Below are 125172 nucleotides of genomic sequence, written 5' to 3'. Positions count from 1 at the left end.
CCTGATGCATCAGGTGCTGCTGATTTACAGCCTGCAGGTTTTCTGCACTCCCCAGCATGGCATGGAAGGCCTCCAGATGGTTTCCTGTCCCTGTGTGTAATACTCATCTATTACTGGCGCTGTGACAAATGCAAATTAGCCTGCATGGAGAAAAGCCCACACCTCTCCCAGCACAGATCAAGTTGATATTGCCCATTATAATACATTTAAAGCAGAAGATACATTTTTAATGGAACAAGTCATGAATTTCTTACAAACCTTGCCCCAGGAGGTCTGATGCAGCACCGGCATGCAGCCATGAGGGACCTGCTTCCCAAAATGTCCATAACAGCTTCTATCTTCAGCTTCTTCTTGATTACCTGGCTGCACATCCCTCTGCTGCACTTCTGCTGGGGAGGTTTGGGTTGGGCTCCACACATCACAGTTCCCTGGCTGCTGAACCTCTGATGTGGGTGGGCACAGCTGCCTCTGCCCTCTTGGGGGGTCTCCACCAGCTCTGTGCTACAGCTCAGACATGGAAAATGCATCTGAGCACACCTGCAGCCACCCCAGCATCCGACAGCAGGGGAGCAGAGGGGCTGGCACTGGGCAGTGGGACAGGGTGGGTCACGGGACACTTCTCTGGACAGGTACCAGGGACTCCAGGTCCAGCCTGGCACCAAGCTGGAGCCATGAGGGGCTGCCCCAGCCAATCCTGCCATGCTCAGCACCCCAGGGAACAGGACATGGGGGTAAAAACAAGTGTGCATGCATAGCATTTATTTATATCTAACATTTATTTATATCTAGCATTTATTTATATCTACCTCCTAATGTTTATTATATTTATTTATTATATTTACTCCTAATTTTATTACATTTATCCCTATTTATTATATTTACCTCCTAATATTATTTATATCTACCTCAAATATTTACTTGCTGTTGCAGGAAGATGGAAGAGATGCAGCAGCACTAGACCTGAAGCAGGAGGGGTTGTGGTGCCTGTGTGAGGTGATGGGACCTCGACTCACAACGTGTGGTCAGCAAAATTTTGGCAGTTCATATATCCCACTTGTGAGCTGGGAATGGTTGATCTCAAAACCAACATGGAAAGGGTGTGAAAAATTGTGAGCCCATACTTAGGCTAAAACCATTGGAGTTTAAACATAATAATCAGAGTACTGAGGAGAGAGGAGGAGGAGTTAAAGACAAGCACTGTTAAAGGGATTCAATATCAGCTCCTGGAGGATAGACACTACTGCTCTACAAATGACCATTGGAAAAGAGAGCAGGCCAGAAATGGGTTCAGTGCAATCACGAGCCCTGCACACTGCAGAGAAATCCCTGAGCAGAGAGAGCATGATTTTCCTAAGCTCTTAGAAGCAGGGATTAAATACAGCATGTGAGAGGGCTCTTGGCACACTAATGATTCACTAATTCACAGCCATGACTGAGAGAGCCATTGTGAATTAATTAATCCTTGCAAATTAGGAAGTGAGTAAACATTAAAAAAATCCAAGTTACTTCACTGGGGAAAAGAAAAGGTATTTAGAAGGACAAGCATGCAGGTGCTTTGCTTAGGAAGGACAGAGCTGAATGGCATCCTTGGCCTTTGTGCTGCAGGTGGGAGGCTCAGGGAACCCTACAGCTCAGCTCTAGCTCCTCCCATCACCATCCTAGACTGAAAAATAGCAAAACTAGGTTAAAACAATATGTCAGCCTATGAAATTACCCCTCCTTCAAGCAGCTCCATATTGCTGCCCTGTTGTCTCCCTTCAGCCCTTATCTCATGCAGGGCAGCCATTCCCTCATGGGGTGCCATGACAGCTCTGCGAGGTTGGCCACCCCAGCTCTCCACAAGGCCCTGTAGCCATTCCCTGCTCTATCTTCTCTTTTCCATGGCACACACATGCCCTTTCCCCTCGTGGGTTCCCCTCCTGTCCCCACTGTTCTGCTGGCAGCAGGCCCCGAGTGCCCCCCATGTCCTGCAAAGGCCCTGGGTGCCCCTCACGTCCCACACAGGCCTTGAGTGCCCCTCATGTCCCCTGCAGGCCCCGAGTGCCCCTCACATTCCACACAGGCCCCGTGTGCCCCTCATGTCCCCTGCAGGCCCCAGGTGGCCCAAGTGCCCCTCATGTCCCCTGCAGGCCCCGAGTGCCCCTCACATTCCACACAGGCCCCAGGTGCCCCTCATGTCCCACACAGGCCCTGGGTGCCCCTCATGTCCCCTGCAGGCCCCGAGTGCCCCTCACGTCCCACACAGGCCCTGAGTGCCCCTCATGTCACACACAGGCCCCGAGTGCCCCTCATGTCCCACACAGGCCCCGGGTGCCCCTCATGTCCCCTGCAGGCTCTGGGTGCCCCTCATGTCCCCTGCAGGCCCCAAGTGCTCCTCACATCCCACACAGCCCCCAAGTGCCCCTCATGTCCCCTGGAGGTCCTAAGTGCCCCTCATGTCCCACACAGGCCCTGGGTGCCCCTCACATTCCACACAGGCCCCGAGTGCCCCTCATGTCACACACAGGCCCCAGGTGCCCCTCATATTCCACACAGGCTTCAAGTGCCCCTCATGTCCCCTGCAGGCTTCAAGTGCCCCTCATGTCCCCTGCAGACCCCAAGTGCCCCTCATGTCCCACACAGGCCCCGAGTGCCCCTCACATCCCATGCAGGCCCCAGGTGCCCCTTGTGTCCCTCACGGCGTGCCCCCAGCACTTGCTGCCAGCCATGCACTTTGGGGTGTCACTGTCCACAGTTTTACTGACAGAGTCACAGCTGGAGCTGTGTCACACAGGTGTCACAGGTGTCCAGCTGTGCTGGGAGCAGGGCTGGGAGCCCTCAGGTAACTCCTGTGCTGTGGGTGTGTCACCCACGCCATGGGATGGAGGGGCTCTGGACCTCCATGGCCTTCTGACACAGATCATCTCAAAATATACACTGGGGCCTCTTGCCAGCTGTCTGGAGGGGCACACGAGGAGGGGAGAGCAGAACCAACCCCCAGGTGATGTTTAACTGGGCATGGAGTGCTGTGATTCCCAGAGCACAGCCCGTGTTCCTGGCTCCTGACAAGGTGCTTCAGGGAGGAAATATTAGAAGTAGGGACAACTGCAGTTATGCTGAATTTCTTCTGTTTAAAGTTCAGCAGAAGAAGAATCCTGAGTCTTTCCATGGACTTTAAACCAAGCTGCAGTGGCTGAATTTAATCACCAGCTTTCACAAAGTGCCCATGACAGTTCCTGAAACTGCATTTCACCCATTACTGCCTGGAGACATTCACTGCAGACTCCTAAAGCTTTCCTCAAAGAAACGTCTGTGGGTATTGTTTTACTTTTCAGTTCATTCAATTAATACATAATGAGCAGACACTCACCCCCAAAATCCTCTTTATGGCAGAAAACACAATTAAATGTAATTGTCTTTCATATCAGTTAGGAGGTTCTTTCCTCGTGGACATTCCATGATTTATCTTTAATTCAAGGTTCCATTTCAGAATTAGAACACATTTTAAAAACATTATAACAAACCACAAGAACTAAGGGTTAGCATGTAAACATTGTCAGAAAAAAACCCCAAACAATTACCTGAACAATCATAGAAAAAAATCTGTTGCAAATCCCTTTACCTGGAGAGCAAGTCATTTTAATAAACTTTTTATTACTGTGGAACAATTGAAAGTTATCTGTAAAGCACAGCATCCATTCCAGGGAGGATCTACTACTAAAGCCACAACCAGGTTTCCATCAGCATTGTAAACATGAAAGGAAGTAAAAGAAGTCACCCCAAGAAACAGCACTAGTGAAAAATGTACTTCCTGAGCTAGAAACAGCACTAGTGTAAAATGTATTTCCTGAGCTAAAACCAAAACACCATACACAAAAAACCAGTGAAATACAGCCATTAATTCAATAGAACTGGAAGCAAATACAGTAAGAATCCCAAATCAAGCAGAAAGATAAAAGGGTGTGAACACTGCTGAAAATTACTGTTGGGTTATTCTTTTTAGATGCTCTCCCTCTTCTTTTACATTTTAAAGAAATTACAAGGTGACTAACTTGGTTAAGCAGTGCCTGTTAAACTCTGAAGCACACAGCCTCTGGATAACACTGCTGTGCACTTGCTTACCCCTTTACCCCCTCAAAGGGCTTTGCAGAAATGAATTAATTAGCTCTTACAGCAGAAACCTGTGAGGGGCATGGGCTTCGTGCTGCCCTTCAGCTGGATTCAGGTTCAGCTGGCACAGGAGCCCTGGCCACATCACTTGACAACACCAGCAAATACACACACACAGCCTGTCCGAGACTCTCTAAAGTTTTTCTGCAGCTCTCCTCCTGCTCCTGATGGGACCCCTGGCTCCCAGTGAGGAGAGAGCTCCAGAGCTCAGCTGTCCCAACCTTCCAAGGCAGGCACTGCTTTGGAAAAGGGCTACAAAATTGTATCATCTGAAAATTGTCTGTGTGCAGGTGTGAGAGGGCATCACTGTCTGCACATGTGTGTACAGACACACCTGGAATGGGGAGAGGGGGTGAAACGTCATCTTTGAAACACAACAAGAAAGGTGAAACATCATCTTTGAAATACAACAAGGGTGAAACATCATCTTTGAAACACAACAAGACACCCAGCTGATCACAGGTATTCTTCTGGAAAACCCCTTAGGGAACTCATGTGTCTCGTGGCCTCTTTTGCTTTTTGACAGAGCAAACCCAGGGCACAGCTCCTAATGTTAAAAATCAACAAGCAAGAAAAAAAGAGTTGTGGCAGTGGGAGTTTTATTATTATTTGAATTAATGGCCTCATTATGGAGAAGACAAAACAAGTGCAAACTCTGCTTTTCTTCTTCCCAGACCAGCCCATGCAGCAGCACCCACCTTCTCACAGCTCCTGCTTGCCCTTCATCTTGTCAGAGCCATGGTTCTCCTACCCCAAGGTGACTATGCCCCAAGAACTGGCAGGACTTCCTACACCTTTTGGTTCCTCCACAAGTATGAGAAATGCTCATCCCTGTTATAAAGGAGTGTCTCCTAGAGACACCTGAAGAGAGGTGGGAAAAGTAAAGAAATTGAACCAGAGAGTTGGTTTAAAGCAGACAGCGTTCATAAACAAAACCAAAATAGTATAAAACCTTTTGCTTTAATTGGTAAAAAAGTAGTTACAAACATAGAGATGAAAAAAGAAATCTTAGAGAACATCACGAGGCTTTATACACCATGCAAGATGGACTTGGCTCACACAGAGCAGAGCCCTGCAGCTCATGCCTTCCCCTCCTCCCATTCTCCACTGTCCCAGCAGCAGCCAGGCTGTGCCAAGGCAGGACCACAAAGTGCCAAACACCCAGGTGAGCATTTCCCACTTCCTGGGGTGCTGCAAGCCCAGCCCTGCAGCAACAGCAGTGGGCAGCAGGTTGGGAATTCTGCTATAAGGGCAGTGCCCCCCTGGCAGCCCCAGAGCTGGGCCCAGGACAGCACACAGGTCACCCTGCTGCAGAGTACGGCCTGGGGCTGCCCCATTCCTGCTGACAAGGTGTCCTGTGCCAGGCCTCAGGATGTGGTGACAGCACACGTAAGCACACGGACTATAAAAAGCAGGCGTTGGCGTGTGGCCAGGCTGGCACAAAAGCCACATTTACTCACAGAAGAGATATTTTTCTCACAAAGATGAATCTTAACCCACATCCCTCTGCAGCCTCAAGAACTGAGAAGCTAAGAGGAAACAGGCAGTGTGGGAAGTGCAGAGGCTGCAGTGTGGGGTGTGAAGGGTGCTGAGCCCAGGGGGAGTCAGGCATCCATGCTGCTGTCAAAGTCAAAGCTGACTGAATAAACCAAGCACTTGGTTTATTCCATTACAGATTGTTATCAGGTGACATCTGGTAACATCTCACACACAGAGTGAGAACACCCAGCACTGCTCTCCTGAATGAAATAATGCACCCAGAGTGTGAGAACACCAGCACTGCTCTCCTGAATGAAATAACGCACCCAGAGTGTGAGAACACCCAGCACCGCTCTCCTGAATGAAATAACACAACCAGAGTGTGAGAACACCCAGCACTGCTCTCCTGAATGAAATAACGCACCCAGAGTGTGAGAACACCCAGCACCGCTCTCCTGAATGAAATAACACAACCAGAGTGTGAGAACACCCAGCACCGCTCTCCTGAATGATATAACACAACCAGAGTGTGAGAACACCCAGCACTGCTCTCCTGAATGAAATAACGCACCCAGAGTGTGAGAACACCCAGCACCGCTCTCCTGAATGAAATAACGCACCCAGAGTGTGAGAACACCCAACACTGCTCTCCTGAATGATATAACACAACCAGAGTGTGAGAACACCCAGCACCGCTCTCCTGAATGATATAACACAACCAGAGTGTGAGAACACCCAGCACCGCTCTGCTGAATGATATAACACAACCAGAGTGTGAGAACACCCAGCACTGCTCTCCTGAATGATATAACACAACCAGTGTGAGAACACCCAGCACTGCTCTCCTGAATGCTATAACACAACCAGAGTGTGAGAACACCCAGCACTGCTCTCCTGAATGATATAACACAACCAGTGTGAGAACACCCAGCACTGCTCTCCTGAATGCAATAACACAACCAGAGTGTGAGAACACCCAGCACTGCTCTCCTGAATGATATAACACAACCAGAGTGTGAGAACACCCAGCACTGCTCTCCTGAATGATATAACACAACCAGAGTGTGAGAACACCCAGCACCGCTCTGCTGAATGATATAACACAACCAGAGTGTGAGAACACCCAGCACTGCTCTCCTGAATGATATAACACAACCAGAGTGTGAGAACACCCAGCACCGCTCTGCTGAATGATATAACACAACCAGAGTGTGAGAACACCCAGCACTGCTCTCCTGAATGATATAACACAACCAGAGTGTGAGAACACCCAGCACTGCTCTCCTGAATGATATAACACACCCAGAGTGTGAGAACACCCAGCACTGCTCTCCTGAATTAAATAAATCAAGGCATGCTGCATAAAGAAAGTTCAAGTGCTCTCCTTGAATGGTCCCTCAAAGTCCCCTGTGCTCTCCTCATGAAGCTTGGCTCTTTTCCTTTGTACCACCTCTGCAGCCTGGTCCTGGTCTGTGTGAGCCAAGTCCATCCTGCATGGTGTATAAAACCTTGTGATGTACTCTAAGATTTTTTTTATCTCTATGTTTTTAACTAATTTTTTACCAATTAAAGCAAAAGGTTTTATACTATTTTGGTTTTGTTATGAATTGTTTGCTTTCTAAAACCAACTTTCCTGTTCAATTTCTTCACTTTTCCCCCCTCTTCAGGTGTATCTAGGAGACACTCCTTTATTACAGGGATGAGCATTTCTCATTGCTGTGGAGGAACCAAAAGGTATAGGAAGTCCTGCTAGTTCTTGGTCACCTTGGAGTAGGAGAACCATGGCCCTGAGAAGATATGAAGAGCAAGCAGGAGCTGTGAGAAGGTGGGTGCTGCTGCATGGGCTGGTCTGGGAAGAAGAAAAGCAGAGTTTGCACTTGTTTTGTCTTCTCTATGTAAAATTCAGCACAGGCAAGGGGCTAACCCTTACAGCCTGCCACCACCCACACAGCTTATCAGATTTTCTGCTTCCTATAAGGTGCTTTTGGCCCAGCAGCTGTGTTTCAAGCACTCTGGCTGAGAAGCAGCAGATAAGATTTCCTGTGGGGCCTGGAGCGCTGCTAACCTGCCAGGCAGGAGACAGCTTGAGCAATGGCAAGAGCATCAGCTGATCCTTAACACCAAGGCTGCATGGGGGTGTGTGAAAGAAAAGCTGAGAATTACTCAGCTGGTACCAGCCTTGTAATTATTTCCTGTCCCAGGAGTTCACTCCCAAAGATGGCAGAGCCAGCTGGTACCCAGGAGGCTGAGCTGGGACCAGAGGGGTTTGGAGCACTTGGTAAAGGAGATGGATTTAGAGATGGATTTAGAGATGTCAACAGAATTTCCAGATGTTCAGTGCTCCTTTGGAGCTGGGCTTTCTCTGTGATGCAAATACTTCATGTGGCACTGTCCAATGCCATGTATGACCTCTCTCTCCTCAGCTATAGCAGGAGGAGCAGGTGAGCTCCCTGCCCACACCACGGTGAACTCACAGGCTTTGATAGGCCACCACATCTCACCACACCAACCTCATCTGCCAGATGCCCTGTGCCTCTTCCCCAGCCCCCACACAACGCTCACCTAGCCACCAACCCCATCACCTGCCAGCCCTGTGCCAGAAACCATGACCTGGCACACACAGTGTCACTGCATCCCCAAGGATCCCAACACAGAGGTGTCAGGAGCAGCCTTCCCAGCACAGCCATGGCTTCCCTCTGCCAGCTCTGATGGTGATCTTGGGCCCACCTTCCATCGAGGGTGGTGTCTGCTCATGGGGACTGTGCCCTCGACACAGCAAATGCTCTTCCTCACATCCCAAGAACAGATAAATCATCCTTTGCTTTTCTGACCAACCAATGCTCTTCCCTGTATCTGCTCATTGGGACTGTGCCCTCAACACAGCAAATGCCTTTCCCCACATCCCAAGAAATCATCCTTTGCTTTTCTGACCAACCAACGCTCTTCTCCACATCTGCTCATTGGGACTGTGCTCTCCCAATGCTCTTCCCCACATCCCAAGAACAGGTAAATCATCCTTTGCTTTTCTGACTAAGCCATTTCCAGCACCATCCTGTCCTGGATGGGCTGCAGGACACATGTTCCTCCTGCAAACAGGGCTGAGATGGGCCATGGCAGGTCCACCATGCTGAACTGAGGCCAGTCAGAAGAGGCAGCCCTGGTGCCCCTGGGCCATGCAGCAGTGAGTAATCTCCAGCTGGGTGCCTGGGTGCCTGGAGCCAGCCCGCCTGCACCCCAGTCACTGCACTGGCACGTCCTGCTGCTCCTCACATTCCTCCCGACCGAATACCTCAGCAGCACAACAGCCCTGGTGAAGCAGGGCTTCAGCACAGCCTGCCTGGGGGTTGTGGCTACTGGGAAACATCCAGGTTTAAACGTTTTAAAGGAGAGCTTTACTCCTTTTAAAACCTCAGCTGGACAAAACCCTCTTTATTGAGAGTGAGTAAAGCCCTTGTAAAGCAGCCTCTCCTTGGGGAGTGTTTGTTCAGGGCAGGGCAGGGCTGGAGCCCAAGCCCAGGGAGGGGGCACAGGGTGCAGAGGATGCCCCGTGGTCACACATCAGGGCCAACCCACAGCCTGTGCTGGCAGCAGCCACTGTCCCCTGTCGTAGACATCTTTTCATGAAAATTCCTTTCCTTAGGATTTTTCCTCCTGAGAAGCTGGGAGGCCTCAGGAACAAAATGTAAACAATGGTTATCTGCTGCTGTGGAATGCAACAGGTGCATCTGGGATTGGTCTCATGTTGGTTTGTTTGTAATTAATGGCCAATCACAGTCAGCTTGCTCAGATTCTCTGTCCAAGACAGAAGCTTTGTTATCATTTTTTTGGATTCTATTCTTAGCTTAGCTAGCCTTCTGATGAAACCTTTTCTTCTATTCTCATAGTATAGTTTTAATGTAATATATATCATAAAATAATAAATCAAGCCTTCTGAAACATGGAGTCAGATCCTTGTCTCTTCCCTCATCCTCAGACCCCTGTGAACACGGTCACAGTCCCCACCTCAGCCTGCTCACTGCCAGCCCTGCACTTTGCTCCTTGCTGCCCAGAGCACACAGCAGATGGTGAAAGTAGAGCTGAAGTAGAGTAGAAACCAGGCCCAGCAAACCCACAGACACCTGGGAGGGATGGACTGGCAGACCCTGGAGCAGAACCCCTTTTCCTGCCTCTGAGAGCCTCCCTGGCACTGCTGGGGCCAGACACCCCCAGCCCCACACCCAGCCAGCAGACACACAGACAAACCCAGCCTGGATGATCTCCAGCCTGGAACAAAGAGGGATCAAACAGTCCTTCTGTGACCCCCACTGCAGACTGAGCAGTGCTCAGGAACCTGCCCAGCTCTCCTCCCACACACAGCAAACCCATCCCTGCCAAAGGCTGAGCTGCCTTAACGAGGCCATTCATTAACCAGCCAGGGCCCAGGCTGGGCTTGGGCTTGCCTCAGTACAGTACAAACCTCCTTGTGAGCCCTGTCAGGGTCTGAGTTGGTGCCCACAGCTGCAAGAGGCAGGGGCACCAGCCTGGGCTGTGCAGCACCCTTCCTGCAGCATGGAGCTCCTCACCCAGCTGCCATGCAGAAAGGGCTCTGCTGGCAGGAGGAACACAGCCTAGCAGGGCTTTGGGCTCCTTGTCCCCATCCTTGGCCTCCAAAGAAGCAGCTCAGCTCAACTCACCTGGCTGTGCCCTCTGGCCCTGAGCAGGGAAGAGGAAGAGCTGTCCTGGCACATGGGCAGGAGCAGCTCTGCCCTGCCCACAACCCAGAGAAAATGGACTGGGGCGGAGATGGAGCAGGCTGAAAATTGCAGGAATTAGAGGAACAATCACAGAGCTCCTCAGCCTTAAGATCAAACTGGAATTAATTACTCTCTTATGTGAATTCTCTTGGCTCGGCTTCTCTTTCTCTGGGCTTCTCACTTGTTTCCTACAAAGTGCTTCAACAGAAATACTACCAGCTTTCATGGAAAAAAAACTTATTTGAAATTATTTTATCAGCCAGAAAGAAGGAGAATGAAAAGTTCTCTCAAAAATTTTGCTTTCATTAAAATAAACTTTTTTTTTCCCTATCAAAGTCAGTTTTACAAGGATATTTCAACTAGACATAATCAATAGGATTGGAGGCTTATTGTTATTATTAACAAAAATTTATTATTATTATTATTATTGTTGTTGTTGTTGTTGTTGTTGTTATATTGGTAGAAGCTGTTAAAATAAACTTTTTTTCCTTATCAAAGTCAGTTTTACAAAGGTGTTTCAGCTAGATGTAATCAATAGGATTGGAGGCTTATTATTATTAATAAGACTATATTATTATTATTATTATTATTGTTATTATTATTATATTGGTAGAAGCTGCTTCTTAAAAGCTTAATCGAAGATGACCCTGCTGTACTATTATTATTATTATTTATACTATTACTATTATTTTATTGGTAGAAGCTCTTTTTTAAAAGCCTAATCGAAGATGTCCCTGCTGTAATACTACTACTACTATTATTATTATTATTTTATTGGTAGAAGCTCTTTCTTAAAAGCCTAATCGAAGATGTCCCTGCTGTCCCACAGTCCCTCCTCTGGTGCTGCCTTGTCCCAAGCGTGGGACAGCCCTGGCCAGCCCAGGGGTGCCTGTCCTCCATCCCGAGGGTTCCATCCAGCCCAGGGGTGCCTGTCCTCCTTCCAGAAGGTTCCATCCAGCCCAGAGGTGCCTGCCCTCCTTCCAGAAGGTTCCATCCAGCCCAGGGGTGCCTGCCCTCCATCCCGAGGGTTCCATCCAGCCCAGGGGTGCCTGTCCTCCATCCCGAGGGTTCCATCCATCCCAGAGGTGCCTGCCCTGCATCCCGAGGGTTCCATCCAGCCCAGGGGTGCCTGTCCTCCATCCCGAGGGTTCCATCCAGCCCAGAGGTGCCTGTCCTCCATCCCGAGGGTTCCATCCATCCCAGGGGTGCCTGCCCTGCATCCCGAGGGTTCCATCCAGCCCAGAGGTGCCTGCCCTGCGTCCCGAGGGTTCCATCCAGCCCAGAGGTGCCTGCCCTCCATCCCGAGGGTTCCATCCAGCCCAGAGGTGCCTGTCCTCCATCCCGAGGGTTCCATCCAGCCCAGAGGTGCCTGTCCTCCATCCTGAGGGTTCCATCCAGCCCAGAGGTGCCTGCCCTCCTTCCAGAAGGTTCCATCCAGCCCAGGGGTGTCTGCCCTCCATCCCGAGGGTTCCATCCATCCCAGAGGTGCCTGCCCTCCTTCCAGAAGGTTCCATCCATCCCAGAGGTGCCTGCCCTGCATCCCGAGGGTTCCATCCAGTCCAGGGGTGTCTGCCCTGCATCCCGAGGGTTCCATCCAGCCCAGAGGTGCCTGCCCTGCGTCCCGAGGGTTCCATCCAGCCCAGAGGTGCCTGCTCTCCATCCAGAGTGTTCCATCCAGCCCAGAGGTGCCTGCCCTGCATCCCGAGGGTTCCATCCATCCCAGAGGTGCCTGCCCTCCATCCAGAGTGTTCCATCCAGCCCAGGGGTGCCTGCCCTGCATCCCGAGGGTTCCATCCAGCCCAGGGGTGCCTGTCCTCCATCCCGAGGGTTCCATCCAGCCCAGGGGTGCCTGTCCTCCTTCCAGAAGGTTCCATCCATCCCAGAGGTGCCTGCCCTCCATCCCGAGGGTTCCATCCATCCCAGGGGTGCCTGCCCTCCATCCAGAGAGTTCTATCCAGCCCAGAGGTGCTTGCTCTCCCTGCTCTCCATCCCGAGGGTTCCATCCATCCCAGGGGTGCCTGCCCTCCATCCCGAGGGTTCCATCCAGCCCAGGGGTGCCTGCTCTCCCTGCTCTCCATCCAGACCATTCCATCCAGCCCAGGGGTGCCTGCTCTCTATCCAGAGGGATCCATCCAGCCCTCCATCCCTGTCTGCTGTGTGGGACAGCCGGGCTGCAGAGCACCTCAGCAATGATGGATCCCTGCCCACAGCTCCGTGCCGGATGCCCCGAGGGAGCGCAGAGGGCAAGCAAGGGACGCTGCTCTTGCAGCCCGGTCAAATTCCCTCGTCCCGTGGCCACCGGCTGCCCCCGCGCCCTCGCTGGGGGCTGCTGCCCATTTCTCTGCTGGTGATTAGATTGTTCACGGCTCCGGGGTTTGTCTGAATGGGCGCCTTTGTTGGGCGGCGCTTTCCCACGTCCCCCGCCCGGGCGGCAGTCGCGTGTCCCGAGGCCGCTCCCCGAGCAAAGCCCCGCTCCGAGCGGGACATCTGCGCCCGGGGGAACCTGCCAACATCTGCCACACTTTCCCCCTTTTCAACAGCCTTTCTTTCCCTCTTAAATACTGCAGGAACAGATGTTAAAAGTTGTTCTCTTTCTCCGCACTGTGAAGTGAAGACAAATAGGAAAAAAAGGGAGAAAACTCTAAGCAGCGCTCACCCCTCTCTCTTTCCTTTTTTTTTTTTTTTTTTTTTCTTTTTTTGGAAAGCCCAGGAAAAAAGAGAGGCTTTGTTTACAAAGGAGAATCCCCTTTTCAGTGAAACCTGGCAGTGGCACCGCCAAAGGAAGGCGGGAATTCGCAGAAAGCTCCCGTAATGCTCATTAGCATGGGGCTGTTGGGTGCCTGCAATCCCCGGCACAGATGTCAGCCTTGCCCAAAGCCAGGGCAGCTCTCCCGCCCGCACCCCCGCCTCCCAAATAAAGGCTTTTGCCGTGACTGAGAGGTGTAAAATAACTGTTTACAGCCAAAGCTGCTCTGCTTTTGCACCGCGCCGCTGTCTTACAAATGAACCTTGAAATGAGCGCAGCCGCAGCAGATGCAAGGGGCAAGGCAAGGGGCTGCGGTGCCAGGCTGGGCTGGGCACGGGCTGGCACCCGGGGCCTCCCTGCTGCCCGTGCCCGGTGTCCCCTGGGCTCCAACTCACCTGGGCTCCCAGGGAACAGCCCCGGAGCTGGGGCAGCTCGCAGGACACTGAGGGCCACCCCACTGCCCATGGCCTGTCCTGCCAGCCCGGCGTCCCCTGGCCACCAACACGCCTGGGAGGGAGAGGAACAGCTCAGGGAGCAGCCCCGGAGCTGGAGCAGCTCGCAGCACAAAGGGGGCAGGAGGGAGGGCGAGGCAGGGCCAAGGGAGGGAGAGAGGCTGAGGAAGGAGGTGCTGCCATCACAGACACTGAGAGAGCTGTCCTGGTGGCACTGTCCTGGCCAGCCTCCGGGCCAGCAACACGGGCCACATGCTGCACCCTGCAGGCTTGGGACACACTTTTCAGAGCTTCGGGTGATTGTGGATTTGCTGACACCCCTGTTGTGCTCAGCTGGGCCAGATCACCTCCCCTCCTCCCTGCTGCCCTCTGCACAAGGTGGAGGGAGATGGGCAGGCACCGCCAGCCTGGGCACAAAGCACAGAGAGGGCTCTGTGCCCCCAGCCCAGCCCTGCCTGCTCCAGGCTGAGCTGCTGCAATCATGTGGCCTCAGCTACACCTGTTACAAATAGCAGCAACAATCCATTTCCCTGGGATGGAAAAAGCTTGGAAAACCAAAGGAGTTTTCACAGGTGAGGAGCCTGGGCTGGCTGATGTGGGGCCTCCTGCATGGGGTGGTGGGATCTTTGCTGTCTCTGAAGACAACGCCCCAGAGATAAGGATCCCACCCCTTTACCTGGCACAAAGGATAAGTTAACCTTCCCCTCCCAACCCTCCTCTTCCAGCACAACCACCAGCCCAGCTCGTCCCAGGCCATTCCAAAGTAGGGCGCTTATAAAACCAAGGAACTGCACCCCAGCTCTGCATGTGACTGCCAAACAGCCTCTGCCTGCCAGCTCCCATGGCTGGGGACGTGTTTTGGTGCTGAGGCCAGGCAGCAGGGCGTGCAGACGTGCTGCAGGTATGTTTGCATTGACACTCTCACACCCACACGGTGCTTGAGCAAGGAGCAGCGTGATGTCCTCGCTGCTGTCACTGGGGAATGTCCCCACCCAGGGCTGGAGGGTCACAGGGCTCTGCAGCCACGCACCATCTACCTCACAGACATGTTTCTGTAAAACCCTTGTGGAGTGCTCTGTTCCTGTGGCTGTACTGAACACTAAACACCTGGGTACTTCCAGCCAAAGTAAACCTATGTGTAGCCTGCATTCTAGAATGCTGCTCTTATTTTTTATTTATTTCAATAAAATATTTCTTTTTCCCAGGAGCTGGGAAATCCCCCCAGTGCTTTGGGAGGGCCTGCAGTGCTTCTGAACCGCTGCAGCTGCTTCCTCTCCACTTCAATAAGGTGACACATTCAACACCAATCCACAGGGCTTCACCTGTGGGACCCAACAGGACACTGCCAAACCCTGCTCATCAGCAGAGCAGCTTCAGAAAGCAAATGCAACGTCATGAAAATGCCTTCATATGCTCCCCCAAGCCAGGCAGAAGTGAGGAAGTAAAAAAGTGTGTTCTCACCCCACACCAAGCCTCCTCAAAAGGCCCCTCATGCCCAGGCCTAGCATTCCAGAGCAGCAAACAGACAAAGCCACCCAAGCCTCGCAGCATGGGGGGAAAAACCCAAAGAAGTAAACCTTCCACAGGACTAACTCAACTCTAGGTTTGTTAGTACCTTCAATACCCTGTACATTTAATATTAAATTCTGCAGAGCAGCCAAAAACTAGAAGAGTTACATATTACCTGCATCCACCCAGGTGCAACAGATAATTCAGGTTCCCAGGAGGTAAATAAAGTCCCCATGTTTTCCCTAGAGGATTTCTGTGATGGAAACAACCTTCCTTCAGGTGTCTGCTGTCAACAGTTTTTAATCGATCATCATTTCCTTGTAACAATAATCCCTGGGAGCAGCAACTCCCAGCTGAAGTACTCTATTCTTAAATTAAGAGCCTGTTACAATGATGTGAAACAACTGGGGTCAGCTTAGCAGGTAAAAACAGGCATGGCTTCAAGGAGACAGAGGAGAAAACGATGAGTGGAAGGCATTTTCCCAGGTGTAATTCAAGCGCTTCCCGGCCATTGTGTGCCTCCCTGGGAATCTGTGCGAACTGAACGAGGAGCCGTGCAAGCTGCTCCGAGCGCGCCCATTTTCCTGCCCTTCTTCCCGAACAAAGGATCCCTCCAAAGCCCAGCGTCGGAGGCCGGACATCTGTCGCCGTTTGGGGGGGCCGCCGTGGTCATTGAAAAGAAGCAGTGACCTGTCAGCTTTGATTGATGGCCACAAACCTCCGGGCTCGACCCCTCGTGTGGGAAAAGAAGTCCCGCCAAGGAAAGTTGCCTTTCAGATGCTAATTTGGGGTTATAAATACAGCCGAGGAGGAGCAGCGGAGCAGCAAAGAGCCCAGCTGGAAGGGGAGCGAGCCACTGGCCCAGTGCCTCCTTCCCTTCCCATCCCATCCCATCCCATTCCATCCCATCCCGTCCTGCCAAGCTCCCTGCCCCAGGATGACAGCCACGGCCACCACGGGCACGCACAAGGTGGCCAGCACCAAGGAGGAGAGGAAGGTGAGTGTCCCTGAGCTGGGCATGTCAATGAGGGGTGCCAGCCACTCAGGAAGCGCTTTAGATTTAGAGCGATGCTTTAGCTTTTACTGATAACAGCTTTTGCTGTCACAAACGCTTTTTCTCCTCTTGGAAAGATGGTTTTTTCTCTGATTTTAACTCATGTGGGTGTTTTTCTGCTTCCTTTCTATGCCTCCTCTCTGTTTTTGAGTTTCTTTGTTTGGAACGATTGGAAGTGGGAGGAGGGAGAGGTGATGCCACCTCAGGGATGGGCACAGGCTCCATGCACACCTTGTCCCTGCTGAGCAGTGTCACCCTGCTCTGGCTTCACACAGGGAAGGGATCTCTGGCCTTGCTGGACTGCAGCAGGGAGAGGAAATTAAAGTATCAACTGAGATCTTTCCTGCTCCTTTTCTTTGCCAGTTAAGGAAACCCCTCATTGAGCGGAAGCGAAGGGAAAGGATTAATAACTGCTTGGACCAGCTGAAGGAGACTGTTGTGGGTGCATTTCACCTGGATGTAAGTGCTCATTTTATGCTGCTTTTTGTCCTTCTGCTGGTGGGAAACTGGGTTGTGGGGGGAGGAAGGGAAATGGATAATCTTTAGAGAAACTGGGCATGGTGCAAACCCTTCTCTGCCTCTAACTGCTGCGCTCTTTCCCTATCAGCAGTCTAAACTGGAAAAAGCAGACATCCTGGAAATGACAGTGAAGCACCTCCAGAACATCCAGAGCAGCAAGATGCTGGGTGAGTGCTGGGTCCCTCACCCTGTGCCAGGGGGTGTGATGCCCTGGCAGCCTGGCACAAGCCCCTTTCAGACCGCCCAGGCCCAGCCTGCCGGGCTTTGCCTTTCTCCACTAGATGGGGAGATGGAGCCGGGCACTGCTGAACCCACGGGAGGCGTTTTTCCTTCCCTTCCTGAGCCGATTTCCGCTTTTTGGTGCGGTTTTGCCTTGGCGCGGGGCACAGGGCACAGGGCTCACCTTTTCCCCGCACACAAAGCATCTCTAAAGCCAGAGGTGCGTCAGACACCACCAGGTGACCGTGCCCCGCTCACCCTGCAGGGCTCAGGGCTCGCCTTTTCCCCGCACACAAAGCATCTCTAAAGCCAGAGGTGCTCGGGCAGGTCTCCAGGTGACCGTGCCCCGCTCACCCTGCAGGGCACAGGGCTCAGGGCTCACCTTTTCCCCGCACACAAAGCATGTCTAAAGCCAGAGATGCTTCAGACACCACCAGGTGACCGTGCCCCGCTCACCCTGGAGGGCTCAGGGCTCACCTTTTCCCCGCACACAAAGCATCTCTAAAGCCAGAGATGCGTCAGGCACCACCAGGTGACCGTGCCCCGCTCACCCTTTGTGTCTGTCCCGCACAGCCGACTCCAAGGTGGGGCTGGAGGCGCAGCAGAGGTACAGCACCGGCTACATCCAGTGCATGCACGAGGTGCACAACCTGCTGCTCACCTGCGAGTGGATGGACAGGAGCCTGGGGGCGCGGCTGCTGAACCACCTGCTCAAATCGCTGCCCCGCTCGGGGGATGAGCCCGGCAAGGCAGCGCTCCGCTCCGGCAGCCCGGCTCTGCAGCCTCTCCCGACACAGAAAAATGCCCCGAGCCCCAAGGGCCGAGGCACAAGCCCGGCGGAGAACAAGCAGGCTGCCAAAAATCCCCTCCAGCTGCCCTCGCTGCCGCTCTGCAGCCAGGCTGATGCTGCGCCTCCTCCCAGACAGGTTCTGCAGCCAAATTTTTCCCATAACAACCCCAGAATGGGGTCATTAGATATGTGGAGACCGTGGTAAAGTGTGCTTTCCATTTTTGTCCTAACCTTAGACACTCTTTACGTATGTATCTTATAGATATGTTGCTTTAAAACACTTGTGGAGCAAATCTGTTCCTGTAGGTGTACTAAAGACCTGGGTACTTCAAACCGAAGTAAACCTATGTGTAGCCTGCATTGTAGAAGGCTGCTATTATTTCTTATTTATTTAATACATCTAAATTATTGTCTAGAATCCTCTCGTGCTCTTTAGTGTATAATAATGATATAGTTTTCTTGTCTTACATTCTAAAATAATTAACTTTGTGTTAATAAAACTACAAGGCAATAAGCAACAAACCTCTCTGGAATCAAGTTTACCTTCAGATCTCACATAAGCCATTGAGATCCCTTTGTTGGATAAAAGGGTAAGCAACTGGTGTCTTCTGCTTTGTATTTTTAATATCATCCCTGTGCTGTGTAGGATATTCCACTGTTGAGTCCTGTAAAAATGCTGCAATTATTAGGAGGAAAAAACAAAAAAAAGAGAAAAAGGGAGAGACTTGGTCTGGACTTTTTAGAGATGCTCTGTGGGTTGCTCGCTCAGGCTTTACTGTTCCCAGCCTGCTCTAGAGCTTGTGAGTACATGTGTGTATATATATTTACATATGTTATATATATATATATATGTTACATATAGTTATATTTAGGGATTTTTTTTTTGTTTCCATAACTAAAAGTTCTAAATAAACCTTCTGAAGCTAACGACTGACATTTCTCCCAGCCTTGTCCTGTGTGCTCTGAATAAAGAGTGTTTGAGGAGCATCTGCTTTGATTTGCTTCTTTCACAAACAGTTTTTCCTGGATGCAGTTGGAGGGGCTGGTTTGGGGGCTGCCCTGCCTGCATCACAGGGACACTTTAGAAGTTATGAAGGAAATAAGGAATTGGGTTTATCAGGCTGGATCGATGCTTCAGCTTTTACTGATAACTGAGTCACAAAGATCATCTAGAGAGCAGAAGGTGAAATTCCCTGCAAACTGGACAGAGGAGATTGGGACAAATCTACTCACTTTTTGGCAACCTTTGGTGCCCGTTTTTCATCTCAGAGGCAGTTAGAAGCTGCTCACAGCAGAAATAAAGGAGCAGGGAGCTCCTAAACAAACACGGAGCATACTAATGAACGGCCCCGCAGTTCAGGGGCTCATTATGCAGGAGATGTATTGGATGAGGTGCTGAAGGAGTGAAAGCGGCACCTCCGGGTTTAGCATCTTTTCCTGGGAAGCTTTCCCTTTTATCCAGCCATTAGGAGCAGTGGTACGAGGGTGGCAGCAGAAACCACTGGCCCACCTCCCTGGCTGGAGGGAGGTAAGGCAGGTCAGACATCAGGTGAGGACAGAATTGCACAGATCCAGAACTGCACAAATATCAACCTCAGCTTCCACCCTCTGCCTGAAAATGAAGATTCCCCCTTTCCTGATGGGGCCTTTTGGGGTGATCGCTAATGTGAAAAATACACATCATCATTATCATCATCCTCATCCTGATCCACTGCAAAGTCCAGGGGAGAGTGGGAGGTGGGGTCAGCCCGAGCACACAGAATACTCATGGCTAGAGAAACCAACCAGGCAAAGAAAACTGCAGAATCCTGGCAGAGAAAAGGCATTAAAGATCTTCCCAGACTACTGTCACATATAAAGGGAGGTTCAGATAAAAGCCCATGCCATGAGAGCCTGTCACAGACATCTTTTCTGAAAAATCCTTTCCTTAGAATTTTTCCTCCTGAGAAGCTGGGAGGCCTCAGGAACAAAATGTAAACAATGGTTATCTGCTGCTGTGGAATGCAACAGGTGCATCTGGGATTGGTCTCATGTGGTTGTTTCTAATTAATGGCCAATCACAGTCAGCTGGCTTGGACAGAGAGTCTGAGACAGAGCCTTTGTTATCATTCTTTCCTTTCTATTCTTAGCCAGCCTTCTGATGAAACCTTTTCTTCTCTTCTTTTTGTATAGTTTTAATGTAATATATATCATAAAATAATAAATCAAGCCTTCTGAAATATGGAGTCAACATTCTCATCTCTTCCCTCGTCCAAGAACCCCTGTGAACACGGTCACACTCCTGTACTTCTAGAAGGTGTCACCAATGCATCTCATGGCACTCCTGGCCACCTCCTTGCTATGCTGGGACAGACTCTGATGAAAATATTTTACTTCAGTCATCATAAAAACATACATTCCCTCCAAAAACTGTAAATCCCCAGGGACTATAATTATTAGCTATAGTTACTGTGCTGAAAGGAGATCAGCAGGAAATATCTATTTCCCACTATCTCCGCTTGTTTATTTTGTGTCTTTGGAAATACTTTGTGGTTAGTGAGTTTTATTGTTTCCTGTTTCTAATCAGTAAGGGCTTTTTTTCTGTTGTGGGTGTGGAGGGAAGGGTCACATCACAGCTGGTGAGAGAGTTTTAAAAATAGGTAAGTGAGACTGCAATACTTGGCCAACAACCTCCAGCAACACTTTTAGTACAAGGCACTCATTTTTCATTGCCTTCATTTCAAACCAGTGGTGACTTTTTATATGACCTCCTTGTCCTCTATCCAACCAGTACTGCAGGAATCCATTGCAAGCCACCAGTAAAAAAACAAATAAAAAAATGTTTCTTCAGAAAGAAAGCAGAGGATTACTCACACCACTTCAAACACACGAATTTCAGCTTCTAATTACATTGGACAAAGGAACTCCATACTTACTTCAAACCCATCTGGTTTCACCAGAGCCAGGACTGTACAAGAGCAATAACACTTTGCTCTTCATTATGATCACCTCTCCACTGACAACCCAAAAATGCATTGCCAGCTGCTCCAATCTTGTCCCCAGGGGAAGAAAGGGAGCAGCTCCTGCTGCCAGCCGGGCAGTGCAGAGTGGAGAGCACCAGAGGGCTGGGAGCACAAACCCTGAGAGGAGCCCCTGAGGGAGCTGGGGGTGCTCAGCCTGCAGAAAAGGAGACTCAGGGCTGCCCCCATCACTCTGCACAGCTCCTGAAAGGTGCCTGTGCTCAGCTGGGGCTGGGCTCTGTCTGCAGCAGCACTGACACAGCCAGAGCACACAGCCTCAGGCTGTGCCAGGGGAAATACAGGCTGGATATTGGGAAAAAGTTTTTTATAGAAAGAGTGATAAAGTTCTGGAATGGCTGCCCAGGGAGGCGGTGGAGTCCCCATCCCTGGGTGTGTTTAACAAAGCCTGGATGTGGCACTGGGTGAGTTGAGCTGTTGGGGATGGGTGGGACTCGATGATCTTGAAGGTCTCTTCCAACCTGGTCATTCTGTGAATTCTGTCCTTGGCAGCTGCTGGTGGAACTGCCCCTCACTCATACAGGCTCTGCCCAGGCAGATGCTGCTGTCACATCTGCAGCAGTGGCTGTGACCCTGCCCTGCCAGGGCACAGCCCAGGGATGGATCCCCAGCACCTTCCAGGTTGCACCCCATTCCCAGCTGGGACTTGTCACAGACATCTTTCATGGAAAATCCTTTCCTTAGGTTTTTTCCTCCTGAGAAGCTGAGAAGCCTCAGGAACAAAATGTAAACAATGGTTATCTGCTGCTGTGGAATGCAACAGGTGCATCTGGGACTGGTCTCATGTGGTTGTTTCTAATGAATGGCCAGTCACAGTCAGCTGGCTCAGACAGAGAGACCGAGGCACAAACCTTTGTTATCATTCCTTCTTTTTCTATTCTTAGCCAGCCTTCTGATGAAATCTTTTCTTCTATTCTTTTAGTATAGTTTTAATATAATATAATATATATAATAAAATAATAAATCAGGCCTTCTGAAACATGGAGTCAGATCCTCATCTCTTCCCTCATCCTCGGACCCCTGTGAACACGGTCACAGGGACTGCATTCCCAAGGCCCAGACACCTCATATGCAGGCTGAAAAGAGCCAGCACCAGCTCCCAGACCAGATTCCTGGGCTCAGGCATGGCCAGACAGACCTGTTTGGATGCAGCACATCTCCCCAGCACAGGCAGGGCTGGGACAGAGCAGAGCTGGGCTTTGTCCCCTGCCAAAGTGCTGTTCCAGGCATGTGTTTGTGAATGGAGAATTAAAAAGCAGAGATCACAGGGATGTGGGGAAGGCTGGACATGAGCCTCAGGACCCTCTCATGCCTTCACTACAAAGCAATTACTGATTTTTATATCAACATAAGCCCAGGTATGTGACAGTTTTCACAGGGGTCTTATGTTGAGGGAAGAGACGAGGATCTGACTCCATGTTTCAGAAGGCTGGTTTATTATTTTATGATATATATTACATTAAAACTATACTAAAAGAATAGAAGAAAAGGTTTCATCAGAAGGCTAGCTAAGAATAGAAAAAGAAGGAATGATAACAAAGGCTTGTGTCTTGGACTCTGTCTGAGCCAGCTGACTGTGGTAGGCCATTAATTATAAACATCCAACATGGGCCAATCAAAGATCTACCTATTGCATTCCACAGCAGCAGATAATCCTTGTTTACATTTTGTTCCTGAGGTCTCTCAGCTTCTCAGGAGGAAAAATCCTAAGGAAAGGATTTTTCACAAAAAGATCTGTGACACAGGTAGACAGAACACCCACATGCACAACAGTCCCCTTCATGGAAACTTCACTCCCAGACCAGCTCTCATGCAAACCAAGAGGAAAACTCTCACTTATTTCTCAGAAACAGGAGCAAACCCTTTCCCACTGGGAAAGTACAGAGCTCCATCAGTATATAAGAGAAACTGGGGCCCTGCCATGCTGTCTTCTGTGGGGCACACACAACCCCTGGGGCCCCTGAGCATCCCTGCCTTCTCCTGGCTCCTCCTCCCAGCCTGAGGTCCCACAACCACCCTCAGTGACAAGGCCAAACTGCTTTGGAGGTGTAGGAGTGGTGCTGAGCCCGTGCACATCACTGCCTGAGCGGGCTGAGCACAGGGCAGGACAAGGGAACGTGAGCTGTATCCTCACTTATCTCATTGTTGAATGCTCACTTGGGCAAAAAGGAGCCTGTGCTGCCAGTGTGGCCTCTCTAGAGGGCCTGCAGGGGCTCCTGATCCTCTGCACCCCCAACAAATCCTGCAAAAGCAATTCAAATGTCTTCAAACTGCTCTGAGCCACGCTGCCATGGCTGGGAGTGCTTGCAGGTCACTGGCAGAAGGGATTCCTTGGGAGGAAAGTGAAAACAAACAGCAAAGACTTCACCTTCCCTTTGTTTATGCCATTATCTCAGAGCTCCCAGCCTGTGCACTCCTGTCTTGCAGGGACATTATGCTCACATTTCATCTCATGAGAACCAATGCTGTGTTGAGGACCTAACCCAAAGTCTGTCACATTCATCAGAGCTTTCCCATACTCATGAATGATGCAGCAGAAGCTGAAGCCAGCCCGGGATCTGTTCTGCACTGCTGAGATATTTAACCTCTAAGTCCAAGTCCTGGTGAGAACATGGCTGGAGGCATCACCCCAGCCCTAGCAGAGCCTAGGAACACTCTGCTCTGAGGCTCTCCTATGGCTCCTGCATTAGGCAGCATAAATTGCATAACTCCTGCCACATATTTGCAATTGAAGAGTGCATTAGAACATTTCCATCAAGTTTTCCACAGCTAACACCACCCAGCAAATGGACTTCTTCAATCAATTCCACATCTGCTGCCACAAAGAGATTGGGTCCTCAGGAAGCAGCTCCAAGGGCTCTTCTTCAGGGCTGAAGGACTGTCCATCCTGCTCTGCAGAATGCCACTGAGGAGGAACAGGAATGATGCCTCCTCTCCAGGATCCCTTCCTGTAGGGGAATAGAACATAAGTAAATAAAGGTAGTATAGAAAGTAATATTAATATTACCCCCTAAAAGAGTTGCAACTGGGTTAATTATTAAGGATTTGGAGCAGGCCTGATGTTAACAGGCCACAGCTGTAGCCAATAAGAACAGTGTTCTAAAAGAGTGGATTGGTGGGACCTGGAGCCAGTTGGCTGCTGTGAGGACAAGGAAGAGTCAGTGCCCAGAGGAGCTGCCCATGAGAAACATCAAGGGGGTACAAAACTCTGGCAATGTGGAACCCTTGCAATGTAGTGACAACGCCTTCCCAAGGAGGCAAGGGAAAATGGCAGCACAGAAGCTCTGGTGGCTCTTGGGAAGCTGCTCGGCAGGGAATGATTGCTGGGGTAAGAGAAACCACTGCCAGATTGGCCCTTCCTTTACCAGGAGTTCTCCAAACCCCCTCCTCTCTGCCTCTCTCCCTGCACAGCTTCCTCTTCCTCCATCCCAGCAGCAGGAGTGTGCTGAAGGACAATTTCTCACTCCAGCTGGGATAACCTGAAAGTGGCTGGTTTGCAGCCCCAGAAGCACTGCCCATGTCTGCACCATCTTTGTTGCTCAGGCTGCTTCTCTTCCACACGTTGAGAAGATGTAGGATGGGAAAGTGAGGCAGGGGAGCTCCTTGGGACAGAGCAGCCCCAAAACAAGGGCAGAGTATCCCTGTGTGGGAACTGGGACTTTCCTGGACTGTGGGAAGAAACCACTGAGGAGCAACCACACAACCTCAAACCTCTCTGTCCCCTGCCCTGCCCTCCTTAGCCCACGTGGGTATTAAAGAACAAAGCACAGCACTTTAAAATATGTGCTCTCCCCACTGGAGAGGCTGTGAGAACAAGCAATCCACCTGGGATAGCAATCACAGCACCCCATGTACTCCTCAGAAGCGCTGAGATGTTATTTTGACAGGTGTGATGGAAGAACAGCCTGGTCACTGAACACAAGGAGAGCAGCACCTGCACAGACAGGTTCTGCAAACCACACACACTGCTCTCAAAACACTCTGGGCTAAAGGACACTTGTGGCTCCTGGCATCTGCCATGTGTGGGAACTCAGCACATCCCTTCGGATGCCCAGAGTTGCTGGGGGGCTCAGAGACCCTGGCATGCTGCCCAGAACACCTGGGGATTTGATTTTGACCCTTGGAGCAAGTTGCCAGCTTGGTATGAGGATGTGAAAGTCACACAGGTTTGAATGGTGTAATAACAAAATGATCACAAAATGTAGATTTTAGGATTTTTGGTATGGGGGTTATGAGGACAAGATGGAGGAATCAGGGTGTGTCCAGCCTTTCTTCTTGTTCTCCATTTTCTGCAATGATGTTGGCTCTTTGGGATTGGTTTAGAGTAGAAGTGCACTGTCTAACACAGGTGATGGATATTGGGAATTAAGTGTAAATATGTTATACGTAGTTTGTAGTATAAAAGGACAACACAGAGTGCCTGTGGCTGCCCTGCTGAGCAGATCTCAGCTGGGCAGAAAGAAAATTTTATAGATAAGAATTAATAAACAGCCTCAAGACCGAAAAGTGAAGAGTCCAGACTCGTTCTTCAAAAGTGCTGCAGCAGAGACATCCTGCACATCTCGGGGCAGAGAACTAAACAGCCAACCTGAGAGCTGTGGTTTGGCACTGCCCTCACAAACACACCTGCTAAAAACCTGCAGGACCAGGGCTTTGGCCATCAGAACCCACAGAAGGAGCAGAGAGCCCTTTCCACCACAGAGCCACGGCACCAGGGAGAGCCCTGAGCTCAGGAGCACAGCTGAGCTCAGCACAGACCTGAGCTTGCTCAGCTGCCCCCTGGTTCTCCAGGGCAGGACGGTTTCAGCAGCAGCTGCTCTTGTTTTAGTCCTGGCTCTCACCTCCACCTGCTCTGCACCTGAATTTTTCCAGCCTCCTGCTTGGGCTGATGACTGTATTCACCTCAGAGATCTTGAGATGAAAAGCACCAGCAAGATGCCAGGGATTGCTCAGATTAAAGAGATGAGGCAGGACTCGAAAAGCACCTCTCCAGCCAGCTGCCACATGAATCACTTCCCCACTGTCTCCCCAGCTCCAGCACTGGCCTCTTCCCTGTCCCTCTGTGCAAACATTCCCTTGTAGCCCTTCCCCAAGGCAGGCAGTGCCTGGCCCAGCCTTCCCACTGCTCCCAGCCTTCTCCAAGGCTCATTCCCAGCAGGCAGGGGACACCCAGCTGCTCTCCTGCCACCCTGCCCCTGTGTGGGCAGTGGTGCTGCCAGCCCAGCTCACCCTGTGCACAGCCCCAGCCCTGAGCTCACCCCGTATGAGCACTGTGCCCCCCAAACCAGGCACTGCTCATCCTCTAACAGCAAACACAAAGGAATCATGGTGGCATGGTTCCATGGTGTCCTGGGCTGATGCTGGCACAATGCCAGTGCCCCCATATATATATAATATATTCTCCCCTGGTGTCTGCTGTGAGATGTGACCAGAAATAAAGCAAAGCAGGCTCCAGCTTAGGAATAAAGGAAAGAACTTTATTAACTTACAATATGAAAAAAGGGATACACAGAGCTCATAGAAGCACCAAGCTGTGCTTGGGAAGGTTAGTGTGAGGCTGGGAGATGCTTTGCTTTTGAGCAGTGGCCCTCTGCTACTTTTGTGAGAGGTTTTTTCCCACCCTGGCCCTTATCAAGCAGCTGGGAGGGGATGTCCCTATCAGAGCAGCAGGCTCTGCCCCTTCCTGCAGTGATTCCTGCAGGCAGAGTGTGCTTGGGATGGTGCCCAGCTTGAGAAGGAGGAGCAGGAGACTTTGGCACCGAGCCTGGAAAGAGCTGCTTTGTGTTCCAGCTGTTCCCTGACAGCTGCAGGAAACTGGCCCTGCTCTGAGCCTCGCCTGGAGCTTCTGCTGCCCTGCCCAGCCCGGTGACAGCTGCTGGGGGACAGAGCCTGGAGGTGGTGAGCTTGGGAGAGCTCCTGGGGCTGTTCCCTGGCCCAGTGCAGCCTCAGGAGGTTGCAGCTTATTGCAGCCCCGAGACACGTGAACAGTCTCTGTTTGGGGCTGCACATTCGAAGAATGAGTCAGGCTTCTTCAGTTCTCGCTCTCAGAGTTGTTTATTGTATCTTATCTATAGAAATTTTTCTCCTGTCCAGCCGAGGTCCGCTCAGCAGGACAGACAGAGGCACTCTGCCTGCCCCTGGGGCGGTGTTATCTCTTTATACTACAAACTACATATAACATGTTTGCAATTACTTTCCAATACCTATCACCTGTGTTAGACAGTGAGCTTCTGTTGCCTTATATCTATTAAGAGTTCTATTATCATTATAGTTTGTTGTCCTGTATATCAAGAGTTCTTTTATCATTGTAGTGCAAGGATTCCATAGCGCCAGAGTTTCGTACCTCCTCAAATTTTCTCATAGTCATCTCCTCTAAGCACTGACTGTTCTTAGTCCTTACAGCAGCCATCTGACTTCTCTAAATCCAGTTCCCATCAGTCCACTCTTTTATACCACTTGTTCTTATTGTTTACAGGTGTTGCTTGTTATCATCCAGCCTGCTCCTTTATCTTTAGTAATAGGGTTCAGCTGCAACTCATTGGGGGCTAAGATTACATTCTACATTACCCATACTGTGTCCTCCTACAAGCTTCTACTCTAACCCAATCCCAAAGTGCCAACATCACAGCAGAAGATGGAGGTAGAGAAGAAGAAGAAGAAAGTCTGGACATGCCCAAGTCCCTCCATCTTGTCCCCAAAACCCCTATTCTAAACACCCCAAAATCTCCCTTTTCACCCACTGATAATTTTATTATTATACTATTTAAACTTCTGTGGCTTTCAGGTCCTCATACAAAGCTGGTAATTTGCTCCATGGGTCACAATCAAACCCACAGGTGTTATGGGCTGTGTGCCAGGGTCTCTGAGCCCCCTGGCAGGGTCCTGGCAGCTCTGGACACCCAGAGGGATGTGCTGAGTTCTGACAGTGCAGCACAGCCAGGGCACAGAACACGTGAGGCAGCTGCTGCTCTGCCCTGACAGTAAAACACACCCAGCTGCCAGCCCAGGGCCTCCACACTCTGATCCTCTCCAGCAGAGGTGTTTTACAGCTGCAGAAGGCAGCAGGGACCTTCCCGAGGTGTCCCAGGATGGCTGCCATCACTTTCCAGATCACCCCAGGGAATATCCAGCATCTGTTCTGACGGAGGTCTCAGCAAGAGAAGAGGAGGAAGAAAATCATTCTGGCCATTCTGTCAAACACCTACTGTGTCAAACAGCAGCCAGTGCTCTCCTGATGGCCTGTGCTGACCCAGCACAAAGAGGGGACACTTGACCCTCACCCTGGCAGGCCAAAGCCTGCAGACACTCCAGCACAGGCCACACTGCAGATGTGGGACACAAGCAAGGTGATCTGTGCAGCTAAACTTCAACACCCACTTGTGGCCACCACTCACCAAGGGCTCAGGGTCACAGAAGCTCAAGGGCAGTGCCTACAAGAGCAGAGAACTGTGTGTGAGATCACTTGGCTGAAGCTGTTGGCTCTGAGGCTCCTGCACCCCCCAATGTGTGCTGCTGGAGGATGGCACTTCCAGCTGGGCTGAATCTCCTGGAGCAAGCCCCTAAACATGCATGTCCTTCCCAGCTGCCCACAGGACCAGCTGCTGCTTTCATCCACCACACCCTCTTCTTCCACAGCTGGAGAACATCTGGTGCAAGCTCAGGCAGAACTTCTAATCTGGTTTCCACCAGAATGAGCCCAGTTTGTCTGCAAAGAACTGCACTGCCAGCCCATGGATTGTGCAGAGAGCAAGGACAGTTAGGGAATTTGCTTCAAAACCACATGGCTGCTCCAAAATGAAACGCCAGTAGAGTCAGAGCCCATGATCTCTCAGCTCCCACAGCTTCTGGAGGGAAACATGGCTACCCCAGATGGAGCCTGAAGTGTTTCCATAAGCTTTGGGTTTCACAGCTTCAATCCTAGCCCCCAGGGGGGATTTTACACACCTTTCACCTTTCATCCTGCTGTCTGTGTCTGTGTGCAGCTGCTGGCAGGCACATCAGAGGGGCCTCTCCCAGCCTCAGACAGCTCTCCTGCCCTGAACCCAGGCAGGCAGCACTCCCTGCACGGGGCAGGTCTGGGCAGGAGGGATCTGCCTGCCCTGGGCACACCCTGCATGCAGGGCCGCTGGCAAACAGCCCTCAGATGGCTTTGGGTAGTGCCGTGGGGGTCCCGTGGCCACCTCCAGAGCTGTGCCCAGGGCCAGGGAGCATCCCCAGAGAGCAGAGACAGCTCCAGGTGCCATCAGCACAACACCAGGAGTGGGTCCCTGTCACAGACATCTTTTATGAAATATCCTTTCCTTAGGATTTTTCCTCCTGAGAAGCTGGGAGGCCTCAGGAACAACATGTAAACACTGATTATCTGCTGCTGTGGAATGCAGCAGGTGCATCTGTGATTGGTCTCATGTGGTTGTTCCTAATTAATGGCCAATCACAGTCAGCTGGCTCAGACACAGAGCCCAGCCACAAACCTTTGTTATCATTCTTTCTTATTCTATTCTTACCTAGCCTTCTGATGAAACCTTTTCTTCTATTCTTTTAGTATAGTTTTAATGCAATATATATCATAAAATAATAAATCAAGCCTTCTGAAACATGGAGTCAGATCCTCATCTCTTCCCTCATCCTCAGACCCCTGTGAACACGGTCACAGCTGCCCCTCAGACAGACCCACAGCTGCCAGCTCCAGGGGACAACACTCTCCATTCCCAGGGGAAATGCTGGTTTGAGTGGCTGCCATCAGAGAAAATGCCCAGCCAGGACAGCAGCTGTGTTTGACAGCAGGAGCAGCTCCACTCCAGCACCAGCATCTCTGCCATTCCAGCCAAGGCTCCTTCCACAGCAAGGTGGGCAATAACCCTCTCCTCAAGGGCAAGATGTCCTTGTCCCAGAGGTCTGTCATAGCTTCAACAACGCTCTTTTCAGCCTTTTCACCTCTTCACAGGGAGGAGTGGAGTCTGGCTGCCTCAGAGCCATGAAATATCCGTGGCTGAACTGAGTTCCAGCACCTGCAGTGCTGTGTGGTGCCTGCTGACTGTGCTTACCAATGCCACACTGCCACATCTGGTAAAATCCCTTCAGATACGGGTGAAAAACCCTCTCAGTGAATACATGAAGGGAATACACACTCATTTTGAGGGACACTGCAGGAATTCAACAACAGTTTCTTTGGCCCACTGTATATATATCCACATGTGTGCATGTGTATTATTTTATCATATTAATTACACATATTAATTACACATATAATCTTAATTACACGTATTAATTATTGTATCATTTACTAGGAGCTAGTATTTAAATTCCATTTTACGCATTATTTTTTTATCTTGACTTTTTTTTTGGTCAAATAATTAAACCATATATCCCTACATTATCCAAATAATTTGTCAATACACTTTAAATTAACCTTCCTCTACATTTCCTAGCATCAAAACCAATAACCAACTGTCATCATCACTCCATAGCCACCCCAAAACAAACATAGAATTAACCCCAGAAATAACCCCCCCACACAAAAAACCCAAACAAAAATACAAACCATGATGAGAAATCATCAACCAATCACCCACCAAATTTTACATTCTTGTAGCTTACAAAAAGCATGACACTGAAGATGTCAAGATGGCTGCCACACACGCCCAAGGACTAAAGACTTAGTCCTGACCTTACTATTAGTTTTTGCTAGGTTTATACATGCAAGTATCCACACTCCAGTGTAGATGCCCTGAACACCCTAATTAGGTAGATAGGAGCAGGTATCAAGCTCCTATATACATAATATATATACATAAATGTGTATATGCATAAATATACATACATATATATGGGTGTGCATGCATTTAAACACACACAGAAGGAAATATCTGTAAGATTTCTTGGGAAACAGAAAGATAAGGAGGCAGCAAACATGAGGAGCCTAAAGCCAGTACACAAAATAATTGCTTCTCCAAGCACCTCCCCACATTTTTCCACAATAAAGTCAACACCACAGAGGGCAGAAGAACCAGCCCAAAGCAGCAGTGAAACTGCAACAGCAGAGCAGAGACAAACAACCACAGACAGGGAAGTAAAGTGTGGAAGGCAAGCAGCAGATTGGCTTGCACACACTGCCTACAGGGTCCTGCTGTGGTGTTTTGGGGAGCTCTGATTCCAGGTGTTGGGAGGGAATCACAGCTCAGCTCCTGGTGTGCCCCTTGGACACAGGGCAGAGACAGGAAACTTCATCTCGAGCTTCCAAAGAGTTCCTGCACTCACAAGCAGGATGAAAAGATTTCCAAGATCATACAGCTGGTTTGCTGTGGAGAACAACAAGCTGTATGATCCCTCCTTTTTTTAAGGGATATTTCAGAGTTGTGAGAGCAAGAGAACCACCATTTTCAGGAAAAAGAAGGATAGAAATGCTTATTTTTTCCATGCTCTCCTCTTTCTCCAGCTCCCTCAAAACCATCAGCTCCTCTTTAGCATCCCCCTCTCCCAAGCTCCAAAAAGGTAATTTCAGAAGGTTATTCCTGGAGACAGCGTGGTGTGTGTGCACTGAATGAAGGCTGCTCTGCATTCCTCCTGGGCAGATAAGGAGGTGAGGGGAAGAATTCTTTCCCCTGCGTGTCTGTGCATGACCCAGAGCCACAGAGCAGCAGTGGGCCACTGGCAGCTCCCCAGCAGATGACTCTGAAGTGTTTGAATGCAAGTCAGGGTGGCAGAAATGGTCAGGAAAAATGTTTTCCTGCACGCAGCCTGTTCAGAGCTGCAGGGCACAGCCCCAGCTGAGGCTCCTGCCTGCCTGGGCATCTGGGTTTTACACAGAGTGCTGACATATCTCACTTTGGGGCGCCCTGAGGAAAAACCCCCAGCCTCAAGGTGTGATGGGGTGTGGGAATGTGGGCACAGGTCCACAGCACATGCACACACTTCCCTGGCACATTCTGCTGCCAGTGCTGGGAAGCCCCCACACATTCCTGGTACAAGAGCCTGCATTGCTCCCAGCACACTGGGTACTGGCTGAGGCAGCAGCACCCTCACCCATCATGTTCCTTCTTGGGGAAGATGAAGCAGGAAAACCTTATAAATATGATTGTCTGGCAAAAGATTTTGAGAATATGGAAACTATAAGCGAGATTGAAATGAAAGCAAGCTTTGAGATGCCTCAGTTACTGAACAACTGGAAAACAATGGCATGGCCCACTGAAGGTAATCCCCTTTTGATGGAACAACACCCTCTGCTTGCAGACAGCTCCAAGGGTCAGAGCAGACCCTGCCAGCTTGGCAGAAGGGGCCCAAAGAGGAGTTTTTAGGGTTTAAAATGTAACACAGTGTGGTAATGTAATGATTCTTATAGGCTGTATGGAGATGCTATAGGATTTGTATCTTGTATTAGATTGGTTAGTGAGAATCAGAATATTCAACACAGAAGAGGATTTATTGTATTGTAACAGGAACTTTGCTCACTTACTTTCTATACTCTTACTCTTGCCTCTTAGCTCTTACCCCTTTTGCTCTCTTACCCTTTCACCCTCTCTCCCCTCTCTTCTCTCGGGCCTGCTCTGAGCTGTGGCTGCAGCTCCCAGCAGGGCCCTGCACCCAGGCCCTGTGCAATAAACCCCAAATCCCAGCAGGGCCCTGCACCCAGGCCCTTTGCAATGAACCCCAAATCCCAGCAGGGCCCTGCACCCAGGCCCTTTGCAATGAACCCCAAATCCCAGCAGGGCCCTGCACCCAGGCCCTTTGCAATAAACCCCAAGTTCCTCACCTGGCTGCAGAGATCTCTGCTCTCCGTCCATCCCCACCATCCTACCCCCATCAATCCTACATTCCTGATCACTGACTGAGCAGGAGATGCAGAGCATTGGCTGCCAATCAATTGATGCACATCCAGATCCTGCCACCTGCCCTTGCCCAGTCCTGCTGCTGCAGCTATCCTGGCAAAACTCCTCAGCACAGCAAAATCCACCAGTGCCATCAACACATCAGACAAGCAAAATCAGCTTTGTTTACCCAGGGCTTTTGTACTGGTGTAACTGGAAGGGATTTTGCAGTGAAGCAGAATAATTAAAATCAAACAAAGAAACAAATCTTTGTCATCCATGTGCTGTGCTGTGCAGCTGTTGGCAGTGTGAGGTGTCTCATTTGAGGTGCTCTGTAAAGCAGGCACAAAGGACTGTTTAATTACTGCTGAAAAACTCCCAACTCTGGGGAGCATTATATGTGGATTTCACTGTTCCTTGACTGGGATAAGCAATCAGAAATACTGTAGGCAGCTGGAAATGGAGGCAGGAGAGCAGAAGAGAGCTCTTAGCGTGAAGCTTCACCCACCATTACTGATGTAAGTAACCTCTGGCCTGGAGACCCTCTGAGCTGTGGGACACACCTGGGCAGGAGTGTTTGGTGTCTGTCAGCCAGCTGAGAGACTGGAATTTCCCCTGTTTGCTCCATTGCTTGAAATACCTGTTACAAAACCAGAGCATAAGAATCCCTGTAGATGAGAGTAGGAGCCCTCCCAACACAGCATCCCATCTCTGATGGCCCAGGGAAAGAGTTAACAGGGTGAGCACAGGGCTGTCACTACATAACACAGCCTTATTTTGCTTTCTTTTTATGGTTTCCAATTGCAAATTGCCTAATTATAATGCCTGTATGTCGAAATCAGAATTAAGCAGGGCCAAAAAAAAATGAGGCTTGAGGAGAGCTGAATTTCAGAGAGCTGATGTTGAGGTTCTATTTTAAGTCCAGTCAGATTTAGGGCTGCCAATCAAAGGGTCACACTTGCCTTCAAAGGCTGCAGGGCTGTGAGGGATTTCCTGATGCTAAGCACCGGGCTTAGCTGTGGCGGGCAGGCAGAGAGTGATCCTGCTGGGGTATCAAATACCCAGTGCTCAGTGCTCTTGTCTGGGGCACACAACAAAATATTTGCCCTAATCCCCTTTTCCAGGGGACTGTGCAGCCTCCCAGGGCAGGAGATGCTCTCCAGAGGTCCCATCCCTGGTGTCCTTTGCTGCACTCAGCAGCCCAGGGTGAGGACACCGCAGGTGCTGGGGGCTGGGTGCTGGTTCCATCTCGGAGTTTTGTTGTTAATTGCAGCCCTGAGATATGTGAAAAGTCTCTGTTTTGGCCCATGTGTCCGAAGAACGAGCTGGAGTTCTTCAGTTTTCATTCTTAAAGTTGTTTATTGTATTTTATCTATAAAATTTTCCTCCTGTTCAGCTGAGGTTCTCTCAGCAGGACAGACAGAGGCACTCTGCCTGCCCCAGGGTGGTGTTATCTCTTTATACTACAAACTACAGATAACATGTTTGCAATTACTTTCCAATACCTATCACCTGTGTTAGACAGTGAGCTCCTACTCTAAACCAATCCCAAAGTGCCACCATCACAGCAGAAGATGGAGGTGAAGAAGAAGAAGAAAGGCTGGACACGTCCAAGTTCTGCCATCTTGTCCCCAAAACCCCCATTCTAAAAACCCCAAAATCTACCTTTTCACCTAGTGATAATTTTATTATTGCACTGCTGAAACTTCTGTGGCCTTCAGGTCCTCATACAAAGCTGGTAATTTGCTCCATGGGTCACAATCAAACCCACAGGTGTTCTGGGCTCTGTGCCAGGGTCTCTGAGCCCCCTGGCAGGGTCCTGGCCATCCTGGACACCCAGAGGGATGCGCTGAGTTCTGATAGTTCTGTGCTCTCCAGGGAGGTTTTTGATCAGCCCAAAGGGGAAGGGGATGGGTGAGGCCCTGCATGGGTGCCTGTCCTGGTTTAAGGCAAATTTGGGAGAAAACCTCCAAAGAGGCCCCTCCAGAAAGCAAACCTACACGTCCCCTTCCCCTTGGGAAGGATTCCTAGGAGAGAAGTGGAAAGAACCTGTTTATTTAACAGGTACAGCACCCCCAGCACACAAAATGAACAATACCAGGTGGCACCACTCTGTCACTGCTCTGAAGAGATGACAAATTCAGAAAGTCTCTCTGGGGGTGGTCGCTCTGTTCTCAGTCCCTCCTGTGCTGGGGCAGCTGCTGCAGCCACAAGGGGCAAACTCTCCGTGTTCCCAGGTCCCAGTCCAGAGCAGGTTTGTGTAGGTCCCAAAAAGGGGAAGGAGAAACAGTCCAGGGAAAATTTGGACTGCTTAGTTAAACTAACTAATGAGCAGAAGCAAGAGCAAGAGCAAGAGCAAAGCAAAAAGCCAAGCAAAAAGCAAAAGCAGCACCATGCACTGCCCTGTCTGTGTGTCCCACCAGCAGTGGGGGAGCGGCTGATGGCAAAACCAAAACAAAACTTTCACTCTTCAGAGCCAGTCCTGAAGGCACAGAACATGATATCCAGCATAAACAGAACACACAAATGGGGATGGAGCATCACAGCATCACCCTGGGACAGGGCCTCTGGCAAGGGCCAGCTCAGCCTGAGGTGGCTGCAGCACCCACAGAGCAGCCAGGGCAGAGATCTCCCTGCGCCTCCCTCTCCTCCCAGCGCCTTGCCAGAGATTTAACAATTACTTTTATGAGTTTCCCCAAGGGAATGAAAAGATTCAGGCATGAGTAACAAAACCAGAGGCATGTGGAGTCTGGCCATGGCACGGGGAGCAGCCCAGGCTCCCACCTGCACAAGGGGGGGCAGCTTTGATGCCTGCAGCACACGGGAACTCCCGTTTGGATTACTGCAGACCGTTTTCTCCAGGAATTTCACCACACCTTGTGCTCCCACCGTGCCTTCCTCCATTGCAAACCTGACCCCAGACACGAGCACATCTCACCTTGTCTGCCCAGGGATTGCCAGCTTTTCTCAGTGCAGTGAGCAGCAGTGGCTGTTCACTGGGAGAAAAGATGTTTTCAGAGCTTTTGGCACCCCAGCCCTTCCCCAGTCGAGGGGAATTTTGGATTCTGATCTGGTTCCAAAGTCTGCACAACCAACGCCTTTACCAGAGCCATGATTGCCCCACTGCCTACAACAACACAGCCAGTGGGTGAAACCCACCTTTCCGAGTGGTCCCAAATCCATGGCAGAGGAACAGAGAGCTGCACAGAGGGAGGTGAAGTGTCTCTGGAGGAGACACAGCACAGGCAGGCCAGGGGAGGAGAAACCCCATGTTGGCCTCTTGGAAATACCTCATGTCACGTGTAACTTTGGCATGGGTGACCACCAAACCTGCTTTGAGGGGCCAAAAATAACACGTGTACATCACACCTGTGAGAAAACCAGGTACAGCAGTGAGCTGCCATCCACAAAGACTGCCCTGTACAGGGTGTGCTCCACTTGGGAACAACCTGCTCTGAGTGACTCCACATCCCAGCCCCAGAAATCAGAGAGGTTCTGAGCACAGGCAGCCCTTTCCAGACTGGGGTTGGAGAGGGGAGCCAGCCTGCAGTCCCTCTGCAGCCCCAGTGGTGTGGGGTTCCCTGCTGTTGGAACCCCAATGTTGGTAGCAGAGCCCAGCACAGCAAAGCACCCAATGTTCTGACTCAGCTCATCTGTTGGCTTTTATTGTGCTGCTGTGACTTGTGTGGTGAATTCCAGGTGGGGAATGCAACAGCAGGCAGGCCAGAGCGCCTCAGTGATGCCAGAGTTCAGTGCAATGTGCACCCACAATGAGGAGCCCTGTGGAGCTCCATCATGGCTGAGTCACAGGGTTTGGGTGGTGCAGACAACTGGCAGCATTTGTCCCCTTTGGGGAGAAGATGGATTTTTAGCCCAGATCTGGAGATGGTAAAAATTTACTAAAATCCAGCCAAGTTTATTGCCGTTACCAGCTGGCTTGGCTGCTGAACTCCTGCAATGTTGGTGCAAGGAAAGGGAGTTGTGCAGCTTTGCCTGACAGATGGAGCTCAGCAAGCCAGACTCTCCCTGCCCATCCCTGCCCCACCTCGCCCCAGAGGCTGGAGGGAGGAAAGGACAAGGGAGGGGAGGCACATGGAGGAAGATGATGGAAGGAACAGCACAGGAGCAGTGTACTTTGGTGGGCAGGGCAGCAGCAGGGCTGGGCTGTTCCTACATCTGCCAGCTGTCAGCCCTGTGACTTTAGGGGAATTTCTCCACCTAACCCTCCCAGTCTGCACAAGCATTCAGATCACAGTGTTGGCAAACTAAAGAACAAAAGTCCTGTACTTAGCAGGCCTACTCAGGCTCAATAACCTGTGTGCTGTATTCAGAAAATAGAGTTTTCTTTGGCCACAGCTGTCACACACGTGTAAAGCCCAAAGGTGTGCATTGGTCTGTCAGTCCTGGCAGTGCTGCACCACTGCAGTGTACAGTGCAGCAGAGAACAGCACCCAAATAGGAGGGAGAGCCAAAAACTTTCTCACACGAAAACTCCTCAACAAGCAGGTGATCAGTGAAGTGATCACCTTACTTACTACTACTACTACTTACTACTTAACCCTAACCCTAACTCTAACCCTAACCTACTGAACCCTAACCCTAAAGTGAAGTGTAAGGTGTAGCAGAGAACAGCACTCAAATAGGATGGAGAGCCAAAAACTCCCTGACATGAAAAGTCCCCAGCAAGCAGGAGATCAGTAAAGTGATCACCTTACTTACTACTACTACTACTTACTTACTAGTACTCACTACTTAACCCTAACCCTAACCCTAAGCCACAGAACCCTAGCCCTAAGCTGAAGTATAAGGTGTAGCAGAGAACAGCATCCAAGTAGGAGGGAGAGCCAAAAATTCCTCTACACAAAAACTCCACAACAAGCAGGTGATCAGTGAAGTGATCACCTTACTTACTACTACTACTACTACTACTACTACTTACTACTTAACCCTAACCCTAACTCTAACCCTAACCCTAAAACCTAATCCTAAGCCACAGAACCCTAACCCTAAGGTGAAGTGTAAGGTGTAGCAGAGAACAGCGCCCAAATAAGGTGGAGAGCCTAAAACTTACTTAACTAAGTACCCCACACTACCCCAGCAAGCAGGGGATCAGTGACAGTGACAGAGGCTGGCTGCTCAGGTGAGCAGTGACACAGCCTGGCTGCTCAGGTGAGCAGTGATACAGCCTGGCTGCACAGGGGAGCAGTGACACAGGCTGGCTGCACAGGTGATCAGTGACAGTGACACAGCCTGGCTGCACAGGTGAGCAGTGACACAGCCTGGCTGCACAGGTGATCAGTGAGCAGTGACACAGCCTGGCTGCACAGGTGAGCAGTGACAGTGACACAGCCTGGCTGCACGATTTGGGCCTGCTGTTGTGTCTCTATCAGGCAGTGACCTTAGGGACAGGCATCCCTGGAGGTTTTCCAGCAGCAGAGGCAGGTCCTGGCACAACAGGTCAGTCACCAGCTCAGGTTTGGCACTGTGCTGAGATGGCAGCTGGGACAGGTGCTCACATCTGCAGCAAGGAGCACAGGGAGGACACTCAGACCCTGCCCTTCCTGAGACAGACTGCACAGCCTGGGTCGCTCTGATCCGCCCAGGCCAGCACCACCTGCGCTGACAACACCCCCAGGAGAGCTGCAGGTGTTCCCTGCTCTGCTGGAGCCAGGCTGGGTGGAGCAGCAGGGAGTGCAGGGCACTGAGGCAGCCAGGAGTGAGAGCACATGGAGCAGCTCAGTCCAAACTGGTCAGTGAGTGTGACCGTGTTCACAGGGGTCTGAGGATGAGGGAAGAGAGGAGGATCTGACTCCATGTTTCAGAAGGCTTGCTTTATTATTTTATTATATATATTACATTAAAACTATACTAAAAGAAGAGAAGAAAGGATTTCATCAGAAGGCTGGCTAAGAATACAACAGCAAAGAATGAATAACAAAGGTTTGTGTCTCAGACTCTCTGTCCAAGCCAGCTGACTGTGATTGGCCATTAATTAGAAACAACCACATGAGACCAATCACAGATGCACCTGTTGCATTCCACAGCAGCAGATAACCATTGTTTATATTTTGTTCCTGAGGCCTCCCAGCTTCTCAGGAGGAAAAATCCTAAGGAAAGGATTTTCCATGAAAGATGTCTGTGACAAATGGGCACTGAAATGGGAGGGTCCCCATGGAGCCAGGGCACACAGAAAGCTGCTGAAAGGAGTGGAATGTGTGAGTGAGTGAGTGAGTGAGTGAGTGAGTGAGCAGCTTTTCCCAAGATATTATCTGAATGCACCTGGAGCAGCCCCAGCCAGATGCAGCATCTGCTCAGAGCACTCCACAAGGACACAGCGGTGTCAGAACCAGGGCTGCTAATGCAGAACCCATCCCTGAGCCAGCTGCCAGGCAGGAATCTGGAACACCTTCCAAAGGCTGGCCGAGGACCATGGCTCCTGCTCCAGCCAGACTGCAATTTATCAGGGGCATCGTGTAAACAGAGGTGTGACTGCCACGAGAATGCAGTGGCTCTCCAGAGGGGAAGGAGTGACAGGATGGACAGACAGCAGCTGCCAGGTCTCCCAGTGAAAGAGAAGGCTGCTGTGAGACAGAAGAGGGGCCATCCCATCTCTCTGCTCTACCAGAGCAATCCAGCTGTGCAGAAGCCCTGGCAGAGGATGTGGTGTCACAGGTACCATTGGCACACTGGCAAGCAGAAGGCCACTCAGTCAGACGATCAGGGCAGCAATGAATTCACACCACATTTCTGAAAGTTCACCTGCTTGGTGTGACCTCCAGGAGTTCCCACATGATGCAGGACATGGCCAACACAAACACATGGCTCAGGAGCAGTTCTGGGGTCTCTGGAAGGTGCAGGTTACCTCTGCTTTCCTTTTCCTCTTGTCATCTCCTGCAACAACACATGCTGTTTCTGAGCTTGTGAGCTGACATTGCAGCTTCCTCTGGGCCTGTCACACAAAGAGGCCATTGTGCTGCAGTGCCACAGCAGGGACAGCACACAGGACAGCCAGCAGCTGGCACTGCCACTCCTCTGAGCCTCACCTCCCTGCCCCGTGCTGCTGCCAGCACAGCTGTGGAGCATCCCTCCCTCAGGAAGCTGAGGAGCATCACTCCCTCAGCATCACACCCAGGTCACTCACGCTGCCCACCACTGCTCCTCAGGTGCCTGAGGTCCTGCAGGCAGGAGAGCAGCACATCCCAGCACCCAGGGATGGAATACACACAATACACACCCACCCCTGCTACTCACAGTCCCAGCACCCAGGGATGGAATACACACCAGGGTGTTTCTTTGGCACCTCAGCTCCTCTGCAAGCCCCACACACCACGCTGGCTGTCTGAGGTAAAGGGGGAATCAGAGTGAGCTGGATTACAAACCCAGCTCCTGAAGGATTTGGAAAGCAGGCAGGCATCAGTGGGGAAGGTGACGATTGTATCTCTTTTCTTCATGGGATGTTACATCAGCAGCAGCATGGATGATGCCTGAAACAGGCAGCTCATGACATGTTTGCTGTATCTTAGGAGTAAGATGAGCCAGTGCAAGAAAAACAAACAAGCAAACAAACAAGCAAGGGCTGGAGGCCAAGCAGGGCTAATTAGCACTGAGGAGCATTTGCCAGCAGAGCTCCCTGCTGAGCTACAGCTCCTGCTGGCACGGGGAGCTGCCAGCCTGTCCAGACAAATCCATCCCACAGCAGCTCCGAGCACAGAGGGCTGGGGGCTCTCCTGGGGTGCCCCTCGTGCTGCCCCCCACCCTCCACAGCGCCCTGCAGGCAGCTGCCCTTGTTCTTCACCCTCCCATGCTCTGAAAACAGGCTGGAGAAGTGCAGCTCACTGGAGGACAAACCTCTTGTGGCAACCTGGATTTTAGGAAAGGAATGTGGACATTTTACAGGTCTTCCTGTAATAAAAACTGGAGTGTCATGAGCTGTCTGCAGCAGAGGCAGGGGACAGCCAGGTGGCTCAGGGCAGAAAGGCTCAGCTGCACAACATCTTCATGCTTGGCTTGTTCAGCTGATCCCACTCATGTACAGGAACAAGGCAGGCCCTGGGAGCACAGTGTGTTTACTCTGCTTGAGGTGTGCTTTAAAAACCTGACTCCAACAGCATTAAAATTAAATCACTTGGCAGAGAGCCCACAGAAGAGACTGTATTTCGAGACTTAACCAAGACACAAAGATGGTTCATACAATTAGGCTGACAGTAAAATGCTGACCTTAATGGTGACTTCAGCAATGATGACATATTTGTGATGATTAATTTCAAGGTATGCAGGTAACAGGATCAACTGCTGGGTTCCTTGGACTCCCTTTTTTACCCTCTTCCCCTCCTCTCCCCTGAGGAAGAAATCCTGCCATGAGCCTCAGTCAGTCCTCTCCCAGTAATGTTCCACTTCTCCAGATAAATTTAACAAAGGAACAAGGAAGGAAAGAAACTATGAGGAAATTAAGCTCACGTAGGTTCTGTCCACACGGGCATCTGGGCTGCAGTGGGAGGTCCTGCAAGGGGGATTTTCCTGTTGCTGCCATGCAGAGCCACAAGGGATGGGCACAAAGTAGAGGGGATCCAGCCAGACAGCACAAAGCACAGGGCTTCACCACTCCCAGAGGAGTTCCCTAGGTGGCAAGTGCAGGAGCAGACTTTGTCCTGGAGGCTCACAGTACATAACAATATATTAAATATATGTTAAATATATACATTTAATATATTAAAGATAGTTTCATGTCACCTCTCCTCTCTTTCAGTGGCCACTTGTGTCACACAATTCCAAGGACGGTGTTGTTGCTGCCCCAGGGTCTTGTGCACGCACTGCACCTGCTCCTGCAAGAAAACCTTGCCTTGCTTCTATTCCAAAATCCTGAGTGCGTTCAAAGAAAATCCCAGCCACCTTAGCCTGCTAGAACAGCTCTCTCTCCTCACACCCACCTCCTGCTCAGGGGGCAAAAGTGAATCCTTTCCACATCTATTCCCCTTCCTGGACCAAAAATCTCCATGTGGAGATCACCCTGCCCTGGAAACTGGAGCAGACAGCCTCCATCTGCATCTGGGTTATGTGACCGTGTTCACAGGGGTCTGAGGATGAGGGAAGAGGTGAGGATCTGACTCCATGTTTCAGAAGGCTTGATTTATTATTATATATATTATATTAAAACTATACTAAAAGAATAGAAGAAAAGGTTTCATCAGAAGGCTGGCTAAGAATAGAAAAATAAGGAATGATAACAAAGGTGTGTGGCTTGGACGGAGAGTCTGAGCCAGCTGGCTGTGATTGGCCATTAATTAGAAACAACCACATGAGACCAATCCCAGATGCACCTGTTGCATTCCACAGCAGCAGATAACCATTGTTTACATTTTGTTCCTGAGGCCTCCCAGCTTCTCAGGAGGAAAATCCTAAGGAAAGGAATTTTCATAAAAGATGTCTGTGACAGAGGGAGATTCCCTGACCCCTCTGGGCAGCCTGCCGCAGTGGAGAGAGGGTTCCCAATGCCTGCCCTGCCCTGTGGGACCCCTGGAGCTGTCACTGGAGGGGAGGAAGAGCCTGGCTCCAGCAGCTCTGTGACTGCACTCCCAGCAGCAATTCCCCTCTGCTCCTCCTGGCCAGCCTGAACCAGCCCCTTTCCCCAGGCCCTGACCATGCTGGCAGCTCCCTCCTCCTCCTCCCCTCCTCACCCTGGGCTCCCAGGGCTGGATGTCACTGGAGGTGTCATTGCACAGATCCAGAGTCTGCCCAGCCCAGCACTCAGCATTTCAGGGGCTGTGAAGAGCCTGGTGCCAGGCAGGCTGACATGGATGAATTTCACCCAGCAGGAGCATGGCAGACGTGCTGCAGTGACCTGCTGAGCAGCTCAGGGTGAAATCAGACCTTTCTATGGCTTACAGCAGTGAGCTGCTAGTGTAAAACTGCTGGCTCCAGGTGCCAGCCCTGCTCAGGCTGCTGCAAATATTGAATGGGGTTTGTCCTGCCCCCCCGCAGAGACTCATCCCACACCCCCATGGGGCTCACCCTGCCTTTGGGGGTCTCAGGTGGTGCCACTGTCTGGGGAAGGAGCCGGAAACTCTGATTTGGAAGCTTTCAAGATTGTTTCCTCCTTCAGATGAATTCAGTGCAAACACCATTATTGACACAGCTCAGGAGTAAATCATCCAGGTGCCCTCCCCACACAAACATCATAAAGTCTCTTTCTGGGACCCAACACAAACAGAATAAAAGCAGCCTTGTAGCCAGGACATGAAACCAGAGCTCCCCTCTCTTAACCCCTAACCCACAGCTCCCCTTTGTGACCGTGTTCACAGGGGTTTTGTGTTGAAGGAAGAGATGAGGTGTTGACTCCATGTATTCAGAAGGCTGATTTATTATTTTATGATATATATTACATTAAAACTATGCTAAAAGAAGAAAAGGTTTCATCTCAGAAGGCTAGCTAAGAATAGAATAGAAAGGAATGAATAACAAAGGTTTGTGTCTGGGACACAGAGTCTGAGCCAGCTGACTGTGACTGGCCATTAATTAGAAACAACCACATGAGACCAATCCCAGATGCACCAGTTGCATTCCACAGCAGCAGATAACCATTGTTTACATTTTGTTCCTGAGGCCTCCCAGCTTCTCAGGAGGAAAAATCCTAAGGAAAGGAATTTTCATAAAAGTTGCCTGCGACACCCCTTCCCTTCTTGCTTTCACAGCCCTAAGAGGTGGCTTTGTCTGGCTTAAAAGGAAAAACTGAAAGCAAGTCTGCTTGGTGCCAGGCAGGGCTTGCCAAGAGACCCCAAGAGCAAGGGCAGCCCCTGTGCTGGTGCAAGCAGAGCTGCCCATGAGCCCTGGCTGTGCCCACCCTGACATGGAGGGCCAGATCCAGGATGGATGAGCCCTGTCTGAAGCCCCAGATCAGCTCCAGGGGTTAGGAGTGCTTCATACACACCCACACAAGGTCTTCTGACAATTTCCAGATGGCTTCTTGCTAAGAATATGGATTTCCTCGGTCTCCCTTTCAAGAGACTTAGCTGTCTCACACTGTGTGGATGGTTGGTGTTTAGGTTCCTTCTCAGAGCTCAACTCTCTCTCTTTGTAGCTCTTCTATAAAAAGCAATAAGAAATAAATGAATGCATAGAAACCAGAGAGTCATCATAATACAGGAACTTTACCTAGAAGAGAAAAACCTAGAAAACAGGAAGGATTCTAGGAAAGATGACTGGGTCAGCATAGCTGTGGGGAGATGCTGAAGGAAACCACACGATCCAGCACTGCAGAACCTGCTAAACACAACTCACATCAGAGCCAAGAGAAACCCATGACAGCTTCTTCTTCCTGCACCTTAGACTACATTTATCAGAGAATTTAGCCCAGAGAGTTTCTTTGGGAAGGAGGTTGAGATGCTTGAGCGTGTCCAGAGGAGGCAACAAGGCTGGTGAGGGGCTGGGAACAAACACAAACCCTGTGAGGAACATTTGAAGGAGCTGGGGCTGTTCAGCCTGGAGAAGAGGAGGCTCAGAGGTGACCTTATTGCTCTATACACCTTCCTGAGGGAGGCTGCAGACAGGTGGGGTCAGTCTCTGACAGAACCAGGACACAGTCTCCAGCTATGGCAGGGAAGGATAGGTTGGATATTAGGAAGAAATTTTTCACTGAAAGAATAATAAAGCACTGGAATGCTCTTCCCAGGGAGGTGGCAGAATCACCATCTCAGGATGTGTTTAACAAAAGCCTGGCCATGGCACTTGGTGCTGTAGTCTAGTTGAGGTGTAAGGGCATAGGTTGGACTCGTGATCTCAGAGGTCTCTTGCAGCCTCATTATTCTGTGATTCTGTGTTTCTGTGAGTCTGTGGTTCTGTGATTCTGTGCTGCCAGAGAGCTGCAGGAGGCAGCTCAGCCCTGCCTGCACATTCTGGCTGAATCTCAGGCCCTGGCAGGTGGGGATGTGCAGTGCAGCCCTTGCTGTCCATGCCAGGAGTGCCCAGAGGAGCTGGTTACACCGACATCTGGGGCCAGGCCTCAGGGCCGCCTCCACCCAGCCCAGGCCTGCCTCAGAGCTTGTACTGAAACCATCTGCTGGCTCCTTCCTGATCCTCCAGAGCAGCCCTTCAAGGACCAGCTCTGTTTCTCCTGGGCCTGCCTGTAATTCCAGGTTAGAGAAGGAAGTGAGCTGTGGTCCCAGCAGGCTGCTGTGGGTTTGGTGCTGCTGGGGCTGGGGTTGTGGAGGGCATGGCTTGGTCCCAGACACCCAGCACGGAGCTGTGGCACTGACAGGGGCATTTCTGCCCTGCTCCTGAAGTCTGCCCAGAAAGTCTTGAAGAGCAAAGCCCAGGGAGGTGCCAGAGATGGGCAGCAGGGCAAGAGCTGGAGGTGCCAGAGGAGATGACCAGCAGGGCAGGAGATGGAGATGCCAGAGATGGGCGGCAGGGCAGGAGCTGGAGGTGCCAGAGGAGATGACCAGCAGGGCAGGAGCTGCCAGAGGAGTCTTTAAGCTTCAGTGATTTCCCTTTAGGGCCTGACAATATTCCTAACTAAGTCTGCACTGTGTACCCCTGTAGACCAGGGGAATTTGATAGCCCACCTGGAGCAAGGGCCACCTTCTGCCCTTCTTGTGACACTCAGGAGCCTGCAGGTCACAGCCTAGAGCTCTTGCTGCCATCTGAGCTTGCTGAGGGATGCAGGCAGCTCGGATGAGCCATGCCAGCTCTCACACAGCCCTGCACACCACACAGCCCTCCTCTGAGAGGGCTGCAGGCGAGGAAGCAAAGGATAGCCCAGCAGAGCTGCCCACATTCTCAGTTTGTATCTTGTTTTTCAGGCCTGCCCTCCAATCACAGTTTTAGGCTGTGGATTATTGGGATTTTGATTTGTCCCAGCAATGTGCACCAGGCTTGAGTGGATCTAGTCCTACCACTGTGCTCAGAACCCCCTGTTTGTGCAAACTTGGTGTTTGCTTTTCTATCAATTACAAAGACACAGAAGCTATGGCTGTGCTAAGAAATTTTTACTGGAGTTTGTAGAACACTGAGTAATCCCCAGAAGCCAATAAAATGGCTTCACCCCCTAAAGTAGCCATTTCAGAGTCCAGTTCAACTGGATCCTGCATTCATGGAGTAAATGAACCCCTTCCCAACATGCCCCATTAAACCAGGTGTGCTGCAGGGATACTGCTGCCCTTTCTCCAGACTTTAAAAAAAACCAAACCAAAATAAAACACTTTTAATCCTCTATAAAAAATAACATGATTTAATATGAACTAACATTTTTTTTCTCTTTTAAGTCACCCTGCAAAGCATTAATAGGAGCCTACATTATGTTCCTGACTTTCCATGGTTCCACTGTTCTTTTCCATGGTTCCACTGTCCTTTTCCATGGTTCCACTGTTCTTTTCCATGGTTCCACTGTCCTTTTCCATGGTTCCACTGCTCTTTTCCATGGTTCCACTGTCCTTTTCCATGGTTCCACTGTCCTTTTCCATGGTTCCACTGTTCTTTTCCATGGTTCCACTGTCCTTTTCCATGGTTCCACTGCTCTTTTCCATGGTTCCACTGTCCTTTTCCATGGTTCCACTGTCCTTTTCCATGGTTCCACTGCTCTTTTCCATGGTTCCACTGTTCTTTTCCATGGTTCCACTGTCCTTTTCCATGGTTCCACTGTCTTTTTCCATGGTTCCACTGCTCTTTTCCATGGTTCCACTGTTCTTTTCCATGGTTCCACTGCTCTTTTCCATGGTTCCACTGCTCTTTTCCATGGTTCCACTGTCCTTTTCCATGGTTCCACTGTACTTTTCCATGGTTCCACTGTCCTTTTCCATGGTTCCACTGTTCTTTTCCATGGTTCCACTGCTCTTTTCCATGGTTCCACTGTCCTTTTCCATGGTTCCACTGTCCTTTTCCATGGTTCCACTGCTCTTTTCCATGGTTCCACTGCTCTTTTCCATGGTTCCACTGTCCTTTTCCATGGTTCCACTGCTCTTTTCCATGGTTCCACTGTTCTTTCCTGAGCCTTTTTGCACCAGTGATTTGTGAGTAGCCAGGTGAGCTGGCTGCAAAGCCCTGTGCCTGCTGACCATGGGAGCAGCCCTCATTTCTCACAGATTTTGGAGGCACAGCACCTCAGAAGGTCCCTTCCATCACGCCTCCACAACAGCAGACAGGTAAGGAGAAGCACTGAGCAGCCCCAAGTGACCAAAAGCCAGCACATGGAAAACATCAGGAGGACATTTGGCATTTTTCTGCAAACTCCTGAGTCCCACTACAAAATAGACATGAAGAAAAATGAGGATCCAGGCAGAAAAATGGCAGTCCAGGAGAATTGTGTTCCCCTCTGGCAGCTGCAATCCTGCATCATGAGACCTTGTGGAGTTTGTGTTTCCCTGTGCTCAAACACAGCATTTGTGCAAAACACAAAATGGGGTGCCAAGACTCTCAGTTGGTCTCTGCTTCTAAAATATTTTGACTTAGAAAAGACCAGTGTTTCTCAAAATTGACCATAAAATATATTCTGTCGTGGCTAAAAAGGATCTCACAGAGTTCCCCTAGGGAGCAGGACTTTTCCCCACCTTCAGATTTGCAATTTGTGAAGTGAATGCAAACCTCTGAGGGACAGTGAAAGGGGGCATTTTCCAGAGCACTTCACAAAACACACAGGAGCGAAGTTCAGAGCCTGATTGTGTACAGGTTAATGTGATCAAAATAAAACCTGTGTCCTGTCAACAAACCTGGAGTGTCCCAGCTGGGAGTTACGCTGAGCACACACTGCACGTCAGAGGAAATCTTTAAAAGCTTTCAGCCCTCCTCAGGACTGTGTTTAAGGGCTTCAGTGCCTTCTCTGGAGCAAATGCACTTTAATGAGGATTCCTGTAAGGCATTTAGGAACTAATATAAATATCTTGCAGAGGAGGACTGTGATACATGCAGCCCTGGTACATAGCATAAAGGCTGTGATGAAGACAGCCCCGTGATAAAGATAACTTTCAATTACCAAAAATATTAGAGAAATCAAGTACATGAGGAAACACAATTTCTGCTCCCTGAAGCATCACAGGCAGACTCTGGGGTTTTTTTATCCAACTGAAAAAAAACCCTCTGTACTTGCTTCAGACAATTCTTCTCACCTCCCTGAAATACCTTCCACAAATGTGCCCAGGTGATGCTCTCTGTAACCTCAAGGGCACAGGATGCTGCCAGACAGACCACAGCTAAATGGCAGCAGCTGAAGCTTTCTGAGCTCAGGCTTCTCTTTGTGGGAGCCCATCAGGGGGACAAGGTAAGAAATGTGGCACAGAGGGTTTTGCTGGGGCAGTGCCCCCCATGCACAGCACCCATCCATCCCTCACCACTGGGGAAAAGCTCTGCTCTTCTCTCTGCTTGCCCAGCACAGCCCCTCACCATTTTCCCATTTGGAAATCACCGCCTCTGAAATGGCAGAAAGTCAAAGCACCTTTGACAGAAGGCTGGGCCCATCCTCTCAGGGAAAGGGGACCCCCAGCTCCCACAGGAACAGTGATGGGGCTCTGCTGTCAATGGACATCAGACCCTTTTGAATGCTACTCATTAGTGTTTTGGCTGGCATGAACTGCTCCTCTGTGCCCCAGCTGATGAACACTAGCACTGCTGCCAAGTCTGCTGATAAATAAATAAGGATAGGAAAAGCCTTATGGTTTTTGAAAAGGGCAGCAGGAACTCAGTGCTCAAGGCTGCAAACACAATTTGCAGTAACAAACAGACTGGAGTCCAAGAGCAGCTCAGTGCTGATTTTCTACCCTATTTTCCTCCTAAACATCAGCTATTAACAGCAGAGAAATCGATGGCACTGAGGGCAGCTCGGGTCCAGCGATGGGGAATGCTGCAGCCTTCCCCCAACAGCCTTCTCTCCATTTATCACCTACAGCCTCAGCTCTTGCAGCTCCAGCCTCACTCCTTGGCTCTGTGAGCAGGACTAATCTTCATCAGTGACAAGGCAAGAGACTAATTACAGCACACATTTCATTTGTGACTGGACCCCAGGGACAGGAGGAGGGGGAAAGAAAGCTTTTTGCTTGCTCTGCCAGCTAAACAGTTTGTATTTGTTAGGGCAGAAATGAGTCTGATGGCAGCCTGAGGAGCAGTTTGCCCATTAACCCCTCATCCACAGTTCACACCCACCACCATTTACATGCACCATTAATATTTATAAGGGTGACGTGTCTTTTTGACAGGAACTTGTGCCTCCAGTGACAACAGATGTTATACCATCTATGAAAGAAACTACTCAAGCATTTCCAATGGACCTTGTGCATGCTCATCATGTCTTTATCCCGTGCCCTGATTGCATTATCCACACAGAGCCTGGGTCACCTCCTGACTCCATGGCCATGCATGGCAGCACACTTGCCTGTAGAGCACTCAGAAATGTTTTTTGAGCTTCATTATGTCTCTGTGAATGCTCTTCTGGGAGCCAGACACCTTCCAAATGCACCTGCCAACTCAAACAGAAGCATGTGAGGACAGAAATGAGGATTTGCCACTTAGCTGGGCCTCCAAAACACACGGCACGTCCTGAGGCTGCAGGATGGCCTTTGCCACTGTCACCACAGCTGCATTAGTGCTCATGCATCATCTAGAAAGCATGAAAGCCTGTTTTATAGGCTGCGTTATGCTGCTCTACACACAGAACACATGCAGCAAGGCCCAGGTGCCATTATCTCTGCTAAAATGATGTTGCTCCTTGGCTAAAGTGCCATTTGCAGCTTGGCAGGACAGAGCTCCCTAGCCCAGCAAAGCTAAACTCCCACCCTCCATGCATGAGGAAGCAGTGCCTGCACACACCCCCTCAGCAGGGAGCAGGATGGGCTCCACCTGGATAAAATACAGATGACTTGATGGGTTTAGTGAAATCTTCAGGAACCACCACGCATGGACAAGCACTGAGGTATTGGACAAGGTACCTAAGGAATGTTTTCTTTTACTAGATTGCAGCTGACATTTCCATTAAAATGCATGAGGTTGCCATGATTCGCTTCACCTGATGTGATGGAACTTGTTTAAAGTAGCACAAAAATGTCACATTGTCCCTGTGGGCTGCAGGAGATAGCCTGCAGTGACTTCCTCCGGCAGCATGGCAGCTCTAGTGATGCCCTGATATTTATGGCACATACATTTTTAATGCCCTGCACAAACAGCTCCAGCATTTGTCAACTCGTTTGACCTGCTGCTTTTCAAAGAAAATACAAAAAGACACGCTGCAGAACAAGAGCCAGCAATGTGTACAATGACAACAACACCCGCCCAGTCAGGACAGAAGCAGGATAAAGCAGGATGCTGCAGCCATGGCCAGCTCTCTCTGGCTGTTCTCAGCCAAGATTTGCTGCTGGAGTCTCCTTGTGCATCCTGAAGTGCTCACCTTCACTGCTCAAAAACTCAGATCAAGGCTTGAGAGAGATCACTGCTGCTCAGCAGAGCTTCAGCACCCGGTCCTGGCTCATCTGAACCTCGGCTGGGGTGAATTCAGGAGCTCCTTCACTTCCCATTTCCCTGCGTGAACACAGCAGCACCTGGAACCCAAGGGGGCTCTGAAACACCTGCAGTGAAGAGGCCTGGCAGGTCTGGGGACTGCACCCATTTACAGCAGTGTTAACCCCGCTGTCTGAGCAGTGAACACGTGAATATTTGCGTGGTTTGGTTTCACCCCCGCCAGCAACCAGGCTCACCCACTTCCCCCCACCCCCATTCTAGGAAAAGTTGAGCTTTCTCTGAAGAGAAAACGAGCTCACAAAGGCTTGGAGTTCATATTTTACCAATTATTACATACATTGTGTGTTACCGCACATTTCGCAAATGTGTGTGTGCATTTGTGCGTTTTATACCACCTTAGGTGCCTAGTTTTGGTTCAGAACAAAGACGGTTCTTCAAAATTGTGACACCCATTATTTTGCTGTAGTTTGCACGCACACAATCATGGTTTTCCCCTGCCACTTAGGTAGGCTGAATATGCATCAGCCTGGCACAGAATGGTCACAGGTGTCTCTACTTCAGTACAAAAATGTTCTGTACCTGGCCTGGTCCACAGCATTTCTTGTATCACCGAAAAGAATGAGCTGCTTTCCACATTGTGTCACACAGAGAATTGGGTTCTTCAGAGGCACAAGGACAGATGTAGACACCCAGCCCCCTGGTGCAGGGAAGCTTGTCACCACCTGAACATCCTCTCTGACAAAACCCAAGCACTGATGTTTGATATAAAAGGAAAAAACACACCAGAAACACCTTTCTGAAAATAACACCTCCTGCCCAGTGCGATAGTGGCCTGAGCTTAGGTGTCCCTGCAGGGCTGCCTTTCTCCGTGTGCGCTCCGGGATGGGCTGGGGCAGGCAGCGCCGAGCCGCTCCATCCCAGCTGCTCTCCCGTGGCACATGGATTAGCACGGAGCTTTACACGGCACTTTGAAGGAGAAAAGCAGCACTGCCAACAGCGAGAGCCAGCCCGGCCTTTCCCGAGCTCGTTCCGGTACCCGCGGGGCCGCTCGGGACCCGCCCGCACCGATCCCGGCGTGGCTGCAGCTCCGGCCTGACCTTCCGCAAGGAAACTCAGCACCACCGAGGCCAAGGCGCTTTCGGTGGCGAGACGAACCGGGAGGAACCCTCGGAGGGAGGGGAGCTGTGCCGGGCACGGAGCGGGGCGAGCGAGCGGCTCCGCGCCGGTTCAAGCGGGGGAGCGCGTCTCCCGTTTCCTCGGGCGGCAAAAATATGACATGCATTAGCGAGGAGAATAAAAGCAGCGAAACAAAGGAGCGGCAGCGAACACCTGTCGCTCTCCTCGGGGACGAGCCCTAACGCTTTTATTTGCCTCGCTCTGCCGGGGGAACTGCAGCTGCCAACTGTCATCAGCATCAAGTTACCCGCACAAAGCTGCCCGGCTCCGTCAGCCAGGGAGGCACCGAGCTCTCCGGGCCCGGCTGCTTGTGCCCGGGGATGCGCTACCCGGGGCTGGGGATGCGCTGCCCGGGGCTGGGGATGCGCTGCCCGTGCCCGGGGCTGGGGATGCGCTGCCCCGCCGAGCGGCCGCGGTGCCCGCACAGCCACGGCCACAGCGGGCGCGTCCTGCCGGGCTGGACCCGCACTCGGCCCGAGAGCCGCCCCGTCCGCTGGCACGGGGCACAACAACACCGGCTCCGTGCCAGCTGTGCGTGCTCAGCCCCACGGCCTCCGGTCACGGTTCAGGCTGACTCTGGCACGCCCAGGTCGGTGCTGCGGCCCCGCCGTGCCCTCCGTTCCACCGACACCGCAGCCGCACACGCGCGTGTTCCGCGGCGCTGAGCCCGCAACGGGCGCTGGGGTTTGGGGTCACTGGGGCTCAGTGACGGCCCAGCCGCCCCGTGGAGCCGCACGCTGCCGGCGGGGGCACGGCACGGCACGGCACGGCACGGCACAGCACGGCACAGCCTGTCCCCCCCTCCCGCTCCGGCCCAGCCCAGCCCGCTCCCGCCCGGCCCGGCCCGCTCCTGCTCCCGCTCCCGCTCCGGGCCCGGGCCCAGCGCCGGGGCCGTTCCGCCGCCCCGCCCCGGCGCAGACAAAGCGCGCGGCCGCCATTGGCCCGTTCGGCCAACGCTCGGCGCTGCCCGCGCGGCGCGGCCAATGGGCTCTTTGACATGCAAATCGCGGGGTATAAAATGGGCGGCTCGGGGCGGGAGCGGAGGGAGCGGGGCAGCGGCGCGGCCATGGCGCCCGGCACGGAGCGCCCGCCGCACGGCGAGGGCTGCGCGGGGCCCCGCGGCGACCGCAGGGTGAGCGGCGGGGGCAGCGCGGGCGGGGCCGGGCCCGGAGGGGCGGGGGGGCTGACGAGCTGACGGCGCTGTTGTCCCCGCAGACGAGGAAGCCGCTGGTGGAGAAGAAGCGCCGGGCGCGCATCAACGAGAGCCTGCGGGAGCTGCGGCTGCTGCTGGCCGACAGCGAGGTGAGGCGGCGGCACGGCGGGGCGGGGGCCGGCGGGGCTCGGGGCCGCGCTGACGGCCGCGGCGCCCCGGCTCAGTTTCAGGCGAAGCTGGAGAACGCGGAGGTGCTGGAGCGGACGGTGCGGCGGGTGCGGGCCGTGCTGGAGCGCCGCGGCCGCGGTGAGTGCGGGCCCGGGGGGCGGCGGGGTGCGCCCGGCCCGGCCCGCGCCTCACCCGCGCCCCTCTCTGTCCCAGGCGGCGGGCGGCGGCTCCTGGAGGCCAGCGAGCGCTTCGCCGCCGGCTACATCCAGTGCATGCACGAGGTGCACACCTTCGTCTCCAGCTGCCCCGGCATCGACGCCACCACGGCCGCCGAGCTGCTCAACCACCTGCTGGAGTCCATGCCCCTCAGCGAGGGCGGCTGCCCGGACTCGATCACGGACGTTGTGGCGGAGCCGGCCCTCGGGCCCTGGCCCGCCGGCGAGGCGCTGTCCCTGCCGGCCGCAGCCCGCCCGGGCCCGGCCCCGGCCGCCCCCAGCGAGGAGCCCGGCTCGGACGAGGCGGAGGCCGGGCCGGGCCAGACCCCCTCGGACGGACTGGACGCGTCCCAGACGCTGGGCCTGCCCTCGGCCGGCTCGCCCAGAGCCATGTGGAGACCCTGGTAACAGCGGAGAGAGCCAGCGCAGCGCTGCCTGTGGGAGGAGGGCAGCGTGCCCCGCACACGCGTGTGCTGAGCGAGCGTGTCCGTGTGTCTGTCTGTGAGTGTCCGTGTGTCCGTCTGAGTGTCCGTGTGTCCGTCTGTGTGCGGCTGGCAGCGCTGTGCCTGCGGACTCGGGCTCTCCGTCGCTGTCAGCCCCTGACAGCCTAAAGCGAACGCGTGAACATTTCATCCCCGTGCGTGTGTGGCGTTTTGTAACTTCGGGGGTTGTTTTTACAAAAGGATGCGGCGGGGGGGAGGAGGGAAGCGGTTTGTAGTAGCAAAGCTCTCTGGTGGAGACGCAGCAGTTATTTTATAACCCTGTCTCTCTCTTCTTGGCCCTTAGAAGCGGCCCAAACGCCGCTGCTTTTTAAGAAGTCCTTGTGCGTTTTAAATCACGATAGTGAATGGCAGGAGAAGCTGGAGCTAAGTTGCATGCACGGTTTCAAGCATTCTAGTGATAGCACAGACCCCTGAAAGGTGTCTGTACCTGATAGCAGTCTAAAGTCTCACCTTTAGGGGAGGGACAGAAAGCTAGAAAGCTGGTGGAATTAGGCAAACATTTTAAAAGATGTTGGTGGCAGGGTGCCTTTTAGAAATGAGTGTCTTTATGCACATTTTGCTTTTAGCACGTTTGAGTTTATTGTGACTTTGTGTATATTAGGATGTCAAATGTTTTTTTATTTTTGATCTTTAATAAAAAAACCCTTGAATTCACAACGTGGCATATATTGTGTAATGTGGTGTGTTTCTAACCCGTTTAAGAACATTAAAAATACAGCTCCCTCTTGTTGGCTCTCAACACCAGCATGTCTATATCATGGAAACAATGCTGGCAATTAAGCACTTAATTCTTGTACTAAGCTTTGTTAACTTAACTATTGGAATTCAAATATTTCTTTTGTTTAATTGTAGTTGACACTTAAGTTTATTGACCGAGCAAGGTCAGACTGGCTGAGGTTGGTCCTGGGCCGCAGAGTTTGGGGCTGGTTGGTCTGGATGCCAGCCCCCCAAGCCTGCTCTACTTGATCTGCCATCTGAAGGCCTTGCTCACACATGCACAGCCCCAGCTTCAGAAGTGCTAGGCAAATCCTGTCCTGGGGCATAACTTCACAGGAGCCTGGTTTGCATTTTGGGGTTTTTTTTGTTGGGGAAAAGCAAAAAAGACTTCATTGAAAGAAGTGTCCAGTGGGTTTGGAAAGTGTTCTTCAATGTGGATGGGGACTCTCAGCATTCTTGTCCTGGTTCCTGCTTTGGGGAGATGCCAGGTTATTTTTGCTGTGGTACAATACCTTTCAGAGAGCTGTCATTGTAAAGGGGAAAAAAAGGATTGTAAAGTGTCTTAATACGTGGAAGTTCCCAAACATAGAACAAGCAAGAAAGGAAGCAACCCAACGACCAAGGGATAGACATGTGCCTTTGTTAATAACCATGCAGATTAATAAAAATATAAACTGAAGCACTGGCAAGGCCTTTCCTTTGTAATTTTCTTTACCTGGGCTGTGTGTTCTTGTTCAAAGGTGTCCATCAGAATGTTTGGTCCTTCTGTTGTGTTCAATTCCCTCAGAGCTGGAGGAGAGGGGCAGAGCCAGGGCAGGTGAGGCCTCTGTAGGGCTATGAGGAGCTTTGCAATAGTCTAAAAAGCACTTTAGAAATGTGGTACCAATACGGCCTTTTTTTTTTTTTTTTTTTTTTTTTTTTTTTTTTTTTTTTTAATCCACAAATTAGGTTCACAGCAAGTTTACACGCTGTGATGAGGTGCTGCTGGATTTGTCCATTTGCATTTCTGTACCATACTGCAAAGGTGTCAAATCTGACACCTGCCTGACAAAGGCAGGAAGAGGTGAGGATTTTGAGGAAAAGGGGAAGGGGCAGTGTGGGGAAGGAAGGTTTCCAACAGCTCTGATGAAAAACCAGGGAAGCCTTTTCAAGTCCTTCTTTATAGAAACTGCCTTTACTCTTTTCCATTCCAAAGTAATACAAACAGACCATCTGATCTGACAGTGCCCTGCCTTGTAACAGGAGAGAGGGGCAGCACACTAGCAGGACTCCTCTGGTTTGATATTCAGGTGGAGAATAATGGAAAGAAGGGCTCGTTTTCCCCTCTCTTTGTGTGTCAGTCACTCACACCTGTTACAGGGGAAAAACGCTCCTTGTTAGACCAGGTCAGCTGGGAGGACTTGGAGTTCAAACCTCTTCCCACCCTCTTGGCAACACGTCCCAGGTCTTTTATCAGAGCCTCTGGCCAGGAGGCAAGATCAAGCTTTTAAATCACACCAATCGATGTGCACCTTCTTGCATCTCCCACAGCGAGCATCCTGCAGCTCTCTGCAGCCTCCCTCTCCAAATAAATGTTTCAGTCTCTGTTCCAGTTAAAGGCACAGAAGAGTCAAACCAGCCCAGGCCTCAGCAGCAGGTCCAGGGGGTGCACAGACATCACACAGGAGATCTCTGCTAAGCAGGCACTTGGTTCCTGTCTGTAACACAGCTTGCATTTTTAACCATCCAGGGTGCTGCTGTTGGCAGAACACTATTGAAATGTCACAAAAAAGGAGGATTTATTCCTATGAGAAATGCTGGAGGGGATGCTGGTGAATCCTGGTGCTCGCCTTGCCCCATTATGGTAAACTCTGCACAGGTAACAGCCCCACATCCCCAAGGGCCATCCACATAGGTAGCTCCAGCTGCTGGAGCCCCATTTCAGGATTCCCCAGGTTTTGTTGCCATGTCCAAGCACAGCTCTGCACACTCTCACAGCAGCAGCTGCCCACCCTGCACACACACAGGTTGTACAGAGCTGTGTCCAGCTGCTGCATGGAGCACACCAGGCTTGGTCTGTGCCATCCCTGCTTAGCCTGATTCACACCTGGCAGGATGGGAGGGCTCTGGGTTTGGACAGACAGGTGTCTGCTAAGGAAGGCAGGAGCCTCCCCTGAAATGGGAAATGTAAACCCTCTCCCTAGGAATTATTATCATTTTGAAATTAAGGGGCTGGCTCTCAGGCAAAGATGGACAGCGGGCCATGGACAGCAGAGATCTCCTGCAGGGAGGGTTGGCTGGGGGAGAGAGAAAGAAAAAACTGCCCCAGGGACAGCAGAGAACTGCCCCAGCTCTGACAGGTGGAGATAGAACACACACTTATCTTTCCATCCAGGAGAGGAGGGATCATTTTGCTCCACAGAGGAGCACAATGGTTCCAAGGTGGTGCAGGCAGCACATGGAAAAAGCAGGGATTCACACACTAATCCAGCAGCCTCCCCTTCCCCTCCTCCTAAGAGATTGTTTTTTTTTTTTTTGCATGAGATGCCTGGTTCCAAGATGCATCCTCTAGCAAATTCCTGAGTCCACAATTATCTAAATGGACAGTGTCTCTAAATTGTCCACTTTAAGCCCCTCAGGCTTCTGCATGAGCAAAGCTAAAGAAAAAGCAAAGGGGAAAAACAGTCTCTCACTCCTTCCAGATTTTAGCTCCCTACACAACATTAGCATTTCATTATAGTTTTCAGTGAGTGAAATTCATTGCACTGCATTTTTAGGAGGTTAAAAAAAATATTCAAGCTGGTTCATAAAACGTTCAGACATGAAAATACACCTCAGAGCATGAGGCCTTGAGTTAATTTGGTTAAACAAGATGATGAGTGAGGGTGATTTGGTTAGTTTGATGAGTGAGGGTGATTTGGTTAGTTATACTGTCTATGTTGCATTACACACATGTTCTGTAGCTCACCTACCAGCTGAGGAAGTCATGGCTTCAAGAAGTCTTTTAATCCAATAAAGTGCCAAGACCAAGATAGTAGGTCCAGGGTGTCTGAAATGAGAAGGAAAAGCATTGAAATTAGACACCAGAAGAAGTAATGATTTTCCTTTCTTTTAATTTGAAGTGGGACAGAATATATTTCCAGAAGCAAATACAAGTTGCTTTGGTTACAAACGAAAACTTCTGAGTAAAACAACAACACACAAGCAATTATATTAACTGATCCCTTCTGGCCTTGGATTTCTTAAGAGTAAAATTAACCCAATTTGTGGTTTTACAGTTTTTGCATTGGTCTCTGGCTAAAATATTAGTAGAAAGCAAGGAGGCACTCCAGACAGCAGTTTCATGTTCAGACTCAGGTATCCATTATTTCTTATCAGTAAAACAGTCTCACTGCTGTGAGTTCAGCAGTGAGAACTTTCCTTTAGAAGGCACAAAATGGCCAACAATCTCTTGGTACAAGGTCTCCTAAGACTAAACTATCCAGTTGAGAGCTGACACCTGGATTATTTTCCCTTTTAACCCAATAACTGATCCCACAGAGCCCACAGTGCAGACTGTTCTGCCCAAGTACAAAATGCCACCCAAACCCATGGAGAAGGAGGAAGAAGAAGCTGAAGAAGAAACCCAGGACAGCACCCTGTGCCCTCCATCTTGCTGCCATCCACAACACACTAAAAACCCCAAACCCTCAATTTCTCACCCAGTGACACACCTGCACTGCTCTCTGTAATCTATTGCACACTTTTGTGGGTTCCAGTCTGTCTTGAAGTGTGGGAAACTTTCTCCATGGATGAGGGTCAGGGTCAGTGCTGCCCTGGGGGTTGCACAGAGGAAGAACAAAACTGTGAGGCCAGAGCATCTGCTGACCTCTCAGAACTGTCAAACTTTCCCTAAAATCTGGGCTCCACTGCTGTTGATTCAAGGCAATGTTTTCTTGCACTTTAATTTGTATCATAGATAAAATTGAAGTCAGTACATTCAAAACAAGCAAAATCTTCTCAGTTTCCCAGGCTGGAGTCTGCTGCCAGACACTCCTCCCTCCATTCTGCATTCAGGCAGTGTGAATTTGACTCCAGAATTAATTAGGGGAGCGCTGCTCATGTGTCTCTCAAGGCAGGAGTGTCACTGCCTAACTGAACAGTTCAGCTGAAAAAGCCTCCTCAAATTTTACATTCCCAAGTCTCCTTTGATCCAAAGTGCTGGATGAAACACTGTGCTCTCACATAAAGGGCAAGTGCTGATGGGTGAATGTTTGATGCACAAACCCTCCCTGTCCCCTTTGGTCACCCAAAGAGATTTGTTAATCCCACCCAACACTGAGCACTCCAGGGAAGGCTCTCCTCTCCCAGCCATGACCCCTCTAACTCAGCCACATGCATGCATTAAAAATTAATAAATGCAAATGAGATGAGCCAGGTGGGAAATGAAACATGCAAACAAATATAATCCATGTCATGCAAAACAAGTAGATCAGGAAAGAAAGCAGTTCCATGTATTCAAGCATTCTCTGGCTTGGCTGTGGGTGTTTTGTTTGTTGTGTTTCCCCTCCCAGCAGAATGGCTGCATCCCTCCTGCCTGCCCTGGAACAGGGGTTCCCAGGTGTCACCTCCCTCCTGAACAACTGCAGCCCCTGCCAGGTGCTTTTGGACCTTGGGGACACAAACAGGGGCACTCCTTGCTCTGGCAGCCCTCTGTCACTATTGCAGTGCAGCACCCACAGGCACTGAGCACAGCTGGGACACCTGTGACACACACCTGTGACACACACCTGTGACACACACCTATGACACCTGTGACACCTGTGACACACACCTGTGACACACACCTGTGACACCTGTGACACACACCTGTGACACACACCTGTGACACACACCTGTGACACACACCTGTGACACCTGTGACACCCAGCTCCTGGCCCCGAGCTCCCAGCAGGGCCTGCCCAGGCAGGAGGGGCTTTGCTGTGGATCCCAGTTTGTCCCATCTGGGCACACCAGGCTGTGAGGAATCCCCACGGAGTGTGCTGCCTTCAGCTTCCTTCATTTCCTGTGGGTGAGAAACCAAACCAAACCCAAACCAACCAAATCCAACCAGACCAGACCAAACCAAACCAAACCAAACCAAACCAAACCAAACCAAACCAAACCCAAACCAACCAAACCCAACCAGACCAGACCAAACCAAGCCAAGCTAAACCAAGCCAAGCCAAACTAATCCAAACCAAACCACACCAAACCAACCAAACCAAACCAAACCAACCCAAGCCAAACCAACTAAACCAAACCAAACCAAACCAAACCCAAACCAAACCAAACCAGACCAGACCAGACCAGACCAAACCAAGCCAAGCTAAACCAAGCCAAGCCAAACTAATCCAAACCAAACCAAACCAAACCAAACCAAACCAAACCAAACCAAACCAAACCAAACCAGACCAGACCAAACCAAGGCAAGCTAAACCAAGCCAAGCCAAACTAATCCAAACCAAACCACACCAAACCAACCAAACCAGACCAAACCAAACCAAACCAAACCAAACCAAACCAAACCAAACCAAACCAAACCAAACCAAACCAGACCAGACCAAACCAAACCAAACCAATTAAACCAAACCAACCAACCCAAGCCAAACCAACTAAACCAAACCAAACCACACCACACCAAACCAAGCCAAACTCAACCCAAACCACACCAACCAAACCATACCAACCAAACCCAACCAACCAAACCAAACCCAACCCAACCCAACCAAACCACACCAAGCCAAACCACACCAACCCAACCCAAGCCACACCAAACCACACCAAACCAAGCCAAACCCAACCCAACCAAACCAAACCAACCAAACCAAACCAAACCAAACCAAACCAAACCAAACCAAACCAAACCCAACCTGCTGCTCACTCTGCAGAAATGCCCCAGAAATGCAGCAGAATCCTGCAGGGCAATGGGGAGATTTGGCTTTCTGGCCCAGATTAAGGATTCTGAGCTCTGGTCCTTTTCAATGCTGAAGCACACGAGCCTGCAGCCTGGCTGCATGTCCTGCCAGGATGCCAGCCATGGGCAGGGAGGCGGGGGCTGAGCAGAGCCCAGCTGGTGCTGGGGATTGTTCCTGCAGTGCTGCAGCCATGGCATCCCAGCAGCACCACCCCAAACACAAACCTTCAGAGGAAGGGCTCCACTTCCCCCGTGCTTCCCCTGGAACAAAAGAAAATCATTTATACAGGGTTTGTGCTCACTGCTTTTGTTCTCGGAGAGCGTTGGATATTAAGCATTGTTTGGACAATGATATTTTAGACATTTTTCTGAATAAATCTGCAAAGAGATTCAGGCAGCCCAGTTGTTGCTCATCTGGGGTTTGGTTTTCAAAGGACCCAAAATCTCCAGTGCCTGGACACAGTTTTGATGTGACTCAGCTGCCCCAGAGCTGAGCTCTGTGTTGGCCTGGCAGTGCAGCTCAGCACACAGCCCCTCTGCAGCTCCAGCTGCTTTTGCAAAAGCTCTGAACATCACTTTTCCCTGTCCTCCTCAAATGCTTTTTTCCATTTTTTTGTCTAGCACAGGGCAATTCCAACCTTCCCTGTTTTGGCAGCTTTCTCATTTGTTATGGTCACAGATTACAGACCCACACAGATTCAGCCCCGTGTCTTTCTTTTCTGCTTGTATTTTACCAACTCCTCACTTCCTTTCCATTAAACTGTTCCTAAAGGTCCAAACCTCCTCAAGCCTCAAGAGTGATTTCACCTTTGTCTCTTTCTCAAATGCTCTCCAACAAGGAACCCCTGTATCTTATACAAAGAAATAAAAATTGTGTTTTGCTGTTGATAAAACTGTTTTTTTTCAAAAGGCAGTGTTAAGCAGTGCCAAAGAGGCAGTGCCCTTTGTTATTATTCTCTTCCTCCAATTCTTTCATGAAAGGCACAAACCAGAGTGCAACAGTCCAAATGTTTCCAGGAGCAGGGAGCTGTCACCTCCTATATATAGCCCAGGTGTCACAGCCCAGCTCAGCCTTATCTACAGCCTGAGCAGGGCACAGACAGTGCTTGGAGGGCTGGGGATACATTTAATTACATTCAATTATGTTTAATTACAGCCATTTACTCACGGGGAGTTTTGGTAGCCAGCTTTGGTAACTCCTGGGAGCACCCTGCAGAACAAGGAGCACATGTTGCTTTTCTCAGCTGAAAGACAAATTTTACATCTGACAGTTTTACAGGTGCTCTTTGGAAATGGTTGACTGAGTGAGTTGGACTGTGTGGATGATGACAATCCCACCTCCATTCTCAGACCCCTCTCAGCCCAGCTCAGAGCTGCTCTTTCCCCCTGAGTTCCTGGCCATGCAGGATTTATGGACCATCCTTCAGCCATGCAGGGTTTATGGACCAGGGAGCCCCAGCCTGCCCTGCAAGGCACCACTGAGCCACAGCCTCTGAGCCTTTGGCCCTTTGGTGCTGTTCAATCCTCCCAAAAAACCCGACCTGCAGAGCCACCCTGCCAGGGGAACGAGGGAAGGACAACTCCATAAACTCCACAGGCTCTGAACACTGCATGAGGTGGTAAAGGAGCCATAAATCACCTCATCAAACTAATTCTGTCAGCAAGTGAAACCTCTACAACCATTTACAGTGTGCAGTCTGCTTCAATTTTTATCATTCTGCCATGAAATCGATGGGAGACTATAAATGGTGTTCTGAGACTGAGACACAGACACCTTTATCCCACCTGTTAGCTCAGAGATATCAGACAAAAATAAATTTAAAAAGCCAAACAAGCAAACGGATTTTCCTTAAAAATCCAAGCCAGAACTCCCTGGAAATTCTATTATTAAAATTTAAGACCTAAGCATCACCTCATAATGGTAGAGCACATAGAGGGCAGGACTAATAATACAATGTTGTTCATATATGTGCTCCTAATCAGGTCTTTATAGCTGAACTCATTTAAATTCACTGCTCATGCAATGCAAAGTAATTATTTCTAAAATAATACAAAATTGACTGCCTGACTACATCCAAAGCTTTAGCAGCCTTTACTGAAAGAGTTCTGTAACCATCTTTTTGAATGCTAAAAGACAATGGAAGCTAAAGACAATGGAAGAATTTCCAAGCTCTTTACACGGCGTGGGAACCCTTCGGTATTGCCACGTGGCTTTGGCAGTTAAAGAATTAAAAAATTAAAAATTTCAGCACAATTCTATAACAAATACATTTACACTTGGATTTGTCTCTAAAAGGGAGGGAGGAAAAACATCTTGAGGGCAACCAGGAGTGCACAGAAGTTTTGCCGCCTCAGGGATGTGGGGTTTGGGAAGAGGCAGAAAATCAGAAAATCAGAAAATCAGAAATCAGGTCTGAGCAGAAGGCGCTGCCCACCTGCCCTCCCTGCCCCGAGCAGCTGGGACAAGGTCTGCCCCATTCACAGGCAGCTCTTGGAGCACAAAAAAGGAGGAGGCTTGTAAAGACAACTGCATACAGACACTGGAAACAGCTCCCGATGGCCACATTCCTGCCATTGTCGCTGCTGGGACACGCCAGATGCTCCTGAAATGCACAAATTGCAACAGAGGAGATGCTGGGCCTGGCCCAGGCTGGGAGCTCTGCACAGGCACAACCTGGGGGCACAGGCAGAGCCACCCCAAACACCCTCCTGCAGCCAGAGCCCCTCCTGGCTTTTCCATGCCCTGAAACAGACCTGGGTCTTTTGTCAACTCCATTATTTCCTGGAGTTGGTTTTTTGTTTGTTTTGGGGTTTTATTTTATTGTTTTTTAGGGTTTTGTTTGTTTGTTTGATTTTTTTTTTTTTTTTTGTTGGGGGAGGGTTATTTTGGGTTTTTTGGGGGTTTTTTTTGGCTTGGTTTTTTGGTTTTGGTTTTTTTGCCTTTTTTTTTTTTTTTTGTGGGGTTTTTTTGTTTGTTTCCTTTAAGTAAATTGAAAAAGTAAATTTAGCCTTAACAGGAAGAAAGAGAAACTGCACTAGAAGATAGCTATTACATTGAGCAATGAAAACTACAAAATGGTTCGCTTACATACCATTTGATACTGAAATACAGTGGTCGGTATAGTAAATGACATGTGTTCTCTCACTGCAAGAGAAAAATAACATGATTTTATGTCTTAAAATCGTGTATTGCTGCAGAAACAAACTCTGTATTTCAGGACTCCAGGAGAAACAGTAGCTCTGCTCAGCACAAAGTTGTTGCTCTGCAATCTAATGAACCGTTTTCATCAGAAACCCCTGGTTTGCACTAAATTTAGAAACAAAGGTGAACCACAAAATAATAGTTTTCCAAAATATGTGAGGACAGATCGGCCAGTATTCAAAATTGAGTGTTGAAGGAGGTGGGAGAAGTTTATTAACAGAGAATAAAGGAAGTGCTGAGCCCAGTGCATTTCCAGCTTGGCTTTGTGTGTGCTCCCAAAAACCTGCAAACACCCACAGGCTCCGAGAGGCATCAGGAGGAGCAGAAGTGACAGAGAGCACCAAGGGCAGAGGGCTCAGGTGAAATCCTCGTGGAAATCCTGTGTGCCACCCCCAGCACTGCAACTGCAAGGGTTCAGAGCTGCTCCTGCAGACCTGGCTGTGCACACCCACCCAGCCTCCTCCTGCTTCCTGCAGCTGAGCAAATCCAACATTACAGCCAGAGAAGCACATTGCTGGATTCATCCAGCACCCTGGGCAAAAAGGCCACAGATTTCCAAGGGAGCAGCTGCTGGCAGCAGAGGGGAAAACAGCAGACCTTGCCTTAGACAAGCAATAGTCAGGGTTTTTAAAAAGGAAGAACACAGCCAGTAAGTTCTTGGACAGAAGTAGAATTCAATAAGTTTTTGGACAGAAGTAGAAGTTTTGAAGCAGGCAGTGCAACAGCAACACGAGCAGTTTACTTTTAGACCACTGTAACAATTTAAAGAGAGCAATGAATTCACTCTATCCTGTTTTGCTACAGAGTGAGGAGTGAGAAGTACACCTTGACAAATCCTGGGATACCAGGAAATTTGAATCCACCCAAAACAAAGGAAAACAAGTGAGGTGCAAAGCAGCAGATCCCTGTGGGGCTGAGGGCGCAGCGCTGCCCCAGCAGAGCTTCCAGCCCAGCTGCAGCAGGTGCTGCTCTCCAAACCCTCCTGCACCTCACAGACACAGCATTGTCCCCACGCTGCCCCACACACAGGGCTCTTCCACAGTGAAAAGCCATTTCTCTCCAAGGGAGAGGCTGTATTTCCACACTGTGCATTATCCACTGAGGTTAGACACTGTTCATGTCAGCCACAGAGCCAGAGCCCTGGGGAATGGTGCCACCACACACACGGCAGCCTGCTGCAGCTCACACTTTATCAGCAGACACCAACAGAAATACCCGTGATTCAGAGTTGCCTCAGTTTCTACCCAGCGTTATGTTACTTTTCCACTTGGACAGCCTGGAGAAGATTGGGGTTTGTTGTTTGTTTGGTATTTTGTTTCAGTGAAGCAGAGACTCAGCTGTTACACACCTCGTGTACCACCCCTGAAAACAAAGGAGTTCCTGAGCTGTTGGTTACCTTGCTCAAGACACTGAATAAATTTCTGAAGCTCCTAAGCACTTATGATCAGTTAAACAGCGGGATTTCTGGAAGTTACACCTACAAACCTTATCCTTCTTCAAGTCATCTGTTTGTTGCTTTGCCAGAAACATGAAATTCGTTTCACCAGGCTCTTCTTTGGGTCAGAGGCTCCTCAATCCCTTGGGTTCTTTCCACCCTTCTTAGAGACAAAATAACCATCAAGGATCTTAATTCTCAAAAGGGACAGCATCTTTTTTTCACCTCTATATTCATGACAGCTGTTAAATGGACTAAAATTTGGTGCTTTCAGCATTCTGTTTCCCTTTTCCAAGCAGAGCTGATGTTTGCATTCACTGTCGTTGGGCCAACAGCTCTTCAGTATGAATTTCTCATTATCTTGTTTGAAATTCAAGCCTCAGAGCTTTCACTTCACCTCAAACAATGTAATGGCAAACTCCACAGTGTACAGGAAGCTGAACAAAGACAAACGGGTGGAAATGCTGCCAAGGATAATCCCAGGACACCAGTGACATCTAGGGGCTGCCGAGGTGGGAGAACCTGGACCAAGGAAAAACCCAACAGCTCTGCAGAGCAAGCCCTGGCTCTGGGGGCTGGCAGGAGACACCAAGGAGGAGTCTGAGAATACCTGAAACCACGTTTAACTCACACTCTCATTACATTTACAACTGGAAAAAAAATTCCCAAAAGCAGAAATGAGTGTGAACCATTACGTGGTGGTTTATCCCACCAGCAGCACCTCGGTGCTCCCAAGGTTCTTGTTACCATTTATGAGAACTTGCGTCCCAGCAAGTTCTCACAATGGCAGCACCTCTGGAGTGGCACAGGGTGACACAGTGGCACAGGTGGGTGACACTGTGGTTCAGGTGGGTGACACTCAGATCTGGAGCTCTCTCAGAGCTCCACCAACACATCTCTGCTCTCTGACCTGAGCAAGGACCGTGGCTGCTTTAGGACAGAAGTGTTTTCAGACAGACACAGAACTGCACACAAATTTAGGCTTAATTCAGAGGATTGCAAAGAGCCTTGGGTAATGTGCTCAAGAGGCATGTTTTCAAATGCAGCTCCTGGCAATTCAGTGCACAACACCATCACTGTACCCTTGGTGTGAAGGCAATTCCTGTGTGCTGAGCTGTTCTGTGGTACAAACACCCTGGCTGTGCAGCTTGCAGAAGGATCTGGGGCCTTTATGATAATTTCAGCTTGTTCCATTTAAAGACTTCCCCAGACCTCTCACAACACAGCCATGGAGAAGAAGAATTAATGAAGTCTCAAACCTGAGTCCCTCCTGAGCAGGAGGAGTCCCAGCCCTGCGCTCAGCCCTGCTCACTCAGCGCAGAGGGAACACGGACAGGGCAGTGCTGCAGCTTGGCAAGTTCAGCAACCTTCAAAGAGAACCCCTCACACCTTGAGACAAGACACAAAATCACTGCACAGAGCAAATCCCAGGGCCATGACTGGAGCTCTCTGTGCCTGGAAAGCTCTGGGGCTGCAGCTGACACTGAACAAAGCAAAAAGCACCAGAGGTGTCTTGTGGCAGATCTGAACAACACAGAGCCCAGCTGCACGTGCTCTTGCAGGACACTGGCACATCATCTCAGAACAAGAGATCTTTATCTCCTCAAGATAAAGATTCAATCTTCCATGCGACCACTAAACTCAGAAAAGGTGGCAGAAGTTTTACTCGAGGACGGGAAGGCAGAGCTAACATCACAGCAAGCTCTGCAGTCTGAAATACCATCACAAACCATCAGTAAAGCACATATTCTGACTTCTTAGTTGGAGCAGAAGCCTCAAGGAACAAAAAGGCAACTAAAAATATATCTGTTTTATTTACCAGTTTTCTAAAAAGCAAAGTCATAAAAATTAGTCACAAGTGGCAAAACCAAAATATATTGCACAGTGTACAGAAAACATTGTTGACATGTTGACAAAGTGTCATCACAAATAAATCATCTTACAACAGTTTGGAAAAATTACAGCTTCAGAATCTTATCTATAAATGGAGGCATGTAGATTTAAAGTTACAGGAAAATATTTTAATACCACCCTGTAAATGCAAACACTTTAAGGATGCAAGATTAAGTCCATAAGTAAGCACATCCACAAAATGCTCTAAATATACTTTTCTCTTCCTTTCACTAAGTTATGGTTACAAGATGGTCATTGAAAAAAAATAATAAAAGAAGCGAGGACAAATAAAAAAAGACATGGGGAAAAAAGAAACCATGCTAAAGCAAAGAAGTTCAAAGTGGTTGAGAAGTCTTTGAAAATTATTTGTATAATGATGATGCACTCCTTTTATATAAAGCTTTCATTTTTCCCAAACCCTGGTCCATGTTTGTGTCTCCATGTAAAAATGAAATATATTTACTATGCTGGTATAGCTGCACTGTTCCATTGATGATTAAAACATTTAATACATCGGACGTGAACACCAACACTGGAAAATTTCTCATTCACTTTGTATTTACAAATATTTACGTTTGACCTTGCTGAGCTGTTAAAGACAGGCATCAGATCCTGCTGGGCAGTGCTTCACACTACATTTAAATACTTACTCATTCTTTAAAATTGTGATTCTGCTTGTTTCACAAGCTGACACACTTTGCTACCTGCAGAACCTGTCTCCAGTGCAAATTTTCCAATTAATAACTAATTACTTGAAACAAATTATTTCTTATGCTAAGCCAATGCCAGTCACTTTTGCATGTTTTTGGTGCCAGATGTAACTTCACATCCTTCCTGTATAGAAAGAGAAATATTTGTATAGAATGAAAATAACCTTACATTTCAGTGAATAGAAATGTTATCCTACTAAAAAAGGAAATGCTTCCCATGAAAAGTATTTTAAGACAAACATATTGAAGTTAATTGAATTAACTTTCGTCATTTTCCACCCCAAGACTTACAGCTGACATCTGGCAACACAGCAACTAAACTGCTTTAAAGGACTAAATCAGTCCTTTAACTAACCAACACATTAACAGTTTTCTCTCATGTTCTCTTCCCACATCCAACAGACATAAAGAGCACAGGAACATAAAGAACACACATTCAAGTCAATACAATCTCAGAGGCATTAAAATGAAATTTTCGACAGCAAAGGATTCCAGCCACGCTAAATTTGAGATTCTGGAAATCAAATAGAGTCGGTCAACACTATTCTCAAAATCACTTCTTTTTTATAAGAACTATCTTCAAATGACAAGACACATCTAATTCTCTCTTGCCACATAGAAATTTGATGTTTGTTTAGCCACATTGGAAGAACTGATGGCCAACCTCCTGACAGAACAAGTAGCAGTAAAGGTGAGAGTTACCCCAAGGTCTGTCTAACAGCCACTGGAGCATGGCCACTCATCCTCTGTGGTCTTAAGTTTTTTAAATCTTTAAGCATAAGGATTTCTAGAGTAAAAATTTCTCAGAAATTATGCTTCAAGGTAATAACAGTTCATAGTTTTGCAGTGTCCATTTACATAAAAGGCTACAAAGTTGTCTGCAGTCCTCTGTACTTAGACATCAACATAAACTTTAATACCAGACCATCATAGAAAATCAGCTCAACATTCCTCTTAGACAAAAGAAGTTCCTACATTCAAAACTAGAGGAGACAAACAAAGAGGATGGGATCAACTGCTATGAGAAGGGCAAGTGTGAATTGATTTCCTTGAAGGTTATTTCTTCTACTATGCTGGACCACTTCAAATATTAAGAACAATGCTAAAGAGCCACTAAGCAGAACTGCTCAACAACTGATAATGCTGAACCATCACCAAAAGGAGATTTTTGAAGAACCGTATGTACGTGAGGAGATTTGCAGCACTTCTTAACCCACTCTACAAAAACAGTAGGCATCAATGAAAGTTTCTATAGTTTATAAAGAAATACTTGAGGCATGTAAGTGCAAAATGAGTCTTTTAAAGAAAAGCTATACCATCTTCAACAATGTCCTTACTGGGAAGAGATTGCCACCATTTAAAAAGAGATTCATTCACAAATGACTCTTCTAGAGCAAGAAAAACACATTTGCTTTTTTGAACTGCATTCATCCAGCTGGATAAAAAGATTAAAACCTCTGTGGATCCTTCACTGTCGTTTTGAAGCAATTTTCAAAACAACAGGCTCAAAGGCTATGTTTGTTCTTCACTGACTTGATTCAGGGAAACCAAGTTGTTGTCTCCACTATCTTCAATCATTTCATTAAGGTCCATTTCATGGATTTCTTCATCATATGATGTATAAAAATTGCTCTGTATATTGTCCTCACAAAAAATACATTCCTAAAAAGAAAAAAGAATAGAAGCATTCATAAGTAAAACTAAAAAAGCTTTTCCAAGCACCAGTTCACCTGCATGCAATCCTTGATTCCAAGAGAACCTTTCCACCTGTGCTGTAGCTACCAGATGTATTCTACTCCACAACTTTTCCACACACCATGGTTTTATAAAGTGCAATAAATCAATGCAAGAACTTGAGAACACAACTGGAAGCAGCTGTGCCACAAGGTGGGTGCTGCAGTGACATTAACACCTCCTCAATTAGGATTCCACTGCAATTCCTTCACACTGACTTTTGAAACACTCATGTGTAAACAGAGCCTCTCTGTTTGACAGCTTTTGTGCAAAAAAGGCCACAAATGATAGAAAGCTTAGGGAAAAGAAAATGCAAAAGGTATTTCTGCATGAATAAGCAAAATACACAGACAACAAATAAAACTGCATGGATGCTTTGTTCTGTTGGGGTTTTCTTTTCCCTTTCAAGCCATTAAAGTACTTAGAGGAATCATACTCCTGGATTGAGAAGTCTGATAGAAAAAGGGATCAGTATACTGCCATTCATTCTGCACATAGAGATTTTTATGTAGTGAAGTTTCTGCTGTGTTGCTAAAGCATTTCAAACACAGACATGGAAATTCAGAAAGAGGAAGGAAATTTCTTGTACGGTATTCACCAGTACTTTAATTTCCTCCATTGGAAAGGAGATTTATGCTAAATTAAATCAAGCTAGAAACCACTGCATGGAAGTTTAAATTTCTTTTTTTCCCCTATGCATAATTGACCAAGCTTTCATAGCAACAGGAAAGGAAGAGTCTAACATAGGCAGCTAATAATTTAAGCACTATTATACATGCAAAAGTAATTAACCCACTAAACTTACAGAATTAGCAACAGTTTTTGGCAGTCCACCTTGCTGGATCCATGGATGAACTTCAATAAGCTCTCTTTTTTGTTCTTCTGTAAATTTTGGCTGTAGTTTCTGCATTTGCTTTAATTTCTGCTTATCTTCCTTTAAAACTGTTTCCAAATCCCTAAAATAAAACATATTTAGAAATTGAGCTTCATCAGTTTCTGGGCTTCATGCCTATGTGAGGTCACACAGTCAAATACTAACATTTTTAAAGACTATTTTTGTTCCAGAACGTTATGCTTAGAAATGTTATATGGGAAGAAAATGAAATGTGATTACTCCAGCTGCTCTCTGCATTTGCAGACATCTCTGCTGCCTCACTGTCTTTTCAAATCCCATCAGTGGGAACAGTTTTCTTAGAGCAATTCAGGCAGCAGCACCAGTGAAACCAGCACAGCTCCAGTTTCCCTCTGTGCTGCTGCAGGGCCAAGCCCCTCCAGTGGGAGGAGAGCCCAGAGCAGACCCTCAATGCACAGAAGATAAAGCAGAAGGGGTAAGATGTGTTAAAGAAGGTCATCAAGAATGAATAAACTTTAGGAAACAGCTCTGTTTCAGCAGCCAAAATTCCCTCTCCCTCCAAATGCCCTACCTCCATCCAAACCTACAAAAACCCATCCCACAGCAAATTTACAAGCTGTATCCCTCTATAAAAGAAAACCATAGAAAGCAAGCTCCAAGAAACCCAAAATTATTTCTTTTCTTTACAGGATAGCTAAGAGCAGGTTGGATTTACACTTCACTTCTTGGGCACCACGCTCTGACAATAAGCTTCACTCTTCTTACCACATTTCCTGCTCTTTGGCAGGCTTTGCTGCTTTTATAGGCTACTGGAATTCCCACCTGTGGCTGGCAACACTTCAGACTACAAAAACTGAGAAATGTCCAAGTATTTTTAAAACTAGGAAAAAAAAAACCCACTGAAGTTCTTACAATGTATTCTTTACTTTCCCCATCATGCCTGTGCTTCTGTATTTTGAAAGCTTGTTTACCTGCCCTTTCAAAGGCTTGTCTTTACTGAAACTTCTCAGAACACTTCACTGCTCCCAAGAAATATAAACAAGTAGGTTGAAAAAAATAATCCAGACTTGTCACCCCTTCTTCCCCTATAACTGCCCTTTGCTACTGAAGTAGTGAGTTTTTTATTTTTTAAAATAAGTTTATTTGATGAGAAGCCTTGTGATTTTTCCCTTCTACTTCCTTGTCCTAATTTATGGAGCAGAATGAACACGTGGAAGTTAACAACCCAGAAAAAAATCCACAAATCCAAGAGCAGCATTCCAGTGAATGTGGCACCTCAAGGACAAGAGCCAGGGACTGGAGATCTTCCAGCCAGACCATGCCCAGATCTCAGCACACTCACCAGGGGCTTCTGGGCAAGCAGGAACAAATCACTAACCATGGAACAGCTTCCAAAAAATACACACAGCTCATTTCAACTCAGGAAATTGACCTAAAAATACAGCTAAACCTAATTAAACAATTTCTCCTTCTTGAGAAGTTCTTGTGTGGTGTACAAAACACATAAAGGAAGCAAGAATATTTCCTGGCACTGAGCTAAACATTAAATCCAGTTTATTTCTGCAGAGATAGAGATTCTTACACATCTTTCCTCCTGAACATTCTGCTTCCCCTGAACCCAGGATGTGTGAGGGGCTGTGCCAGGGGCATTACCTGGAGGGGATCTGGTAAGTCATCATCACTGTGTCATCTGTGTTGGCCATCAGCAGCCAGATGGGATCCTGGAGCACATACTTGATGAAGTGCTCACTTTCCTCCATTTCTGTCTTCATTTTGGTTTTATGGTGATTCTCTGAGGAATCAATGCTGCCAAAGTATTTGCTGGTGTGACTAGTTTCACTGCTACCTGTAAACAGAGATTTAACATTTCATTATAAATTGGCCAATACATGGATTATCGGAATGTTTTTTACTGTAGAGAAGATTAAAGAGAACTAAATGTGTAAACACAACCACTATTCTAGTTATTTTTTTAAACAGAGAGTATTTCCACCCTTGAGTAACTGCATTAATCTTCTAAAAACTCAAATTCTTAAATAAAATCTCCAGTAATTGTCAACAGAATAATCAGCTAACTTTAATTTAAGAAGGAGTATGGTCTTTTTATTATTCCTTTATACCTGCATATCTTAATGCCTGTTTTACACACACTTAGAAAAGGTTTTATTCTGTAAATCAAACACAATTGAAAAACACTTGTACAATGCAGTAAGAAAGAAATCAAGACTAAACCATGCAACAGGAGTGAAGATAAAGCTTTTCACTTGCTGTTCACAGTGTTTGCAATGCCTCAAACTGTTCAGCAATGCCAGCTGGGCTGGGGCTGCCTGAGTTACCTGTTCTGCTCCCTGACATGCCACAGCCATTGGACCCAGAGCCCAGGGACTCAGCAGCTGCAGACACACCACTCCCTGAGGAGGCTGAGCCCGTGCCTGAGCAGGCATCCTCCTGCAGCAAAATGTCCAGCAGGACACTGGACATGGAGAGCTCATCGCTGTTTTGAGCATCCATTGGAGATTCAGCCTAGTGATAAGGAGAAAAAATAAAATTAAAAAACCCAGACACCAAAAATCGAAGCTATTTATTACTAAATGTAATAGCTTTGTTACTTTAAATTAGTAAATTCTCAGAAATTATGCTTCAAGGTAATAAACAGTTCATAGTTTTGCAGTGTCCATTAAAATAAAAGGTTACAAAGTTGTCAGTACTTCTCTATACTTACACATCACCATGTATTTTAACCCAAGACCATCTTACAAAATTAGCTCAACATTTCTCTTAGGAAAAAAAAAATCCTACATTCAAAACTAGAGGAGACAAACAAAGAGGATGGGATCAACTGCTATGAGAAGGGCATATGAGACAGGCTTCATTTATTAATCCATTTATTACTAAATGTAATAGCTGTATTACTAACCACGTGAATGATTAGTAATAAATCCATTTCACTTCATATTCTAATGTTGACATGATTATTCAAAGACCAATAACATATGCCAAGGAATAATGAATGGACTGACAGGCAGACAGGGGGTCCTTCAGTAAGACCAATTGAATTTCTCTTCAAAAAATTAATAATATAGTTTCATAAGAATGTAAGAAATGTATTTCCTGTTCACTTGCACTAATTTTTAACTGAATCAAAACTTGTCTGCAAAGTAGTTTCAAGATTGAATATGAGCAATTAAAGCTGAGAGAACTTAGCAAAACATGTAATAATGGAAAGAACTGACTTTACCCTGAACACATTCCTGAATAATGGAAGGAGGCAGCCAAAAAAAAATACAGGCTGCTGCTCCATCCCATCAGCATTTATAATGATACTCTATGGTGCCTTTAGAAAGCACAAATAATAGTTTACATATTTCTACCATGGAAACCTTTACAGACATATCACTCCAACTCAATTTGTTTGTCAGACTGATTTATCAAACTGAAATGAGCCACAAAATAAAAAGCCCCTTGAAGTTACCAAATAGCTCAGCACAGTTTCAGTGCAACAAACAAAACAAAAATGAAGTTATGGTCTGCAAGAAATAATGAATTCTTCATTTACTTTGGTTGTTTGTTTGTAAACACAGATGTGGTTTTAATTTAAATCAGCTTCTTTCAGACCACTTAGGGATTGTTTTTCCCATGCACACAAATTCACTAGCACAAACTATTTACTAAAAATAAAGTGCTAGTTTATTTCAGTGGTTTTCAATGGGCTTATCCATATTCTTATTTTCTTCAATGAAATGGAACAAAACTCTTTCAGGGTATATTTCCAAGCTTCCTAGTGTAAGTTTAGAAGAATGATGAGGTAGATTTAATTTTTAAAGGTTGAGGATATTCTAATGTTTGGACTTAACGTTTTGTTCGGTTTGCTCAAGTTTGAATTTACCAACTACAATTGTGAATTTACAATAACAATTGTAATGCTCCAAGCATTATATAACTTCTATCTATTATTACCAAGTTGCCCTGGAAGGGAAAGGACTGGAAATGATGCAGCAGAGGCAGGGGAAGGAGTGTGACCCAGACTCACAGGTAAGGATTCCTTCCCGCTGCCGTTGTCTGCTGCGCTGATGTTGCCCATGGCTCCCTCCTCAGCCAGAGCTCCGTGTAACCCTGCTGCAGCCCCGCTCTCTGCAGTCTTTGTGGTCTCCTCCAGCTGCAGGAGGTTCAGGGGAGAGCTGCACCTGGACTGGAAGAGTGGGGGTGAAGCCTGGTCCTGAGGAGGCGGCGACTGCGGAGTGCAGGAACGGGAGAGGTCCTGGCGGGGCTCAGGAGCCCTCTCAGGCTCTGCTGGGGGGTTGTACTGGAATGGCTGTGCTGGGAAAAATGCCTGCTGTGGGAAGGGGCTGCCTGTGGCAAAGGGGGGCTGTGCTGGGAACACTGGCTGCGAGGAGAAGGTGGCATGGCCAGGGAAGTTGGGCTGGCCGGGGTAAAGCGTTTGAGGTAAGTTATTGTTCATCTCCGGGTACACGTAGTTGGGGAGCACCAGAGCCACCACAGGGGTCATGAAGGGTGCAGAGAACTGGGATGGCCCCACAGGACAAGTGTTTGCAGAGTCTGGCAAGTGATTGAAACCAGAGAGTGACGTTTCAGGAGCCGGTGGCACCGTCCCTGCCGCTGGGAAAACGGGAAGGGAATAGGCAGGCATGACAGTGGGGAAGGACACTGCTGAGTAGCTGGCCTGGGACGTCTCTGATGGTGACCAGGCTGTGGCATTTAACCCTTGCAGGGGGAAGCGGTGGGGGAATTTAGCCCCAGAAGTTGTGCTGTCTGAGGATTCCTGCGGTTTGATGCGCTTGGATTTCCTGTTCTTCCCACTCTTCTTCCACGGCTGATCCGTTCCTGACGTGGCGTTTCTCTGTCCACGGCCACCTGCACAAGGAAAAGGTGTAAGAAAGGTTGTAAGAATGCAGCTATACAGGAGCTTTATAACTATTTAAATTAAAAAATTAAGATAAAAATCTGAAAAAAAATGCTTAGCGGTGTCTGATTTCTGTTCCAAGTCAAGTGACTACGCAAATGAGAACAAAGATCATATCAAGCACTTCTGAAAATGCCATCCAGAGCTCCCAGGCCTAATAAACAAAACAATCTCACCACTACTGCTAGTCTCTGCCATTTCCATCCTGCTGATCACAGTATTACCTTAAAGGCAACAATTATCAGATTGTCTCACCAATTACACAACAGTGGAATGGGGAAAACTGGGAAACAAAGGAGCTGAAAACAAAACAAAACCACAAATCTGAGCAAAACACAGATGGCAAGACAGAAGGAAAAGAAAAGCAAGGGAATACAAGCACAGATACAGTAAAGCAAACATTCTAAAGAAGGTTTTTTTGTCCCCTGAGAGTAGATGCATGACAGTAATAGTATAGAGAACAGACAAAAATCAAAATATGAGTTACTAAAATGTCCATTGTGACACTAAAAGCAATATTCCACTTTAATCTTTGAGCAAGATTTGTCAGAACATTTTTCTGCCAGTTTTGAAAATAGCATGCAACTGTCACTGTACACACTGGCCCCACAAAACCACTAAAAATAGAAATGCTCTCCCAACAGGATTTATTTTCTATATAAATACAAGTTTTATGGTGAAAACTATTGCCATACCACGTTCAGCAGGCCGTCCTTTTGGCTTATCTTGTAAGTAGTAATTGCAGTGTGATTGAAAAATATTAAATCTCTTTATTTCTTTGAATTTGTTCAAGAAGCTCTGCTCCTCTTTTTGTGTATGCACTGCAAGCACTTCCTTTGTAAGTCCCAGTTTTTTAAATGGCTCCTTCTCTTGATTTATGTGTGCTGAGCTGGATGGAGGAGCAAGAAGTTGGCCATCTATGATTTCTGCTCCACTTGGACCATCTTCTATCATTTCTACAGGAACAGAAGGCAAAATACTCAAGATGAAGCAAAGAAAACCCTGTTTTATGCATTTTTAAGGTGTTACAATTCTGTAATAATTTTGCTGCAAGTTTAAGATTACACATTCCATCCCTTATTTATTCTATTTCCTAAGGCCACCTTGGCTGGAAGAAAATGTAAATCATGAGCAGACATCAGTTGTTCACATGTCTGAAATTTGAACTTGCTAGCACTTGTCATCTTGAAGAAAAAAATATTAGCAAAATCCTACCTAATTCAGGTTGTGTTTTTTTGTCTCCAACATGAACAATGGTGCTGCTGTAGCTGCACTGACTGGTGAGGGACACAACACTTTCAGGCTTGCCAGGTAAAGCCAAAGATGTCAAGTGAGCACCAACCACTGGGGGACCACTCGATTTACCAGATGCCTTCAACACAGCAGGATCTGTTAAAAGAAATAAAGCTGCAGCTTACTGAACATAAACAAGAGCAAATTCAAGTTACATGCTGCTAGGGCTGCAAAGCAGTAAAGGCCAAAGTGTGCTTGACAAGACAAAAAAGTGAACTTTTTACTTTATACATTCCAGGAATAGAATGACTGTGGAGCAACAAATGCAATCCTCTAAGCCTATACATACAGCCAAACCAAACCTTTTTAATAAGGGATATTTTGCTCTTTCTCTGGTCTTTCATGGCACAATTTTGGAAGAAAATGTCTAGCCTCTTTCAGCCCAAGAGTAAGTTGGGCTCCCACAGGGTTGTACACTGATTTCTTTCATTAGCTGGTTACTGTAAGAGCTTTGTTTTGAGCATGCAGCTACTTAAAATTCTCTCTCCTGAAAGCTATACGCAGTAATCCAGCAGAGGTCAGAGCAGTGCCTCACAAAACAGCATTAAAACATTCCTGCTCTCATAGGAATACTTCCATAACACATATTTAAGATCTAAAGTTTGCCTTTTTCCTGACTAGTGACTTCATCTGTCTCAGCAAAGAGCTGGTGACCCACCTCATCTCCTGCCCACCAGAACCACAGAGACTCCAAATTACAGCATTTCAATCCCTGCTGGAGGACTCTTTGCTCCTGGTCTACAGATACCTTCTAATTTGATTCTAAAAGCTGCATTAGAACTTCTTTTTGAAGCTCATCAAATAGCCAAGATCATTCCCACAACCAATTTTTGAGAAATTCCACTGGACACTATCCCTTCAGCCTCATATAATGACAAGGTAGAATGAGCCAATCTCTCATTTGCATGCAGTTCTTTACCAATCTCACAGTCCTTGGATTAACCAGTTACAAATCTTCACTCAGTTCCCCATCCAGACAAGGGACTATGTAAATAATACATCTAAGGCCTAAAAAATGAACTGAATGTTTCTGTCTGCAGCAGACTTTTCAGACAGCTTGCCTCAGTAATCCCCAGCTTTTTGTCTTCATGGATGAACACTGGGTTCTAGTATCTTACAAAACACAGAACACTCCAATTCTGCATTTGACCTTCTCTTGTTCCTCTTTTTTAAGCAGAAAACTAAGATGAGTATTTTTGTTGCAATTAGTTAGCTGCTAGGTTCTTCATCTGATTGCTCTTACAAGTCCTAACTGTGAAATAAACTTCCTACATTTCCTAATGATTCAAGTCCTGAACCTCAAAATCCTACTGTATTTTGCACAGTACAAATTAAGTTTATTGCATCTACAATTCAGATATGCATATGATATGCATCAACTACTCAGTATTTTAATTGTAAGGAAGGTATTAATGCTAAAAGTTAAATCACCAACATCAAACCCTGAGAAAGAAGCTATGAGGTCATGCCTAAGATACACTTGTCATTATTCTGCAAAGAAGTAGCATCCAACTGCCTGCCAGCACAACTCAGCTATGAGAAAGCTGTGATGTAGAGTTACCTCCCAAAGGCTGGATAGAATTATCAGCTGCTTTTGGTTCATGAACTCCAGAACTCAGTGATGCAACACTAGTTGAAGGCTCACATTTTCTTTTTGCTGTACCAGGCACATTACAACTCTCCAAGTACCTAAAATACAAAGATTTAGCAATATTAGACATACTAGTCCTGTGTGCAGAGGTCAAGAGTAATTTACTCACAGGTTACTCACCTGATGACACTGTCCAAACAGCTGATCTGCTGATAGGAATACACAGGTTGTTCTTTCCAAGCCAACTCTTCAGTAGTCACATTTTTTGGAGCAACTGCTCCTGCAGTATCCTTTCCCCCTGCACCTTTCACCTGGCCACCAACAGTATTCTGTTTTTCTGTGGAAAGAGATACTGCTACTATGCAATTAAGACATTAAATCCTTACAAACTCCCCTAAAAGCAACAGCAGTAAAGGTTTTTCATTTCTACATATTTAGCAGGTCACAAATTAACCACTGTAATGCATCAATAAATGAATATTATGTAAACATTTTCCTGTCCTTATGGGTGCTTGGAGTTATAAAGTTTAATTAGATTGCATATGGATCCAAAGGGAATAGACACTATGGCTGTAAGAAAATATATACAATTAGGGTTGAAACAATATATTGTATAATATATACAATTGTATAATATGTACAATTAGAGTTGTCCTCAGGATGAGGACAACTCTAGTGCCCACTTAAATGATTTCAAGACAACAGCTTTAGGCCATGCCTTAACTGTGTTACACCACCATTGATTCAATACAGCCAAACACAGGATTTCCCTGGGCACAGTAGAGAGACACAGGACAATAAAATCTGAATTGATAAAATGCTGTCTTTATGCATTGAATAGAGCTCAACTAGAAAAAAGTCCTGCTGCCATATTATCCAAGGTACCAGCACAGGAGACTAAGAACTGATCATATCTTACCTGCCAGAGACTCTTTCTTGTAGTCCAGTTTTGCTTTACTGTCAGTGAAAATATGCTGTCCTTTATTCTTGACCTTACGGGCATATTGACAAACCTCCTGAAAGCAGTTTGGGAAGAACAGTTATTTCCAAATTTTGACATAAAACATCATGCACAGTGATTCCTCAGTAGACTAAATCTAACCTCAGTTAATCTCTATCTTGCAATTACTTTGATCACAGGAGAAATATGTATATATACAATTTTATTGCGCAGCTGCAGAAATCTGGAGTTGGGAAGGGAAGAAATTTAAAGTATGTTTCCTGCAAACAATTACTCTGTGTTTCTTTTAATCTGCTTGAATAACTTGGATAGGAAAATATAAAATATCCATTACAAAGATGACTTCAGGAAAAAACTAAACCTATCACTTGGTAAAAAACCCTAGAAGTCAAACCAAGCACTGACAGGATGTTACAGAACTGAACTGTAACAGCCTTCACTGTCTGTGGAAATAGTGAAGGAATGCCAGGCATCCATTTCCCTGTTAAATAACAAATCCTGAGACTTCATCTGCTTACTCCACCAGTGTTTAAGAACTGAAAGCCAGGAAAGTGACCACCTTGGCAAGAGCAGGAGTCTGCAGAGTCTGATCACAGAAGCGCAAATCAGATTTGGGAGAATTAGCCTACAAGCAATACAACTTACCAAGGAAAATTTTTGGCTTTCAGAATTAAACACAAAGTAAAGTTCTAAGCACAAACTAGAAAATTGTTTTATTCCATTCAATTTATTTCATTCTATATAAATGCTGTATTTTTGCAACATTAAAAGTGATCAGGGTTTACCTATCCCTTAGTTCTGCAGGTATTGCTGCATTTAATCTTCTTACTTTCATTTGAGAAAACAGTAATTACAGACTTTCCCCTCCCAAAAGAAACTGCTTTCAAATATCTGGCTGGTTTTCCAAGAAACACAGCATATAACATTTAACAGACATTAGATTAAGTGAACACACTGTACAGGTCTAAATTCTCTATTAAACTGACTTTCATTTGTCTATCACTGTTCTTCAGTACCCTGAGGCTTCCTTTACATCAGAAATGCTTATTCCCTCAGACAAAAGGGTTTTTCTGTATTAAACAAAAAAAGATGGCATTTTCTTTATCCTTTCTCGTATTTCTAATTTGAAAACATTATTCTAAAAGGTAAAAAATCCCCACTTTGTTTTGTGCCACATAGTTGAATGAGAAAAATCAAAAACCTACTGGTTTATCCTTATGAGTGTCTTCATTATTATTTCCTGTGCTGTCACTGGAGGATGCCACACTCATCAGGTGCTCATGTGAACCATTGCTACCCAGACTCCCATAGCCACTGGATCCACTGTTGTGTACAGGCTGTTAAAACAACATTAAAAAAAAAATATATATGTATGTATGTATTGTATATACACACCCACCTCAGGACACCAGTAATTCCATGTCAGGAAAAGCAATTTTATTTTATTTTATGCTGGGTTTTGTGTTGTTTGGGTTTTTTTGGGTTGGGTTTTTTTCTGTTTTTTCTTTTTTTGTTTTGTTTTGGGGTGGGTTTTTTTGGTGGGTTTTTTGTTTTTTCGGATTTTTTTTGGTCTTCTTTTGTTTGTTTGTCTGGAGGACTCCACAAGTACACGAAATTCTTAAGATATCAACTGGAGCTTTAACATACTTCAGTAAGTCTTGTGTGGTAACGATGAGTGCAAGGAATTCCCAGGATTGCAGCCAACAACTCCAGTAGATAGAAGCAGCTACAGCCAACGTGACAGCAAGACAGAGGCTGTCCCAGCAGGATGTGAGCAGGGAAGGAAGGGGCAGGGAAGGGGCAGAGCCCCTGCTGTACCTGCAGGAGCAGCCTGTAGATCTGCTCTGTGATCTCCTGAACACTGGGGTGCAGGATCCTGTCCTCTGTGTAGTTGGGAGCAGCAAAGACATCTTCATTTAAGGGACCCCTGCACAAACCAAACATACACCAGCTCATTGCAAATGCAAGTGTTTCAACCATAGAGACCACTTTCAATTTACCACCTCCATATCCTACTCAGAATTTAATGCTTATTCTGTTCCTTCATCTTAAGGATCTCTACGCAAACCTGAGGGAAGTAAAAACAAAAATATCCCGACTTACGTCCTAACTTTGTGTCTGCCAATAATAAATGAAACTTTTCGACTCCAAGGGTTGATGAAACTGGACCAGCTGGTGTCCATGGTGATATAATCTCCATTCCTAGTGCAAAACCTGATTGGTGAATAGTCGAAAGGCTGCCCTCCATACTGAAGAACTGCAATGAAGGAATCAAACAGAAATTTCAGATTAAAGTTTGCACAATTCCACGTAACAATTCAGGATTTTACAATGAACTGTACATTCAATATACTTCCTCTTTATGGAGGAAGATGACACTTGAGGGAAGAAATACTGGGTACATTGATACATTTAGAAATTCTGAGCTACCAGAATAAGCAGATCTTCATAATTTACTGGACTATGGTCAAGAAAATCACCTGTAGAATACAACAAACTAAAGAAGGCTGAAGAAGTGACTTTACAAACTCTTCTCCATGAAATAAGAAAGAGTAACATGTAAAATATGACAACTTCTATCACATTATTCTCATACTTTTCTTTATACTTTTTCATTCATTTCATACTTTTATGTATGAAATATTAATTTATAGTCCATTTGTTTACAATAGATATATATGCTTCTTAGAAAGTACAAAACTGAGTAATTTCTCATTTTCATGGATTTGCATTAAGAATCAAGTTGTGCAGTAAAAGATTCAGTATTTAATTTTGGAAAAAATCAAAGTCACAATTAAGTTTCTCCGACTACTTGTTGAGGTGTTTGTAGTCATTATAATTAAATTCAAGAAAAAATGTGTATTTCTGCCACAATAAGAGGGTACATACTTTTTTTGTGAATTGCTAGCATTAGGGGTCTGTCATTTGGGTGAAGATGCACCAAGACTGGCGTTCCTATTAAATCCTGAGGTAGGTATCCCAACAGAGGTACTGCTCTGGAGAAAGAAAGACAAAGAAAACTTAATAAAAATCAAGTAGAATAAATGTACAGTTCATGTTTGAAATGTTTTCATTTTAAGCTTTCTTTGATGCTTTTCCTGTGAAGAGAATGAATAATTTTAAGTTTACATTTGGTGAAAAAGCAGTGCCAAGTTAACAACAGTCATACACTTAGGGCAAGGGAGGCTTTGTTTGTTTGTGGGGTGGTGGTTAGACCAAATCAAGGAGTCTGCTACAGCAGTTCTGTCTTTTCTCTGCTGCCTAACTTTAGAGGATAAATACTTACCCCAATTTTAAAAGAGCATTAATGAAGTTTAATCTTGTAAAACTCTCATGAAGGTAAATAGTAGCCCAATCCCTTGGCTGGGAGCCATGGCTAAGGATCACAGGATTACCACAGCTGAACTAGCACCAGGGGAGCTGACCAGCAAGACAACTTTCAAGACAACTTTCTCACAGGCAGGTGAAGAGTTCAGCTCAGAGGAGCTGCAAGGGAGCAGGCTTATTAACTAGAGAATTAAAAGCAATGGTTCTGAATTCCTGCACGTTATCCATGACCACTTCTAGTGACATGAAAAACTAATTTATGTGACAGAACAATTTTTGTTGATCACTTCAAGCATTTGTATTAAGGATAAAGAGTGAAAGTTCCCAAATACCACTCTGAAGGTTAACCACTGAAAATGTGCTTTGGAAAAAAAAATGTACTAAGTGAACACTACTCAGTGATGCTTAAGTTGCCAAATGGCAGCAAGTCCTCTTGTAAGCACAAAATGCTGTACATCTTCCCCAAAGGCCCAGAGGCAGGGAGATATGAGGTATCTGAACAGCTTTGATGAAGAACTCAGCCCCAGACAGGGGATCTGTGTCAGGCAGGAACTCTAAAGCATTATGCAGCAAATGCCTTCAACACTGCACTTCCAACAACCCACTGGAATTACATCAGTTCCCCAAAGCATCAAACATCCAGCCAAGAGGCTGAGAGGGGAAAGTGGAGAGCAACTAATGCCTTATTATCAAAGCAATTAGTTTAATAATAAGTCTTAAAAGCCTGTAGATGAACTAAAGCAACAGAGCAGAAACTGGCATGGGACTCATAGCAAACCAGATCACTTTGACACATTGACATTTAGAAGTGCTGCCAAGTTCAAAGCACATGATAAAAGTTGTGCTGCTAGAGGACTTTAAAATCTCAGTCAACTCCAAACAACTTCAGCCAGGTCTTCATCAAATAACACCACAAGAAGGTTTTGTTCAGCACTGCTCCTGTTTGCCACCTGCTTTATGGCAGTCAGGGATCTAGAATGTGAGACTGAGCTGGCCTTGCCTGCTCTGGTGAAAAGGAAGCTAAAAGATGATCCAGGACTTCCCACACTGCTGGAAAGAGGAGTTACAAAAATGGAGTTAAATTTTCTTGATGTTGCCAGACAATAAAATTACAGGCAATGGTCCCAGACTGGAGTCTGGAAAGGTGATGCTGCATGTTAGGAAAAGGTTTTTAACAGAGCAGTGCAACACAGGATGTTTCCCATACAGATTGTGTCATCTCTGTCTCTGAAAGTTTTCAGGCATTATTGAGACAAGGCCACAGCTGACCTTAGCCAGACTGGGCAAGGTTTCATTTCAAGCAAAAGGACAGAACTAAGACCTCCAGCAGTCCCTTCCAACCAGCCCTTCAGTGCTCACATAATGCTGTATTTGAGAATGACATCTTGGCATCATTATGCTTCCTCATAATGAATAACTCATAAAAATTCAGAGGTTTAGTTAATAAATTAATTTTATGAATGCAAATACACGTGTGGCATAAGAATGGCTGATGAGGAGATGCTGCCAAGTTTAGTTTGTGTTTCATAGAATGACATTTAAAGTATCAAAAAACATAAATAAGAAGTCTCTTTATATTATTATTGTAAGTTACACACAAAACTGCCTTAAATTAATTTACAAAGATCATTCCACTATGAACTTACACCCATTAAATGTGTGAAGTATCAAATATATTAAGGCAAATACATATAGGAATGATCCATTTAATTTAAAGAAAATATTTATTTTTACTTAACATACTCTGTGCAGAGATTGACCTGCAGAATTCAGAAAAATATGCATTTTTCCAACTCATCAACACGTACTGATTACAGAAATTAACTTTATGCAAGTCAAGCAATGGTTTCAGGGTTATGTTATGAACAACACTCAGTCAACAGCAGGTGCTCAGTTGCACATTTTCAAATATTAAGATTCTGCTTTCTTTAAGAATCTCTTGCTTTGTGTATTCCACCAAACCCTGGAGAGCTTAAGAGAAACAAACTGCATATGCATATCTTGGTAAACATTTATCAGGCTGCCAATGCTCTCAGGAGTTAAATAATTAAAAGTAAAGTCAACTACACAATCACAAGAACGGAAATAAATGACACAAAGTCCTAATTTCAGACCAAGATGCAATCAGCCCTCACTGGAAGTGTTAGAAAATGGTATTTGAGAACAAGTGGTAACATCAAACTAGCAGGAAAGAAGCTTCCATAGGATTCACAAGGAAGGATTTACTGCTCCACTCAAGCCCAAGAATAAATAAGGGCAAGGCTCTCCACTCAGCAGTTTTGCCATTTCTGTTAAATGACTACTGGAGATCACTAAGCTGTGCATGCACAGAGGAACAGAAGCTTTGCACTGTGCCCTCAGCCTCTCTGTAAAGATAAACCCACTCTGCAGCTGCCTTGAAGCTTGGAAATGAAGGAGACAGAAAAATCCATGAAGAAGACAGAACTACAGTGGATTAAGTGCTTTTATCAACTGGAGCTGTTTAGAGGGACTGTATAAACCACAGCATGGAAAAACAGTGTGTCAGCATTTCACTGTCTGTCCTACAGCAACTCAGACACATCATCTGTATCTCTACAGGTAAAACGGTCTCAGAAGTCAAGCAGAGTTCTTTTCACCTTGACTCCATCTTAGTCAAACATCACAATAACCTCCTTTCTCCAATCCCTCTCTCTTCTGCTGCATTTAAGGATTTTGCCAAGAATGAAATATTTTTTTAGAAACTAGATTTTCACTGAAAAAATACCACAGAATCTCAAGATTGTCAATTATGGTCCTACTCTGTCTGAAGACATCCCCCTATCTAAACCTCCAAAGAAAATTTTAGCATTCTTAGACTGCTTAAAAACAAATAGGAGAATCTCAGCAGTTAGATATTACCACTGCAGCTTACTTGGGTTTTGCTAAGGAGAAAAAAAAAATCAAAACAAAGTGCCATATCCAGAGCAAATATCAGAAACCATCACAAAGAAAACATCAAGGAAAGTGGAAAAGGAAGGGGAAAGGCAGTGTTTTCAACTCAGGAATGGATGAATTCTCTTTTCAAGTCAAGTCCCCAGGGCTCAGGATTGTATTTAAGGTCTTTATCCATGATCTGGCCAAGGGGATGGAGAGCACACTCCATCAGTTTGCAGACAACAACAAACTGGGTGAGAGAATTGATTCTCCCAGGGAATAAGTGACAGGACAAGAGGAATGGCCTCAGGGCAGGTTTAGATTGGCTATTAGGAAACATTTCTTCATGGAAAAGGTTGTCAAGGAACAGGCTGCCCAGAGGAGGGGTGCAGTCACCATCCCCAGAGGTATTTCAAAATGTGCAGATGAGGCATTTAGGGACACGGCTTAGTGCTGGACTTGATGATCTTAGAGGTCTTTTGCAACCTAAACGATTCTATGAAAGCTTAGTTCCTAAGTCTTTGTATATACATTAAGATCACAAGTGGCATTTTTGTTTTCTAATTTAGAATGTAAATACTTACTCTAAGCAGCTTTTATGACTGTCAAAGCAATTTGAAGCCTTCAGACAGTGTAATTTGAATCGTTTTTATACACTTTTTTTTTTAGAAGATCTAATGTTGTATTCAAAAGCTGTACCTCTAGTTGTACCTGGGCCAGCAGAAAGCAATAGCAGCGTATTTGCTGAATCAAACTTAAAAAACAAAAAAATCCACACTTAAATGTCTCATACAGGTAATAATTGGCAGCACAGGAATTCTTTTGAACATGGGTTCATTGACTGAATTTATGTCCAGAATTTCCCAAGAGGGAAGGAAAGTGGAAGAACAAGTTGTTAGCAGGCACTTAAATTAAATACCAGTGTAATGTGTTCTCATGCATAGTGAAAATGGGGGGATGTGCTTTTCTTAGGTTAAACACCCTTCAGTAGTTGCATAATTTTTAACCCCATACAGACACCTTAAATCCTGCAAAGATATTGGATAGTTTGCTCATGAGCAAATTTAAAAAGAATTTTTTAAGTTACCTTTCATCTACATCCTGAAACAAACAGGTCGGTGTGTGCGTAGTTGTAAAAATCCTTTTGTCAGGAGGAATTCTGGGTGCTGAAAGAAAAATAAAAGCATATTAGCAACTGGGGGTTTTGCATATAGAGTACTTCAAGCTGCCAGTCCAAAATTCTGGCCAAGAGCAAACAGGAAAGCAGCAAGGACAGAGAACAGAAAGAATTCTCTTTTATTTTAATAAAGCTTGAACACATCTTACTTTTAGGAAAGCAAGCATTCAAGGATTACCTTCATAACCAGAATGGACTTTTTCTGCAAGCAACACACAGCAGAGCTGGTCTTCTGCTATTTCTGGGTCTTGCACTTTGATCAGGTAGGGGGTCATCCGGAATGGGTGATAGCAAATCTCATTTTCCCGCTCCTTCCCCGCACTAATAATTAAAGAGAGTTAATTATTTCAACAGATTCATCTTACACTGAACACAATTTTAATTTATGCATTTATTCTATTTCCCTCATGACACAAGAACTTCATGTTAGCTACTAAAATAGCATCCAGGGTCTTAGTTTATTTTTTTTTTTGTGGAAGAGAACCTAATTCTGATGGTATCCTTTGCATACCAACTTCCATAAAGATTCTGCAGCAGCATTACATGGGAGTCTGACAGAAAACCAGCTCACACAATACATTAAATTACTTTGTTCTCCTTCAGAGAGATGAGTTTACAGGGCTTTTTTATGAAGACTGCTATATCCCCTGAGTTAACACAAAGGTCATCTTTTAATCAATATTTATTCCAGTTTAGAAGCAGTGAAGACTCAATATCTAATAACAGGTGTTTGCTTAACCAGAATGCAAACACAGTAATGAAAACAACAACCATTTACACAGTGAACAAAGAAGAATCAGTTGTAATAAGTTTATAACAGCAGAGCTAAATAAAAGTAAAGCTTTTGAAACCAGTGTTTATTGGACAATAAATCTCCAGTAACACCAGCAGTACTTCTACAGCACATCCAATGCAACACTCTGGAGCATTACCTCCAATTCATTTCAAGTTTATTCATACCTCAATAATAAGTATTTATTTACTCCAGAAGTAATTAAATAATTGGATCCACTATTTTTGCTTCAGAAATGCTGCCAGAGAGGCAGTAAGCATCAAGAAATCAAAGTGCACAAGAAAGACCATGAACTAGGTTGCCAGCTTTTCCTAAATAAATAAAAAACCCCCAAAACTAAAGAAGAGTGATTGGGGCAGGAAAAGAAGGAAGAAAAACAAACCAAAGGATTGTGTCCTCTATTAACCAGAGGCCAAAAGAGACAAGTCAAGTAACCCTGGGGTGTCTTCCTGGGGAAAGCTGATATAAATCTGAGCCATCGGTTTTTTAGAATGAAGGAGACTGAGGCAGGTGCTGAACAGTTCTATTCCCATGACCCAAAGGCTTTCCAGAGCAGGAGGAGATGCTGTACCACCTTCCTTTATGGCACAAAGGTCAATACTCACAGGGATTAACTCCCAAGATTGAACTTCCCGAAATCAATTCAGTTTTCTCTGTAGCTGCTACGGTTCATCAACTCAAGGATGTGCATATGTTTTGCTTTACAATCACATTATGAAAAGGCATGAAATGTTCAAACCATATGGTTCTTATAAAAGTCAAATACTTATGTAATGCTTGGTTTCATAACACAGTACTAAGCTTTACAATATTGTCTTACCTGATGCGACAGAAAAAAGATTTCTCTTCCATGCAATCCTGGGTGGAAGACTCTAGAAATATTAAACATATTTCATAACAAGTTACAAATTACTAGAAGATGATGATATTTAGTGTAAGAACTTTTTCTTAGATAATACATTTTTTTAAAGTTTAAGTTTTCCCTGAACTCTCCATATGTATTGGTTAAACAATGTACATCATAAGCAACTCAATCTGAACATCACTCAGATTCTGAGGCTGGCATGTGAATCACAGCTCTTTGTTTATCAAGTCTGTTCCTTAAACATATCTAAACAGCTCTCCAGTTTGAGCTGCTTACTCTTATCAATATTTACTTTATACCAATGACCAAAAATGTTTAGTTACCTAGGACCCAAAATCTGACCACCAAAAGCACTTCCTAGCACCCCTCTTCTCTCTTTTTCCTGAAGACTTCTTCTCATGTTTTTAGCTAATCTCCCTCCTTTTCCAGAATAGCCACACTCTGATGCCCAAGGGAAGCTCTGGCATTTCAAAGGCCTCCAGTGCACAATATTTTGGATATTATATTGTTTGGTAACAACAAATACATGAGAGAGTGTGCACACTTCTACTTGCCGCATTTTTTAAATTTGGAGCTGTACACAAACATAATAAAGCCACAGAAAATGTATAAAACCTCCTGCCTAACTGAGTAATTAGGATTACATATAATTTACCACTGACCCTGTTTTGAGCCACAGGTTGCACTGGAGACCTCACAAGGTCCCTTTTGACCTGCTTTATGTTTGCATTGCTTAGCGCATGTTTACTGCTGATTGTTTTTTCAGATTAAATATGGTTCACACCCTGGCTTTACTTCACAGATTTAGTATGCAACACATTGGAATTTCAAACATTTAGAGCAGATCTTGAATTTCAATTATTTAGTTGAAACAGTTGGCAGATATTTCTCAATTACTAACAGCTGCAGGTACATGAGTAAAACAATCCTACCACAAACAAATATCAAGTGCCCAGAGACATGTGATCCTTCACCATTAATGATCCTAATATAATTTTTCTAAGGCTAGAAGAAGAGAGCTGTGATTACACTTGGTGAGTGTCAGTGATGACGGCTGAAATACCTTTTTCTATACAATAATCAAGGTGCCCAGTATTCAAATCATAACTCTTTTAAAAGGAAAGAGACAGAGTATTGTCCCCTTTACACTCAAGGAAGAGAAAATGTGAAGAAAAATTGTTTTCATTTGATTGCTAGTACAAGTGGAAAGTAAATTCACCATTCAGCATGAATTCCTACTTTGTTTTCATTCATCGTCTGGTTGAAAGGGGAATGAGAACTGATAAATGATGACATTGAGAAGACTTTTAACCAAGAGACAAGTCTTGCTGATTTACAGAATAGATTTATACACCTAGAGCTGTTCAGAGGTGTTCTAATAATGTCCCTGTGCTATACCCTCAGAAGTGATGGGGAAGGATGAAGGACATTCAAAATCAGTTCCAGTATTTGCATTTGTGTGCCTGCAAGAAGGTCAGAGGAGGATCTGCTGCTGAGCCTACTCACCAGCTCTATTGCAGATGTTCCATGATGGTAATCTGTATGGAGTGGTAGAAGTATAGAACACACTGACATCCTGAGGTGCCAAGAACTCCACAAATTTGGCATTTTTAAAATAGCCCCTCTTGCAGCGGAGAATAGAAGCAGCTTGATCAGAGATGTATAAAATTTTCCCAGTTATCAAAGAAACAGCTACAGCAAACATATCCTAAAAACAAAAATCTCAAATTATTTAGACTGTTTGAAACATTCTTCAGTGCAGCATGTATTTCTGAGAAAAAGATTTAAGATATAAAAACATTAGTAAGTTCAAAATGAGAATTAAGGAAATTTAATTTTATTATAGATATTGAACACAATCAATCTGCTCATTAAGTAGACACAGAATATTTTTCAATTATGCAGTAAGAATAATACACTACTATTTACTGAGTTACAAGCCCTAAATATCATTGCCTACAGTTCTGTGATGCAGAATGAATTTACAAACTAAGAATTAATGACCTTCCAGCTATATAACTTCACATTTTCCCTGTGCTTTTTACAGACATGATTTACATGTATGAAACTCAGGTGTTTTTGAAAGGCTGTTTGTGTTAGCTGGTCCATCCACAAAAAGTGAAAAAAGGGCTCTAAACCACTTGGTAAAAAATAATGACTACACAGGTGGGAAGAAGTCCCACACACTTGTATTGTTTCTCTTCCTGCGTCACAACCCTGAGTGCTGCATTCACAAACACTGCACAGGATCTGAAGAGCTGCCAGCACAACACTGCTTTCACAAACAGATAATCATTAATTGAACAATGTCTATGATATTTGGCTAAATTTCTCAGTTGTACTCTACACTTCCTATTTATTTCATTGTGGGCAGCCTTTACTATTCACAGGTTCAACAAAACCCATCTACTTCAAGCTATGCAACATCCCCCCACCATGATCTTGTTTTAGAGAGTTCAGACTTCACATATTCAATGAGGTTGCAGCTCAAAAAATAGTATAAGGTAGCCTAACTTATGGCTAAAATACTAGTAATATGGAAATAAATATAATTTAAAAAATCATTCAGGTTATCATTTCACTGCTAGAACTCCAGTGATGGTCCTAGCTGTTCTTGTCTCTGTGAGAACACAGAATCACTGGATCCCACAGAAAGCCTGTACCAGTTGCAAAGACCAGACAAATCTCACAGAAAAGGACACAGTGATTCCAATACTTTTGTCACTCTTAAGTCACACTAACATAAAACTGGTGAAACATCAAATAGCCCCTAGTATAAGAATAAGCTGAAGTGATTCACTGTGTGCCTCGAGCAAAATTTGGAAAAATTTAACTCTCCAACTTCTGCAATTGCATTGAAATGAAACCTAATGATGTGTTTCACATGGACACAGAGATTTGTCACACCACCACCTCCAGGCACGAGGAACTATTCAGAGGATCAGGGAGGTCAAGCTTCTTATTTCCCACCTAACCAACAGAAACAAGTTTGTAAAATCTGAAAAGGTTCAGAGTTTCTTTCTTAACATCCCCTAAGGGGCAAAAGGCACTTTCTTCAGCTTTGTGACCTAGCTGCCAACCCTTCCCTTGTAAGAAGGAGGCATGCCTGAGAATTCCAGTTCCAGGAAACATTTTCAATCCACACTGAGACTCAGGGCACCATACTCACCGCATTTTTCATGATGTATTCTGAGGTTATAGTCTCCACTTCTTCCACTGTGTAAGAGGATACATTGAGACCAGCAGGTTGGGATTCATTAATCATCAACAACTGGTAATACTCCTCATTGGCTACATGAGAACAACAAACAATTTATAATCAAGATTATCAATAAACACCCAGCCCAGAAGTAGTAAATGGCAAAAATTTTTTTTTGGCATAAATGCAGAAGTTGTGAAGTTGGCAGTTGGGAAATCTAGGCACTATTCCAAATATATCATTTTCCCTGGTAGAGCTTCCTAATCAGTAACTCAAACAAAAGTACACATGTTAATCTACCCATATATGAATGGTCACATACTGTAGTCTGACAGCTCAAACAGTATGAAACTGCAAATTGTTTTCAAATCAATTTTCTAACTCAACCAATCAGCAGTAAAAAATCAAGCCTCTAGAGAGCTGCTTCAATTCCCAAAGGAACAAAAGTTAACAAAGCCAACAAACAGGAACAACATGAAAATATCTGGTTAGGAAGGTTTTCAGTCATAGTACAGCTCTTTTGTAGGGCTATGTTTATTTAAACTCCTATTTTTAAAGTTTCACTTTAGCCAGGTTGGCATTATCTAGGCAGTATCACACTTTATTACCTTTAACTTGTTTGATGCTTTTAAGGGCATATTTCAATGTCGTTAGGACACTGGATTTGCCTTTGACTCTCTTCTCAGAAGGAAGGTGAGCTTTCAGCTCCTGCAGTGTTTTCAGCAATTCCTTTTGTGTTTTGGCTTTAGTGGACTGCTCACTACTGTAAGATGAAAAACAAAAACCACAACATCACTTGAATGCTTGAAGTGACACAGCATCCTCAGAGAAGCCCAAACACACTCTGGCATTTATCACCAACATCAATTTCTATCACCAGCCTCATTAACTTTGCCAGTACTCAGTCAGTGTCATGTTCCAGAACTTAAGGAAACTCTTATGTGACCATTTAAAATGAAAGATTTACCACCACCTGGAATGTAACTGTAAAATGGACTCTGTATGTGCAACAGTACATATGTCCAAGCACCACAAAATTTATTTTTTTTTCTTTGCCACAGTCCCCCTCCTCCCTTTTTAGTGGTATTTTCCTTAGCTCCTTTCAAAATCAAACTCAGAAATGTTCATGGACTCCAAAGAAGAGAAGCAGGAGGTCCATTCAACTCTTCACCTCCTGTTCAAGCACGCTCTCTTAAGAAAAGTCCCTGAAAAGGGAATGGCAGTGGGAGAGCATCAAGTTAACAAAACAAATGGAGAAATCCTTTGAATCCATCCCATCTAAGCATGGCAACACATTAAATAAGATGAGGAAACTCTGACTAAATTTGTAAGGGAAAGAATCAGAGGAGGCTGGAGACAGAAGCTGCATTCACAGGTCTCAGGTGCATGTTCAGAAGAGCTGTCTCACTGGAGAAGGACAAACTACAGAGATCATCATTGCCAATATCAGAAAGTTGTCACCCTCCTTTCCAGTTCCTGGGATCTCTCCCCATTATTGAGAGGTGCTGATACAGTCACAAAGGAAGAGAAAAGGAGGTGAAGGAAGTGAGGGAGAGGGTAGCAAAGATGGATGGCAGATGGGTAGGAAGGAGTTAAAATGATAAATCACCTTGCTTTTCACATTGGAGATTTTAAAAGCTGATCATTCACAAGGATCAAGAGGATTGTAGAGCTGTTCTTAAATCTTCCTGAATTTTTTTTCCCTTCCAAAGGAAGGTCTTTTCTTAACACCTGATTGTCCTAGCTGGCAATCTGTAAGAAGTTACCCTGGGCACTGTTGTGGAAACAACAGTCCTGGCAACTGCACTGCCTGACTGAAGCGGCCAGAAAAGCTGCTTCAGCTGCCAAGTAATTTTCAAGAGGATTTGTGATCATTTTTCTGAGAAGTTTTAAGTGCTTGAAAAGGTAGATAAATCATCTGACAGGTGTTGGGTGTATTTCACCAAAAATGCTTGCAAAGTGACAAAGCTGTGCTAGAGAATACACATTGTTCTTGCTTCCATCACAGAGCACTGTGAGACACGCAGCGTTCATTTACTCACTGGTCATTTTGTACCAAGAAATAATGGCAAGGGATCAAACAAAAGACTGTAGCACTCCCTTGGGAAACATGATGTTCATGCTGTGTATTAAAATCATGTGTACAATGTGGCTTGACAGCTTGGACTGCTGCAATCAAACAGGGCTTTGTTAACAGAGTTTCATAGAAGAACCCTTCATGCTGGCAGTAGGGAAAAAGAGAGAGGAAAGATTATGAAATAACTGAGCATACTGCTGGTTGGTACTCTCAGAGTACAGGCTGCTTCATGAGAGTGTCAGATTCTTCTGCAAGGAAAAAAACCTTTCCAAATCAGACTACAACAGCAGCAAATACAAAAGATGGACATTTTTGGAAAATAAGTTACACAACTCCAGAATGTTTTTCCAGAGAGCAGGAGCATCAGGCACAGCAGGCAGCCACAGGACAGAATAAGCAAGTTTATAAAGATAGGAGTTTTTAATTTTGCTTTTTGTGGACAGCACATTGGAAAGGTACCTACAGATATTAAACCAGAGTTGTTGGTTGGCACTGATACTGAATGCAAACCCCAGTAGTCTGAATCAAAGATTAAGCCTACGAAGGTAAGGAGTTTGTCAGACTACTTTAGTCTTCTCTTTGAAGATCATTCTCTAGATTATCTTCAGTCTTCCATTCCCAGATTATGCTCTGTAACCCTGATGGCTGGGGGGAACACACTACCATCTGGATTCTTAATTATTTCTGAGCAGAGAGCTATTAATAAAATTTAAAACTGAAACACCAAAAAAACTGTAGTAACTAAACCCTCCAAAATTTCACAGTGAAGAAAACTAAATCAATGGGAAACAAAGATTAAGAAATGCCTTTGGTTCACTCTTTCACACTAAGCAACATAAAGTCTGGATCACAACTTCCAGTTGAAAATACAGAATGAAACAAAATCTCCAGGTGCGTGAGAGGCAGACACAGAAAATATGGTGAACACACACCAAATGGTGAATGGGAATAATTTAAATTTGCCACTTTTCTAGGAATTGCATCAGGTAGAAACACATTCAAGTAGGCAGGTCTTAGATATGGGTCTTAACATCAATATGATCTAGCTAGATATCTCTGATCTGCTGAAGACCAGGCTTTGATCTCTTGATCTGACTTAAAAGTTGACTTAAAAAAACTTGACTTAAAACAAGTGCAGCACAGTACTCTGAAGAGTCTAAATATGAGCCTTCAAGGCTATCAGGGACAAAAGCAGAGTTCATACAGAGGGATTCATTCCTGCAGCTGGGGTTTGTGAATCATTTATCCTTACACCCTGGGGCCTTGAATCCCAGCAAATGGAACACAGGAGAGGCAGGTGATACAGCTGCTGGACACCAGGGATAACCCAGCTCAATGGTGGATTCTGATGTTAACACACCACCAAGTTCAGACTAAATTCTGAAGAGCAAAAAAAAATTCAAAGCTACAAAACCTCAGCAGTATTCAAAGGGACCCACAAAAAACCAAAATTACAGATTTAAGCTACCAAATCAAAACAAAGTAACACAACTTCAAAGGTTACCACACAACTCACATGGAACAGCAACAAAAAGCTCTAATTTAATCAAGTGGTTAATATGAGATGCTACTGATTATGGACAGGAAGAAATCAAAGACAGGATTTCTTGTGTAGTCATCCAGGTTGAGGCAAAACAAAACAAAAAAATCAAAATACAACATTATTTAGTTTTCAGCATTTAGCATATTACTGAGAAACAGATGCCCATTAATTTACCTGCATCCACTGCTGGACTGATTGTGTTCAGAGTTTGCAATCATCAGACTGAATGCATTTGAGCTTGAACTGGAATAAGCAAAAGAGAAAAAGATTAATATTTGAAAACCTAACAACAAACTTTTGCTCATGGTAGTTTATTTTCCTATTAATGACTGGTTACCTCAAAACAAACAAACAAACAAACAAAAACAAAAAAAAAAAAAAAAAAAACCAAAAAACCACCAAAAAACCCACCAAAAAACCCCACAAAAGAAATCACTCCAACACAAAAACCCCAAAATCCCAATGCCAAATTTTAAAAGCTTCTGCATGTTATAACAAATGGGCACTAAAGCTGTAAATATTTATCTAAGCAGCACAGAACAGCTTGAGTGGGAAAGGAGCCATAAGGATCACTGAGTCCCAACACCCTGGTCTCACAGGACTACTAGAGAGATGGTTCTTAACACAGCTTTGCTCTGTCCAGGAAATTACTACTGAAAAGATTAAAATAGCATGCTTGCACTCTCACACATAAGAATTAACTCACAGGTTTTGACATACAATTACAGAAGTTGGTTTACAAGAAAATAAATAAATAAATAAGGCAAGTTAAACACTCAGTGATGAGAAGAAAGATGCAAATTATGCTGGCAGTGCAAACACCAACAGCAGAGACCTTTTCTTTAAGATTTATACTACATAATTTACACCACATGACAGTACAACCTAAGCAGCACACTCAGCTCCCTGCTGAAGAGGCTTTATACCTTAGTTATTATTCAGAAATATTGATTCAAATGTAAAAAGTCTTTAGGGGCAAAAATAAAAGTGAAATGTATTTGATAAGAGCTACTACCTTTTATGACAGTCTGAAGATTCCATGAGCATTGCTGAATCCTTCCCATTTTCATCAGATTCATGACCATGAGAATCATGCCCACTTGAATAGTTTTCATTTGTGTCATTCCCACTGGAGTCATTGCCACTGGAGTCATTGCCACTGGAGCCACTGCTCATTTCAATATCTTCCTGAAGAACTTCATGAGAGTGTTCAGGCTTTGCTTGAATTTCTGAGTCTTCAGCAATCATCTGGCTGTGGTCAGTGGGAAGTCCAGGATAGTCACTCATCTTGAGCTGCTCTTTTAAGGAGAAGGATGGAGAAAGGTTTCCACTGAAGCCAGGCTGCTGCTCAGGGTTCTGTTCCTCAGTGCTAGAGGAGAACCCCCAGAATCTGACAGAGTCCGTGGGACACTCATCAGAAACACTGCCAAGACCAAGAGCAAATCAAGCCATATTCAGAATTTTCCCTCTGTATAAACTCTTTTTGGAAGTACAGATGCACAAATCTGAGGAGGAAGGGAAGGAAGAAAAAAAAATTATTTTCTTGTTTGCCTTGCTGACAAACTGGAATTTGCACTGACTGAAGAAAGTAAAAAATGACATGCATGGTCAATATATTCAGTATTTGCATGGTGAAATGTTTCATTTAAATTGAAAAAAATCTTACAATGTTTTATCACAAAAAAAGGTATTTATTTTTCAGTAAAAACCCACACATAAGAAGGAAAGTTGAATGGAAACATGGAAAAACTCCTGAAAAGATCACATATTCCCTTGTTTTCTATTTTCTTACTTAACACTTGTCAGTATTGCTGCCTAGATTTGGATTATAGCTATTATGATTTTCAATTTGCATTGATAAAGGAAAAAAACTCTATTCAGACATCAGAGCATTGCTTGTTTGGTTTGGAGGTAATTTGTGTTGGTCTTCTGTTTTATATTGGGGTTTGTTTTTTTTAAATCAGTTGGGAAGGAACACTACTGTACTCTTTATTTCTTTCTTTACACAAAAGCCATGTAGGTGAGCAGACAGAACATGCAGGAGGAACAGGGAAACTAAACACACAAACACACCTCATCATCACCACCAAAAATTCTAAGGCATGAATAACCCTGAGAAGAATTTTATCTGCTAATTATCACTAATTTGGGAGAGTATGATAAAAATTGCTTGGAAAAGGAAGGTTAAAACAAAAACCACCCCATATCCCTGCTTTTAAACCAAATTCTGAGGCACCAGGCTCAACAATCAGAGTGTATACAGAGGGGAATCAAGGGCAGACCAATACTGAAGTATCATCAAAGAGAAGTACTGGAGAGCAATTCAACTTTATGTTTTAAAAAGATCATATTTAATATGACTCACATCCTCATCCATTTCAGCAACTCAGAGACAACAAGAGTGTAAAACTATGAACTAAGATTCTTTGTTGAGAATCTCTGTTGTTTTCATGACAACAGAACCATGTATGTTCCTTCCCCTTTGTTCCTTTAAAATATTCACCACTACAATTATTAACTAATAAAACTTTGACAGGAATGACAGTGAATAAAAAAATTAACAACCAAGTTTTGTTAATATTAACTACAGCAGTTTTGTCTTAAACACAAATAAATAAATATTTAGGTATTTAAGAAAAGACTGCAATGGGAAACACAACAGTAATTTAAAACACACCATGATTCAACTCCCTCCAAAGCAACACCACATGGAAGCTATTTTCTTACCCTTCTAATTGATGTTTTTCCAGACATTTTACATTTATTTTGCATTTTCCAGAAAACACTACTTAGTCTCCTCATTTGGTCAAAATAATATGCAAGATATCTGCTTTCATTTAAAAGTATAGTTCAAGGACATTCACTTAAGCTATCAGTAATTGTATAAAGATATAAATAATTTTCTTTCCTTACAAGTTTATTCACAAGTGAATTACAGGTGAATAATTATAGGTGTGTATAATTCACAAGTGAATTATATTATTATAATTCACTTGAAAATTATATAATATGTAACATATAATGTATATTTAATATATATTATATGTTAAATATATAATATATTATATTTTATATATATTGTATGTATAAAAATATAATATGTATAATATATGATATATATAAAATACATATAATAGATTCTATATTATATAGATTATATATATTTTATACTATATATGTAAGATATATTATATATTTTTCTAAGTGAATTATATTATCATTCACTTGGAAAATTATATATATTAATATAATAAATATAATATAATGTAATATAATAAATATAATAAAATAAATATGATATGATATAATATGATATAATATGATATAATATGATATAATATGATATAATATAATATAATATAATATAATATGATATGATATGATATGATATGATATAATATAATATAATATAATATAATATAATATAATATAATATAATATAATATAATATAATATAATATAATATAATATAATATAATATAATATAATATAATATAATATAATATAATATATTGTTCTAAGTGAATTATATTATTATAATTCACTTAGAAAAATGCCTTTTAGTAGAGTAAAAATATACTTTTTCCTTCTTCAGGTATTCCTTCAGGTATTTTACTGCAGATAAACCAGACCTCCTGTGATGCTGCCATATCCAGGCACTGAATTACCCCTCAGGAGCTCTGACAGTTTTTTCCTGGACTAAGGTTAACCACTTCTGTCTTGGGAATTACATAACCAGAGCACGATAAAAGAGTATTTGCTCTGAGCTGGAACTGCAGGATTATGTCACAATGGCACATTCTCTGGTGGCCAATGATTAACCGGGTCAGATAGTTCACCTCTGATCTAATCTCAGTGCCACAAGCAGCTGACACTTGCCCTGCCCTCTGGGGACAGTGAGTGAAGCTCTGTGTCCAGCAGTGCCACAGCTGAGCTCAGCCAGCCTGGCTGGGTGTGACAGGGACCAAACCCAGCCCTGAGAGCCAGCATGCAACAGGAATTCCTGCATCAACAAACCTCCTAGTACTGCTCTAGAAATGTGTCAGATTAAGCTCTTTTCTGACCCAGAGATGGGGCAACTGAGAGGCATTTTAAACACTTTCATTCCAGTTTCAGGCTCATGGGAAGGGTGAGACAATACAGATGTTATAATTCATGCCATCACAAGCAGAAATCAACTATTTCCTAATTAAAATACACTACAAGCTTTTCTTGACCTATCAGCTTTAGCCACAACCATGCTGGCATAAGAGATACGGATGTCCCAGTACCTTTTTTTGGGCAAAGTAAGTCCAAAAAAGGACCCACGTTAACAGAGGATTAACCCTTAAGAGTAACAGCCTGTTGCATATTCATACACATAAGGCTTATGGCCTTAGAGCCAATAATCTAAGATTACTTCTTGTGAGTCCTACTACCACGCATCTTTGATAGTTCTATTTGTGAAAAACGCATATTTTATGATTGGCTTTTTGCAAATATTAAAATTAATATTATGTGTGTTATGTTAGAAAGTTATGCTGTATTAATTTTCTTAAGCAGCGTGTTAAACATAGGTTATAACATAATGTTAAAATAGAAACTATGCTATGTAAGATAGTTTTTTAAAGAAAGGACTCGCAGTGAGATAGCAGCCACAGGACACCTGAATCTTTCAGAGAAAGAGAATTTATTGCTTTATTATCAGAAGAAACGAACTTCTTCCTGCCTTGCTCAGCCCTGAAGATGCTGTTAGGATTCAGAGGAAGAAGCTGACACTGCCCAGAGAGAATCCTGTGTTTGAATGGAATTTATGCATCATGGATGAGGTGTATGAACATGCAACAGGCTGTTGCTTTTAAGGGTTAATCCTCTGTTAACATGGGTCTTTTTTGGGCAAAATAAATATATTATTTATTTAAAATATACAGACTGGGACTGTCTCTGAGATCCATAACTCTTTGTTTTTATTGTCTCATATTGTCCTAATCCAAATTGTTCCAATTTTTATTACTCTGATTATATTACTATTTTTATAACCATTTTATTACTATTAAACTTTTAAAAATTTAGAAACAAGTGATTAGCGTTTTTCACATATTTCTCTAAAGTATTTAGTCCTATTTGTAAGGCTGTCTTGTAGGATTCTGTACAAATTCATTTCACACATAAATGTGTTGATCCATTTGCACCCAGGGGATGCTCTTCCCACTGCTGTGTAAACCAGAGCACGTCTGCTTAAATAACTGCAGCCACTCCCCAAAGCCATTTCCCAGTGTCATTTATCCTGTTATTTCTCAGAGGACACTCAGACTGTAAAGCCTGATGGAGTTCCATGAGTGAAGGAAATTAACCCCATCACAGTTCAAATGAAGCTTTAAGAAAAAAATGCACTCACAACATCACCTTAAAGGAGGCCTGAGGTGCAAAAATGTAAGGCAAGATGTACAATTTCTCATCCTATAGTCTGTACCCAACTTTGGAGTTTCTTCCTCTTTCCCTGACAAAGTGCTACTTAAAAAGAGTTTTAGATACATGAGAAAAAAATATTGCCATAATCAAAACACCACTGTATCTGTTAGGAAATGATGTTTTCTTTAGAGATAGGGGAAAAGAGCTCTCACAAAATAAAAAACTAAAAAAAAATCCAACTTTGGGCTGCTATATTTACTCCTATAAAGAAAACTATGTAAATCACTACTGATAGGTTTATAAGCCTGAACTACCAAAGACAGAGTCTCAGAATAGCCCTAAATTCTCTGAAGGTAATTAGCCCAATATAGCAGTAATGCAATAAAATTGTGCTGTTTATAAGAAGAACAATGAATGTAAATATTTTGAGTTTTAGCCTTTAGGCACAAGAAACCTCTTCTCTTGAATTCTGATGCCAGAGAGGATTACATGTGCTGTAGTATTTCCAGCCATGAGAATTGTTCACAAACACTTTTTTGACACAACCTTTCCTTGAAAAATTATTTTCCCAAAGTATTTTCTGTGATCTTTGGAAGTCTAAGAGGCAATGAAAATAGTGCCATAGCCAGCATGTAGAGTCTTACAGTTTGAAATTCTGAGTTGTTAAACCACTGGTGAATCATTTTTTCCACCCCCAAATATCATCTATTGTCTCATCTCCTCCCTTCTTTCCATGACACCCAGGCTAGATTCTGCCAGGTATTTGTAGGAAACTTCAGCAGTGTTTCCTTAGGTGGGAGAGAATTGTTCCCAAAAGAAATAAATAAAATAAATCTGCATGGTATCCAATAACTTTTGAGGAATTTCCTGTAATTCCTGAAACAAGAGTTGATCGATTCAATGACAGTCAAGCTTTTAGGGTTTTAAAAAACATTTTTATTTCAAGCAATGAGTACAAATTAAGAGAGTCACCAATATAAAAGAAATAGATACTGACCCTTTAGGAGACACTATGTGAATTTTTTTCCTCTTGATACCTGGCAGAAATTTGTGTCAAGAAGCAATTCAGTTGTGTTACTTCTGGTTCTAACTAACAACGTGCCAGAACTTCTGCAGCTTTGTCCACATCTAATAACTACATTATAGTGACCACAATTTGGATCACAATGACAATCAAACCAGAAAAAAAAAAAAAAAAAAGAGTATTTGAGTAATGGAGAAAACACAAGTTTGTCATCTTTAAAGGTATGTTTCAAAAAGAACTGGCTCAGCATGAGCTGGAATGGTTTTCCTAGCCAAGACTGGAAGATTAACGTCACTGAAAGTCAGTCTTGCACAAAATTTCTTCAGTTTCAAAATCTCAAAGGCCTCAGCGCCAGAGGCACATACCAGAGTAAGGAATACAGGAAGAGTAAAGAGGAAGGAACAATAAAAATATTATGATAAACTTGCAAGAGCTTCTGCAGAAAGGGAAGCCTTTCTAAAACAAGACTACCTCTTTGGGAGAACGTTGGTGCTTTTCAAATTTATAATGTGATGTTAATATATGCTCTAACTTTGGAGACATTGTCTTAGAAGAGATAGGAATAACTGTGAACAAAGCTCAGGCTGGCAATAAGCCTCCAGCATGCTCTGCAATTTAGATAAGAAGAGATGCAGCTGGCCAGACTTCACTGAGAGCACAGAAAGGCCTTTAAGTGGAACATCTGCATGCAGACACCAGCACTGTGTGAACACTTCAGGAGCACAGACGGTCAGACAGCGCACAGGGAGATTAATTATCTTTGAAACTAATCTCAGGGAAAATGACAGAATAAATTGCACATATTCATCCCACTCATATGCTTGAATAAATGCCCAATCACTAACCAAACAACACTGGAAGGCAAAAGCTTGCATGTTTTCCCAGTGTGAGGTTCTCTCTTGTTAACAGTTTGAGGAAGGTAATTACATCCCATACCAAGTTCAGTAAGCATCTCAACATGGAAACACAAAGAGCTCTTTTAGGGTTGGTATCAAAAGAAGCCAGGTTTTTATTTTCTGCTCCACCTTCTAAACTTTTAAGGGATGTCTATTTTGACTTTGTAAATAAAAACTTATATAAAATTCAATTGGCACCAGCTAAGCTTAATTTTACAGCAACTGGCTCACAAAACCCATTCTATTGCCTCTGGCAAAGACTAGAGCTCTCTAAGATCCTGATGCAGTGTGTGAAAGGTGCCACAATTCCACTGAGCACTAAATGCAGGCATTGATTTGCCAGGTTAGATATGCAGCAAAGGTCTTCTGGTTATTCATTACCTACAGTTGCTCCTTTATTCTGCAGTAAGACAAAGGAAATAGCCTGAACTTGAACATGGCCAAAAAACCACACCAAAATACGTATGGATAAATGCTGGAAGAAGTAACTGAGCTTGTTTTTGAAAAACACCCTAAAGAAGGGTTGTAGAACACCAAGGAGGCAGATTTCTTCTCTAACAGCAACTTTAAACCCAAAAAATCTTGTTTCAACAGAGATGTGGTTATATTCAGAGAACATTTTTCCAGATTTCCTTTCACACAAAAACTATCATGTTTAGTACTGGTATATAAAGGAAATTAACAATCCAGAGTCAAAATTATCCAATTCAAGAACTGAGTAAGAGGCAAACATCTCATTATTTGAGTCTAAATTCACAACTACTATCAACTTATTCCAAATATTCCCAAAAAAGCAAGAACCACACTACATTTTATGCCTATAGACATGTAAATATTCAGGTAGTCTTAACTGTACTAGAAACTATGGGAGACATTCCTAATGATCAGGATTAAATTTTACTGAAGATCTTGCCAACAACAAGGACTTCCAAATGTCTTCTGGATTTTTGCTTTGCAAAATGATAAAAGTTTTCTTATTTAGATGACAAATAACTAGCAAGGGTTTAGCCAGATCATGCAATTCTAGATATGATTGAAAATTAACATCTGCAATGAATGCATTCTCTCTGTGCAATTAGACAATAATTAAATGCTTGGGAGTCGAAAAACGTTAAGAGAAAATGTTGGCAAACAAGCAATAATCCAAGAAGTGACTTGTTCAACTGTGCAACTTCAACATTGAGAGCTTTGTGTTTTCCTGGCAAGAACAATGAACAGAATACTTTCACTAGGACTTTTCTAGGAAGGGGGGAAAGAAAAGATGGCAATAGTCTCAGATTATAGGAAACAATGAGAAAGATGTTCAGTAATTTCTTGCAAGATTTTTTTCATTAAAAAAAAGAAAGAGAACTGTTTTAGTAGACTACTTAATTTACTCCAAGTAATCATGAAAAAGTTTTGCTCTTTTTTTAAACAAGCAATGAGATGTCAATGTCAATAAAATTATCAACGTCTACTATATCACAAAGGCTCCCATAAAATCTGAATTTCACAATATTCATTTCACAACTTTTTGATCAGCATTCACCTTTCAGCTCAAGAAAATCCTGAACACAAGACTGTTATTTGTCTTATAAGGGTCATCTTCATTAACCACTGCTTTCAGGTGCCACTTTACAAAGGGAACTGATCAGGACACAGCCTTGTTCCAGAACCATCCCAGTGCCACCCTGATTTATAGCAGCACACAGGAAGGTAAGTCAGCATCAGATCAGGGCCCTGGCACCCACAGTGAGGATGTTTCCAACCAGATTGGTTCCTTGCTGAAGAAACTCAAACCTAAATTTAAGAATAAGTATGGTTTAAGGCTAAAAAATGTTTTAGCTTCAAGTAAAGTAACTCCCCATTTATACCCAAAATACTGCTCTAAATGAGTACTTATATATAACTGAACCCCCAATTTAAAGATAACAAACACAGAACAATATATTTTCTGCATAAGCTCTAGAGGAGCAGGAGGGGAAGCATCTTTCTACTAGCATGAATGATAATAATTATGTGTGTTTCTTACCTGTTTTTTCTATGAAAAGGTGCCAAAAGTGTATATCAAGCTCCCTCCCAGCTAGCATCAAAAGCATGAGGTGCCTAGGTCCAGAGTCTCCCACATGCATTTAATTCTTGTCTCATCCTCTTCTACTGGAAATCTTTGACCATTACAGAGTCCGGACACCTCTATAACTATAAAATATAAAAGAAATACCTGGGCCCCCCAACAGTGTCCTCTTCAAACAGATACCAGAGAGATGCTCACAGCTATGTCACTCCTATGCAGATAAATGTTGGTTAAACATGAAACTGTCATACAGCAGAGGAAGAAGACACAAATTTACATTTTAAACACTTTTGCTCTGAAATAAGAGTTTTAAAGTAATACTATGTTCTGCACTATAAAATAACCCTTAGGATTCACAATCAGAGTGGTATCACACTGTGTACAGTCTGCATGGGCTGCCACAGCCACTGGGAACACAGGGCTGGCTGCCCCAGCTGGGCACAGAGCCTGAGGTGCTCTGGTCAGCAGGAGCTCAATGCTCATCAAGTTTGCTGCAATATCATTTTATGGCTCTCTGTCACAGTAGGATTGGTAAGAGCATTAAAGATTTTTCCAGGCAGTTATCAAATTTCAGTTCACACAAGGATTGAGACCAAAAGAACCTTCTGGAGGTTCCTTGTCCACTTCCCTGTTCAGGCAGAGTCACCTAGGAGAGACTGCTGAGGAGCATCAAGAGATGGCTTTTGGCTATCTCCAAAAATGGATATTCCATAGTCTCTCTGGGAAATCTGCTCAGTGCTCACTCCCTCACACAGTAAAAAAAACTGTTTCTTTATGGTCAGAAGTGTGTACTAACAAACTCCATTAACATTATGATTCTTCCTAATAAAAAGTTTCTCAAGAGAAACACTTGGAATTCAGATGAAAAACAAAAAAATGAAAGTTCTTCTAAGAAATCTAAGAAACTAAATCTGCTGGTGCATGCCACTGCCATGTGGGACAAATAAATGGCAGAATAAAAATCAGAAGTTCAGAAGACCAACATTTGTGTGGCAGACAATTACATCATTCTAAGTGCTTCATCTGAATACGCAGAAGAAATGTTTGGAACAGTGCTCAAATCCCAAGCTAAGCACTCTGGAAGGCAGCCCATGCTAGCAAGCCTTAATTTAACATGCTGCAAACTCTTACAACTGTTGGAAATACACTTGTGTTGGCCAGACTAAAGGAAGAATTTATTCACAACACTCCGTCCTGTGTGACGTTGTGAAGCCAGTACAAGTTCTAAAATACTCAAATTATCATAGAAATCTGTATGCACTGCTTCTTGAAATGTTTTGCTTCTGTTTTTATCATAAACTGATAGTACAGGATTTAAATTTTAGGCTTTATCTCTGACCAGAAGAAGCATTAGAAATTGCTGTAGCCAGAACTACTTGCAGATTTCACAGTTTTTAGCCTGAACATTGAAAATGTGGAATGTCTTTCAGCACCAGTTAAATCCTTGTTTAAAGGATTTAACTGGTTAAAGACAGCTCTTGCAATTCCTTTACACTAACTCAACTCCCTGTAAAATTTCTATTAAAAAAAGTTTAAAAAGTTTTCAAAAGTCAAAGTTTGAGGATATACTCACAGTGGCAGCATGTACCATTTTAATTGTGTATCATATTGGTTTCATGTACTTAACAATTTAAGAAGACATTAAAACATCAAGAAAAATAGTCCTTGTACACTACTAAAAATTCTTATGATAAGCCTTTCTGCAATTTAATGGAAAGTAAGACAAATCTACACCAACAGGATTTTTATCAGAAACAAAATGCCTGGTTTGAATGACTTGTCTTTAAACAGTCTGAACAGAATTAGAAGCAGCCAATTTTACCTGTTTTCTGTTATTTTTCAGAGGAAATGTACAGGTGATTGAGTATGCCCAAGTTCCAAAACACTAAAAGACTTTATCTACAGATGGCATCAAATCTAATTTGTTCAGTTCCCAAGGGAGACAGAACTTGTGACATTTCCTCATTTCCTTCCACACTGACATATCTCTATTCTAAGCACAGAAGACTTCAGATACTAGAAAGGAGTGAAAACCCTGCTGTAGGAACACACCTGTGATATGGGAGGCAAACCAAGCTGAACCAGCTTCACTTTCTGCAGACAACTGAAGTCACACCTGCAGCATTGAAAAGAGTCAGCTGTTAGAACCCACTCAGAGCACATTTTCCAACCATAGAAAAACAGGATTGTTTGGGTTTTTTCCTCAATCATTTAGACTGACAGACATTGTAGTGTTAATGCTCAAGATCTCAGTTACAATTCCACCTGTACTGCAATATTTCAGTACTATCCACATCATCTGTCTTTCCTGTCTAGGGCCAGTACTGTGGCATCATCAGATCACATTTAATGAAAGCACATTATAAATTTTGTTCACATCACAGATTACATTCCTCCACCATACTCCTTTAATTATGTTTCCTTGTTTGGTTCCAATAACAATCAACTTTTCTTTATTTTCAAAGCAGAGCACAGCTAACCAAAAAATACCATTGGAAACCACGATTTGCTTTTTTAAATTCAAGTTTAGGAGCATAATATTTTCCCTTTTCTGCCTGAGCTATCATCCTGATTTTCTAAGTAACAGTAGAAGTTTTCTGGACCCCAAAATTTTCCTCATAATTGAAAGTTCCTTACCACCTGCAAGAGCAATCAAAAAAATGGAAGCTATTAATAAACACCTGCACAAACAATGCAGATGCAGCACTTGATACTGACACTACACTAAATTCAAGTTTCATAAAGATTTAGAGAAGCCACAGCAGTTCCATGCACTTCATGATTTGTGCAACAGGTCTTTGGAAATGGAAAGCCCTGAAGATCCCTGTTTTTGGGCATTCTGACACTACATTTTAAAGGAAGTACACAAAAGAGCAATAACAAAACCACAGAGACACCTCCCACCCTCCCAAGCTCAGAACTGATATCACAAATCACTTTCTTGGGTACAGCATCAAACACTCACCTCAATGAATGTACTAATCATGGTCTTTCCAATCTCAAAGTGTCATCAATATGCTCCTATTAAAAAAAGAAAAAAAGACCATCAGGTTTTGTTAGCAAGATAATTTTTTTTAAAAGATAAATCAAATTCATTTCATAATGCAACAGAAGTCAAATCATGCAAAATATGTCTTCCACAAGTGAAGAACAATTATAAAGACTACAAATACAAGATGAGAGGAAATGCAACCAAATTTTATTGATAAAAGTATTTATTATTGTAACCTAACTTCTAAATTGGTTCCTTGAGCAATGCCCAGAAAAATTACCCACTGAAGTCTGTTCCCTTTATAAATGTAAGAAACCACCCCAAATTCTCATTTCTGCCAGAGCAGAAATAAAGCTCCTTTTACCCTCTCAGGTAAGTATTCCTTGTGCTGTTAAACCCACCATCTGTGCTCAAGACTCCATAGTGAATCTGATCATCCCTGAGAACAAACAGAAACTGTCTCTCAAATTTGTTCTTTCACCTTGAATAACAGACTTGGCCCAGAGCCAGGTTTAATTGCCAACAAGTTGGGTATTTGCTATTAAAAAAAAAAGCAGCCTGTGCTGAGACATCTTCCACAGACGCTAAACACCATCTCCTTCACATGCCCCATGCCGATTTCTAGACATCCTTCCTTCCAGCTCCCTGTCTTAAAAAAAAGTGCCTTCTTAAAGGTATGTAAAATTATTTGTATGCAGTGTGAATTTTGAAAAACACCTTATTTCCTTTGTAACCAGAAAATGCCACTGTCTTCCCAAGTAGAACTGGAGAGACAATTAAGCACAACATCAATAATCAGAACTCTAAATTAGCATGTCAATTCTTGCTCCTTTTGAAAAAAATGAGAAAGATTATACATTTGAGACTGCCAAGTGTTGTCACAGAAAAGAGAAAAATAATGTCCCACCAGTCATATATTTCACCTTTATTCTAGCTGAAACTAGATTTAAGAGTATCTCAATTTAAAAGTATCTCAAACATGAACTTTAGTATTTGCTGACATCCCCATTAAGCAGTAGATTTGCATATCTACTACTCCTCTCTAAGAAAAAGACACACTTTTACTACTTTTACTGTAGTTCCAGGCTAATGCTGCCCTTCAGACATTGCTGTGGTCCACAGCCTGTTCAAAATTTCAGCCAGAATCAAAGTCCCCTTCTGGAAGATGCTGTGCCAAAGAAATTCTTGTCCCCATCACAGCAATAATCCACTCTAAAAAGTGCAGCAACCTGACAAACACCATGTACTTGTCCTAGGAGCTGGATGTGTTAGTACTGAAATGAGAGCTCAAGTCACAGGAGAACCATGGCAGAGCTGTAACTGGAATCAAGTAAGTGCTTTTATACACTGAAGATCTTTGTACAATTAAAGAAACTAAGCAGAAACAGAAAAGTACATGTAATAAGGTCAAGCACAAAAACTGTACTAAGATACAAAAGCTGCAAGGAATAAGGAGGATAGGAAGCAAAACCAAGAAAAAAGACAAGTACTAGACATCCTCACCACTTCATCTTGTCTCCCTAAAGCTTCAATTACAATCAATTGCAGGTGTTATTTAACAGTGAATTGCCTCTGTTTCAGGACAGGATGTTAGAAAGGCAATGGAACTTTGGTTCTACTTTTTAAGAGTCCATTCTGCTTTAAAAAATGCCATCTATACAAGGAAATCTCTGCCCATCTCTAACTATTCTACCTATAAGAAAAATCAAGTGTTAAGAATTACCATGGTATGCTCAAAAACAGGTGGAAGCAAAACTAAAGTCTTTCCCAGACATTTTGGCATACAGATGAAGTTTCTTTCCCACCACCAAATCCTGTCAGGATCAACACTGGTACTGCTTGTACAGAACTTCTGCAGCCTGCTCACACCATCTGCAGAATCTCCTCATCCTCCTGCCCCAAGAAATGCTTTCTGTGTATTTCAGTAAACCACATGTTGAGTCACTACCCCTACAGCATCCTCAATAAAATGTTCCTTCCTACTTGGAGAAAAATAAGGAAATTATGGAAAATAAAGGAAAAAATGAAAACCATATTCTATGCTTATATATGTTGAGGAAGGTAAATTTAGCCTCGCCTCTGATTGTGTTCTACAAGCAAAGTTGCCTACCAAAAAACATCAGAGAACTTATAAGGCACCTCTAGGACTACCACACACTACTTGAGCAGCAGATCCCCAGCAGCTGAGAACATCTGTACAAAAACTTCTTGACTTTACAAAAGCTTTTATACACACAAATGCTCCTAACCTCCCTTTCATATGTGGATAAGCAAGAAAACACAGAACACAGCTGGGCAGCTCACTGAAACTCAGTGAATTGCTGCTGTCCCTCAGGAACCCCTCACAGGGGACAGGACCAAGTCAGAGGATTCCCTACTGGTGCAATCCCTTTGCAAATGTGAGAAATGAAACCCTGGAGATGAGAGTTCTTTTTCAGAGTAGTAATTGCTAGTTGATGTTAATGAAGTTGATAGGGTCTTAATTTGAAGTGTTGGTCTGTTGTTAAATATTGAATGTTAGAGTTCTAGGACTTGCCTTTAGTTGCCACTATTAAGTGTGACTATTTTACCTTGTATTTGTATCTCTCCCCATCATACTCTGTATTTGCACCCCTTTCCATCGGGAACCACTTCCCCTGCTCCCAGGAGGACTTGCACCCAGACTGAATTTAAATGAGAGGCTGTGGGAACTCCATGAACCCTCTCAAAACAACAAAGCAGCACATAAACTACGATTTTAACCCAGCAGAACCACACTACATCATCCACCCCTGACCAGAGCCAGATTCCGTCCTGCCACCATCATTAAAATAGTGCTCAGCTTGGAGGATCCCCCTAAGCTACAAGCCAACATTGTCTTCCTAAGGACTCTGGTGAGGAGGGAAGCCCCAGCTCTGCCCAGGGACAAAGCTGCACTGCTCCTCCTCCTCAGCGTCATCCTGTGGGCAACCCCTTGGGTTCCCACCCAGAGCTGGCATTAATAAAGGCCTTCTGAAAGGAGCTGGTGTCCTGGCCCTGTTTATCACAGCTACAGCCATTCAAAGACCCCATCTGCACTGGAAAGAACCTCCAGAACACAAAGCACAGGTCCAGAGCCTGCCCGTGTCCTGTCGGAGCTCAGTGCATCCCTCTGGGTGTCCAGAGCTGCCAGGACCCTGCCAGGGGGCTCAGAGACCCTGGCACACAGCCCAGAACACCTGGGGATTTGATTGTGACCCATGGAGCAAATTACCAGCTTTGTATGAGGACCTGAAAGCCACAGAAGTTTAAGCAGTGTATAATAAAATTATCACTAGGCGAAAAGGTAGATTTTGGAGTTTTTAGAATGGGGGTTTTGGGGACAAGATGGCAGAACTTGGACATGTCCAGCCTTTCCTTTTCTTCTTCACCTCCATCTTCTGCTGTGATGTTGGCACTTTGGGATTGGTTTAGAGTAGCAGTGCACTGTCTAACACAGGTGATAGGTATAGGGAATTAGGTGTAAATATGTTACACGTAGTTTGTAGTATAAAGAGATAACACCGCCCCAGGGGCAGGCAGAGTGCCTCTGTCTGTCCTGCTGAGCGGACCTCGGCTGGACAGGAGAAAAATTTCTATAGATAAGATACAATAAACAACTCTGAGAGCGAGAACTGAAGAGCTGTGAGTCATTCTCCGAAGGTGCGGGCTGGAGCAGAGGCTGTTCACGTGTCTCGGGGCTGCAATAAGCCGCAAGCTCGCCGGCAGCAGGGTGCGAGCGGGCGGGCCGAGCGCCTCAGAGCGGCGCAGCCAGCAGGCATGCGGGGCCCCATGTGCTCGCTGCTGCCTACTACACACACAGCGCGCTCCGAGGCACTGCACGCATCTCCACTCGCCCTACACACACTGCAATCTCACCCTTCTCCTTCTGGTCTTCTCTGCCACAATATTTCACAAAAGCAGCCTGGGGCTGCGAGAAATCACAGCAAGAGATAGCAAACCTATCACCCTCTGAACTGTGGTTTTGATTCTACCTTCTCTTTTCCCATGTCCTTTAATCATACTTGTGAAAAGTGCATATTATATGGCTCTACATATTTACCGTATTGTGAAAAACGCCAATCACTTGTTTTTAAAATTCTAAAAGTTTAATAGTAATAAAATGGTTATAAAAATAGTAATACAGTTAGAGTAATAATAATTTGGACAAATTGAATTAGGACAATGAGACAAAAAATACATAGAGTTACAGACAGTCTGGGTACCTTTTTCTGGGCAGCAAGAGCCCGAAAAAGGACCCACGTTAACAGAGGATTAACCCTTAAAAACAACAGCCTGTTGCATATTCATACACCTCATACATGATGCATAAATTCCATTCAAACACAGGATTCTGTCTGGTCATCGTCAGCTTCTTCCTTCTAATCCTAACAGTGCCTTTGAGGTGGGAAGAAGTTTGTTTCTTCTGATAATGGAGCAATAAATTCTCTTTCTCTGAAAGATTCAGGTGTCCTGTGGCTGCTATCTCACTGTGAGTCCTTTCTTTAAAGAAAAGTCTCCTACATAGCATAGTTTCTATTTTAACATTTTTTATAACTTAAAACTATATTTAACACACTTAAGAGAATTAATACAGCATTACTTTCTAACACAACACATATCATATTCATTTTAATATTTGCAAAAAGTCAATTATAAAATACATGCATTTTTCACACATATTTTGATGTATTAATTAGTAGTGCTGTATTAACGTTTTAATAATATGATAACTGCAGTCTTGTAATTAAAAGATAACTTTTGTAGGTAAAATAAGAACTGTGTCAGTGAGATTTTCTAAAGAAAGGAATGAGTCACTCACACCAGATAGCAGCCCCAGGACATCTAAATCTTTCAGACAAAAAGAAATTTATTGCCTCTTATCAGAAGAAACAAACTTTTTCCCACCTCAAAGGCACTGTTAGGGTTAGAAGGAAGAAGTTGATGATGACCAGACAGAATCCTGTATTTAAATGGAATTTATGCATCATGTATGAGGTGTATGGATATGCAACAGGCTGTTGTTTTTAAGGGTTAATCTTTGTTAACAGGTGTCAAAAAGAAGTACCCAGACATCCGTAACTCTGTCTTTATTGTCTCATATTGTCCTAATCCAATTTGTCCAAATTATGATTACTCTAATTGTACTACTATTTTTATAACCATTTTATTACCATCAAACTTTTAAAATTTTAATAACAAGTGATTGGCATTTTTCACAATACTTCACAGAGAGATGTCTCAAAAGAAACACCCCTATCCCCTCACAAACAAAGCTCTGAGCGTCAGAAGGCAGACCTCTACAAGCAAAGGCAATGCAGCTTTGGTTCTACTTTTAAAAATTCAGTTCTACTTTAAAAAAGCCTGCCTTGCTAACCAACAATATTCCAGTCTGACCCCCCAGCAGGAGTTAAGTTTAAGGCCACCGTTCAAGCAAGAAAGCAGACAGACACTTCTTAGGGCACAAAACAGCACCAGCATTACTTTCAAGACCAACACTTTCTGCATTCAACTTCATCCATAATCAAAAGAACAAGTAAAAGCTCTTTAGAGTAATACAACAGTATCACAAAGAATAATGGGGATATTAATTGACTGCCTTGCTGTTCAGTGCTTGACAAGCTAAGTTAACACAATGAATATTTAGGCAGTTTAAAACTTGCACTACAGGGATATAACTGAATGTGGAATGCAGTAAGACAAACCAGTTCAAAATCCCAATAATCCACCATCCTTATAGAGGAATTCTAGGCCATGCAATCAAAACTGGAGACAAAAATTCCTTTTCAGAAACACCTGATTACCTGGTAATTATGATGTGGTAATGTTATGAGTATAATACAGTGTCTACAGGACACTCATGCCAGCTATTACACAAGGCCTTGCTAAGAACATGACGTTCCTTTTAACATAGGCCAACCATAGCAACCCTATGGAAAACACTACAGTTGATCTAGACTAGTGATAATTTACTTGTTCTACTGGCTACCAGTAATCTTCTTGCTTTTAAACCACAACAAATACACCTCATCCCATGGTAACTTGCTCATTTCCTTATTCTTTGAGGGGTGAAAAAAAGATTTTTTTTTTAATGCACTAAAGCGTATTCTAATACTGTAAAGATGTTAGAGAAATAAGGGTGTGGCAAGAACCCAGGAAAAAAGAAAACTGTTTATCAGTCTGTATCTAAGCCAAACGCTTCCTGGTCATAATAAACGTCTGAAGTAGAAGAAGAATCCAGAACTCTACTGCCAATCACTTTCCCCGCTTCATTCTATATTCATACTTTGAGACTAAACTCCACCAACATCTCAGTTTAATAGAAAAGCTTATTAATGTAAGAGCATACTGTTCAGGGAGAGGCTCAAGTAAGTTTATCAAGTAAACTGTGTTGTTACATACTTTAATCTTATGACTAGAAGAAGAAAAAGCAGACAAGGTACTACGCCAAGAGTATGCTGCCTCTTTAATGCCTCTCCGTGGAAATCCAAAATAAGTAACAGTAAATTGTAAAAATAAAAATTACTTGGATTTTCACCGACAGAATTTGTTTGCTAAAAGGAATATAGGAAGTCTATAACAAGTCCCACCAACGGACAAATAAAGAAAGTTTCCAGCAAAACCATGCATTCTTTGAATTATAAATGAAACCAAAAAAACTTGCCAAATCTGAAAAAGTGCACAAAAGCCAAAAACCCTCTTTCCGTGCCTTTGCCTTCTGAACTACATCAAGCCAAACCACTTCTTCATGGGACAGACCATCCTCTTTCACGGCGGTGTTTGACATTTATGACACCCAACTACCCTGAAATACACACTTGAAATGTCCAAAACCTGAAAGTTTTGGTAGACTTTTTTCTTCCACTCCAGGCCAAAGGCCATCTCTTTTGCTCTGTGTGTTACTAGTGAGGTGAGCAACCTGCAGAGTCCAGAATCAGGACTGCACACCTCAGGACAGTGTCGTCACCACAAGACCAACATCCAGCTCTGCACGGAGCAAGGACACAGTCCAGTCCTACAGTGAAACTTCCTCACTTTGCAGAAACAACGCAAGTTTCAGAGACAAAGGCAAAAACAGAAAGATCATAAAAGCACTTAAACATGCACAAGCACAAGCAAGAAGGAACTTGATGTTATAGTGCAACAATGTGGGCACTCTCCCTAACATCAATCAAACTGTGGCTGAAACAATACTGGCAACTTGTAAGGTTTTCTCACTATACTAGTCAGGTTTTTTACTCTACTTCTGACTTGACAGATACTCTTACCACTAGAATCATTAGAGTATTTCCACTTCTTTCCCTTTACTCGTGAAAGCTATTCAATCTCAGATGTCCAAGACAATAAATCTCAAAGTCTTGCATTTGGAAAAGAAAGACATGAGCTTACAAGGAAGATAGAAAAAGACTTCTTATCAGGGCATATGGTGATAGGATGAAAGGCAGTGGTTTGAAACTGCAAGAGGGTAGATTGGACATATGGATGAAACAATTGGACTTAAGGATCTCAGAGGTCTTTTCCTACTTAATGGTTCTGTTTCTTTGATCCGAATCAGTGCACTGTCTCAGCCAAGTTACTTTTTCACTGGACTACACTTACAAAGCACTGTAGTTTCTCAAGTACCTGATACCTCACATCGACCTCCTGGGAGGCCTTTTAAGCTCCTATGGCACACAGAGAAATGCTGTCCCATTATGAAAAGGCTTACCCTATTGCGAAAAGTCAAATGTAAAGCGTCAGCTTGACTGTTACCATGCTGCTCACCTATTTGCATGAAACTGTACTTACATAAAGCGTTTTGTAATCATGCATGTAACACTATGCACCTAATGTGAACAGCAGCACAGCCACACCGTCTCAAGGCACAGACTGTCTTTACAGCTACGGGCACCGCAACAAACAAATGGACAGCACCTGTTGCCTACTCTACCTGTAGCTCGCACATCTCAGCGGCGCTGAGAATGATACCCGCTGCCGCACGGTTCCTCCCGTGGAGCAGCCCGCCCGCCCGGTGGGACCCAGCTCGGTCCCCTCTCGGTGCCCCGGGACACGCGTGCTCTCCGCCGGTTCCCCCACTCCGCACCCCGGGCACAGCCGTGGCCGCAGCCCGCGGCCGGCAGAGCGGAGCCCCGCCGGGGGACCGAGCCCGGCCCCGCTGCCGCCTTCCCCGCTCCGGGCCGGGGCCACCGCCCCCTGCGCGCCCCTGCCCGGCCCCAGCGGCCGCCCCTCGGAGAGCCCCGCTGCCGTCCCGGCCCTGTGGGGGCGGCTGTGCCCCCACTCCCGGGCGCTCTCCCGGTCCAAGGCGGGCGGGGGCCGTGCCGCACTGAGCCCCGCACCCCGCCCCGGGAGCGACTCACAGCCGGCCGCCGCTTCCCTGGCCGCGGTTTCACGGGCAGCGGGGGGGGCGTGTCACAGCCGCCCTTCCGAGGGAGCCCCGCGCGCCCCCGCTGCGGCGGGCCGGGGCCGGCAGCGGGACGGACCCCGCGGCACAAGAGGGACCCGAGCGCGCATCGTCCCGGCAACGGGAGAGCCCCGGCGCGAGGGTTACGTAACCTCGGCCCGGCGGGCGGGGGAGGCGGGAGAGCCCCTGTGCCCCCCGCGGCCGCCGCTCGCCGCCCCCTCCCGTCGCTCCCCGAGGGTCCCCCAGCCCCTTCGGGCCGCGGGGAGCGCGCCCGGCGGGCCCCCACTCACCGCGCACGGCGCGTCCCGCCGGCCCCGCGCCTCCCGGCTCGGGCTTCATACGGGCAGAAACGTGACCGGCCGCCGCGCGCCCGCCCCGCCCGCGCTCCCATTGGCCGCGGCCGCGTGACGCCAGCGAGACGCGCGGGCGGGGGCGGGGCGCGCGCCGCTGCCATTGGCCGCGCGGGCCGCCGCTCACTTTACATAAGCCTCACGTGTGGCACCATGTTTCCACCGACAGCCGCGGCCGCCTCCCGAGCCTGCCTCGCCGCCGGCCCGCCCCTCCCCTCCCCCGCGCCGCCGCCACTGAGGTGCACTCACCGCCGGCCCCCGCGCCGCCTCCCGCCGAAGCCGCGGTAGCTCCGCTCGCCTCCCCTCGCGCCCGCGCCACCGCCGCTACGGGACCGCCGGGCCGGGGAGGATGGATTGGGGGGCAGCGGTCACGTGACGGCCCCGGCGAGAGCGGCTCCGCCCCCGCCCGCTCGGAGCCGCGCGTGACGTGTCGTGCGCGCGCGCGCGGGCGGGCAGCGACCGTTGGCGGCCGGGGCGCGCGCGCGCCGGGGCCCTCAGCGCAGCTCGGGCCGGCCCGAGCGCCCCGCCAGGGCCCCCCGAGCGCTCACGGACACCGGCCGGGCCCGCGCAGGCCCCGCCGCAGCCCCCGGGTCACCCTGCCGCTGCCGATCCGTCCGCTTACATAAGGCAGCGGCGCCCGGATCCCATTTCCTGGTGCTGCCGCCCGCGCTGGGTGCACGCCCTGAAGTTTCGAAAGTGCCCCCGCGGATTGTTCAGGAGGCGCCGGGTCACAAAGCAAAGGGCAGCGCAGGAGAGCGCAGGGCTGCAGCTTTCTCCCGCACCGGCCCGCAGCATCAGCCTGAATATAACTACAGCAGTGATTTAACTAAGAATTTCCGAGCTCTCAAACGTACTGTTCTTGGCAACAGCATTTCCACATGGTAACACGTCACTATGCGATTGCTTTCAGTTCTGACTGTTTAAAGAGTTTTTCATATGTATTAAAATAATATTTCACCCTTGTGTTCAAGCAAAATATTCAGAGACCATTGACACTTCTCATCTCACAGTAAGGAAGAATTTAATGAGTTCTTGTACATTGGTCACACAGATTTTTTCTCAGGCCCCTGCACCAATCCATCCTACACTGGTGAGAGAACCCCATAACCCATTGCTGAACACTTCAGCCTGCTCTAGCCTCCACATCTTCCAAGGCTAGGCAGAGCAGTAGCTGAGAAATTAATGTTAGTGTTAATGTTAGTGTGTGTGTATTCTGAGCTTCCTGTGTCTCCACTGTGGTAGATGGCTTTGCAAAGAGGAACAGAGAATGTGCCACAGCCACGTTCAGGCTTGACAGCATTTTACACTCACTGCATGCAGGCAGTTGCTCCATAGGATGAAACACAGGACAGCCATCAGGGCTTCCACTGTTTATCTGCAAAATGAGGTTAATGCCGCTTCCCTCCCTCAGTGCGGTGTTAAGGATAAGTCCATTAGGTACACAGATATTTATGCTCTGACTGTTACAGAAACAGCCTGCGAGTAAAGGACTGTGGAGTATTTAACTGCTGGGCAGCAGAGGGGGTGGGCAGCGGAAGCATTAGGACCAGATTCTGCAACTGGATTTGTTGCAATGCACAAGTCAGCTTACCAGGATACCATTCTTAGGTTGCACTCCTCTGAGGAGTCTAATTTTAAGATTAATCCTAATTAGGTAGTCTTTTTGTGGTTTGGTCAACCTGTTGTTGGTAGGCCTTCACATCCAGAATTTTACTGTCTTTTTGCAAGTTCTCTGCTTTAGGGTTAAAGGGATGTAGAATAATATTCTTGGTTTCCACGGCATGTTGTTTTTCATGTTAAGTGCCAAAAATACCTGTCCCTGACAGTGTGCTAAGGACTGTGGTCTGTTACCACAGACTCCAACTAAGGCACTTCAACCACAGCAAAACCTTGAGGTCCACGCTGTCCCCCACCCCATGAGAAGGATGGCAAAGCATGGCACTAGAGCTAAATGAGTTCCCAGGACATGCCAGTCCTGGCAGAAGAGTAATCCCCATCACCACAAACAGCCAGTACCTTTCCCACCCTGGTAACTACCAGAGCCATTACTTGAGTTCTGCTTGTTTTAAAGGGATACTAATCAATTGTTTCAGTCAAGCTTATGGGAATAATTTAAAAGTTTTATTCATACCATCTTTTAGTCATCACAGCTTTATATTTAATGTACCAAAAACCAGGGTAAGCTATGTTAGTCAAAATGTGATTATGCACCCTGAACAAGTTCAGTCCAAATTCTGCAACTTCCAGAAAACTGGCACAAGAGAAATCATGTGTGTAGATACAAATTATTCCAGACACCTCCAATTTGAAATAACAAGAGTGGAGGCACATGGCTTCTAAAAGAGTGAATATTGCTATTGACTCATCTACTAAGGAACAAAGCAAAATAAAATTATTGCAAAATTTTATGGGTGCTACATGTTTGTTTTGAAGGTCACTTTGTCTGGTAGGCAGTAGTAAAATACATATATGCACACACAAATGGTTCTCCAGAATATAAAGCTTGTAAGAAAAGCATTAAAATGGTCAGGTTTTTTTCCCAGCTTTGTTTATTTTGTGTGAGTGTGTATGTTCAGTTGTAACTCTTGGAGCATGGCAGAACAAATCACTACTATGTTCAGCCAGCCCTTTGTGTGCCTCGCACACCCGGTCCCCCAGTGGTGCTGCCCCAGGGCGGCGCTGCGCGGCGGGCTGGGCACAGCTCAGGCTCTGCCCAGGGCTGGGGCACAGCTCAGACACAGCTCCGGACACAGCTCAGACACAGCTTGGACACTGCCCAGGGCTGGGGCACAGCTCAGGCTCTGCCCAGGGCTGGGGCACAGCTCGGACACTGCCCAGGGCTGGGCACAGCTCAGACACAGCTCCGGACACAGCTCAGACACTGCCCAGGGCTGGGGCACAGCTCAGGCTCTGCCCAGGGCTGGGCACAGCTCAGACACTGCCCAGGGCTGGGGCACAGCTCGGACATAGCTCGGACACTGCCCAGGGCTGGGCACAGCTCAGGCTCTGCCCAGGGCTGGGCACAGCTCAGACACTGCCCAGGGCTGGGCACAGCTCGGACACTGCCCGGGGCTGGGGCACAGCTCGGACACTGCCCAGGGCTGGGCACAGCTCAGGCTCTGCCAAGGGCTGGGGAACAGCTCGGACACTGCCCAGGGCTGGACACAGCTCGGACACTGCCCAGGGCTGGGGCACAGCTCAGACACTGCCCAGGGCTGGGCACAGCTCCGGACACAGCTTGGACACTGCCCAGGGCTGGGGCACAGCTCGGACACTGCCCAGGGCTGGGGAACAGCTCGGACACTGCCCAGGGCTGGGGAACAGCTCCGGACACTGCCCAGGGCTGGGCACAGCTCGGACACAGCTCGGACACAGCTCGGACACTGCCCAGGGCTGGGCACAGCTCGGACACAGCTCGGACACTGCCCAGGGCTGGGCACAGCTCGGACACAGCTCGGACGCTGCCCAGGCTCTGCCCGGCTCCCTCGTGCGGCCCCGCCGGGAAAATGCTGCTCCTGTGGGACTCCCTATGGATCCCGCTCATTCTCTCACTTCTATCAGTAGATTTTTAGCCACACACGCAAATGCCGAACTTTTTCTCAGCATTCATAAAAAGTAGAATGTTTGCTTAACTGAACCAATTCAGTCAGTTCTGATAAGCAGCAACGTATTGACAGTATCTACATTTTTAAAGGGGAAAAAAATCCAAGTCTTTCAATGTGGAAAATTAATAATTTGAGACCACTAGGAAAACTACCTGAGGAAGTTAGGTAGCTTCCTATTTGCTAAGGAAATAAGTCTCCTCTTTTTCAATATCTATGCTTCCCTATCCACTTGTAGAGGTCTCCTGTTTTAAGATACTCCACAGCATTGACGGAACTGTATATTATTAAAAAAACCAATCAATACTTTACAGCTGGAGCCCACGTCTAATTCTTCATTTCCTAGGTCTAATTACTCACCATTTACAGTGACGCTGACAGTCATTGATTCTTGCAAAGATCCGGAAAGGCTTTTTTTGCTAATGAGCAAAAGTCGTCACTCTTACTCTCCATACAGACAAAAGGGGGAGGAAAGGAAAAAACCCACTATGCCCATTACCAGTAAATATATGGACAGGTTTTTCTAAAAGAATTGGAGGATGTAGGAACAAACTGTAACAAATAGACAGCAATAACATACATGCTTTGATTAAAATGCAGAGGAATGTAAGAAACCCGATGAAGAACTTCAACTCAAGCAGCAAGTTCCTGAAATATGCTGCCATTCAAAAGTCCTTTGCACAAGTGTCTGCTTGTTGCCAGAGAGAAAACCTTTGCTGACAACTTCTGGGGAATGTAGGTTTTCATTCTGTCCCTATTCTTATTAAATTCAGTTTCTCTTGGCAAATGCAGTGTAATTTGATGTTCCAAATATCTTGAAAAGTGGCACATGAAGGAGCCCTGAATTGTTCTTTTAGAAGGATACAAATGGAAGGGGTGTATGTCCCCACTGTACCTCTATGTGCTCATCCCCAAGCTCATGAGCATGATTTTAGAAGCAGACAGCTCAGAGCATTCCAGGTCTGAGATCCTGCTGTTTAGTGTGTATTAGCAACTCATTTTCTGCAGTCAGCCTCACAGAAGGGTGAATGAAGAGAGCTGGAAATTGAACTCACAGTGCTGAAAAGGGGTTTAGAGCTTCCTGCATAACTCACAGAGTGATAGTTTGTGATTTCACGGCCTGCCTCGGGTGATCAAAGTCCTTACACATCCACCAAAAGGAACAGTCCCACCACCTCCACTGAGTTAAAAAGCAGTGATTATGCAACTGTGCTGTTAGTTAGGTTAGGAAACCAACTTGACTGAAAATATCCCATGAAAGAAGTTTTTGGTTGGATTACATCACAGCTGTGGGAGCACAAAAGCCAAACCAAAACAGGATCAAAGAACATTTTTTGAGCTGGAGCGAGGATCCAAGACCAAGAGGAACATCAAATTACAGAGTTAGGCACTTAAAATGAAATTTGCATGTCATTAGATTAGCATAAGAGAGCTAATAAGAGATGTCAAGCAGAAAAGTGCATCCTTATTCTTGCCTACGCTGTTGGATTTATGCATCCTCTTCTGCCCTGATAGAAAGTGATCACATCTTGGTCTTCACCATGCAAAATAATCCAGACATTTATGCCAAAGACAGCTTTCACAGCATTTCTGAGCTGATCTAACATTTCACTTCCATCAAGGGGTTGGCACCACTGCCACCAAGTACTAATGGCTATGTGGTCTTGCTGCTTCCTTGGCCCCTCAGTGAGCCAGTTCAATTTGTTAATCTCTCAGAAAGCTCCCTGGGTTTGTTTTTCTGCCTGTAAGCTACTGAGAAAGTACATTCCTAAGTCCAGGTATGCCATGGACAAGGCATTGAAAAGCTCTTTTAAAGGCAATGAGACTGCAGAAAATATTTCCACAGCTTTTGATACCTGAAGTACCCTCCTTTCTGGATTAAATGTGCCCATATTTAGCAGGTGGTCTTGAGAGACCCAAATTCTTCAACACACACCTGAGCATCCAGGTCTAGGACATGGTGCTGGACCTGTACCACAGTGTATTCCAACCCTTGCCTCCCCACTGGTTCCTAATGCACGCTCTGCATTGAAATCAATGAAATCAGCTCTGCATTTGCTGACCAGAGTCAGTTTACTGCCCTCCATCACGTTTGTGATCTCTTTTTGGCCTCACAGCTGCAGAGGGAAACGTTACCAGTCTCTTACAGGAACACAGAGACAAACCTTGCTTCACAAACAGAATAAGGGTAGAGAGACAACATCTGGGTACTGACTTCCCCACCAGTGAGCATTTATGCAATTTTTATTAAATAATCATTACATAAAGTGTTGGATTAGGTTTTGGCATGGGATTGGAGCTGGATTTGCTCACAGGTAAACTGACAATCGCCGTGCCAGGGAGTTGTGCTGCTGCTCTCAGATTCTGGGAATTGAGGCACCCTCCCTCCTTACTTTGTTTTCATTTTAAACAAATATGATAACATTAACAGATCATAACAGAAACATTTGTAAGAAACTGGATGCTAAGTGGCAAACTAGCTGGAAGTGCTGCAGCTCAGTGACTGCCCTCCCTGCCACAGTCCCAGGCCTGACTCCAGCCAGACTCTCAGCCACTCCTTCCACAACAGTGCTAATTATAGACCGGTGATTTGTGCTTGTTGAGGAAGGAAGAGCCAAATTTCAAATGGGAAAGAGTGTCTTTCTGTATAATTCTGGAGAGTGTCTCTTAATTAAAACCACTTCATTTTCAGATTGGATTTCCCATTACTCCTCTGTGTCAATTAATTTTCCGGCTTTCGTTCACACTTGAGCTGTTTTGAGCTGCTCATTGCTGCTGCTGAAGTCAGAGGAAGCTTGGGTTTGTTTTCAGGACTTTTTGTGTTCAGTGACTGCTCGAGTTTGCTTCAGGAAGAAAACCTGATGTACCTGGTCACACTGCTGAAAACAAAGCAGGGATTTTAATAATCAGGCGTTGCAAAAGTCCCTTGTACTGAGTCAATTTGAGAGACTTCAGTAAACAAAGTTTTACAGATGCTATCAATAAATGGAAGTTTCTGATAAGCAATCAGAAATTGTTTTGGTTTAATTCTAATCAATTAGAAGGAAAAGAGAAAGGACAGCTCACTTTGCACACTGTCATTGAAACACAGAACTGGGGGGCGAAGGATTGATACAAAGTGTGTTTGAATAAATCCCTTTGATATAAACAGCTTTGGCAATTGCTCAAGAGAGTAACTAAACCAAAGGGGGCAGAAATCTTTCCCATCTTTGTGGATTATCTGGTATTTAATTGGTATGAGCTTAACTACAGTCCTTTACTAAGTGCAGCTCCGGGGACAAAATCCTCAACCACCTCGTTTCCTGAGTGTAAAATTTCTTGAGAATGATGTGCCTGGAATATCCTTGGGATTTCTTCCTATCTGTCAGTAGACAATAAATTTAAAATTACCATTTGAATGGGGAGAACCAAACAAGCAGACAAAACAATCACATGAGCCTTTACACAGAAACCAACTAAAATATAGTACTCATTACCATAATGAGATATATTCTATACACTTACAACATGTCATACTTCATTAGCAGTAGAACAACTCTGGAATTCAATGCTTTTGTTGTGTAACTTCACAATAAAAAAAAATCAAAGTAGTTTAAGTCAGTGACTAGAAAAAAATAAAAACCCAAACCAAACTAAACCAAACCCTTACATTTCTTAAAGGAGAATGGTTAAAGGACATTTTAAAAAAGGCAAGAATTAATAATCCTAAGTAATATTAGTTATTTGTTGTTCCTTAGAGGAAAGTGCTACATGAAAGCAAAGGAACTATATTTGAGAAAAATGGAGTAGCCAGAACAAAACAGAAAGATGAAAGAAATCTTACCTTGCCAAAAAAGCCCAATTGTGAGATATGCCTTCCATACACATTTATAAAAATGCTGCTCATGGTTTCTTTGGGTCTGGATGAAGAACTAAGTGAGCATTGGGGTGTCTTTCTTTCCAGTGGGTCTAAAAAACTTATCCAGCCACCTTTCATTCCTTTTATTGATATGGGTAATTTACAATTATCATTTTGTTTCCCCAGCCCTGCTCTCCTACTGTGCATTAGTCAACAGCTGTGGTTGGTAATAATGCCGATAGCTTTTGCTGTCTTCATTTAACACTGAAGAAAGCAGTGCTTGGTTGGGAGACTGATTCCTCTCATGCAGGGATAGCATTCCTGGGCTTTGTAAAGTGAGCACAGTGCAAGGAAGACTTGGAGCACATCTGCATTGTAGTGGCAGCCTGAGAGGGCAGACCCAAGTCAGCCTTGAAGCAGTGGCACTCCCTGGACAGGCACAGAGCTGAGTGGATGCAAAGCCCACCAAGGACCCAAGGAGTGCTGGATCATGGAGCCTGTGGTGCCAGAGCCCTGCTCCAGCTGGGAGCTCACAGCATGGACATATCCCATCCACTTATATATCACAGCACTATGGAGTAGCCAGAACAAAACAGAAAGATGAAAGAAATCTTACCTTGCCAAAAAAGCCTAGTTGTGAGATATGCCTTCCATACACTTCCATACAATTTATAAAAATGCTGCTCTATCTATGGACCTATTTATACAAAATATGCTTGAAAATTGCCCTGGGCCCATCCAAGCACAGCCACTGCTCCTGAGGTGAGTGCATTCCCTTGTTTCCCATTTGGGATGCCACAGCAGTCCTGTACTATCAGTACCGTATTTCTCTATCTGTGGACATATGGTTACTCCACAGTGCTGCTGCTGCCACCCTAACTCTTGGTGCCTTGAAGTGTTTCCTCAGGTGCTGCCCCACTCATGGCACTGCTAGAATGAGGTGCATTTTCCTCTGCAGAAAGACTTTGCACCTTCACTGTGTTGGTTTCCCTATAGCCCCATCTGGGATTCCCTATCAAGGCTTACCTAACTCACCTTAGAGGAGGGTTAAAAGCAAACAGGTGTTTTGATTAAACTTCACAGCTTGTATTTAAATGCTGGGCTAATCTACTTCAGCTGTGGCTGGAATATCCTTGGGATTTCTTCCAACTCTTACAACTCCCCTCGACTCCTTATTCTAGCCCTACTCTCCACTATTCTCATCATGTTCCAATGATGATGTGACATTGTACGAGAAAGCACGTCCCAAGGTCACCATAGGCAGAGAGGATGCTGTCCTACTCTTCAAGGCACTTGAGAAAGCAAACCGAAAAAGGGAATTTTTAAAATGACAGATGAATTTTTTAAATGAAAGATTTTGGACTTCACTGGAACCTAATAACCAGTGAATCAACTTTTCTTGTCGTACACTGACTTACTACTGAGAAAACATCTCCTCAAGTTCTAAAATGCAATTAAAGCTCATTATGTCCCATAAACTTGGTCATTAAAACTTGGATTCAGGTCCCTCAGAAGGGCAAATCAGTGTAGATGACCAGAGATGTGGCACTTCCCACATCATCAGGTCCTTACACCACACCTTGAATTGTGAGATTGAGAATCTTGCAATTCACACTGAGTTAATGTCAAATGTCAGTTACAGCAGCCAAATCTATCTGAATGAAGTTTTTCCCAGCCACATGTTGGATGACAGTACAATTAATTTTATAGGGAGACTATTAACAAAATATACTTGAAAATTTCTCTGGGCCCATCCAAACACAGCCACTGCTCCTGAGGTGAGTGCATTCCCTTGCTTCCCATTTGGGATGCCACAGCAATCCTGTGCTATCAGTCCACTACAATCAAAGTGAAACAACAGAAGAACTAGTATGAAGACTTGTGTATTCCACATTCAAAAATTATGCTACTATTTGCATACTTTAATAGCTTCATCTGAAACAAAGCCTCAGTTCCCCTTATATAATTAAGATTTTTTTCTCTGTTGTTAATGGCACTGGTGAAGATTTTATAATGCCAAAAACATTTTACAAATAAAGCTCTAATTTTCAAAGTTTACCCTGATGTATTGTAATTTCTATTGTCTACTTTGTCAAAAACTTTTATCAAAGTGATAACTGATTTACTGCAAGGTGGAAAGGCAAAAGCATACCAGGAATTAATTTCTTAGCTCATTGTTAAGAAAACAAAGTGTGGAAGTTGAACACTGTTGTATGTGAAGCTACACAACCAAGCTTTGATGGTCGAATTAGACACAAATCTCCTTATTTTCAGAATCCTGTTCTCATCTCAACACCATCATTGTCATAACCATGGATGATGGTCTCCGCAGCACACCAGCATTTAGTATTTGTAAAGCTTTTTGGTTTTAGATCCATTTAGATCCAGGACACAGAGCCATCCATTGCTGTT

At 45.5% G+C, this 125172-nt stretch overlaps 3 protein-coding genes across 7 annotated transcripts; 2 read left to right on the top strand and 1 right to left on the bottom strand.

Moving 5' to 3' along the window:
• The first annotated feature begins 15845 nt into the window (after positions 1-15845).
• On the top strand, positions 15846-18462 carry LOC131087624 (transcription cofactor HES-6-like). Its single transcript, XM_058031406.1, is given in 5 exon segments — positions 15846-15961; positions 15963-16065; positions 16486-16581; positions 16730-16808; positions 17434-18462. Coding segments are annotated over 5 exon segments (816 nt in total). The 3' UTR covers positions 17856-18462.
• A 33612-nt stretch (positions 18463-52074) lies between these two features.
• LOC131087531 (transcription cofactor HES-6-like) lies at positions 52075-53114 on the top strand. The gene is made up of 3 exons (XM_058031269.1): positions 52075-52209; positions 52293-52379; positions 52455-53114. Exons 1-3 carry the CDS (start codon positions 52075-52077, stop codon positions 53019-53021), a joined length of 789 nt encoding a protein of 262 aa, XP_057887252.1. The 3' UTR covers positions 53022-53114.
• Positions 53115-66179: 13065 nt separating this feature from the next.
• On the bottom strand, positions 66180-115588 carry PER2 (period circadian regulator 2). Of its 5 annotated transcripts, none has more exons than XM_058030808.1 (26): positions 115570-115588; positions 106546-106601; positions 105633-105696; positions 103539-103699; positions 95232-95721; positions 94391-94459; positions 91205-91359; positions 90567-90688; positions 88904-89105; positions 87353-87404; positions 85918-86060; positions 85650-85728; positions 81230-81336; positions 80444-80597; positions 80159-80267; positions 79546-79677; positions 78299-78395; positions 77560-77716; positions 77350-77477; positions 75711-75884; positions 75191-75451; positions 73605-74446; positions 71911-72097; positions 71228-71420; positions 69527-69677; positions 66180-68649 (listed from the first exon to the last, which is right to left on the bottom strand). In XM_058030808.1, the coding sequence occupies exons 5-26, from the start codon at positions 95501-95503 to the stop codon at positions 68500-68502; spliced, it is 3936 nt and encodes a 1311-aa protein (XP_057886791.1). In that variant the 5' UTR covers positions 95504-95721; positions 103539-103699; positions 105633-105696; positions 106546-106601; positions 115570-115588; the 3' UTR covers positions 66180-68499. The 5 variants fall into 5 exon arrangements, with proteins under 5 accessions (XP_057886791.1, XP_057886790.1, XP_057886793.1 ...); XM_058030807.1 differs by lacking the exon at positions 115570-115588 and adding an exon at positions 115261-115332 and having other exon boundaries at positions 103539-103791; XM_058030810.1 differs by lacking the exons at positions 103539-103699; positions 115570-115588 and adding exons at positions 103728-103791; positions 115261-115332.
• Between the last annotated feature and the right edge of the window lie 9584 nt (positions 115589-125172).

The sequence above is a fragment of the Melospiza georgiana genome, chromosome 10 (genome assembly GCF_028018845.1).
Source record: "Melospiza georgiana isolate bMelGeo1 chromosome 10, bMelGeo1.pri, whole genome shotgun sequence".
Lineage (NCBI taxonomy): Eukaryota > Metazoa > Chordata > Aves > Passeriformes > Passerellidae > Melospiza > Melospiza georgiana.
Note: the sequence above shows the minus strand (reverse complement) of the source record. Positions and strands in the feature narration are given on the sequence as shown.

What these genes read in the sequence shown, in the direction of transcription:
- LOC131087531 (XM_058031269.1), top strand. Translation starts at nt 52,075, where the DNA reads ATGCAAATCGCGGGGTATAAAATGGGCGGCTCGGGGCGGGAGCGGAGG. An exon ending in GGCCCCGCGGCGACCGCAGG is followed by an intron (nt 52,210 to 52,292) that starts GTGAGCGGCGGG and finishes TTGTCCCCGCAG; the next exon opens with ACGAGGAAGCCGCTGGTGGA. An exon ending in TGCTGCTGGCCGACAGCGAG is followed by an intron (nt 52,380 to 52,454) that starts GTGAGGCGGCGG and finishes GCCCCGGCTCAG; the next exon opens with TTTCAGGCGAAGCTGGAGAA.
- PER2 (XM_058030808.1), bottom strand. Translation starts at nt 95,503, where the DNA reads ATGAGTGACTATCCTGGACTTCCCACTGACCACAGCCAGATGATTGCT. An exon ending in CAGTCCAGCAGTGGATGCAG is followed by an intron (nt 91,360 to 94,390) that starts GTAAATTAATGG and finishes TTCATCTTACAG; the next exon opens with TAGTGAGCAGTCCACTAAAG. An exon ending in TGTTTGGACAGTGTCATCAG is followed by an intron (nt 77,478 to 77,559) that starts GTGAGTAACCTG and finishes TTTGTATTTTAG; the next exon opens with GTACTTGGAGAGTTGTAATG.